General features: G+C 35.0%; 1 long non-coding RNA gene and 1 pseudogene across 1 annotated transcript, besides 1 other annotated feature; both read left to right on the forward strand.

Annotated features, from left to right (window-relative positions):
* The first annotated feature begins 6,497 nt into the window (after window positions 1–6,497).
* LOC107985978 (uncharacterized) lies at window positions 6,498–84,089 on the forward strand. Its single transcript, XR_001739867.1, has 4 exons — window positions 6,498–6,537; window positions 18,416–18,573; window positions 67,492–67,612; window positions 83,913–84,089. It is a non-coding gene; the product is annotated as an uncharacterized LOC107985978 (long non-coding RNA).
* LOC100420775 (5'-nucleotidase domain containing 2 pseudogene) lies at window positions 90,930–91,733 on the forward strand (annotated as a pseudogene).
* Window positions 116,237–116,738: an enhancer, noted in NCBI's record as "NANOG hESC enhancer chr2:211994958-211995459 (GRCh37/hg19 assembly coordinates)". NCBI's record gives its function as "activates a minimal SCP1, AML or CMV promoter by ChIP-STARR-seq in primed H9 embryonic stem cells {active_cell/tissue: H9 hESC(primed)}" and the evidence as "EXISTENCE:reporter gene assay evidence [ECO:0000049][PMID:30033119]".

Here is a 144,179-nt window from a genome sequence, read left to right on the forward strand (position 1 = left end):
AAACGTATAACGCTTTAATTTTTGCCAATCATCCCCTATAATCTGTAAATGCAAAAAAAAAAAAACACAAAAGTTAGTTTTAATGCGATTTTAGAGGACCTCACAGAGGAGATACCTGGATAGGAGACAGTTGAAACCAGTTGAGCCTTTTGAACCAAAGTAAAAGGTAAGAGCTTTTAAATGACCAAGTGGTGACACCAAAGGAGATTAAAACTGTAAATGGATGTGGACCCTTAGGGTCTAGAAGAAAAACTGAAAAGGTTTGTGATTTACTGCTTTGAGGACAGTGAGGCCAGGAGATGATTTATTCTCAATTTTTATTTGTATCTTGAAGAAAGGAGACTCATTAGGTAAATGTAAGTTTAAGTACAATTTGTATTAAAGAGGAATAAAATTTGAATGTACCTATTAAACATCAAACTGAAGGGAAATTCTGCAAGTCATACAGTGCTCAAAGTTTGCTGGCTGACGTTGTGTGGCTGATACTCTCCTGCAAGCTCACACAGTTTGAGTGTGTCTTCCTACATTCCACGTGGAAAGGAAAACAATAAACACTGAGTCCATTGTACTAAAAGTGTGCACTGGGAGCTGACCTATGCTCTTTTGTAAAATCAATTTGGCACTCACCCTGTGTTCTCCTCGAACTGGACTTGTCTTATTAAATTGCATTTTATTTCCTTCCACCTCCACCACTTCCCTATTGTTCTGTCTACTGTGTCTGCCAATTACATGTGACCTTGCTGTTTTCACGAAGAAATCTTGCAGCCCTTTAACCTTCCAAAACTCAGATATTCTCCCACACACACTAAGGCAATGGAAACATGTTTTGGAATAATATGCCAGATAGAGTGATAACTCTCAAGAGTGAGAAGTTATATTTGACCATGATAAGTATAACATTTTAACGTTAACTAGACCCATGCAATACCTGTGTATAAATATTGAAAGTGATGTTTATAAATGAGTTCCCATCATAGTATTGCCTAAAAATTAGATCCTTTAAAAAATTTTTTCTTCAGAACGTATTTATTTGCACCTCTGTCACAAAAATAAAATTGAATTCACTATCTCCTCCTTGTTACCAAGGGCTCTGGGTTAGTTATACAGCGTGATTAATATTGATCCTGGGGGAGTAAAACTGTGCTCTTGTTTATAGAGTGAAAGAGAAGTTTATTTTTTTATCTATAACTATCAGTTTTTAAAGGTGAACAAACCCAGGTATTCAGATTCACATTGTATTTTTTCTCTATTATGCCTTCTCAGTAGAAATATGTAGTGAAATCCTGGTCTAAGTAAGGTCCTGTTATGGCACCTGCCACTTCAGTGCACTCTGGTACTTCACCATTTACTCTTAAAAAATGAAGATGGGATTTTGCTTATATTACTACCACAATTATTAAAACAACAACAACAAAAAAAATGGTTTTGCTGAAGGCTTGGGCAGTTTGAAATGTGTTTAACCTTATTTAAAAGCTATACTGATGCTGTAAAAATCCTGGGTCATAGATAGGGTAAATCTATTAATGTTAGAGAAGAGACAAAGGAGAGTGTGCATTTAAAAATAGAATGTTGAGGCAAATTAATTTACTTATATACCATATGCAAATGTTTTGGATATTTTTCATAAGTGTCCATCTGGGAAATCCTTTGTGTTGCTGATAATTTAACATGTTACTGTCTCTGCTTTGACCTTTTTGAAAATACACTGGTTAAGAGGGACTAATGCTTTAATATTATTTTATTACTATATTTTAATGTTTCAAGTTCGCGTTATAGATTACTTTAAAATGGACCATTTTTGATCAGTTAATCTTAAGTTATGAGTATTGGGGAGTTCGAAGAAAAAATGAGAGTGTATGAATTTCTTATACGTGAAGGATATGGGAAATGACTAACAAGGTGAGATTTTACAGTGTCTTCTTTTTGGTTCTTGCTATAGACCAAATGTTTGCTTCCCCCGCCCCACCTCTTCAAATTTATGTGTTAAAACTGAATCCTCAATATAAGGGTATTTGCAGGTGGGACCTTTGAGAGGTTATCGGGTCATGAAGGCAGAGCCCTCATGAATGGCATTAGTGCCCTTTTTTAAAAAAAGCCCCAGAGAAAATATGCTTTGATTCGGTGCTTTGATCAAGAACTTTCCAGCCTTTCGAACTATGAAAAATAAATTTCTATTGTTTATAAGCTACTTAGTTTATGGTATTCAGTTCTAGCAGCCTGAGCTAAGACAGTTTTGTTCAGTCAAAAACAGAAGAAAATTAAGAGCAGACTATGGGAATGAGAATGGTAAAAATAAATCAGAAAGGCAACCCCTTTGGAGCAAAATGATTCTGAAAGCTTTTCTCTGAAGCCCCAGAGAATGAATCAGTATGAGCTTTCCAGTATTTCTATCAACAGCTCATATGCTGCTTAACTTCAAGTTCTCCTATACTGAGAATTCTCGAGACACAGCAGCGTTTTCTGAACCGTGCAACCTAGTATATTTCTGGTGAAAGTGATCACTAACTATGGTTGCCTTACATCTTAATAATGCATGCGATTCTATGAAGCCTTGGTTTCTTTCTCCACAAGCACACAGAAGTAACTCCATCAGCCAACTCAACCTCCTCTGCTTTGCCCAAAACCTTTTTTTTTTTTTTAGTTTTTTTCTACTCCTCTTGAAGATATATGATGTTGTTCCTTTCTGAAAATCTCACTGCCTGTGGAGACTGATTCTTCTGAATTACCTCCACGGGCTCCTCTTCATCTTGACATTTCCAAATTGTAGGTCCATGGGCCTACTCTTTTCTTTTTGTAGTCTTGTTCTTGAGATCTCTCTCTCTCTTTTCTCCTCTCTCCTACCTCTGCCTCTTTTCCTCTCTCTGCCTCTGGCTCTTTTCTCTCTCCCTGCTTGTTGATTTTAACCACCTCTCTGTATTTTTAATCCCCCCCTACAAGATCTAGGTCTTTTGTTTCTCAAGTATTTTTAAATGTCAAATGGGTACTTCCAAAGCAAAATATCCTCACTAAACTAATGTTTTTCCTTTTGAAACTAGCTTATCTTCCTTACAGTCCTATTAAAAACAGATACTATTTGAATGTCTCATGCCCAAGATATCAGCCCCTCAACCCCCAAACAACACATACCTGCTGTATTGGATTGGACTTCTGAGAAGCAAAGGCTGAGCCAGGAATTTGATATTGTGACTTACTGGAGGAGAGCTTGTCAGGAAATACCTGTAAAGATGTGAGAGAAGGGAAAGGAGTGTAGTAAGAATGTGATACTAGGTAAAGAGGAGGAAGGGATATGGTTTTGGAGCATAAACTAAACCATAGAATTGTTTTCCCTTTAACACAAGACTGGTCATTTGTGCCTTATTAACTATTAACTGACTATAGGCACCTTTAAAGATGGGGTGGGTAACTTCCCATGCTAGTTCACTCAATTCAGTGGAAGGCACATTTCCTGTGACATGAGGCAGCTTTGAGCCTTTAGGGGATAATGCTCATGGTAGCTGATGGATGTGTGTACTGGTCACATAAATGGAATATGGATGAGCACCATAATGTCTGCTGCAACCACATACACTCTTATCCTTTCTCAATTGTCTACTTCCATGATAGATATGAAATGTATCATTATCACTGCTACCACCATAGTAATGACTTTTATTATATGTCACGTGGGCTTGTATTTTACCACACTAATTGCTCTCTACACTGAATCTTCTAAATCCATTCCTATTTTTTAACTTTCAAGTTCATGGGTATATGTGCAAGTTTGTTATATAGGTAAACTTAGGACATGGGGGTTTGTTGTACAGCTTATTTCATCACTTGGGTATTAAGCCTAGTACCCACTAGTTATTTTTCCTCATCTTGTCCCTTGTCCTTTCCTCCACCCTACGATAGGCCCAGGTGTGTGTTGTTTCCATGTGTCCATGTGTTCTCATCATTTAGCTCCCATTTAAAAGAGAGAACATGTCATATTTGTTTTATTGTTCTAGCCTTACTTTGCTGAAGATAATGGTTTCCACCTTCATCCATGTTCCTGCAAAGGACATGATCTCATTTACTTTTATAGCTGCATGGTATTCCATAGTGTATATGTACCGCATTTTCTTTATGTAATCTATCACTGGTGGGCATTTAGGTTGATTCCATGTCTTTCCTATTGTGAACAGTGCTGCAATGAACATATACATTCATGCATCTCTATAATGCAACAATTTATATTCCTTTGAGTAATGGATTGCTGGGTGGAATGGTATTTCTGCTTTTAGATCTTTGAGGAATTGCCACCCTGTCTTCCATGGTGGTTGAGATAATTTACACTCCCACCAACATTGTGCAAGAGTTCCTTTGTCTCTCCAACCTCGCCAGCATGTTATTTTTTGACATTTTGATAATAGCCATTATGATTGGTGTGAGATGGTATCTCACTGTGATTTTGATTTGCATTTCTCTAACGACCAGTGATGTTGAGCTTGTTTTCATGTTTGCTGGCTGCATGTAGGTCTTTTGAGAAGTGTCTTTTCATATCCTTGGCCCACTTTTTAATGGGGTTGTTTGTTTTTATCTTGTAAATTTAAGTTATTTATAGATGCTAGATATTGAACCCCTACCAGATGCATAGTTTGCAAAAATTTTTCCCATTCTGTAGGTTCTGTTCACTCTGTTGATAGGCCTTTGCTTTGCAGAAACTCTTTAGTTCAATTAGATCCCATTTGTCTATTTTTGCTTTTGTTGCAACTGCTTTTGGTGTCTTCATCGTGAAATTTTTGCCCATTCTTATGTCCTGAATGCTACTGCCTAGAACATCTTCCAGGGTTTTTATAGTTTTGGGTTTTACATTAAATCCTTGATCCATCTTGAGTTGATTTTTATATGTGGTGCAATGAAGGGGTCCAGTTTCAATCTTCTGCATATGGGTAGCCAGTTATCCCAGCACCATTTATCAAATAGAGAATCCTTTCCCCATTGCTTGTTTTTTGTCAGGTATGTCCAAGATCAGATAGTTGTAGGTGTGTGGCCTTATTTCTGGGTTCTCTATTCTTTTCCGTTGGTCTATGTGTCTGTTTTTATACTAGTACAATGCTGTTTTGGTTACTGTGCCCTATAGTATAGTTTGAGTTGTTGTTGTTGTTTTGATTTTTCATTTTCATAGTTTGGGGGGAACAGGAGGTGTTTGGTTACATGAATAATTTCTTTAGTGGTGATTTCTGAGATTTTGGTGTACCCATCAACCAAGGAGTATACAGTATACCCAATTTGTAGTCTTTCATCCCAAGTCCCCAAAGTTCATTGTATCATTCTTATGCCTTTGTGTCCTCATAGCTTAGCTCCCACTTATGAGTGAGAATATACAATGTTTGGTTTTCCATTCTTGAGTTACTTCACTTAGAATAATGGTCTACCAATTCATACCAGGTCGCTGCAAATGCCATTATTTTGTTCCTTTTTATGGCTGAGTAGCATTCCATGGTGGGGGTGTGTGTGTGTGTGTGTGTGTGTGTGTGTGTGTGTGTGTGTGTGTATATCAATTTGTTTATCCACTCATTGATTTATGGGCATTTGGGCTAGTTCCATATTTTGCAATTGCAAATTGTGCCACCATAAACATGTGTGTGCAAGTATCTTTTTGTGTAATGGCTTCTTTTCCTTTGGGTAGAAACCCAGTAGTGGGATTGCTGATTCAAATGGTAGTTCTACATTTCGTTCTTTAAGGAATTTCCACACTGTTTCCCATAGTGGTTGTACTAGTTTACATTCCCACCAGCAGTGTAAAAGTGCTCCCTTTTCTCCACACCCCCATCGACTCTATTATTTTTTTATTTTTTTGATTATGGCCATTCTTGCAGGAATAAGGTAGTATCACATTATTGTTTTGATTTGCATTTCCTAGTGATATTGAGCATTTTTCATATGTTTGTTTGCCATTTGCATATCTTCTTTTGAGAACAGTCTATTTCGCCCACTTTTTGATGAGATTTTTTTTTCTTATTTATTTGAGTTCCTTGTAGACTCTGGATATTAGTCATTTGTCAGATGTATAGATTGTAAGGATTTTCTCCCACTCTGTAGATTGTTTGTTTACTCTGCTGATTGTTTCTTTTTCTATGTAGAAGCTTTTTAGCTTAAGTCCCATGTATTTATTTTTGTTTTTGTTACATTTGCTTTTGGGTTCTTGATCAAGAAGTCTTGGCCTAAGCCAATGACTAAAAGGATTTCTCTGATGTTATCTTCTAGAATGTCTATTGTTTCAGGTCTTAGATTTAAGTCCTTGATCAATCATGAGTTGATTTTTGTATGAGGTGAGAGGTGAGAATCTGGTTTCATTCTTCTACATGTGGCTTGCCAGTTATCTCAGCACTATTTGTTGAACAGGGTGTCCTTTCCTCATTTTGTTTTTGTTTGCTTTGTCAAAGATCAGTTGGCTGTAAGTATTTGGCTTTATTTCTGGGTTCTCTATTCTGTTCCATTGGTATATGTGCCTAGTTTTATACCAGTACCATGCCGTTTTGGTGACTATGGCCTTATAGTACGGTTTCAAGTCAGGTAATGTGGTGCCTCTAGATTTGTTCTTTTCGCTTTGTCTTACTTTGGCTATTCAGGCCCTTTTTTGGTTCCATATGACTTTTAGGATTGTTTTTTCTAGTTCTGTGAAGAATGATGGTGGTATTTTGATGGATATTGCATGGAATTTGTAGATTGCTTTTGGCAGTATCGTCATTGTCACAATACTGATTCTACCCCTCCATGAGCATGGAATGTATTTCCATTTGTTTGTGTCATCTATAGTTTATTTCAGCCATGTTTTGTAGTTTTCCTTGTAGCAGTCTTTCACCTCTTTTGTTAAGTATATTCCTAAGTATTTTACTTTTTTGCAGCTATTATAAGGGGTTGGGTTCTTGATTTGATTCTCATCTTTGTTGCTGTTTGGTGTATAACAGAGCTACTGATTTCTGTACATTAATTTTGTATCCTGAAATTTTGCTGAATTATCAGCTCTTGGAGCTTTTCGGATGAGTGTTTTCTAGGTTTTCTAGGTATATAATTGTATCAACAGCAAACAGTGACAGTTTGACGTTCTTGTTACTGAATTGGATGCCCTTTATTTCTTTCTCTTGTCTGATGGCTCTGCCTAGGACTTTTAGTACTATGTTGAATAGAAGTGGTGAGAATGGGCATCCTTGTCTTGTTCAAGTTCTCAGGGTGAATGCTTTCAACTTTTCCCCATTCAATATTATGTTGGCTGTGGTTTTGTCATAGATGGCTTTTATTAAATTAAGGTATGTCCCTTAATGCCAAGTTGACTAAGGGTTTTAATCATAAAGGGATGCTGGATTTTGTCAAATGCTTTTCCTGCATCTATTGAGATGATCACATGATTTTTGTTCTGTTTTGTTTTGTTTTGTTTGAGATGGAGTCTTGCTCTGTCACCAGGCTGGAGTGCAGTGGTGTCATCTCGGCTAACTGCAACCTCCACCTCCCGGGTTCAAGCGATTCTCCTGCCTCAGCCTCCCGAGTAACTGGGACTACAGGTGTGTGCCACCATGCCCAGTTAAATTTTGTATTTTTAGTTGAGATGAGGTTTCGCCATGTTGGCCAGGATGGTCTCATTCTCTTGACCTTGTGATCTGCCCACCTCAGCCTCCCAAAGTGTTGGGATTACAGGCATAAGCCACCACGCCTGGCCGTGATTTTTGTTTTTAATTCTGTTTGACTTGCAGATGTTAAACCATCCCTGAATCCCTGGTATGAAACTGACTTAATCATAATGGAATATCTTTTTGATATACTGTTGGATTTAGTTAGCTAGTATTTTGTTGAGAATTTTTGCATCTATATTTATCAGGGATATTGGTGTATGGTGGTTTTTTTGTTTGTTTTTTTTGTTGTTGTTGTTGTTGTTTTTTTGTTTGTTGTTGTTGTTGCTGTGTCCTTTCCTGGTTTGTGTATTAGGGTAATACTGGCTTCATAGACTAATTTAGAGGGGATTTCTTCTTTCTTTATCTTTTGGAATAGTGTCAATAGGATTGGTACCAATTCTTCTTTGAATGTCTGATAGAATTTAGCTGTGAATCCATTTGGTCCTGGACTTTTTTTTGTTGGCATTTTTTAAATTGCCATTTCAGTCTCACTGCTTGTTATTGGAAGATTGTATATTTTCAGGAATTTATCCATCTCCTCTAGGTTTTCTAGTTTATGTGTGTAAAGGTGTTCATAGTAGCATTGAATGATCTTTTGTATTTCTATGGTATCAGTTGTAATATCTCCCATTTTGTTTCTAATTGAGATTATTTGGACCTTCTCTCTTCTCTTGGTTAATCTTGCTAATGGTCTATCAATTTTATCTATCTTTTCAAAAAGTCACCTTTCTATTTTATTTATATTCTGTATTTTTTGTTTGTTTCAATTTCACTTAGTTCTATTCTGATCTTTGTTATTTCTTTTCTTCTGCTGGGTTTGGGTTTGATTTGTTTCTCTAGTTCCCTGAGGTGTGACCTTACATTGTCTATTTGTGCTCTTTCAAACTTTTTGATGTAGTCATTCAAGGCTGTGAACTTTCCTCTTAGCACTGCATTTGATGTATCCCAGAGGTTTTGATAGGTTGTGTCAGTATTATCATTCAGTTCAAAGTTTTTTTAAATTTCCGTCTTGATTTCATTGTTGACCCAGTGATAATTCAGGAGCAGGTTATTTAATTTTCATGGTTTTGAGGGTTTCTTTTGGAGTTTCTTTCCAATTTTATTCCACTGATAATACTTGATATAATTTCAGTTTTTAAAACTGTATTGAGACTTGTTGTGTGGCCTATCATATGGTCTACCTGGGAGAATGTTCCATGTGCTGATGAACAAAATGTATATTCTGCAGTTGTTGGGTAGAATGTTCTGTAAATATCTGTTAAGTCCATTTGTTCTAGGGTATAGTTTGTTTATTTGTTGACTTTCTGTCTTGATTAGCTATCTAGTGCTGTCAGTAGAGTATTGTAGTCCTTCACTATTATTGTGTTACTGTCCATCTCATTTCTTAGTTGTAGTAGTAATTGTTTATAAATTTGGGAGCTTCATTGTTAGGTGCATATATATTTAGGATTGTAATATTTTCCTGTTGGACAATTTTTATCACAATATAATGTTCATCCTTGTCTTTAAGTGCTGTTGCTTTAAGGTTTGTTTTGTCTGATATAAGAATAGCCAATGCTGCTCAGTTTTGGTGTCCATTTTCATGAAATGTATTTTTCCACCCCTTTACCTTAAGTTTTTGTGATTCCTTATATGTTAGGTGAGTCTCTTGAAGACAGCAGATACTTGGTTAATGAATTCTTATCCATTCTACTATTCTGTATCTTTTAAGTGGAGTACTTAGGCCATTTACATTCAATGTTATTATTGGGATATGATGTACTATTTTATTCTTCGTGCTATTTGTTGTCTGAATACCTTATTTTAAAGCATTATTTATTATGTTTTTGTTTTATAGGTCTTGTGAATTTATGCTCTAAGGAGGTTCTGTTTTGGTGTGTTTTGAGGATTTGTTTCAAGATTTAGAGCCTCTTTTAGCAGTTCTTGTAGTGCTAGCTTGTTAGTGGCAAATTATCTCACCATTTGTTTATCTGTAAAAGACTGTATCTTTCTTTTATTTATGAAGCTTAGTTTTGCTGGAAACAAAATTCTTGGCTGATAATTGTTTTCTTTAAAGAGGCTGAAGATAAGGCCCCAATCCCATCTAGCTTGCAGTGTTTCCGCTGAGAAATCTCCTGTTTAATTTGATGGGTTTTCCTTTATAGGTTACCTGGTGCTGTTGCCTCACAGTTCTTAAGATTATTTCCTTCATCTTGACTTTAGATAACCTGATGACTATGTACCTAGGCAACGATCTTTTTATAATGAACTTCCCCGGTGTTCTTTGAGCTTCTTATATTTGGATGTCTAGATCGCTAGCAAGGCCAGGGAAGTTTTCGTCAATTATTCCCTCAAGTATGTCTTCCAAACTTTAGATTTATTTTCTTCCTCAGGTACACCAATTATTCTTAGGTATGGTTGTTTAACATAATCCCAAACTTCTTGGAGCCTTTGTTAATTTTTTTTTAATTCTTTTTATTTTTCTTTTTGGATTGGGTTAATTTGAAAGCTTTGTCTTCAAACTCTGCAATTATTTCTTCTACTTATTTGATTCTATTGCTGAGACTTTCAAGTGCATTTTACATTTCTCTAAGTAAGTTCTTCCTTTCCAGAAGTTGTGGTTGTCTTTTATTTATGCTATTTCATTGAAGATTTTTCTTTCATATTTCGTATCATTTTTATTTTTTATTTCATTAAGTTGGACTTTACCTTTCTCTGGTGCCTCCTTGATTAACTTGATAATTAAACTTTTGAATTCTTTTTCCAGCAATTCAGGATTTCTTCTTTGTATCCATTGCTGGTGAGCTAGTGTGATCATTTGGTGGTGTTAAAGAATCTTGTTTTGTCATATTGCTAGAATTGTTTTTCTGGATCCTTCTCATTTGGGTAGTCTTTGTCAGAGGGAAGATCTGGGGCTCAAGAGCTGCTATTAGAAACTTCTGCCCCATGGGGTGTTCCTTTGATGTAGTGCTCTCTCCCTTTTCCTAGTTATATGACTTCTTGAGAGCTGAGCTGCAGTAATTGTTATTTCTCATATGGATCTAGCCACCCAGAGGAGCTACTGTGCTCCAGGCTGGTACTGGAAGGTATCTGCACAGAGTCCTGTGACATGAAAGGTCTTCAGGTCTCTCAGCTGTGGATACTAGCACCTCCTCTGGTGGAAGTGGCAGGGGAGTGAAATGGACTCTGTGAATATATCGGGGGAACCTGCCCCCAATAATTCAATGTTATTTCATGTAGGTTCTTTTCTATTTCCCTAAGTGTTGGCCAGTCTGAGAAATAAAGGGAAAGAGTACAAAAGAGAGAAATTTTAAAGCTGGGTATCCAGGGAAGGCATCACATGTCAGCAGGTTCTGTGATGCCCCCCAAGCCGCAAAACCAGCAAGTTTTTATTAGTGATTTTCAAAGTGGAGGGAGTGTACAAATAGGGTGTGGGTCACAGAGATCATATGCTTCACAAGGTAATGAAATATTACAAGGCAAATGGAGGTAGGGTGAGATCACGGGACTGGGGTGAAATTAAAATTGCTAATGAAGTTTCGGGCACACATTGTCATTGATAACATCTTATCAGGAGACAGGGTTTGAGAGCGGACAACCAGTCTGACTAAAATTTACTAGGAGGGAATTTCCTCGTCCTAATAGGCCTGGGAGCACTACGGGAGACCGGGGCTTATTTCATCCCTTATCTACAACTGTAAAAGACAGACATTCCTAGAGCAGCCATTTTAGAGACCTCTCCCTAGGAACGCATTGTCTTACTCAGGGCTGTTCCTTGCTGAGAAAAAGAATTCAGCGATATTTCTCCTATTTGCTTTTGAAAGAAGAGAAATATGGCTTTGTTCCGCTCGAATCTCAGGCACCCAGACCTAATGGTTATCTCCCTTGTTCCCTGAACATTGCTGTTATCCTGTTCTTTTTTCAAGCTGCCCAGATTTCATATTGTTTAAACACACATGCTTTACAAACAATTTGTGCAGTTAACGCAATCATCACAGGGTCCTGAGGCAACATACATCCTCAACTTACGAAGATGACGGGATTAAGAGATTAAAGACAGGCATAGGAAATCACAAGAGTATTGACTGGGGAAGTGATAAATGTCCATGAAATCTTCACAATTTATATTCAGAGATTGTAGTAAAGACAGGCATAACAAATTATAAAAGTATTTATTTGGGGAACTAATAAATGTCCATGAAATCTTCACAATTTTATGTTCTTCTGCCATGGCTTCAGCCAGTCCCTCTGTTCGGGTCCCTGACTTCCTGCAACATGAGTATCCTTAGTTGTAATTTTGTTTATTGGTTTAGTTTTGTGCTGGTTGGCCTCCTGCCAGGAGGTGGCACTTTCAAAAGAGCATCATCTGTGGCAGTATCAGTGGGCAGGGCCCTAGAGCTCCCAAGAGAATTTGTCCTTTGTCTTTAGCTACCAGGGTGGATAGAGAAAGACCATCAGGTGAGGGCAGGGTTGGGTGTGTGTTAGCTCAGACTCTCCTTGAGTGGGGCTTGCTGTGGCTGCTATGGGGGTTAGGGGTGTGGTTCTCAGGCCAATGAAGTTATATTCCTGGGGGATTATGGGCTACAGCATCCTATGCTATGTCATGCAGGTCACCAGCGAAGTGGGGGAAAGCTGGCAGGTACAGGCCTCACCAAGCTCCCATGCAGCCCAAAAGTCTGGTCTCACTCCCACTTGTGCCCACCCTCCCCAACAGCACTAAGTTTGTTTCCAGGCAGCAGATAAGCAGGGCTGTGAACTTGCCCCAGGCTACCAGCTTCCCAGCTGTGAAAGCAAGCAGGACTTTCAGGTTTTGTGCCTCCCTACCTGCTGTGGGGCTTCTGTGCTGTGTCTGCACTCTGGATTCACCTCCCTTCCCTGAGTTTTGTCCAGGAAACTTCGTGTTAGGTGGAAATTGTTACAAAGTTCAGCTGGAAGTTTCCTTCTCCCTGTGGTCTTTTCCAAGTTCCTCTGGCAGCTCTCCTCAAGGACCCCTGTGAGACAAAGTCAGAAATGCCTTCCCTGGGGACTGAGAGAGCCTACAGGACTCTTCCCACTGCTTCTTCTACCCCTGTATTTTTCTTGGCTATCTAAATTTGTCTCAGCTCCAGTTAAGGTCAAATCCTTCTCCTGTGATCTGGACCTTCAGGTCCCCCCAGTGAAGGTGTGTGTTTGGGGATGGAGAATCCCTGTTTCACACTTTCACACTTTTGGCACTCACAGTTTTGGGGCTGTCTCCTGGGGCCCGCAGGAGCAATCTGCTTCCTTCAAAGGGTCTGTGGATTCTCTTGACTTTCCTGGTGTGTTCCTGCAGTAGTTCTTGGAGCAAAGTCTCATAATGTGAGTCTCCACACACTGCTCTGTCCAACTGAGTGGGAGCTGTAATTTAGTCCTTCCTCCTATCTGCCATTTTTCTCTATCCACCTGCCCATTCCTATCTCTAATTACAACACTTATCATAGTTCTGGTCTGTCCAAATGTTTTCAATTACTTGATTTAAAAAAGTATAGATTTCTACTTGTAGTAGTCAAAGTTCTCTACCTATCTCTATCCAACTTATCTTTCCAGATTTATTATTAAACATATAACTTATGTGCTTCTGAAACAGGATTGCCTCTTTCCTAAATATTTTCAAGACTTTTAAAAAATCTATATTCTACATAATTACTCATTTATTTTTCCTGCTTTTGCATTTTATTATATTGAAAATAATTTCTGGTCGGGTATGGTGAGTGGCTCATGCCTGTAATCCCAACACTTAGGAAGGCTGACGGAGGATTGCTTGAGCCCAGGAGTTTGAGACCAGCCTCAGCAACAACCTTGTCTCTACAAATTTTTTTTTAAATTATCTAGGCATGATGCCATGCGCCTGGGTTCCCAGCTACTCAGGAAGCTGACGCAGGAGGATTTCTTGACCCCAGGAGGTCAAGGTTGCAGTGAACCATGTTGGTGCCACTGTACTCCAGCATGGGCAACAGAAAAGAAAAATAGAAAACACCTTCTTTCTATACTCCATATTTGAATGACTTAATTTGTTCTAACCTGATTACATATATGTTTTTTATTATCTATAATTATATATTATCTATATAATGTGTATATTATCTATAGTTAGTCTGGATACTTCCTGAGGTACTTGATGCTTATATGAGGCAGAATAGATGTCTATTAACCTGATTGGCTCCCTACTAAATTGTAACTTGTTCAAGGTGTCTTTTACTTGGTAATATTTCCCACAGATAAATATTTGTGTAATTGAATTGAGCTACATGAAATGGTCTAATTTTGACTACTTTGTCTCATTGTTAGAATGTGTCTTAAGGTCACAACAGTAGATTATTTAATGTAAAGAATATTTACTTTAAAGAGTATTTTTATAATAGTTTTAGGTTCAAAGCAAAATTGAGAGAAAGGTACAATGATTTCCCATATACCCACTACTCCAACACATGCATAACCTTCCCCATTAACAACATCCCCCACCAAAGGGGTACATTTGTTACAACTGATGAATCTGTGTTATCACATCCTAACTGCCCAAAGTCCATAGTTTATGTTAGAGTTCACTCTTGGTGTTGTACATTGTATGGGTTTAGGCAAATGTATAGTGGCATGTAAACACCTTTACAGCACCATAGGGAATATTTTCACTGCCCTAAAAATCCTTTGTGCTCTTCCTATTCCTCCATCTCCCAATCCCCTACTCCTGTCAATCACTTGTTCTTTTATTGTCTCCACAGTTTTGCCCTTTCCAGAATGTCATATAGTTAAACAATATGTAGCCTTTTCGGATTGACTTCTTTCACTTAGTAATATGTATTTAAGATTCCTCCTTGTCTTTTCATGGCTTGATAGTTCATTTCTTTTTTATCATTGAATAGTATTTTATTGTCTGGATATTTCACAGTTTACCCATTCGGCTACTGAAGAACATCTTGATTGCTTCCAAGTTTTGGTAATTATGAATAAAGCCACTGTAAACATACATGTGCAGATTTTTTGTGAAAATAAGTTTTTAAAAATGTCTGGAAATCAGAAACAATCTTCAACAACTCATCACTGGAAATCACCTTAATATATATTTGGTGACTCATGCCTGTAATCCCAGCACTTTGGGAGGCTGAGCCGGGTGCATCACAAGGTCAGGAGTTTGAGACCAGCCTGACCAACATGGCGAAACCCCATCTCGACTAAAAATACAGAAGTTAGCCAGGCGTGGTGGCACGTGCCTGTAATCCCAGCTACTCAGGAGGCTGAGACAGGAAAATGGCTTGAACCTGGGAGGCAGAGGTTGCAGTGAGCCAAGATAGCGCCACTGTACTACTCCAGCCTGGGCGACAGAGTGAGACTCCATTTCAAAAAAAGAAGAAGAATGTATAAAAATATATTGGGCAGAAATCTGGTAGAGGCCATTTTAACCAAGTGATGAGAGTTATTAATATTCAGACAAATTCATAGAATCTGCCTCCTGATACAATGAACCAAAAGGGACACAACATCACTTCTATGACATGCCTGCCAATCAGTGAGATAATTACACTGTACCCCTAAAAAATATCAAGGTCCAGAAAGACAAAGACTGGGGAAATGTTCCATATTAAAGAACTAATGAAACATGACAAATAAATGCAAAAAAATCTGAAGTGGATCCTTGACCAGCAAACAGAATAGTAGAGGACATTATTGGAATAATTTAAAAACAAATATGGAGTATGGATTAGATATTATATTGTAAATATTCTGATTTTGATCATTTTGCTATGGTTAACTAAGAAAATATCTAGTTTTGAAAAATATATATGGAAGTTCTTAGGAATTAAGAGCTACAGTATTTCCAACTTTTCTGAATGGATTTAAAAAAAGCTATGTCCATGTGTGTGTGTATACTTTCATCCATCTAGCTATCTAGAGAGGGAAGGTGTATATGTTTATGCATCTGTTGGAGAGAGAGAACACAAATAGGAGAACATCTAAACAATTAGTGAATGTGGGGGAAGTGTATATGGAAGTTCCTTATATTCTTGAAATTTTGCTATGAATTTGAAATTACATTAAAATAAAAATTTATGAAAAATGATTTGTGGTATACAGAGTGATGTGATTAAATTATATCCCATCTAACCAAAGCTCCCTTGATCCCTAAAGACTTTTGCATATTCCATATTAAGACTAGATGGAATTTATTGTTATTTTTCTCTTTTGGGAATTTACATTGACTTGACTTCCTGAGTAGAGAACTGGCAAAATTGTGCTTGTCATCTATTAAATGGGATTGTATAGAAAATTGCTAAGAGTGAAATAATAACCAGTTTTAGAGGCATGACTTATCTGATATTTTCTCAATTTTAATCTTAAAATTCAATTCAAAACATTCTCCTGTGCAAAGTTATTAAAAATTAAGCTTAATTGAAAAAGAAAAACTCAAGTTATACTCATTTTCATGTAAATAATTTGTTCAGATTTTACATTTATTTCCTAAAAGGCATTACCTTGGTTAGTTTCTCATTTCCTCTACCGTTCTTTTATTTCTTCCAACATCAAAAACCAATCTGAATGCATGGTGCTTATCAGTAAGCAGTTGAAGAAGTGATTTGCTCTTTTTGAGGAGTAACATAACAGAATTTATTATTTTTTCTCAAATTGTTGTTAGTTCACATTTTATCTCATATTACTGTTACTCAAATGTATGCTTTATCTTTACTTATTCATATTTTCATTTTCTAATGCCTTGCACATATACAGGTCTTAATGTTTCCCAAACTGAAGCATGCATGAATAAATAAATGAATAAAAAATTTGTATTTTTTTCTAGGTCAGCTTAAATCATCACAATTGAAAGTTAAATTCAAAACAAAGTGTAATTATATTTGAATTTGTTAAAATGATTATTTCTGAATATCCTACAGTGCCTTAAAATGGATTTAAAAGTGACTATGAGAATTAGCTATATGGACATGGCATATAGGAAGGAAATGTAAAATGCTATATAGTGACTCTCAGCACAGACAGAGTTAAATGCAGTTTCATAGTGTTGGGCCAAACAAGTAAAATAGAAAGGTGGAAATTGGTTATGAAATCTAGGACACCCATGTAGCTTGGGATTTATGATAACTTACGGAAATTAGTTAAGAGAAAAAATAAAATGTTTGAAACTAGAGGAGCCTGAAGGTACTCTTGGTGTATACTGTGGCAGTTGAACCATGGCTCTACCTTTAATGGTAGGTGCTTGGATGAAAAAAATATTTTTTTCCGTTTTTAAAAAATACGCTTTTTATCTATCAATTTTATATATCATTATTTGATAATTTTGTGATATTATACTATTTCCAACAGTTATTTATTTGAAAATACCCTGTTAAATATTACAATGTGTGTTAACTGTACACTCTTTTAAAACTGATTTAACTCAAATTAAATATGCAATGATGACCTCACTCCTAGGAATGATATGACCCTGGGTGGCATTCGGTTTGTCAGGTATTTCTAATCAAAAAATGGTTTTGCTTTTTGAAATATTGCTCTTCAGGACACAAAGATAGTGGAGAGAGCTCTGGGTGACTGAGGACTGAGCTCATTGCCACCTTCACCATTTCATGGAAACCTGCTTTCCCTTCCTCTGCCCCCTAATCACTGGCACCACCATCCACCAAAGGCAGGACTCCTAAGTCAGCTTGCATTTATTTCTCCTTTGTACTCACATCTATCACCCTATTGATCCCTACACACTGCTTTATTATATGTTCTCTACATATCTGGGAGTGCTGCTCTCCTTGTCTTAACCTCGACTGCTGATTTTTATTGTGGCTTCCTCATATTTCAACTAAATTATAGCAATAGCTCCCTAAGAGGTCCCTGCTTCAAGTTCTAATGAGTCCATCCTCTATGATACTGTGGGAGAAAGAGAGATTTTTCTAAACTGCAGTCTGCACCTGTCACTCAATTCTTAAATTCCTTTAGTTGGTTCTACATCATTTTGACAATTAAAGCCAGACAACTGATATGACATACAAAACCTTAGTCATTTTGGTATGACTTTACTTAAAACTATATTTTATTTTATTTTTTTCTGTTCCAGCATTACTTCTCATTCTTCATTCTATCTTTCTCAGATAGGCATCCTTCATAATTGCAATAATATTGATGTTGCTGTCAATCACAATGTTCTTTTTTTTCTTAGCCAAGCCATGAACACATGACGTAAGACAGATCAACCAGAGACTTCCCTAGAATCTGAATTTTAGGTGGCTATGTTAAACAATTAGCATGTCTGTGCATTAATCATGTCTCTTTGCATTGAGCATGCTTTTATTCTTAATGAAATCTCTCATCTCCACGCTTCAATGCAAATATTACCTTTTTGGAAGCTTTTTAAACTCCACCATTCTGAGATAGAGACGTTTCATTTTTACTTTTATGCACTTAAATCTCTGCAATTATATTTTTGCCTATATGCACATATTCTCCTGTAAAAATGTTAGCTGCTTGAAAGCAGGTGGTAATAGAAATACAAAGGAATTGAAGAAAGAACATGAACTCAGTGGCAAATTAGATAAATTAGAAGAAAACAAAGAAAAGGATGTAGAAAAATACAGTGTGCTAAAGGATTCTAGTAAATGCAGCAAACCATAGCCATTGTCTTCCACAATAGGGAGGTACTTTTGGAGAAAGCATGTCTGGTAGTCATTAATATTGTTTATCAACTATCTCTAGGTTGTTCCCCGCCAGGCATGTGAAAGGACTGTATTTCCTAGGCATCAAGTAATTTTGGCCAAACTGTTTTGAACAGAACTTTTTTATGATGCTTCTAGGCCGGAGCATGTAATTGCTGGAGTGGGATCCTTCATGGATTTCTCTTATCCTGGCATTGACAATGATAGAAGAGGAGGCCCCTCCTTCTACCTGGGTAACTGTGATTAACAGACACAGAATGGACGTGTGCTGAGAAAGAAATCGTTGCTATGTTAAGGTGAGATTTTGGAGTTCTTTGTTAGCACAGCATACTCTACCCTATCCTGGTTTTGCCTGACTAAAACCAAGTGAATAGAAACAGGATAGCCAATTTGAACATACCTTTACTCTTAGTGAAATAATCTCTCATCTCTGCACTTCAAAACAAATATTACCTTTTTGGAACCTTTCTAAACTCTTCCATTCTGAGATAGAGACATTCCATTTGTACTTTCATACACTTAAATCTCTGTATTACATCTTTGATTATATGCCTGTATTCTCCTGTTTGCAATTATATTATTCAAACCACTAGCACTAAAGCGCTTGATCAGAAATACAAAAGAACTAAGAAGAATAAATAAAATCACCAACTTTAAGCTAGAAATCTTTATTAGTAGTAAAAATCAATAAATCTGATATTAATTGTATCTGTGTTTGATATATTCCAAGCATCATTAGTTATTCTATGCCCCATTGAGATGCTGCTTCTTTAGCCTCTGGCTGCAGAAAACTCCACAGACATTCACAGCCCTTAGGCTGTCCTGTCTATTGTAAAGAGGAGTCATTTCATGCACAGATTGTGTGTACAAAGGGAATCATACGTTGTTTTGGGGGACAAGGCAAAAGGAGGATGACAGCAAAAGAACACGAGAAAAAGAAAATGTGTGATTTTGTTCACATTCTTCCCAACCATATGCATATATATATAGATAGATATATACCCACCAAAATGTTGGGGATAAATCAGGGAAATTAATCTACAATGTGGCATTTCGCTCATCAACAAAACAGTAAGAAAGGTGTTTTTTGACAGGAGTTTGTAAAATACAGTTCTGATCCATCCTCTAATGATATCACATGAGAAGCTTCACAAAGCTCTCATAAGAGGCCTTCCTTGTTAAAGGGGGTTGGCAAAGTGCTACTAATTATATGTGTGGTACACAAAGCAGTGTAGACATTGAATTAATGCTTGAACAAACGCAATGTCTGAAAAATTAATGTCTCAAAGCAGAATTGTCCAGCATTAAGTAGTTCAGAATACAACAGATAAATGTAGATAAATGCAGCAATTATGTAATGTACTGATTTTCTCAAATTCTTTGTATTTCTAGATAAGCACAACAAAGCCACCTGATTACAGTGAACAGATTACTAGGAAGTCGAAGACTGTTTCTGCATCTGGGGGCTGTAATTAGATCTCCTGGTTTATTTCCAACCAGGCAATTTTATGCTAGTGGTTTGAATAATGCAGTTGCAAAATTAAAGTATCACTAAAAGAAAATGAAATATTTTAATATTGATATACATTCATTTTAATAAACACTGTGACAGAAACATTATACATCATCAATATTGCTGATTGATTTAGAACCTTAATCCCATCCTAGTCAGCTGGTAATATCTACCACCAGAGGGCAGAGAGTGAATGCTAATGATGTAATGTGTGTTATCCCATCCAGGGTAATCCTATTCTAGTGGCATTCTCTAAGTAAATCTCAGAGTATTATCATTAAGAGGGTTCTCTTGTCACAGACACAACCACCACAATCTCATTTTCTCTCCTAAACTATTCGGCTCAGATCGCTTAATTTTTCCACCCATATCCTTTCAAGATAACAGAAATACTTCTGCATTAATCCTTGTCCTTAGTCTTTCAGTCAAGAACAGTGAAGATAAAAAATATGCACAAATAAAATACTATTTGTTGGTTCTGTATATAGGAAGAATGAAAGGGAATATTTTTGTAATTGCAGTATGCTCTATTGAATTTGGAGTATAGATTAATAGATTTTTCAGTAAATTTATTGTTATAACCAGTAAGCATTTTCATTCTATTTGGAGAAAAACTAATTTCACCCAAAATTTTTGAATCCAGGTTCCAATCAGTTCTAAACACGTTTGATGGCATGAAATTTCAATTTATTATATGACAAAACAAAAATATGTATATGCATCTTGTAAATGAGTTACATATATAAAAACTCCATCAATGACTCTTCCATTTTAAAATAGGAATTATGTGTCTTAGTGCTAAAAACTTAAATGAGTTTTCTCAAACTATTTTATTTATTATTGACTATGACCATCATATAGAATACCAGTGTAAATTGGATACTTCATAAATAGTGATTTACAGTTCATCGTATGCTGGAACTCAAGAACATTTTTCATAAGTTGGCTTTATTGTTTTCTGGACAAGGATTGTTCTTGCTTAGCATGACCTTGGTTCAGGTGATGAATTCTATTATAGAGCCAAAGAAGTTTATGTTTTTTTATCTCCTTTTCATCATTGTTTGGCTCTACGAAGATTAGATAATGCATGCTCTCTGGAAGATGTTGAATGCACATGAAATCATTATGTGAACACACTGCCAGTCTTAAAGCTGAAAATTATTTTGAATAGTGGATTTCAGAGCTGATCAACTTGGCTTGGTCTCCTTTTTCAACCTTAAAAGTTAGCATTTAGTGAATGAATATCACTAACTAATGTAAAGGTAAATGCCAACCAGATTGTGTTGTCTCTCAAGGATGGCCCATCTCATATATCCTCACATATAGAATACAAGTGCAGTGTTAGGGAAGAATTCAATTTTTCTGTGCTGCTATTTTACAGAATTTATTTTATTAGAGATCCAGTCCACTATTCTTCCTGCCAATTTTCCTATAAAGTCTGATGAGATCACCTAACTAAAAATTATTAGAAGCACTAAATTTGCTTTGAAAATAATAGTCACACAGAATTATTACTCTACTTAATCTTTGAATATAATGCTCTTATTCTTTTGTGTTCTAATAAACTTGGAAAATGATTATTCTTACAAGTTAACAAAATACTTAAAAGCTTACTAAGCATCTACAACATTCTAAGAACTATGTCAAGCCCTTCAGTTTTATTTTATTATTTGTCCTATGTTACTGATGGGGAAATTGAGAACTAGAAAAATACCTTTGCCTTCTGCCAGATCTTCTGATTGGAAGTGTTAAGTGCCCATGCCAGTTTCATTTTGTTAGATGAAGCAGATCTCATGGCCCAACCTGTCATCACTAGAATAGGAAGTCTTTCCAGAACCATCTCATCAGGGAGATGCAACAAATGTTTTGATATAAAAACATCTATGACCAATGCAATCATGTATCAGCAAATGCAATTAGAGATGATAGGAAAGGGCACACTATACTGCCTCCTGGTGGTTGTGAAACTTTCAGAGAGAAAGCTATGCATAAATTAAAAAGGACCTTTCAGGAAATGTAAACAGATAAAGACATGATACGAAAATGCCAGCTGTATTTGGGGAAGAATAAGCAGATCAGTTTGAGCGTAGACTTGTCTCTGAGGTAGTGATAGGAAATGTGGCGAAAAGTACATTTTGTGCCATGCTAAGAAGTTTTTACTCCATCCTTTAGGCAGTGTGTGTGTATGTGTGTGTGTCAGCAGGGGAGGTAAAAGAATCAGGAGTCTTAAAACTCCACAGCAATGAGAAGGTTTGAACTGGGTTCAAGATTGGCCAAGTGCAGTGGCAAATGCCTGTGATCCCAGCACTTTGGGAGGCTGAGGCAGTTGGATTATTTGAGATCAGGAGTTTGAGACCGGCCTGGTCAAAATGGTGAAACCCCATCCCCACTAAAAATACAAAATTAGCCAGGTAATTGGTAATTTTGGTAGCGGGCCTGTAATCCCAGCTATTCGGGAGGGTGAGGCAGGAGAATCGCTTGAACCTGGGAGACAAAGGTTGCAGTGAGCCGAGATGGTGCCACTGCACTTCATCCTGGGCAATGGCAAAACTCCATCTCAAAAAAAAAAAAAAAAAATCTGGCAGCAGTGGGTGGGGGTGAGGGAGGGCTTGGGGGTAAGGGTAGAAAGAGAAGGGAGTAGGCAACATCTACGGCAATCAATCCTCTTGGTGTCCATTGCACAGTCCAGGCAATGGCTTTACCAAGATGTGGAGGGTAGAGGGATAGACAATACTCAAGGGAGTTTTAGGCTCAAATAAGTACATGTTAATATGGTAATTCTTCCTTCAAATAGAAATACCTTAAATACAAACTGAAGTTTTGCAAAGCAAAATGAAGATGTTTTTTAAACAGTGTGCTTATTGAAAGTAACAACTTGGGCATAGTATTTTTCTTCTGACATGCATTACAAAAGGGACTCACACAGGTCGATTTTATAGGCAAAAGCTGGACAATGAAATACTGACTTGGCTTATATAAATAGTTTGAACTGAACTTAACCTTATGAGAAGAACAGGGGCAAAGATTATAGGTGATTGTAATTTTTGTAAGTAGTTAAAATGAAAAGATTTTTGAAGGCTTTTTCAAGTAAGGAAATTGTACAAGATAAAACAAGAAACAAAATCCCATTTCCTCAGAAATACGCTAACTATTATGCAATATCTAAAAGAAAAATATAAGCGTTGATGCTTTTCTCTCAAGTTGTCTTGTTTGTGGGTAATATTTTTCTTTTCCTGTGAAAATCTGGAAACCCAAGTTGTTTGTACTACTCACATACAAAAAACCTTCCACTTATATCTTTAAGGAGTAAATGTGTTTTATCCTTTCTTTTCTTGTCCCTGTGGTTTATTTCCAATATTCTTTATTTTTAAGAAATGCTTGAAGTGCTTCGTCTGGTACTTGATTTAGTTTCTGGTGAACTTGCATAGAGTATTATGATCTATTCAAGTGTATATTATCTATTCAATTCACACAATGGAATTGGAATAACTCAGTAGTCACTTGCATGCATATATTTAACTAGAAGTTCCAAATTTCCTATATTTAAATCTTAGGAGAATCATTTCGTATGATTAAAATACATTGTTTAAAAGCACCTTTTAAAATCTCAAAAATGACTCAGTTCCAAATTCTCTAACTTGTACCTTTCTATTTGAAGCTACATTTTTCTATTTAGGATCTCATGCTGTTTCCAAATCAATACAAGTTTCTGGCAAAAATACACTCTGCCATCAAAATAAGAAGTGTATGTTTTACTTTTTCTTTGTAAAATTTGGTATAATATCAGTAGCATGTTATAGAAGTGAGTAAGGTTTACTTGATGTGACTAGTTATTGAATTTGAAATGTTTACATTGGTATAAAATTTGAGTATTTGAAACCTTCGTTAAAAATTAAACAATTTTGACTCAAAGATACATTACTGAAAGCTCAAAATTTTGTTTATACCTTATTTATGTGTATTTTACTTATTGTAATAATAGAATGGTTTAGCTTATTTTTTCTGGAGACTAATACTGGGAGTCTATGGCCAAGTTTCTGATAAGAGAGATGATTTGGAAGATGTATAATCAACAGTGATATGAACGTGTGCTATCTGTTAGGGGTGTCATCTATGTCAGGCACTATAGGAGGCATGTGTGGTTTTCTTTTATTTAATACTCTCAACAGCCTGGCAAAGTAGACATTGTCATCCCCATTTTATTGATGTGTAAACTAAAATTGTAAAGGAGTCACAAATAATTTCAAGTTCACTCAGCTAGTAAATAACAGAACAAGGAATCAAACCCAGATATTACTCTTCAATATGAAAGGTAGTATGAAAAAACTACCTATTCTGTTCTACTATGGGTTGAAAGGAGGCATTAGAGGATCGGGCTAATACATACTGTGGAAATGGGGTGTCCATATAAAGCTGCAGTTTTCTTCAGAGAAGTTGCCCAGTACCCTTTTTCTGGGTGGATACTCTATATAAGGATAGTGAAGCTGGAAACTGAGGAAAGAGGCAACAGCAAAGGGGAATCTCTGATCAAATGCTTCCTTATTGAACATATAGTCCCACTTAGAAGAACTACCGTAGCCCAATCAAGACTTAAACTGCAAGGATTCCCTTACTAATATTTTGGCATATCTAGAAAATGTACCCACAAATGATGGGAACTAACAAGATTACAGTTTAAAACTGAGGAATAAGCCCTAGACTCTGGTAAAATGATGAATTAGATGATTTTTTTTAAAAGAGGCCCTTATAAGAGGCCCATGGTACTGGTACCAAAACAGATATATAGACCAATGGAACAGAACAGAGCCTCAGAAATAACACCACACATCTACAACCATCTGATCTTTGATAAACCTGACAAAAACAAGAAATGGGGAAAGAATTCCCTATTTAATAGGGAAAACCTAGGCAATACCATTCAGGACGTAGGCATGGGCAAAGACTTTATGACTAAAACACCAAAAGCAATGGCAACAAAATCCAATATAGACAAATGGGATCCAATTAAACTAAAGAGTTTCTGCATGGCAAAAGAAACTACCATCAGAATGAACAGGCACCTGCAGAATGGGAGAAAATTTTTGCAATCTACCCATCTGACAAAGGGCTAATATCCAGAATCTACAAAGAACTTAAACAAATTTACAAGAAAAAAAACAACCCCATCAAAAAGTGGGCAAAGGATATGAACAAACACTTCTCAAAAGAAGACATTTATGAAGCCAACAGACACATGAAAAAATGTTAATCATTACTTGTCATCAGAGAAATGCAAATCAAAACCACAATGAGATACCATCTCACACCAGTTAGAATGGCGATCATTAAAAAGTCAGGAAACAACAGATGCTGGAGAGGATGTGAAGAAATAGGTACGCTTTTACACTGTCAGTGGGAGTGTAAATTAGTTCAACCATTGTGGAAGACAGTGTGGCGAATCCTCAAGGATCTAGAACTAGAAATGCCATTTGACCCAGCCATCCCATTATTGGGTATATACCCAAAGGATTATAAATCATGCTACTATAAAGACACATGCACACGTATGTTTATTGTGGCACTATTTACAATAGCAAAGACTTGGAACCAACCCAAATGTCTATCAATGATAGACTAGATTAAGAAAATGTGGCATATGTACACCACGGAATACTATGCAGCCATAAAGAAGGATGAGTTCATGTCCTTTGCTGGGACATGGATGAAGCTGGAAATCATCATTCTTAGCTAAGTATCACAAGGACAGAAAATCAAACACCGCATGTTCTCACTCATAGGTGGGAACTGAATAATGAGAACACTTGGACACAGGCCGGGGAACATCACACACAGGGGCCTGTCGGGGTGGGAGGCGGGGGAAGGAATAGCATTAGGAGAAATACCTAATGTAAATGATGAGTTGATGGGTGCAGCAAACCAACATGGCACATGTATACCTATGTAACAAACCTGCATGTTGTGCACATGTACCGTAGAACTATATATATATATTAAAAAAGAGGCCCTTATGGTAGCTGTCTCAGGAATGCCTATTTTGTATAAAACAACTAACTGTAACTACTTATTACATAAGCATTTGCTTCATTTTTCAATGCCATTCTTGTAAAAGTCAATAGATTTTAATAAGGTATTTGTTAGTGTGAGTGTTTTAAATAAAAGGAAGACATTTAGATAATGTAAAATAATATATTCAAATTTTATTATTATTCAAGCATAGCCTAGAAAAAATTGAAACACAAATGCAGGTGGAACTTTTTCTACTAGATATTGAAATGTATTATAGGTAGGATTTTAAATCTGTAGGAAAAGGTGTAGTGGTCAGTAAATTTTGATGGAACAAATGTCTATGCATTCAAAAAAAATTAGAACACTGTCTTACTCCTTATGCCAAAAACAATTATATATTTATGTCTGTTTGCAAACAAAATTTAATTTACTCAGAAATAATATAGGAGAACATCATTTGTAATTCTCTTCTAAGCTTGACAAGAAGCTATAAAGAAAAAGATGTAAATACAAATTCAAGTAATTAACATTGTAAGAAATAAAGTTAAAAAACATAAACATTTCTCACATTAGTAAATATTAAATAGCTTTCTGTCAGTAAAAAAGCTCTTATCAACTTCATATAAAAGCCGCCAAAGAATTCAATAGGTAATTCACAGATTGAGAAGTAGAAATATCCAAACATAAGAAATGTGTTGCATTTTACAAGTGATTAGACAAATACATTTAAAACAACAAATGGAATGAATTTTTATCTGTCAGAGGCATATGAATGAAAGCAAATTAAAAAAGAGATGCATGCAGTATTAGAAAGCCTGTAGGAGGTAGCTTAATCTCACGTACTGTTGGAACTTGGTACCACCTTCTGAAGGGCAGAACTATTAAAATTTAAAAGTTGCCTGCTGTTTAACCTAGCAGTTCTGCTTCTGGGAATCTCTCTTAGGAATACTATTATAATAGCAGAATACTAGAATACTATGATATTAGTATAAAAATGAGAATAGTCACTGCAGCGTATTTTTTTTTTTTAGCAGAATAACAAAACCTGAAGATAAATTTACATATTCAGGATTAGGGGAATATTTGGGGAAGTTTCCTTCATCCATACTGTTTAATTAAAATTGAATTTAACTATAAGGAAGCACATACACACAAATTAAATAATACAAAAATAGAAGAATATTTCTCTGTCATGTGAATTTGAGTGTCAGTATGCCATCTCTATTTCACGAAGCCCTCAGGGACCCAGATTATCCGTTTCACTGCCTGCCATCTATATGATATGGCTCCTCATTTTCATGGTCCAGCTGGGAAGTAACCACATTCAAGATGTAGAATGGAACAATGTACGAGGCAGAAAAAGGGGCAAGGGGGTCTTAGTATTTTTTAAAAAAAGATCTAGAGCAAGCTTGTCCAGCCCATGGGGGTGGGCTGCATGTGGTCCAGGACAGCTTTGAATGTGGCCCAACACAATTTGTAAACTTTCTTAAAACATGAGATTTTTTTTTTTTTTTTGCTATTTTTTAGCTCATCAGTTATCATTAGTGTTAGATTATTTAATGTGTGGCCCGCCCAAGACAATTCTTCTTCTGATGTGTCCCACAGAAGCCAAAAGATTGTACAACCCTGATCTAAAGGGTTGCAGAAAAAATGTCTGTTTACATGGTATTGGTCAGAACGTAGTCACATGGCCAAGCTTAACAGCAAGGATGTAGTCTTTATTCTAAATGGTCATTTGACCAACTAAAAATTGTATTGCTTTAGACAAAGGGATAACAGATACTGGTAAGAAGCTGATGGTCTCTGCTGAACATACTGTAAATAAAGTAGCCATTAGTGTATTACTTGAAAGAATGATTTTAAAATACAGTTAAGTTAAAGAGCAATTTTTAGAAGCCTATTTATATATCATGACCTCTCTTTGACTCAGTTTGGCATCAATAAAGTAATAACAGTAAATATTTCACATAATTGTCATAAAGATTCAGTTATACATTTTATATTAAGTGCAAAGAATAGTGCTTGGCACATAGCAAATGATTGATATGTGTTCATTATCATGATTGTCTAAAAATACTATCATATAAGTGGATAAGTATATGTGTATGGAATTACATTTCACTCTTTGTTCATTTTTGTATTTAAAACATTTTTCAAGATGTACTACTTTTATTTATTTGTAACCTAGTAAAATATCCAGCTGAATGAGAGACAGAAGGAACATGCTTACATATTTTCTATAGATATATCTTTTTAAGATTTAAAATAACTTCCAAAAAAGAGTAATAATCAAGAGAAATTAGAATATGTTATATAGTGGTTGTAACTTTTGAATTATCACAGGATTAAAAGTTTTAGGCATTTTGGCATGGTGGTATAAGCAGTAGATTGAAGAATGGCAGACTTGACTTATAAATGTTACCTCTTGTTCTAACTAGTTGGAATATTTGAAGACAATTCATCTCTCTAAGTAAAAGGTATTTTTCTATAACAAAAGATGATGTCAAAAATAGTTTAATATTAGAACCTTGCTGAAGTTCTTTCGCTTAGCAGTTTGTCAAGTTTTATGACTTTAAAGAGGTTCCAGAAACACTATGAGCCTCAGCTTCCTCATCTGAAAAGTCATGATTTCTATAGGACAAATGTCTATTGTCTTGTACAAATTAGATATTTAATAAATCATACTTTATTTCTCACTTGTCTCTCTGATCTTCAATTTCTTCATAGTAAAATTAGAACTACAAAATGGGTATCTTATTCTAGATGATATTCTAGGTTCTAACCAGTCAGAATATCTTGTATTTTAAAATAAAGCACAGTTTAGTAAATACACATATTACTAATCAAGAAGCGGTAGAGTAAAATCAATAAGAAAGCTCAAATGAATGGAAATACAAACCTACTGCATTTTGAGGACTTATAGTAATAGCTTGCTTTAGAGGAAAAGATATCTCAATAGCAGGAAAATGTAGTGTTTTTTAAAATCCTCAAGTGGACATTCACAGCCTTCCCCTATGTTCCTTAGATATGACTTTGGATTCTGCTTTTGATGTAATGGCTCTGGGCAAGAAAAATCCATCTCTGATCGTTGGAGCACCTGGTACATCTATCTGCCCCAGAGGAGGGATCAGAGCTAAGCATAACTCACAAAGGGCAACAACTGAATGGTAGAGTTGAGACTGCTCTTGTAAAGCACTGGATCAAGAGAAGAGGACCTAGAATATATGAGAAATCAGTGAGGCTGCTTCTTACTCACTGACAGGCAAAACTGTAGGAGATAATTGGCAGTTCCTGGAAAGATCTATGAAAATACACTTGGAAGTAGTAGGAAGAAAGGCAGGGAAGAAAGCGGACAGGTAGAAGGACAATTTGACAGTCTTTAGCATACAGTGGTGATGGTTTATTAATCTTTGTAAAACTTAATAAATTCCTGGCTCATAGAAACCATTCTTTATCTGATGGTTGAATTTGGAAAATCTTAAAGGAGGGAAATCTGAGGAAGGTACGTAGAGTTAGAGGAAAGCCATGATAATTGCATGTATCGAGCAATAGTTAGAGACCAGGAACTAACTGTGCTGGGTGGTTTGGAATATCAGTTCATTTTTCACCACACACAAACACACATACACACACACACACACACACACACACACACATCCTCTGAGGAAGCAGTATTCTCTTTTTAAAGCTGAAGACATCGAGCCTTGTAGAAGTTATTTACCTATGATTATTCAGAACATCATTTGAAGTGAGCATTCATGTTCAAATTGTATGGCCTTGGGTTTTTTATTGTTGTTATTTTCTTTTGTTTTTACCAAACTATCCCTTTATACCTTGTCAATTCTTCCTCTTCCCCTAAGGTAGTCACTAACTAAATATTTAGGAAAAGTGCTATTTAAAATGCAAGGTGCTAGGGGTTTTCCTAAAAACTAGGAAGAAGCTTGTGATATAAAGCCCAATCTTGAATAATCTTGATAAAATATAATGAAACTTTAAAATATAAATTTATCTTATCCAAATTCTTCTATTATGATTTTATTGACTTGATATATCAACAATTTTAGAATTTATGAAATTCTTGCCCCAACTTTTTATGAAAGCTGCTAATGACAATTAAATTTCAAGCCCTCTTTTTATCACTAATTTATTTATGTTGGAGAGTTTCATCAAGTAATAGTTAAAGAAATCCCAAAATATATTGAAAAGTATGACAATAAATGTACATAAGACAGAAAACTGAAGAAGAGAAGAATATTGAATATTCCAAACAATGGTAAGGTTTGGGTTGTATTTTAATAATATTTCAATTCTTAAGTATAAACAAGTATAATTATGTCTTTCTGTGAAGGATTTTTAGAAAGTTTATTGCAAGAGTTTCTTGTAAACTTCATCCATTGGTCCAAAAATAACATGATATCATTTAATCATTCAATAATTGATGTTTTAATTTATTTACACAAATGGTATTTTACTTTTTTTCTGTTATCTCTTTTCTCTGGCATTTTTCATTATTGTTTTGATCGGATAATTAATGGCATAGGTGTTTATTTAGAAGTGTTTTCCGTTTCAGGGTACTCTGAAAAAAAGCCCACTTTTATTGCAGAAAAGTGCCCTTCAACAATTAACTGTTAAGTGCTAGTGCAAATTAAAGCTCCACACAGGTAGATAAATGAATCTGTCACACATATAATTGCCAGGCAAAGTGGTTACACTTTTAGCCATTTTCATTTGTTTGCTAATGCAGCTTTCCATTCTAAAATGATAAATCATTATTTGTGAAGCAGGCATTTCCTCTCTAGCTAAAGAATATGTTTCCCATTGTTAATATAGACTGTTTTAGGGTTTTAAGGAAAGAAAAGGAGTGAGGGGAGTCAATGGTGTAAAATGTCTTTTTTTCTCCCCTTTATGATGCAGGCTCCTGGTAGATGATTTATAGTTTTTCATGAACCAAAATAAATTTAAGGAAAAGAATGTATATGCTCCAGATGACACATAGACACAGCTGAATACTATAACCACAGAAAAAGTAACTCTTGAGGTCACAGAATTTGAAATCTGTATGAAATGTGCAAAAAATGTTTTAAGAACAGCTCACCTTTACATTGCAGCCCGCTGCTTTTTATACTGTGTCTACAGAGAGCTGCTGATTTTAATGTTTCAAAGATCTTTCTTCTTTTTTTCTTTTTCTTTTCCTTTTCCTTGTTTTTTTTTTTTTTTTTTTTTTGTTCTGGCAACATGATAGTGAGAAAATTGTTTTCATGGACAAACTAATATAGTTTCTGATAAACCCATGATACAACCTGAAAACAAATGATTTAGCAGTCTACATTTCAGTCTGCTGCAATAAATTGAAGAGCCTGAGGCTAGGTAAGCTTTGGTACTTAAATGTCAGCACTTGGTTCAGGAGTTCTATTTACATAATCTGTTTACTAATTGCTGACTCAGTGCATTTTTATAATGTGGAGCTTTGAACAGTCTGATTTTTAAGTCAGCTTTCATTCTAGCTTGTGAGCCTAAAAGAAGGAAAGTGGCAACCACTTAATGAGGAGACAAAATGGTGACGGTCATTGATTTGGTTATGAGTGAAAATAGCTGTATTGAAGGTATCACCACGTCCCCTCAAATCAGTCTCCATCATTTTCTGGACTCGCAACAGAGTTTGGATGTGTGAGACATTCACATAAATCACTCTAATCACACATTATCTGTGAACTTTGGAGTAGTAGTTTGCACCATTTGTAAATTTGCATTGTAGGCAGAAGTTTCGATTGGAGATTTCAGTTTACAGTTGTCCTTTTCAGAAAGGGCAATTCTCAGAAAGTCCATGAGTGACTATAACTGAAGAATAATTCAGGGAAATGAGGTAGAAAAATCCCCAAATTCATCATGGCTAACTGTATTTAAATTAAAAATGTTTTTGATGTTTACTTAAGGAAAAGCACTTGGTAGAGAGAAGTCCTTGACCACTTGGTAAGATAGTCAGGTATTACACAGGCAACATGACAACCATGATGAAAAATGTATAGAAATGCATTTCATGGAAACTAACTCAAGGAATTCTTGTATATGTAAGAGTTGTTCTTTCTCTCCTAAATATATACATATATATATTTATATATATATATATGTATATACACACACACACACATATATATATAAAGTCTTTCATTAAAGAGCTAATTATATCACAATACTTTGGCAAAATATCTGTTTTGCATCTTCAGTCATATTTTATCTCTTCCTGAAAATATCCTCTTAATTTTATCTATGCTCCTCTACTCTTTTAATGGAAAAAGAGAATGGATAAAATATATGTATAGGATTTTTATAAAAATGTGAGAAGTAGAAGAAATTTTTATGATAAAATTTCACATTATGACACTCGATTCTTATGGAATATTATTGAAGGCCATAATTAAGTGACCCAGAATTGATCTCAATTAGATATACATCCATCTGGATAATTTCAGAGGCTTACAGTGCTATAGGAAATGGTCCAATGGTAGACAAACATATAGGCAATAAGCAGAAGCAAGAAGGGGAGATATTTTCTAATGTGGTTGTTAAGCATTAAAGATGCAAGCCAATTCTGTGTGGGTTATTCTACTAACAAAAGGTTAGATCTAGAAGAGAAGAGAAAATATTTGAAAATAAAACCATAAAGTATTTTATAAATGAGCTAATTACATCATAACAAGTTTGGTAAAAAACTTGTGGTTTGCATCTTCACTCATATTTAATGTCCTTCCTGAAAATGTCCTCTTAATTTTTTATCAGTGTTCCTCATTCTTCAATTATCTAGCTCAAAAACTCATTCTTGCCAGAAAGATTTGCACATTTAAAATCATATTAAGAAAATGATTTCTAATGTTCTCAGTATTTAAACAGCCAGTTTGGCCTATATTGTATTAACTAATATAGCTAAGAAAATAGGGCTAGACAAAAATTGGAGAGCCCAAAGAATGAAGGAAGGAATTGATAAGCTTCTTCAACATCAACATTAAAATAAAAATGAATCATCAATTTACTTCTGCAACCATCATGATATGGAACTTGAATGACTCTAAAAAAATGGAATGAGTTGCCTGGTTAAATGATGATGGGAGCATGGGGACACTTTTCTGCTTCAGGGACTTTCTCTTGACAAGTGCCATTATACCACCATCACATTCTTTCTTTCAATATACCATGCTCCCAAAATCATATCACATAGTCTACTTACCCATTTTTTCCTTCCCATTTACACCTTTTCCACTTACGTTCAACACACACACACACACACACACACCCCAGGAGATTTGGACACATTTGAAGTTACATTCACTATAAATGCCAGTTTAAAGTGGAAAAATTCCTTGTTTTAATACCTCCTAAGTAGTCATCTTTATTATATTTTTATATATAACCTATTCAAAATTCTGGACTGCACAAATATTCGGTGTATGTGTAATCTCTGATTACTGCTGGCTCCAATAACTAATTGTTTCAAATAGGTTTCAGCAAAGTAATTTAATTAGAATTTGAATGAACGCTTATTTGAAGCCAACATTCAGGCTTTATTTCTGAAAATAGTGCCGTCCTTAATGATGAAGGGAAATACATAATAATTGAGTATTGTAATGACTCAAAATGAATTTGATATTTTAAGACATTCAAGAGGTAGAGAGTGTTTAGAGATGAAAAAAGAGAGAAGAGAAGGAAAGAACACTGACATTTATAGCAATGTGATGTTAGCCAACGTTTCAGGATGCATGTGGGGAGCTCAGTGTGTTACCCTATTTTATTGGAAAACACTTTTCTTCATAACCAAGGCTCACAGCAGAAGAATTTAATAATTCCTTAGTGACATTCTGCACTCTGACTCAAAAGAGCTTCTTTAAATGCTAATTCGCCTTCCTTACAAAGGTTTCCTAGAGCAAATTCCCTGAGTGGAATTCAGGTTGCTTCCTTAGAAGATGATTTCATGATCTTCATTCAGAGAAGTTTCATTTCTAACAGGAGTCTCAGGTGAGACTCTCATTTTACAATTTCCTTTTATTTCCTCACTTAGAAGTAGATCACATGATAGGACTTTTCCCAAGTCTTTTTATCAATGATGTGAGAAAGAACTCTAATGCTGCTTAGAATTTAATTACTCTCTAGAATAGATGTAAAGAAAATAATGGCTTTTGCAAAGCTAAATAGCCTTTTTTGTCGGTTTTAGTTCTAGTTTTGTTACTTAAAAATATGCTTCTTGTTGCTTGGCATTCTGTCTTTAGGTATGCAATGCAGTTTGTTTTTCCTACACATCCAAAACTGCTGATACCCACTGTAGTAATCTTAGTTTCTTCAGGCTCTTGAGTTGAAGATGATAAAGTCCTTAAAATATGGCTCTGCCAAAAATGGATATGGTTGGGATGCCAGTTATATACAAGAGAAACTTCTAATCACATTTTTCTTATTTTTTGATGGAGATGGTAACACAATTTTTAACAAAGAAAAGAAAATATTTTCACAGAAATAATTTCTCTTGGGACTTCTTGACATAGTTGTGACATGCAAAATGATGGATGCCTATTCTAAAATATTTCTACAACCAGACCTTTTATTTTCAATTAGATACTGTATTTTGTTTGTTTGTTTGTGGTAAATCCAAAGACTGGGCTGCAAATCAGGACCTCTGGGATTTGCTCTGGGCTTCACTGCAATTTTATGCATTTTGGCAATTTATTATGTTCAATTTAACACTTTGGGGTACACTTTGTATTTATCTCTAAATAGGCAGGAATTTTACTTCCCAACAATGTTGAGAGCTCAGTGGACGTAAATCAGGTCTTGTAACGCATTCATATTTCCGGAAGAATTTCCACAGATGTGGCAAACAGAAGATAGTTGGTAATGTTTATTGAAAGAATAAATCAATCAGAGGATGAATGAACAATTTTATTAAATTGATGTCTTTATATACAAATATCTACCATACATAATCTTGTATGTTATGGTAGCTGCGATTAATGTGATGTCAAATTCTTTGCTACCTCTCTCCTTTTGAAATTTTTTACCATGAGTGATTTATTGGACCAACTGGATACTGAAGTGATGTTCTTGGTTTTCTCAAGCTAGGTCATAAGAAGCTCTCTTAGAGCCCAGCCACCATGCCACGGAAAGCTCCAACCACATGGATACACCATGTACTGGCTCTCTTTTTGGCCCTAGCTTAGCCCCCAGCTGAAAGCCAGCATCAATTTCTGGACATGTGTATCAGGATGAGTTCAATCAGGAAAGAGAAACCCTACAATTATTTGAACCTGGAAAGTTTCACAGGATTGAAGTAGTACGGGATTGACTAGTATGAAACAAAATATAAAGATATAGGAATAGCAGATACAATATAAAATACAATAGCACATATTATACAGTATAATCTAGAACAATCATTACCACTGGTATTGAGATAGAATGTCAAAAACAGAGCTGGATCTCCGCTTCCACACCCCCAACAAGACCCCAAGACCTCCTGCCCCCTGAACCTGGGCTGGTCTGAGATCCAGTCCTTGTTGAATAAAGCATAGCTACTGAATGACAGAAAATGTCTGTAAATTGTCAGAAATCTGATACTAAGGAGTCAGGGAAAGCTGTTCACAGGGAGATGTCTCACCAGAGGTGCTCTACTACAAAGCTGCCCAAGAAGTGTGCTGGGCAGAGCTGCTGCTGCTGGGTGCTGCAGATCAGCATGCACCGCAGGATTCAGGTGCTGGAGAAGCTGCACTGATGTAGAAAACTACTGAGTAAGCAACACTGGAACTAGAAAGCAAAACCCTTTTCTCCTGTAATAGCTCTCCAATGACTTCTATTGACCAGACTCCAATGCCATCTGGCAAACAGAAAAAACACTTTAAAAACCTAAATGCATTTCACAAAGCAGGCAAAAAGGGAGAATTTGGAGCTTAGTCAATACATTGATAACTGGTACACTATGTGAATTAGCTATCCCGGACTGGCTGCTCAGTCAAGTTCTCAGTCAGCTCCAGAGCTGGCTGCTATCTGGTAGCTACTGCATCAGAAACCAAAAGTGAGAACCACTTGAGTCACCCCTCAAACAATGAGAGATAATAGTGTATTATCATTTTAATTCACTATGTTCTGTGGTGGTTTTATTACACAGCAATAGACAACTGGAACATATGTTATCCGCTGTCATAACTTGTTACATCTTCCTTTTCCTTTCTACCTTAAGGCAACGAGGAGACATTTGGCAATTTTGAAATTCTACTTTTCTAAGTCCCTAGTTACGTTTTAGAGATTTGCTTTTCACAAATGGAAGCAACAGCCTAAAAAAGACAATGCTGTTTATAACAAACAGTTGTACCCCATATTCAACATTGCAATTTGGAGATCTTTTGGATTATATGTTACGTGTTGAGAGAATGTTTTGTAGATAGCATTTCCTATGGAGTGGCCCAATAGTATATCTCAAAAATCACATTATTTGTAAGGAGCTGAAAAGGCTTTACTCAGTATACTGTGTCACTTCATATTACAAAAATTAAAGCAGCATCTATTGAGAAAATTATATTTCTATAACATATGTAAGGAATTCTTGCCAAGAGGGTAAAATAAATACAAGTACTTGCTATGCTGTCTATACCTCAATAGAGATATATTAAAAGAGCTCAACTGGGTTTAAATATATGCCCTAAAGGTAGATTCAAGGACATATAATGACTTAATAGTAAGAACCACTGTGATGAATTCATATGCTGGTAAAACTTATTCAAACTCCGGGGTAGAGATTTGATGAGCACTTTACTCCTGGGAGACTACAATACAACAGAATCCTTGGGGTACCTATTTTCCTAGAAGCATTTGGCTTTTCCTGCCACACTGTGCTAAAGCTTCATCACGGCTAGAGAATACAGACAATGATCATTTTCCTCTGGTCACCACAGCCACTGAATTTAGTAGACTATGTTTTCCATGCTTACACTGGTTTTCAAACCGAACCCATAGAGTCCGTGGGATTCCATAGGGTGGGATGATGTGAAGAGAAGATCTTAGTCATTGAATTTTAAATTCAGCTTTTGTTATAAGTCTTCTGATTGAGACATTCTCATCTTCCCACCATGAAAACGATGTTCTTACCTGCTTCTGCGCCTATTTTCTCCTTTTTCCCTCCTGTATACTAGAGAAACTGATCTCTCCAGGTGTATGTGAGAGTAGGGGAGAGGTTATTAATAACAATTCAGTATGTGGAAACTGAGACTATTAAAGGGAAACTAGAAAGTATGGGCATCCTATTTAATATAATTCCTTCTTACCTACTAAAAGACTTCACTTCCCCAGATACTTACTTCCTCCAACATCAATCCCTACCCCTCCTCCCTATATCATTCCTATCATCATAAACACATGCTACAATACATTTCCTGGTTTAAAAAAAATGCTCCTATGCCTTTTCCACCCTGTCAGGTACAATCTAATCCCACTTCTAGATTTTCTTTAAAATTATATATATATATAAAATTATATAATTATATATATAATTATATCTATAATTATATAATTATATTTATATCTATAATTATATAATTATATATATATATTTATATATATAATTATATTATATATACACATATACACACACACTATATATTATACAATATATATAATGGAGCATATGTTATGCAAGTGTACTAAATTGATATGCATATATATATTTTCCTTTTACTAATTCTAATAATTTATATATCTAATATAATTTATATAATATATACTATATAATATATAGATGTATAATATATAATATGTATAATTATATATTATATAAATCATTAGATAAATATATAAATTATATGTCTATATATTTTATACTATATATAATATATAGTATAAATATATAATATATAGTATATTGTATATATGTGTAATTTTAAAGAAAATCTAGAAATGGGATTAAATTATATACTATATATTATACATTACTTTATATGGTATATTACAACACTATATAACATATTCTATAGTGTATATTATCTATTATATAGTATATTTATATTTATATATTAATATAAATAAAATATATAAATATAAATATATATTTATAGTGTATAATATATAATGTATACATAATATATAATATATGCATATATAAGTAATGTATGTATAATATGTATAATATACTATATGTAGTATATATAACATACATAATATATAAAATATATTTATAACATTTTATATATTGTAGATATACTATATGTAATGAATAATATATTGTCCATATATAATTTTAAAGCAAATCTAGAAAAGGGATTACATAAATTTTGTACATACTATATATAATTATAAAGTATATATAATTTATATATAATTATATATCAGTATATATAATTATATATGTAATTATATATCAGTATATATAATTATATATAATTATCAATATATATAATTATATATAATTATCAATATATATAATTATCAATAGATATATATAATTATATATATAATTATATATAATTATATATCAGTATATATACTTATATAATTATATATATGTATATATAATTATATGTATAAATTATCTATAAGTATATATAACTATAATATATATCAATTATATATACTTATGTATAATTATATATACTGATATATAATTATACATAATTATATATATCAATTATATATAATTATGTATAATTATATATACATATATATAATTATATATATAAATTATATGTAATTATATAATTACACTATATATTTGTATATATAAATATATACACATATAATTTTAAACACACACATAAAGTATACATACTATACACACACACACAATTTCTACTCTGTTTCCCAGTTTATCTCAACCTACTTCAAAATTGGTTTCCAAACCATATCTCAACTAAAATCTTTGTTAATCAATTGCCTACTTGTGGACAAATATGATGGATGTTTTTCTGATATTCCCTTACTAGGTTTTCAACAATGACTCAAACAGATGACCATTTTCTCCTTGAAATACTTTCCTCTCTCTGCTTCAGGAACAGCATGCTCTTCTTTACTTACCACTTTATTCCTTTGTATTTTCCTTTGTTATATACTTATCTTCATAACTATTCATGTTAAAGTTCTTCTAAGCTCAGTCCTGGGCTGACTTTTCTTTACTTACTCTACCTCTGCTTAGTGATCTCATTCATTTCTATGACTTTCAAAGTCTCATTTATATTTTGGTGACTCACAGATTTATATTTCTCACTCAGACTTCTTTTTGGAGCTCTAAATTTATATGTCCAACTTTCCTATTTGAATGTTTCAGATGAATTTCCAAATTTGCATGTTGAAAACAAAACCCATCCATTCCATTCACACTCTACATAATCTATTCCCAGTGGTTCCATATTTCAAATAAATGGCACCATCACCACCCATTACAAAGGTTAGAAGTTTAAGATTAATTCTCGACCTTTCTCTTTCCCTAGCCCTTCATATTTCATGTATTTATGCCAGCTACACCTTCAAAAAATAAATGTGCAATCTGTTCATGTCTTTCTTGGCACCACCTGACCACGTGAGTCCAAGCCTTTATCTATTGCTTAGACAATAAGAAGAGCTTAATTATTTTTCCGTTTTTTACTTTTGCCGTCCCCAAGTCCACTCTCCATACTTGAACCATATCTATGCTTTAACAAAGTTGCAGGAGATTGTGTTCATGATGTGCTTAAGACTTGTTTATGGGCCCTCAGTGCCCTTAGAATAATACCTAAATGGGTTCCCACCATCTCCAAGGCCTTCCGTGTTCTGTCCTCGTCTCCTCTTACACCCCTCTGTCCATCACATTTTATTCTGCAGCCCCACTGGCCTTCTGTCAGTTCCTAGAGTGCTCTACACATTTCCCCAGTGCAAGATACTCAAATGTGTTGCATTTATGGTTCGTTCTACCTGGAATGCTGTTTCTCAGATCTTTCTTACGTGACAAATTGAAAACAATCTAAATGAGCGCCAAAAAGGAAAAGTTTGAATAAATTGTAGCCAAGTCATACTATGACTTCATTTTATGAATACTAACCAGTGTTGAGCTGTTACAAGGACATGATGGAATCTTACATATTTTTATGAAAAAATGTCCAATCATATTAAGTTTAAAAGCAAGTTGTTTGCAACTTCCTGGATCTACGATTACTTCAAAATAGGTTAAAATATGTTGCAGAAAATATGTAAAACATGTAGTTTATATAAAATGTATAAAAATATGTTTTAAACATGTATAAAAACAAAAAGCATATGTCTTTATATGTGTTTCTAGAGGCACAATAATAGTAGGAAAAGTTCCATACCAAACTGCTAACAGGAATTACTGCCTCAGTGGCTGTGGGACTGTGTAATTGAAGGAAAGCTTATGTTTCGTACACTATATACATTTGTTATTTTTTTAACCACAATATTCTTGTATTTATACATGCACACATAACATATGTAGTTTTACCAAATACATCGATTTTTTTTTACAAGACAAAGTAAATGTCCTTTATATCACTCATAGATTTTTTGACTAAAAATTCTGTCAAATTCTGGGAACTCCCTGAAGCCAGTGGTCTGATAGAAACAAGAGTTATTATTATAAGACTTACATTTCATTTAATTTTTGTCAGTTGAGAGAGCCATAGCCATGGGTCCTTAAATTCCTTTTCCTTTGTATATATTCTATATGCCTTTCTTACTCTAAAGAATCTGTTATTAACCCATATTAACCTGTGATTTTTATACTATGATATTTGAGACTGATGAAACAACATTTAAGTTTATGTGCTGTCTCATATCAGCTATAAACTGCATAATTTAAAGACACCTGAACAGGTTTATGTTTTTATAAAGCTCTTGAAAAGATATTCACTTTAAAAAAATGCATTATGCTTGTATAAATTTCTATGCCCCTATATCTGTTAAATGCAATCAGATCAATCTTATTTCTTTGTGTCTCCAGCACAGTGCACAAAACTGAATATTCTGACTTTTAGAAAATTTGCCAAGTCCAAATATTTTTATATATAATTAAAATTAGTTAACTGCTGAGGTTATATTTTTTAAAAGTCTAGTATTTTATCAAGATACTTCCAATTCAGTGCCTGTCATAATTTATTACCAAAGCAACCCAGGAAATAAATGTCCTCATAAAATTAATAATTATGATTTTACATTCATTATAGTGAATAATGATATCTCTTCACTTTTTCTTTTGATCATAGTTGTTAATTTCCCCACAAATTTCCACTTATTTTGTATTATTTCATATTTACCTATATGAAATGGAATGGTCAGAGCATGGGTAGTGAAATTGAAACCAAAATTACATTCTATAGTTCTATTTGGTGAGTGGTGGGTTGGTGAGAGGGAGGAGGAGGGGGAGGGGCAGTGATACTCTATCTGCTTCAGTTATTTATCTTAAAGCTATTTCTGTATATTTAACTTTATGGTCAAATGATCTATTACATTTTATCTGTACAGAATATTGGAACTTTTTAAATTTTAAAAGTACTAGAGAGATTTTTCACAATAGAATACCAAGTTTCTATGAAATAAAAGTTTAAAGTTTCATACATCAGGAAGCAGGAGACATAATTATATCTATCAGAAGATTATCTTTGCTAATCTTTTTTTTTTTTTTGTCATGGGCTGAGCATTTTTCCCTTAATCAGGACTGGAGTACAGTATTTGAACTAGGTATCTTCTCATATGCAGTAAACATCCAGGTAATAGCATCAGTCTAAATAAGATAGATTATGGGGCAGTAATAAAGTATCATGAAATCTCAGTAACATTACGTTTCACTTCTTACTCATACTTCATGTCCACTGCAGCCCAGCAGAGGGACCCCACGCATCATAGCGCCTCTGGGATCCAGAGAAATAGAGCATCCACCATCTTGAACATTGTCAGATGAATAGGAATCTCTGGAGCGTACCATCCTAAAAATTACATGCACTAACGTAGAAATAAAACATGCCATTATGTTCACAACTCATTGGCCAGAAGTAGTCACATGAGGGGTGCTTTGCTTACCCCTAATCACATGGGGACAGGTAAATACAATCCCGGCATGAAATGCTGTGGTGAAGAGCCAGAAATACGCAGTGGAGCACATAATGACTGTCTTGGTTTTCATGACCAAGAACTCTAAGGAGCAGAAAAATGTATTTCTTTTTCATATGTGTCTCTTTCCTTGTGTACCCTGAAACAGCAGACACTGATAGCTGGTGGGAGAAGAGGCCTGGGAGTAAAGGACTCTCTGCAGCTTGCCTTAGGGTTTATTTATTCATGCCAGCATTGAAGCATCCAGATAATACACCAGAATGAATATGATACATGAACAGTTTCCTTTAGTCTCTTACTATTGGTTACCAAGAGCTTCATGTCCCTTCATTGCCCTTTTCCCCATTTCTAGCTACAGCTCAGCCTTTCAATTGTGCAGTGGTATTAGATATTACAGAATGTTAAGGAAAATGACAGTATTACAATATTCAAGGGAATGGTTTTACATTTATCTACTAAATACGACTTTTCTCAGCCTAGTCCAAGTGAAAAGTGCCCATTGAACAGTGTTATAATAGTAAATGTTTAACAAATAGGTTTCCAAATAAACCCAGATTTGTAAGGGTTGGTGTAAGTACGCTCACCATGACCAATTTTATTCTACGGATGTGCTATCACTAAATACAGAATTGGGAAAAGATGTGCGCAATGGGCTTTTTGGCCAGCTAATAGGAGTCAGCTCCAGCATGACACTGAGAGAAATAACTTTCATCATCTTTCTTGGTACATAGCTCAGTTTCCGAAATTACTCTCCATTTTTCATCTCTATCTGCACACCCACAAACACATACATACACGTAAACACACACCTCACTAGGGCAAAATCTAATTCTTAAACACAGCATGGAAACTTTCAATAAGAAACAGAAACCTTATCTTAATTGTTTCATTATGTTTAAAGCTATCTCTTAAACAATTTACATTAGTATTTTACATCATTATAGCAAGAACAGTTACTTTCCCATGATCACTCTCAACTTACCTCCCCCGTTCAGATCTCTTCGGAAAAAGAAAAATATTTGACTCCAAACCATATGTGTCTTTATGGCTACTCTTTTTGCTACATACATATCCAGCTAAAGCTTTGATGGCAGTTTTTGTAAATATACGTGTAACGTAGGTGTTGAGATGGGGGATGGGCATGTTTAATATTTCCATTTGTGTCATGTTGCCCCCTGTGAAGCTCGTGGACCACAGCAATGATTCTCTACCTCGTATCCTGACCCTGTGGTCTGACCCACCTTGGTAAACCACTACTCCAGCAGCTAGTCCAGACTCCTTGCTCTTTCCCAGACAACCACAATCACTCAGATCCTTGTACTTTGCTCATGGAATTATCCTAGTTCTAACATACCCACTTTCATCTGCTTTTCCGACACTTAACAGAGCCTTATGTACAGCGTTGTCATTGTTACGACACCTCACTTCTGTGATTGTACCTAACTCCCTTTGCAACTGCTTTACATCACACATCTTAAATTTTGCCAAAACTTGCTTTATATCATATTTATCAATGTGTTCTATTTGTTTTCTATGCAATGACTTTATGAAAATCTTGCCTTTCCAAAAATTTATGCACTCTTGATATCAAGCACTGTAATTCTCTTCTATCCCAATAACATTTAGCAAGGAGTTAGGTTGATATCCAATCCTTAAAAAAAAAAAATAAAAAGTAAAGTCCATACCAAAAGTATTACTTACTGTATTTCTTATGTCTTAAAAAAATGATAAACTCGAATTCAGCGTTGCTAACCATTAGAGTGGCAAAATACACTTGAGTACAAGTTAGAATTTAATAACTTTTAAGTATTGAATAAATTATGGAAGTAAAATTAACTTAAAAATTGATAACTTTAGAAATTTAGTTTATGGATTATTCAATACACTTACTTCATAAGCTTTTTTTTTAACCTTCATGCCAAGGCAACTTGTTGCCTGACTGGATAGAGGACCACTCTGAAACTAATTTTGTCTTTGTGTCAGTAACCTTTTTTCTACTTACCTGCAATTATTTCTCTGCCTCTTTGAAAAGCAAAGTATTTAATTATATGGGGAAGCAAGTTTAGCATTCCTAATGGAGAATCTCATGAAGTAAAAATGTGAGTTCTACTATTCTAGTGCAAGTTAAAATTGCTTGATCTAAATTTTAATCAACAAACATTTATGGGAAGTCTTCAGGAAAGAGGGGGAATGGGAAATACGGTTCAAAAGAGATGTCATATGGGACTTTCATTTTTAGAAACTTACGTTTTATCAAACATGCAAAACCATTTATGATGAGAACAAGTACACAAGAGCTAAAAAGTTATAAAGGTAAATGATATGTGGCACATCAAGAAAGCTTACATGAAGGCAGTTTTGAACCTTGTTCTGAAGGAGGTAAAATAGATTTAAAAGAAGTATGTCAAAATTTGAAAATAAACATGGCAGAGGAAGAAAAAAACATAAAACTATTTTAGAGATAAACGAAAAAATAATTGACTATTAGCTATTTATAAGATATTTAATGGTGATATTAAATATTGAGTATTATTTATAATACAATTTTTAAAATTCAGACATATTCACTGAAGCACAGAGATCAGGTTGAAGAGTAAAAGAGATGTGTATGACTAGATTTGGGAATCCAGTACAGGTAAAATTTTCAAGTTCTTATCTGAGAAGATTAAATCAATAATAATCAATATGAAATTTTTAAGAGAAAGGTACGACATAAAAATAACATCTAAAAATTATACGATTTATCATCTAATGTAGGATAATTTTATTAAAGATTGAATTAGGAAGCTCCATATAAGACTTGTTCATATATTAAACTTCTATTTGATATACATATCAAATATATATAAAATATATATAATATATATTTATCATTTATCATATATATATATATATATATATCTCCCTCTCTTGTTGACACACTTACTCAACACTTACATAATGCCAAGGAAAAACAAAAAAATTTCTTTGTTGAACTGGCATCTATGTTTTCTTTGTCTTCCTACCTTCACTTTCAGAGAATGCAAAGCTAAATTTAGTGTTTAATCATAGTAATTATTTAAGTCAATTTCTGTTGTGACTATTTCTGCATTTTATATATATATATGTATATATATATGTATATATATGTATATATATATGTATATATATGTATATATATATGTATATATACGTATATATATATGTATATATATGTGTATATATATGTATATATATGTGTATATATATGTATATATATGTGTATATATATATGTATATATATATATAGTTTTTCTTACTGACATAGGAACTATCTCAAATACATAGTTATTTACATTTTTATATATAATCTTTAAGGAAGATAACATTATAAAGAGTGAATCTTCACTCACCTCCCCCACAAATACATACTTTTTGTAAGAAAATAGAAACATTTTGCAAGTCATTCACTCTTTCAATGCCCTCATCAGCTCCATCCCAGGCACCCAAATTAATTTTAAAAAGCTAATTGTCAGGTTCATTTTGAATAATTACAAGATTTAAAGGCAAAGAGAATATTCTTTTGTTTACCATATCTCCCTTTAAATTGTTCTACCTTAAACATAAAATTCATGTAATAGGAAGCAAAACATACTTAAAGTTATCTGTTAAAATGATAGTCCGTATATTCCAGGTAATCTGACACAATAGCATCATTTAAAAAAATCTAAATAAAATTTGGCTTAATTTGTATTCCTTCCCTTTAGGGGGTAGCCCAACATCATTTGGCAGGCCTCTCCTCAAATTTTTGGGGAAATAAACTGAAAGCATATGTAGTTGAAGAAAGTGAGCAGGTCTTCCAGTCTTCTGTTATTAGGCAACTTTGTATTCTCTCACTTGGTTCATACTTGCATGTTCCATTTGAAAACAGGTATCTCCCAGACAGTACTAGCTACCTCTTTGCTAAACTCAAGGGAGCCCTACAGCTCCAGATCCCCAGAAATTAGTTTAGAGTCTCCATACACTCATTTCTATGCATGCAGTTCTTTTCACTAATTCATAATTGGAGCATACCTCAATCTGTGTCATTCTAGAAAAGCTGCCCCTGACTTTCAGTGTCCTGGGATCCAGTCATACTCTCTCAAACCAAACAATCTGCACCATCTTCAACTCTTCTCTTCCGGGAAGCCAGATTAATATTTTGGTAGGTTTAACCTTTCAAAGCAAAGCTTTCAGCATTTGGTGGCATAGGAATGTGGGGAGAAGTACTACCTCACCAGCAACTAGAATGCATATTCCATTAGACAGCTTTTATTTTCTCCATTTTTTTTGTTCACTCTTGTGTGTGCAGTATCAAGGACAGTGACTTGACATATCAGCTACTCAGTAAATATGTGAAGAAAGGGAGGAATAGAAGGAAGGCCAAAACTCAGACACACAAAGTCATGGTAGTCTGAAGCGTTCATAGCAATGTACAAATTTAATATTTCAATAGATGATCTGATTACAATCAAATTTGAAATCGAAAAGATCTTTCAATGTTAGTAGTATAGCGGTTCTTAAGCATAAGAGAATTGCTCAATCGGGGCACACTTGGAAATGAGTATTGTCAGTTTTGCTCAAGCACAATGACTGGAGGATACTACTAGCATTTAATGCTTCAGGAGCTAAGCGTGCTAAATATGTTGCAATGTGTAACAAAGTCCTGTACAACGAAGACTTCTTGCACAAATCCAATAGCACTCCAGTTGAAAAATGCTTAGGTTTTCCTAACCCATCCTTGTACTTAAGTTCTCTATATTTAAGCACCATAGAGTGGCCTTCTAGGTTGTAGACCTAGGCCTAAGCACTCCTGATGGAGGGCATACTAATTCCAAGCTTGTTCCTTCCTTTGAGAGCTCTGATGATCAGAGTGAGGTACAACTGCAGAGTGGAAAGCACAGAGTCAGATGCACATGAGTTTAATAAACACTAGCATTTTTCTTTCCTACCTGTATTAACTACATATCTTTGTCTACATAGCTTCCTAATTCTGCATTAATTCTTCTACATTACATCTCATCATCATACAAAGATAGCTTGTATATTCCTATGTAAATCATCTTTATTCCCAACTAAGCAATCATTATTTTATTTTTCATAATTGTATTTGGCTCCTATCATTCTACTTTGCCTCTTCTTAAGACTTACCGATTTATGTAAATGCTACTTAAAGCGTAGTGCCCTGAATTAAACCAAATATTCCAGGTGAATCTGAAATTACGTAGAAAAGAGTAAAATTCTCACTTGGATCATTCTAGCTATCTGACTACCTTTAATGCTTCTTTTAATTATTTTATCCATTTTTATATTCCTCCCACCTTATTCTTTATTTATGATGTGCCTTATTTATGATGTGCTAGACAAAGATCCTTGAGTTGCTCTTTTTCCCACATGTCCTACTACTAAGCCACACTTCTACAGTCTTATGTTTGTAGAGTTCAATTTTTGGACTTAATTTTATTCTTTTTAATAGATTTTTATTTATTTGACAAAATGTGTATATTTGTTTTGAAATATGTTTACATTGTAGACTGGTCTCAATTTTATTCTTCTCATTTGATTGAAATCCTTTAATTAGTTCAGTCTGAAAAAAAATGTTTTCTTCAACTAATTTTCTAACCATCTCAGCATTATCTGTAAATGTTATGTATATACAAATCATAAGTTGCTTCAATGAAAACCCAGATAATTTTTATTACAGCAATGCCCAGTGAGAGTCATATGACTGACAAGCCATAGGAGACTATTTCAAATGACATACAGTTATTATCTCACCGAGGTACTTATCTAATGATTTTTTTTCCTCAAACAGCCTCTATCACTCCATCTTGGCTGAAAAGACGTTACCTATTTATCAAGTATCTAGCTGAGTTCCAAGTATACCTTCCCCCACCATATTGTTCTAGGCCTAACAATTTATGTGTTTTAAAACAAGAGAGGGAAGTTTGACGTGAATTTGACCCCTGCTATATCCTGGTAATTACTGATTCTTCTCTCTTTGCTGTTCACAAACCATGCTTTTATTGGTGTTTGAGAATCTTGCCTACGATCAAAGTCCAGTTCACTAGGCTATAGGTTGTAAAAAAACAAACAAACAAAAAAAAAACTTTCAGCACTTTTTAAAAATTAAAGGGTATTTGTCTATCTCCAATCTTTTTTAGGCTTCTCTCATTATCCTAGATTTTCCATTATTATAAAAAGCAGTTCAGTAATCTTGGCTGGAATTCAGTTGGTTTCCTAAAAATGTAAATAGTCTGGACCTAGGAGAACAAGCCCATTTCAAGAAATACTGCTCTCTGGGGATGTATTCTCTGGTTTTGGACTTTAGTTCCTTAGTACTAATATAGTTCTGACCTTTATACTCTGAAGAGATCTCTTTTTAACTGAAAATGCAGCAGCTAAACAGACAACAAGCAGTCTTGCTTTCTCTGGGTCATCTAGTGTAATGCACTGACTAAAAGGCTTTGAAATCACAACACTAGGTTTCCATCAAACTATACCATACCCCACCATTTGCTAGCAGTGTAATCTTGGGCAATTGAGTTACCTTCACTGAATTACATTTTTCTCATCTGCAAAGTACAGATAATCGTCCTATCACATATGGTTGCGGTTAAGTATTCACTATTATGAACATCAAGTTCATAACACAGTGGCTGTCACTTAGACATCATTGCGCTTTTCGTCAGTGTTAAATTTAAATGAAACATCGATTTATTCTAATTTATTCTTGATTATCTCCTTGCTTTGCTCACACAACTAAATATTAAAATTTTGAATACACTTGACTACATTTTAATCAAAAGAAGATGACATATTTTGTATACTTCTCCGTATTAATGGTAGAGAAAATGTTAGCTCACTAGGACATAATTAGGAATATTTGATGGGAATTCCAAAGAATAGAAAAAGACAGCTGAATTGACATCTTGTGGAAACAAAGATGAACTTTGCCTACTTCTCAATTTTGGCCACATGTTCTTGCTCCTTCATTTGTGCAAGAACAAGATGCTTTGTGCATTGATGATTTGAGTAATAAAAAAACTGTGAATGGTTATAAATTTTGTGGAGAAAAAAATGACTTCAGGAGCCAATATATTAATTTTTAAAACTTGGCACAGGGCTTTATTGTGAAGACTGAAATAAACTGAATATTTCCACCTGGAGAGTAATAAGTCAAAATATTTCTAATTCTGCCCTGACCAATATCTTTTCTCTCCTTATTTCAAAGAGAAAAGTAAAATTTTCTGAAAAAAAAATTTGAATAAAATATTGAGGGTCTCTAGAAGTAGAAGAGTGGGACAACAGGCCAAGATGCAGGAACAGAGGATTCCTTGAAATCTCTTTTGTGACGCAATCAAAGAACACTGTTGACTTTGAAAAAGCGATGAAGATTTCAGATCAAATAGGATGGACTGGTCGTACTACCTGTGTTGAAAAAGTTCTTTGTGAATGATCCAAAAGAAGTTTAAAGTCTTAATTTTTTTCATTTGAAAATTGAAACAACACCCCTGAGTTTCTCTATCATCTTTTCTCAGTGGCCATACTGTAAAGGACTGTATTAAAAATGAAGTCCTTGTTGTCCTGCTCTAAGCCTTATGGCATGGAGTTTCCTTAAAGTTGAATTCTAAAAGATCTGTTAATCATATCTACATCTATCTACCTACCTATTTCAATCTAATTTTTCTATTAGTAAAAATATAAACATATATACACTTAACTCCCCAGATAATTTTTATGAGTATCTCTTTTTTTTTCTTTTTTGGCCAGGATTCTTAGACTATGATAAAAATGATACAAAATCACTATTAGGATAAATGAGCTATAGATTCTGATTATTTTTATTTAAGAAACAGGCATAATTGTGGTTTTTCAGTCAGTATCTTTTGAACGATGAAGGTTTAATGGGAGAATAAATAATCTACTTGAACAAAGAAAATGGCCCCTGAATGTTAATATTGTGCTTTTTGTCTTGGCTTTTGTGTGATGAGCCATTTGTAATTTTTAGAAAGCTACTTGGGAGGACAAATGTAATAATGTCTTGAACCCCTAGGCAGAAAAGCACTATATAATTACATCTTTAAAATAGTATTACCATAGTTTTGTCCTAAAATTTTTGTTACTTACAGGGAAATCTTTTAGTAGGTGAATCCCCCTGGTTACACTGCTTCTTCCCTTTCTGTCCAGAAGTGTTTTAAATGAGCTGAAAATGGTCTCTCAGTAAAGCAGAGTGTCTCCCGTTAGGAAGCAGCTGGATTAGGAGCACTTGACCTTTCTGAGTTGGGTATGCAGAAATTGCCAATAAAGATTTTACAGGAAAAGAAAGTGAGCTGACTGAAAATGCTGTCTCTTAATGCTTTAGATACTTTTGTTTGCTTTATTTGCTCCAATTAACAAGGTTAAACTCTGGAATCTATAACAAAGACAATGCCCTTTTGAAATTGGTATATTTAGGAATAGGAGTTAGATGATAGTGGTTTGTAAGTGATAAGATTGCTTCTTTCTGAAATTATTCATTTCAATAAGTATTAACTGAATATACTTTGTGCTAATTACTGACAACATGATGGCAAACAATACCTGAAGGTTATGGTCTAGCAGCAAGACAGATTCTAATCAGAGGTAGTATTGTAATCATTTCAACTACCATGAAGGAGAAGTACAGCATTATGAGAACATACAGCAGGTGTCCTGATCTCATAGGAGAGGTGGCAGTGGTTAGGGAAGATTTTCCTAAAGAATATCCATCTGAGTATGTGAATATTATCTTATTGTCTCATCATTTTTAGCATAAGGCATTTTGCATCTAATCATGTTTTTCTTTGTTCCCCAAATACCTCCTGAGATAGGTTTAATAACAAATGCTTAATTATAAGACAAGAACAAGAGAAATTACGTTACATTGGAATTTTTCAACCCCCTCTCTAGATTGCTGAGGCATTAAATATGTCTTGGTTTGGCATTACAAAATATTAATATAATTGGCTCAACGGTGAGCAATTACATTTTACTTCTTAAGAATGCTATTGGAATTAGACTGAGTCCTGCCATATTCTTTTTGTTCTCATGTTGTGAATACTAGAAACACCAGCTTTGCTATTATTTTCATCTACTGGTTAAAGATAAGAAAGCCAGTAAGACAGTGTTTTATAAACAATTCTATGGAATTTTTCCCACATAAAAATAAAACCGAAGTGGTCTCAGTATTCTTATTAGCAGTTTCAGAATGTAGCCAAAAGCTCTTTTTATAGAGACACAGGTCCTTCAATGCCTGCAAATGCCTCTAGAGTAGACTGCGTTTCACTTGTTCTTGTGGGAAAAGTTTCCATTGCCATTGGACTGGATTATGTCTGTTCTGAAAATAGTGATGTTCATTTCCGTTTCTGTCATTCAGATATCTTTCATGAGTTTTCCATTTTTAAAACACAAGGCACATGAAAGATGCTATATAAAATCAAATTCATTTTTATAATCTCTGATGGCATCTTCATCCTGTAACTTCTATTCTGGGATTTTGTAGCCATAACACAAAGAACAGCAATCAACAACAGAGTGCAAGATGAGATTAGAATTGCTGTGCCTGATCACCCAATCAGACACTGCAGCTTCAGTTGAACACATGCTTTGCCTATAACTGTCCCTTTGCAGAAAGTACGAATAACCTTTTAATGCCCATCTATAATCAGTGTAACTTAATTTTGCTTTTTTCACTCCAGAGTTCAATCAGAATCCCAAAAAAGGTCAGTATTTTTGAGTTGAAATGAGACCACTCTGCACCAATTTAGGAATGTTAGAATCCTTAAAGTTTCTGTGGAGGAAAATTTCAAAAATGGTAAAACCAATTCTTTAGAGACTGTTTCACATTCCTATTAGCTTTATAAAGAAAGTCCATATTTACAACTAAAAATGATAATGAATAAATATAACTAGTCATGATTAATTTTTTTATCGAAGGTTCTTAAACTCTGACAACATTATTATTATTCTTATTATTGCAAAGACTTGTGGTATAAAGTTACCCAAATTTTTAACCTGCCTGTAAATTCTATGTACTTTTCCCAGTGCAGAAACCAGGATTAAGTGATTTGCACAAGGTCACAATGCAATGTAGCAGCATGTTGAAGACTGTAATTCAGCACTCCTCATTTGTACAGTTTGATCAGCATAATCAGCTCTACTACCTCCCTGAATTAGATAAGGTTATCTCTTGCTGTAAAAATGCTATAGTCAGAGATCACTTTGATTCCCTTTCCAAGGTCAAAAATAATCCCATTAGGATAGGTTAGGAATATTAAGATAATCCTTTTGATCTCAATTTGTAGTGTTATATAGTGTAATTCTTTCTCCAACTCATCCATTACTTTATTCAATGAATATTTAAATACTGCACTTGGCTCTAGTTAGGTTTGTAGAACTATAGTTTAAACATTATTAAAACGTTAAATCACTTATATATGAAGTTTTTAATTGAACGTATTACAAAAAGGAAAAATCACATTTTTGCCTTACAGTCTTCAAATCAGTTTTTGGGTTTTTTTGGTTTTGTTTTGTTTCGTTTTTGTTTTTGTTGGCTTAAGAATTGGGGGATTTTAGGATTCCCTCTCCTACTTTATTGTCTTTGTCTATGTAATGGCTCTTTCAGTTCCTAAAACTTCTTATCCTACAGCTGAGGGCTATCATCGGACACTACAAATTGACTATGACACTTTGTGCATTTGCTCTAGATAAAATGGTATTATGATTTGTGACACCAAAGCAGGTGGAAAAGGGAATAAGAAGGCAAGTCTGGAAATGCTGGTAAACCATTCTTCTGTTTTTTTTTTTTGTTTTTTGCTTTTTTTTTTTTTTTTTTTTGAGGTGGAGTTTCACTCTCGTTTCCCAGGCTGGAGTGCAATGACGTGATGTTGGCTCACTGCAACCTCTGCCTCCTGGGATCAAGAAATTCTCCTCCCTCAGCCTCCCGACTAGCTGCGATTATGGGCACCTGCCACCACCCCTGGCTAATTTTTGTATTTTAGTAGAGATAGAGTTTCACCCCATGTTGGCCAGGCTGGTCTCGAACTCCTGATCTCAGGGGATCTACCCACCTCGGCCTCCCAAAGTGCTGGCGTTACAGGCGTGAGCCACCACGCCCAGCCTGGTAAACAATTCTTAACTTTTAAAACTTGACAAAATAATTCAACCTATTCTTTCATAGACTCCTCCCCGCCGCATAAAAAACTGGTAATGACCCAATTATGACACAACCCAATTTTGTGTTTTGAAGAGATTAGACAAATTTTAATGTCAGTGGGGAGTTCATCGTTGACCTTTTCCAATAGCCCTCTAACAGCCCAGGAGGTGGAGGCTTCAGTGAGCTGTGATCACACCACCTGGGCGACAGAGCGAGACCTGTCTCAAAAAAGAAAAAAAAGGCCCTCAGAGTTAATCACTCACACTCTGTGCTTTTGTCTTTGTTAATGAGTTTGTTACAGTATGCATGGTCCTACTGCTGCATTTATAAAGGAGTCATAAAAATATACTGTGAGATGTATGTGATGTTTATGTGTATTTCTTTGCTAGACTACTTTGGGTTTTGAAAACAATAATTTTATTCATGTCTGTATTCTAAGCCCTAGTACAATGCCTGCCACATGATAATAACCAATAAATAATTGTGAATGGAATAAAATGAGTTAAATTGATTTGAACTCTAACATTTTCCTCTGAGGTAAATAAACTTACAAGATAAACAGTAACTTGCTAGGCAAGTTGTGGCAGTATGTCACTGGATGCCAGTACAGAAGACTTAGAAGCTAATACTACCTATACTGTACTTTCGATCCTCATACTACTAGTACTTCCTGTGACCAGCTTCTCTTCATCCAACAGATCCTTGGGAAGAATTGTATAATGCCTAGCTGACTTAGTTGTGAGATAACTTGAAAGCTGAAAGACTGCTGTTACTACAACTGAGGAAATGTACAGATCTTTGGGGATCCTGTCACAAAGATTAGAATCTTTCCCTGAGGTCGGGGGTTGAAGACCAGCCTGGCCAATGTGGCGAAACTCCATCTCCACTGAAACTATAAAAATTAGCTGGGCGTGGTGGTGGGCGCTTGTAGCCCCAGCTACTCTAGGGGCTGAAACGAGAATCACTTGAACCCAAGTAGTGGAGATGGCAGTGAGCAGAGATTGCACCACCGCACTCCAGCCTGGACGACAGAGTGAGATTCTGTCTCATAAAAAAAAGAAAAACGACAACAAAAAAGATTAGAATATTTAAGGACTGCCGAATTAAGTCTTATTTTCTGCTTCATTTTTGCCACAGATCTGGACTCTGTTCAGATTATAAGAAGGCTTTCAAGTAATAAAACTATGAATATCTTAAAAGCTTATGAATCAGCCTTGTCTTTTACTGTCATTGTGGCATTTGTTGTACTTTTAGTACTCTGAGTTTTGGAGTTTTCATTGTTCTCCTATGACTAAGCCCCTGTTCTCTTCCCTGTATCCCTGTCTATGGAGTTTCAGTGTATATTCATGTGCCCAATTCCCTGACTTGATTCCATATTAACTGCCTCAGCTCCTCTAGTTTCAGGGTCTTTCTTACACTCTGAAAAAATCGGGTGTCCTTATTGGAGTCTCATTTTTCACTGATGCCAGCTCTTCTACTTTGACCTAAAACTCACAATCCTGCGCTCTGCTCATTTAACACTGTTCTGCCATTATCTGCTGCTCATCACACACACCCACACACACACACGCCTTCCTTTCTTTATGACTTGCTGTCTTGATACCCTCCTAATACCTGATCCTTCAGACAAGTTCCTTCAGTTGTCTTCTTTCTGGATCCCAGCCATTCTCGGAAAGAGAGTTTAGTCCTGTTACTGACTATACTTAATTAGCATAGCATGGTCCGGAATAAGACAGCAGGGATGGGGGCTGCCCTGAGGAGTTTCTGGATACACAGTCTCACCAGAGTTGTCTTGCACACAACCTGTAGGTAAATATATGAACACTGAAGTGTAAAACTTTTGACAGGAACTACTCAAGTGTTCTGTCTTTTTCTTTGGAGTTATGTGAATAACGAGAAAGCATAGTGTTTTGGAATTTAAAAATGCTCGATTCAGAGTTGAACAGTCTACTTCTTCAATCTCTGAAAATTATTTATCTAAGATTTCTTTGAGAAAATCATTTGGTATTAGCTGTTTTTACTTATGTTTCCATGCAGTCTGCCAAATAATTTGTTTCTTTTGTATTTATGCCTGGTGAGTATTCATAGTTGCTTAATGTAAACTTTATTTGGTTGCTATTTAGCCAAGTGATTTATTTTTTTCTCACAAAAATCCTTAATTAGTTTTGTTCAGCTCTAAAATTCTTTCTTATTTATTCTTTATTTTCCTTGGAATGAATATAGTTTCCTGAAATGAGTTTATCAGAATCATAGGGATTAGGGAGAAATTCTCTCTTAACCAATTTATTTCAACTGTTATTTACCCACTTGCTTACTGGAGATCATATATGTTTTATTTGTCTTGAAATCCATAAACAGAGCTTATTAAAGTAGTGAATCATATCTCCCACTGACAGTAATGTCCTTCTCTGCAAGCTTGTGAAGCCATTTTGAACATATGCATAAATTCAGATGTTGTGATATAATAGCTTAGGGAATTAGGCTGCCTTTTTCATTCTGTTCTGTAAATAACAAGAAAAAGATAAAATGATTTTATCATTAAAGAAACACTCTCTGGTCCAAATCTCTTAGAAGAATAGTCAATTTTCCTAAGTTATAAAATGTTCGATTGATTTCTTTTATAGAACATTTGTTTCTTATTGAAATTTAGCATTTCAATATGAATCTACTTTTTGAAATATGCAATCAAGTAAACTGAGGCCTAGAATATATTCTGATTTAGTAAATTCTGTGAACACCAAGCAGAGTGAACTTTCTCAGGTATTTGACTTTTTCATTGAAATCAAATAAGGTTAAATAAGAAGTGAATTAGTTTATAAAAACACACCAGGGCCAGGGGCAGTGGCTCAGGCCGGTAATCCCAACACTTTGGGAGGCTGAGGCAGGCAGATCACGAGGTCAAGAGATCAAGACCATCTTGGCCAACATGGTGAAACCCCGTCTCTATTAAAAATACAAAAATTAGCTGGGCATGGTGGCATGCACCTGTAGTCCCAGCTACTTGGGAGGCTGAGACAGGGGAATCACTTGAATCTGGGAGGCAGAGGTTATAGTGAGCCGAGATCGTGCTCCTGCACTCCAGCCTGGCAAGAGAGGGAGACTCCATTTCAAAAACAAACAAACAAACAAACAAAAAAACACCACTTTGAATCCAAGGACTATCTGTGTATATTTTTTTCAATTGAGATGAAAATGAGAATTAGTTTTGTATGCCAAGCATAGATTTTGTGTGTTTGAATGCAAAGGAAGGAAGAGAAAAGAACTATTTGCATAGTATTTCATAAAACCAAATACGTTCAATTATAGGACTATCATTTATTTTGTAATTATTGGGTTAAAATTACTTTTATTAAATAATGGTTAACATTATATGGTAGTTTTAAAAGAAATATCCTTATTTACTGATGTGTGAAATTCCAAAGTTTAGGAACTACTGTTTTAGAGAACTATAGAAAAAGTGAGAAGACCATCACAGACTCATATAAAAATGTTAGAAGCTAAGCTTACAGTTATTTACAGTGTTCTTATTTCTCACAAGGAAAACTTCAGCAAAATAAAGGTATTCTCAGTAAAACATCATCCTTAGAGACTACATTTGCATTTGAATGGTGTTATTCCCTTTATACTCTCAAAAAGTATTACATTAAATATTAATGCAACATTTTGCTCCTGTTATTGTTCACTTTCACTTCTGCTAAACGTTAACTTCTCAGCCTGTACAAGAAGATGTAGATGAGAAACGGTATTTAGTGATACAATGTAGCCAATCTCAAGTTATTTTAGTTCCAGCATGGTTTATTGTGTAATGCTGGCAACTCAAAAGACTGTCACTATTCGCATGAAGTTATCACCACCAATATGCTTCTTTGCTTACCATAGCCTGCTTCTTTTGTAATATTTCTTTCAAAAATGCAATTGCTGGAATAGATAGTAATTATAATACAAAATAGAAAACATCCATATAGAAGCACTTTTTCTTTCTTTTTCTTGTGCTGACAGAAAGTATAATAGAAATAAGCTTTCTAACCAACATTAGCCTTCCCTGTGGAACAGGACATTAGTTATGTGAGCCTTTTTAATAACAATAAAAAAACCTGGAAGCACAAAAGCTTCACAAAATAACAACAATTATTATTATGACAACCAGGAGTTTTAGAAACTAAATTGTCACTTGCTAACCACTTTTCCATACAATATTTCATTTGACCCTATTGGCTAAAAAATTAATGCATTTCACCAACTTCACCAACTTTGGGCAGCTGAATTCTCTGGAGGTCTATGTTAAAAAAAAAAGAAAAACTATCAGATCACTTGGTTCTCATGTCTATCCTTCACTAACAGTGTTACCCATAACATGTTTATTTTTTTGTTAACTTCTTTATGCCTCAGTTTCTATATCTGTTGTATAGCTCTATAAAGGAATCAACATGTAGATGCAAAGTGGTAACGTTAACACTGCCCATCTCCCAGCCCAGCATACAGTGGGCTTTCAACTAATGGAAACTAGACACTAATCAATTCATTTTCCGCCCAAATCCTCTATTTGGGAGCACACTTTTTATCCAGGAATGAGGTTGTGCAGAATCTGCCATCTTCCTATTCAATAGCAAATGTCTTCTATGTGATAGCTAGTGGTTTCATTACTGCTAAGACAAAAATACATTTTAAGAAACAGCCCTGAAGTCTAAGGAATTTTCATTCCAGTGGATAAGAGTTCTATAAGTAAAGGTAATTTTAGTATGATAAGATACATAATTGGAATGATTCACTGAATACTATATGAACACAAAAGAGAGTGTTTCAATTCATATTGAGAATTAGGAAAAGCTCACTGGAGAACATAGCACCTATGCTTAATCCTGAAAAAAGAATATAATTTCTCCAGGCAAATAAAGGTAAGAAGACAATTTCCTCTGCCTCAGGTCTAAGATACAGTCTGAAAGAAGAAGATTAAATAAAATGGACCAATCCTGATCAGTTCAGTACTATAAATCTGTATTATTTTTGGCCAGAAATCTATGTAGCTAATATTGCAATTAGGAAAAATATTTTCCTTCCTCAGTATGGATTTAGACTTTACTGTTTCTATGAATATGTGACTATATCATGGATCCACTAATTATAACTCAGAAGTCCACGAAAAATGAACAGAAACTTTTTCACCTCAAACTTGGCAAGGAAACTTTAGACAAGATGGGACCTTGGAGTGCTCGAGCCTGATCAGGAGTGCATGTCTAAAGATCCCTGTCTCTTACTTTTCACACTTTCTTCTATGCACGTAAACACACAACTGTATCATTTTAAACAACTTGATCCTTAGAAAATATACTGTTTATAGGTTATTGGAGCTGAAGGATTGGATTGGTGCAAAAGGTTCATTGTGAATTTTGTGATGTTCCCTTCAGATCCCTAATTGATGAAAGTCTTCTTTCTCCAGCTGCTGGGAATATTGTCAGCAGACAGCCCCTTCAAGGATTGCCTCAGGTTCAGAAAGCCTGCTTGCTCATGGTTATGTCCCTTCCCTGGGAGGTACATCTCCAATGACTGATTGGTGTGGGAGTATAAATATGGTGTCATGTTATAAAGGAGTTTATCTTGGTCAAACTTGGCTCTACACTGTAGAATTGGGCAAGACTACATACATGACCCCTAAAGTTTACAAGCATTTTGGTATTCTTTTTTTTTTTTTTTTTTTTTTCTGAGACGGAGTCTCGCTCTGTCGCCCAGGCTGGAGTGCAGTGGCACGATCTCGGCTCACTGCAAGCTCCGCCTCCTGGGTTCACGCCATTCTCCTGCCTCAGCCTCCCGAATAGCTGAGACTACAGGCGCCCGCTACCACGCCTGTCTAATTTTTGTATTTTTAGTAGAGACGGGGTTTCACCTTGTTAGCCAGGATGGTCTTGATCTCCTGACCTCGTGATCCGTCCGCCTCGGTCTCCCAAAGTGCCGGGATTACAGGCGTGAGCCGCCTCGCCCGGCCCATTTTGGTATTATTTCTACACAAAGTGATAATCGGTATTTAGTATGACATAATACGAGAGTATGTTTCCTTATTCCCCTTGCCACACCACATTCACAAAGATATCCATGCACACTCACGTATACTATATAATATTAGCCTAAAAAATTATTGTTAATGTAGTGTATTAAAATATGTATTATTTATTTTTATTTTTTATTTTTTGAAACAGAGTCTCGCTGTCACCCAGGCTGAAGTGCAGTGGTGCAATCTCAGCTCACTGCAACCTCTGCCTCCTGGGTTCAAGCAATTCTTGTACCTCAGCCTCCCAAGTAGCTAGGATTACAGGTGTGCACTACCACGCCCAGCAATTTTTTGTATTTTTTGTGGGGACAGGGTTTTGTCCTGTTGGCCAGGCTGGTCTTGAACTCCTGGGCTCAGGTGATCTACCCACCTCAGCCTCCTAAAGTGCTGGGATTACAGGCATGAGCCACTGTGCCAAGCCTTATGATATTATTTATATATATATATTTAAGCTGAGTTTATAAAAATATATTTTATTTTTAAATGCTTTTTTATTAAAAAGCAATATGTGCTATGGTTGAAAAACCCAAAAGTAAAATATAAAAAGGAAGCAGAGATAATTGCTATTATCATTTTTATATTGCCAAACATCTATAGTAGAAAATTAACATAATTAATAAATACTATGCATTGTATATAATGTGTTTTGAATCAGCCTATGGACCATGTGACCAACGTTTAATCATTAGTGCTGTCTTTGTGATATATATGTGATATATGATGTCAATAATATATATATAATTTCGTTTATATCCTAAAATAAAACAGGACTTAGATATAGAATTATGCAAATATATGTAGGTAAATATAGGCATATGTATAAACAAATATATACATACATATATAAATAGATGTATATATATGCCAGTCTTAATTTGTGACTATAAAATTGTAAAAGAAAATGTCACTGTAGCAGAGATTTTGAGACTCATGATAATAGTATTGGATTACAATGTTTTCAAGTATTCAAAATTTGAGAATGATAATCCATGTGCATTTAGTCATCTACAAGCTTCCAGCTAGTCATTCTTTTTTCTAGAAATTTTGAAGTATTTCATAGGACTTAACTGTCCCATTTTTAGTCACCGCTGTCCTTAACTTTGTTATTATTAGTAGTATGGCTTGGATTATATTATCTGGACTCTCTTAAATACAATAGTTTTTAAAGTTTGTGTCTTCCATATATAACAGAATAGAAAATGGTCTTATGGAAAAAGAAGGGAACCCAATTCTTATGCATATATTTGGCCCAAACAGGAGCAAATGTCATTAGAACTCTAGTTTTTATTTCTGCAAATGAGAATTTTGCCTCTGTTGTCAAAAGTAGACGAGTCTAGCAATGTTTTTTACTTGCTGCTTTTCTTCACCCATTGCTGTTATTTATGACAGAAGATTAACATTTTTAGGGAGAAAGCGAAATGTTGTATATCTCGGTTAAGTTACAGGAAATATGGTGTACTTTCAGAGAAGGAGAATTTATGATTGTTCATTTGATCATTCAACAAATGATTGTTGAAAATCTGCTAAGTGCCGCCAGTCTCTGCTCTCATGTTAGGAATATAGCAATGGAGTTATTAGAAACAAAACTACACAAAAAGAAAAAATAATTCTGAACTTTATTATTGATTTTCATTTTATTTCAAGTCTAAACCCAGTGGTAAAATTCAGTTCACATATACACTTAAATGGTTTTATTGCATCTTTTTCGTATCCAGAAAGAAAATCTGCTGATCTCTACATTTATTGATATGTTTATTTCACTCTGACAGTAAAACCATTGGAGACATTGTTTGTTATTGTTGTTATTTTTCTTTTTCAACTTTTTAGAATCAGGCAGTACATGGGCAGGTTTATTACAAAGGTATATTGAATGATGATGAGGTTTGGGGTATGACTGAACCCATCACCCTTTTAGGGAGCATAGTAGCCAGTAGGTGATTTTTCAGCCCTTTGCCCTTCCATTTCTTTCACCTCTAGTAGTCCTCAGTGTCTACTGTTCCCATCTTTATGTCCATGTGTACTTAATGTTGAGCTCCTACTTATAAGTGATGACATTCGATATATGGTTTTCTGTTTCTGCATTCTTTCATTTAAGATAATGGCCTCCAGGACATGATTTCATTCTTTTTTGTAGCTGTGTAGTATTCCATGGTGTATATATACCATATTTTCTTTATCTAGTCCACTGTTGTATTAGTTTGTTTTCATGTTGCTACAAGAACTGCTCAAGACTGGGTAATTTATAAAGAGGTATAATTGACTCACAGTTCCACATGGCTGGGGAGGCCTTACGAAACTTATAATTGTAGCAGAAGGGGAAGGAAACATGTCTTTCTTCACATGGTGGGAGGAGAAGTGCCAAGCAAAAGGGGAAAAAGCCCCTTATAAAACCATCAGATCTCATAAGAACTCACTCACTATCCTGAGAACAGCATGAGGGTAACCGCCCCCATGATTAAATTACCTCCCACTGGGTCCCTCCCATGACATATGGGGATCATAGGATCTACAATTCAAGATGAGATTTGGGCAGGAACACAGCCAAACCATATCAACTGTTGATGGGCACCTGGTTTTATTCCATGTTTCTGTTATTGTGGATAGTGCTAGAAGAAAACCCAGGACATATCCTTCTCAATATTGGACTTGAAAAAGAATTTATGGCCAAGTCCTCAAAAGCAATTGTAACAGAAACAAAAATTGAAAGTGAGGTCTAATTAAAGAGCTTCTGCACAGCAAGAGAAACTATCAAGGAAATAGACAACCTATTGAATGGGAGAAAATATTTGCATACTATGCATCCAACAAAGGCCTAATATCCAGAATCTATAAGAGACTTAAATCAACAAGCAAAAAACAACCCCATTAAAAAGTAGGCAAGGACATGGAATGACACTTCCAAAATAGGATAATACACACAGTCAGTGAATATATGAAAAATACTCATCATTACTAATCATTAGAGAAATGCAAATCAAAACCACAATGAGATACCATCTCACACCAGTCAGAATGGCTTTTGTTAAAAAGTCAGAAAATAGCAGATGTTGGTGAGGCTGCAGAGGAAAAGGAATACATATACATTATTGGTGGGACTGTATATTAGTCTATCCACTATGGAGAACAGTTTGGAGATTTCCCAAAGAACTAAGAGTTGAACTACAATTAGACCCAAGAATCCCATTACTGGGTATATGCGCAAAGGAAAATCAGTCATTCTACCAAAAGGATACATGCACGTGTATGTTCAAGACATTATTTTTTTAAAGTGATACAGAATTGTCACAACATTTTAATTTTTTAAACCCCAACAATATATATTTATTGGTTTTTAGGCAATGTTTTGGAAAGGCACCTCTTTTTCATATTGTTACCATTACTGGAATTCCCCTAAACTTTATGCTTCTAGATCATAAACATTTTCTACAAAAGCTATCTAATTAATTTCCTATTAACTCTCTTTTTCTGCCTATTCTATTCCAGTTGAACAAAAAAAAATCCTGTAAAGGTGTGATATGAAACATGATCATTTTTCACATGAAATAATTTGACAACTACTGGAATAAGAGAAGTTAATAGTATAAGAGAAGTTAATATTTAATAGGCAAGCCTATTAAATAAAGCCAATAAAGTATAGAAAGAAAAGATGATATTTAATACTTTAAAAACTCTCTGTTCTAGTTGGATTTAGGTTTGGTGACACATGCCAGTCTACAGGATTGAATAAATATAGGAATCAAAAGGAAAAATATTACTCTTAAACTACTATTTCATATTTTAATAAACAAGTAAAGTCAATAAGTGAATATCAAATAGTATGTTTCTGGATATCAGGTTGTTGAACAATCCTTTGAAAAGGATGTTATGAAGTAAGCTAAGCTTGGTCCAATTAATTTTTTTAGATTATTACATAATTCACCATTCATGCATTTACCAAGTCATTTATTTAAAAACACTAATATGATCAAATAGGAGAATAATATTCTAGAAGGTGGTCATGGATACTTTTTAAATGATACAGTGTATGTTTAAAGAGTTTTCCTTTGGCAGCAACTTGTCAACAGTCTCTTCTTTACAAAAAATTATCTCGAAAATGACTTGTTGAATTTGAAGCCGTTAATTAAAGATTTAGATGGCAAGCCTATTAAATTATACTTTATAAAAGTGCATGATGTTCAAATGGATCTAACTTACAGTACTTTTGGACAATGCCACATTTATCTACCAAACACTGTTCTCTAGATAATCGACCTTGCTCTCCACTTGACTGTAAATGAAAAAGGGAAGCTGCACCAGACAAGTCCATAACCTCTGAAGAACTAAGTATGCTGACATAGGCAATCCACATATTTGCATTACACATACTAAACTAACAGACAATAGTATTTACAAGGCTTCACTAAATGCTTAAATCTATTTTGTGGACAAAAGGATTTTTAAGTTAATTCATTTTGTGGAGAGAATAATTTAACCAAGTTAGCATTTTGTTGACAGAATTATGATGAAATTCATTTTGTCTGCATAATTGATTGGACAGCCAGCAGAATGCATTTCTCCCTAGAATGAAGAATGTGCAGAGGTTGTCAAATGGCATTTCCTCCTTGGTCTCAAATCATTCTGCCAACAAAATGAATGCAAAATCCTTTCGTTTACAACATCAGTATGGGTGTTAATTATTGGTGAATAGAATTCAAAGTCAGAATCTTTTCTGTTAAATATTGATAGATATTCATACCACTCACTAATGAGATATTAATCTCGCAAAAGGATTGTTCTGGAAGAAGCTTATATTTAATCTGTGTAACAAGGTAGGTGTGTCATTTGTTTTATTCACTTTCAATACTACAAACATGAAACAAACACTTTGGCTAAAATTTTAAATTGAATGGCTGGGGTAAGAAACACCAGGAAACTGTTTAGAGAGAGAGACTGCAAAGATGGTTATGAATAGTACATAAGAGGAAATATTAAAAGCTACAAAACATGTTATCAACACTAAGTATAAATTTACATGGTTCTCTAGATGCACTTTTAATTGAATTAGATTATTATTCACTTAAGCCTAGAGGCCTGCACAGTGAAGATGAGTGGTGCAGCAGAGCACTAATAATAGATGTTTGCCATGATTTCGTGCTTCTCATTTGCATATCACCTATTGCCAAAAAGCCTGGGAATACTGAAAATGGATTCCTACAATACGGGTAGATAAGGCCATTCATAGGACGCATAGTTGCTGGAGATATTCTTCCAGACAGGCTTTCCATTGAGGAAAGTTTGAATCTTTCCATTCTGGATGTTGGAACAGAAAAAATACATTTTGTGAGAGGAAAACAGTTTTAGGGCTACCCAACAGAAGGCGAACTAATGTGCCCGTCATGTGTTAAGAATCTGTGATGATTTAGATTGTAGAGGTTTATTTTCTCTACAAATAAAGATTATATAAGCATTTCATGTCAACTGTGTGAATTGGCTCCATGGAAAATGTGCAGTAAAATATAATTTCAATAGATGCATTATTCACCATAGTCTACTTTAAGCTATCTAGATAATTTGTATCATTAAGTTAATAAGGCCAGGTGTTAACTCTTCTGAGACATAGGATCACTCTTTCTCTAGTACTTTGTGGTTTATTTGCAAACTTCTACCAGCTACAATTTTGTTTTAAAATTACAGACCAATACCAATGTTCAAGGATTAATGAAACAAATACGGACAAAATCAGGTAGTTGTGTTGAATGTTGTTTTGGAATAAACAAGGAAATGTTTCAGACAACTTAAAACCAGTTGAAAGTGAGTCATTAGGGGTAAGAATAAATATTTGAGTACAAAACCAGAATATATTTAGGAAAAAATATATTTTAGTAGGAAGGTTGGAAAAATTGCATAAATGCAAATGAGGAAGCCATTGGTTGGTATAAAATTATGTCATAAATCCTAGATCTGTAAGATAAACTACTTTTTTTGTTTGTTTGTTTGTTTGCTTTTTCCTCCAAATCCCTGCCTGGCATTGTACTGGAAACTGTTTTGCCAAATATATTCTGTGTGCATTTAGAAATCACTTATTGCCCATCTGAAACCAGTTGGATTTGGAAGAAAGACACAAAAAAATACATGATACAAGTTACCTATCTTTCAGTTGATCATAATTAATTTGGCAATATAATACTCATATGATGTATGACCTAACATGATATGGTCTAGAAACATAAATATTAATAAATAGAATTCAAAGCATAATATGTAGGCTAAACATCTTTCATTAATTTATTTTAAATTTATATTTGTATTTAATCAAAACTCTTCCAGAAACACATAAAGCATGTTCATGTAAATTCATTGAGGAAGAAAGTAAAACAAGGGTGAAAACATAAAATTGAGCCAGATACGCATTAGATATGTGAAGTACAAGACTCTAGGCAATTGCTGTTGGTAATTGTCCCTGTGGTTTATTGCTTTCATTAGCTCATTACAATTGTGTACAAATATTTTAACATCGTTACCTTTTCTAACAGTCCCAGGAAAACATTGAGAAAGTATTATTATTTTCATTTATAGAGGAGAGATGAGGAACACTGTATTTAGAGATTATAACAAATTACCGCAAACTTCTGAGGAAACGAACCAAGACTTTAGAGAAGGAGCTGGTATATGAATGTAGCTCTTCTGAGATGAGTACAGCTCTCTTTTCATTCCACTGTATAAGGTTTCTTTGAAGAAATAAAACTTGAGCTGGATTCAAAAGATGATCAAAAGACTGTCTTACACGAGGCACTGTTGAAAAGACACCACTGGACCAGTAGGAAGTAAATACAATTTCAGGTCAAATCTGATGAGTGGGCTTAGCTATTAGGCTGAAGTGTTAAGACTTACCCAAGAAAACAAGGTCTCATGGAAGTTCTAAACAATGGTGAGGTGGCATCTCCACACTGCTTTCAAGTTTTCGCTTTACACGACTGCTAAAATGAAATCAATATGTACACCACTTGAGGTGTTTTAACTTCTTATAGAAAAAGAGTTGCTGCAGAGGCACATACTTCAATGACATTGTTATTGGTTACATTTTTCAGTGGGTTATTTAGAAATTAAAATAGTTCTGTGAGGCAAAAAAAAAAAATCTCTAAATATCAGACAGAGTTCAAATGAAGAAATCCTGGGCTATTCACAGCAGTAAACAAAGGAATATCAGGATCACCAGCAGCAATACCCACCAGGAATGTGGAAAGTTTCTTTAGCCCGGATGTGTTCAACACCACTAACAAAACATAATAAACCTCACCTCATGATAATCATTCTATATGGAGTTCAATGGAGGATATATGAACAAGATTAGGTGTTTACAAATAACAATAGGCTTTCAGGTAAAGGTGGCTAGAATGTATGTACCTACTATGCATTCCTTGAATGTGAAATGAAAGGGATTTATTTGTCTAAGGCCTACATGTAGAAAAACTGGGAATGCAGGAAAAGAGATTATAGAAACCATAGTTTTACTAGTAACGAAGGACCTAACAGATTGGAATAAACAATCTTAAGCCTGTGGAGAAGAAATCCCAGAACTAACCTGACTTGAATCAGAATCCTAAATGGCTCATGAATCAGCATTATCAGGTGTACAGGTTATCTATTGCTGCATAGCAAACTATCCCAAAACTTAGTAGTGTTAAAAAAAAATAACCATTTTATTACGTTCACAAATTCTGTAGATTGGTAATTCAAAAAGTGCACAATGAGGGTTGCTGTTCTCTATGTTATGATGTCTAGGAGCAAAATGGGGTTGAAATGAATGGCAGGGGGCTAGAACAGCAAGGGCTGGTGCAATAGGCTGAATGTTAGCATCCCTCCAGAAATTCATATTCTAAAACCTATTCCCCAGTGTGATAGTATTTGGAGGTATGACTTTGGGGAAGTTATTAGATCATGAGGGTGGAGCCCTAATAAAAGGGATTAGTGTCTGATAAAAGATGGCCCCAAAAGCTCCGTTTGCCTCCTTCTGATAGGTAAAAACACAAGATGGCCATCTGTGATCTAGAAAGTGGGGCCTCATCAGACACTATACCTGCCATCACCTCGATGTTGGACTTCCTAGTCTCCAGAAGTGTGAGAAATAAATTTCTGTTGTTTATAATGCACCCAGTCTATATTTTTCTTAAAATAGCCCAAACAGATTAAGACAGCTGGTGAAACTACTTTAAGGATTACTTCTCCACTTACAGTCTAATGACTGGGCTAGATTAGAAAAAAAACAGGTTCATCATGGATTGTTGACTAGAGTAACTAGGGTGTTCAAGGCAGTTGAGCTTTTTCTATGATGATTCAGGACACCAAGAGTGAGTATTCCCAGCCAGAAAAATGGAAGTTGCCTGGCCCTTTATGACCTAGTTTTTGATATCACTTAACATGAGATCTGCTGTATTCTACAGGTAAAAATCGGTAGCAAATTCACTCAGATTCAGAAGGAAGAACAGAAGCTTCATCTCTCAATGAGAGGATTGCCCTATCAGTACTTCCAAAAGTGAAAATGGGAACTGCATTAAAAGACAAGTAAGATACCCTTCCATTTTTTCTTACAGTAGGATATTTTCCTCCTTTATTGCAATAAAAGACTGGTTTATTCTCTGGAAAGAGTAAAATGTCTGTTCCTGTGTCTGCAAAACACCTGATGGAGTTGAGATCAAAGGTATGAAAGGGAAACTAGGCATTAGGAAGTGTATGTATACTGGGTGCTAATAGTCCCCAGTCCTCCTTTCCCCTTAACCCACAGAACACAGGTACCAGTCTACCCTCTGGGCAAAAGAACTGGAGATACCTTTTTGGGAAATCAACCAGGTTTTGACCTCAAATTTCCTCAGCTAAAAGGCTCACCCAAGGCATCCTACAGCAAAGTATACATTTGAAAGATCCAGTTATGAGCTTCGAATCAATTGTTGGTGTCCAGGTGTTAAATATAAGCAGAAAACCCATGACTACTGGGTACTTGAGGAAATCCTCTAACATTAAAAATAGAGGAAAAGGAAAAGAAAAGAAAATGGGAAGTATGCAGGGAAAGACAACATTTTTCAAAAGCTTGTCTCGAATGTACTCGGGAGAGGAAACATAAATTAACCTATCAATCCAGGAAGTCTAATATCAAGGCATAAGAATTTTAGAGAAAATGGGAGCCAGGCACGTGGCTCGCGCCTGTAACCCTAGCATTTTGGGAGGCCGAGGCGGGTGGATCACTTGAGGTCAGGAGTTTGAAACCAGCCTGGCCAACATGGTGAAACCTTGTCTCTACTAAAAATACAAAAATTAGCCGGGTGTGGTGGCATGCACCTGTAATCCCAGCTACTCAGGAGACTGAGGCATGAGAATCGCCTGAACCCGGGAGTCGGAGGTTGCAGTGAGCCAAGATTGTGCCACTGTACTCTAGCCTGGGTGACAGAGTGAGACTCCGTCTCAAACAAACAAAAGAGAAAAGGGAGATGAGGAGGGAAATCAATGAACTCATTCCAGAAAAGTTTTTCAGAAGAGAAGGAAGTTTTCAGATTGAAAGAGCTCAGTGAATATCCACCAAATAGATTAAAATAGACATGCAACAAACCTATTGTCATATAAATCCAGAGAATTCAAGACAAGCTCCCTAGAAGTTTATAGAAAGAAAAAAATAATAGTTACTTACAAAAGAGTAAGAATCATAATATCTTTGAACCCCTCAACAAGAACAGTGGAAACTAGAAAGTGGTGGAGGAAGGCTCTCAATATTCTGAGGGGAAGTAATTTCCTAACTTGAATTATCTATGTAACCAAACTATTAAGAATGAAAGGACAACAAAGATATTTCATCAGGCAAGGTCTCAAAATTTTACCTCCTTATACCCTTTCTCAGAACATGTTCCACCATATAAAAGAGTGATCCAGAAGAGAAGTGAGCACGAATTAGGGAAAGTACAAGATCCAAACCCACAAAGATGATATAACCAACAAAGATCATAAAGATGCCAGCTCTATACCAAGCACAGAGGCAACAAGTTCAGACTGAAGCAGATCAGAAGCTTCCAGGAGAGAATTCTTCAGGAAGATTCACTGGTAGAATACCTGCAGTCTTTGGATGTTTTGAGAGAATATATAGGCAATGAGGTAAAAGCATTGAGGTTGAATATGTTTTTAAAAAGAATGGAAAACTAAGCTAATAAAAAAATAAGGCAATCAGTAATCTCTCTCTGAAGAGATATAGAAAGGAAGTTCAGGCTGTAGATAAAGTGAGGAAAGGAAAGAAAACAGATTTCTCACTTCCATAGTGGGATATGCACTCCACCTTATTTAAAGGCATTAATGTAACAAGTAAAATAATCATCGGCAAAAGATCAAAGTAGTTGTTTCTGAGGGCTGGGAAATAGGGGAAAGAAAGTTTGGACTGTTATTTTTTGTTTAAAAGAAAACCTTTTTGAAATTTTTGACCTTCTAAATTATACAGATCTATAATTTCTTGTAACATGTAGGGTAAAATTAAAGGAAAGGATCAAAGATGCAAAGGGACAACAATATCACCAGAGTGCAACTAACAGGGTGCCAAATATAGTATTGGATACTGAGCTAAAATACTAGTAATATCTATAACTATGTAAGCATTGAATAATATATATAAAGAGACACACACACATATATATTCCAAAGCCAACTGAAAAGACCAGAAAGATTAATGAATTTTTATGTACATAAAGCTTCTTTTAAATGCCCCAAATCCTACATAACAGATATGTGTGTGTGTGTTTGTGTGTATGCGTATGTGTGTGTGCACGCACATGTGTGTGTCTTCTTTTAAAAGTTCCAAAGTACTGCTTTTACTCTGAATAATAAGGGTTGGATTACCCAATGTATGTCTTTATGGATGAGACCAAAATTTGTAATATATCTTATTTGGTGTGTATCAATGCATTCATTGTCAGATCCCTAGAGTTTTAAAGTGTCATTCACCTATCCAGTAGTTGCAAATACAAATAGAGACTTTTTGTATTTGTTTTATGCTAAGACAATGAAGAAAATATACTGGGTCTGAAATGTTTGCCTAGGGTCGAAACTAATTTTAGATATTTAATATTTTATATAATTTGTAATCACTGGGTACTTCTTGACTTCTTAATTTGCTTAACCAATTAATTAATAATAATTAGAAAATGAGTAAAAAAAGTAAGAAAAGATTTATGTAAAATACCAGTTTAATGAGTAAAATATCTTATGAATATTAATTCATTTTTAAGATAAAATGGTTTACTAACCAGAATATTCCAACAATTGTAAGTGTTGAGGATTTGGTTTCTTATTAGTTTTCATAAATGCTAGAAAAAAGTTTGAATGATATAAAGGATGTCTTCAGTTATTCTTTCTGCTAGTCACTCTTATCACAAACCTAAAGGAGTCGTATAGAAGTAAAGAGGCTGATTCAACATAAATAAGCTTATTCCTTTGAAAAGAAGCTTTGTCAGTTGCAAGGACACCATTGTCTCCAAAGACAAAGGCATGAACTCTTAGTACCCTGGACATACAAGGAATATTACATTTCAAAAAAATCCTGCAGAAATGACCCTGGAAAATTGTCTTAATGTGGAAACAGACCAACACAATTAACTTGTTTAAGTAACGGCAGCTGTGTCCTAAAGTGGTTATAGATGAGAATAAACACACAGAAACAGAGTCCCAATTAATCTCTAAGGGCATAGCAGATATATCTCATAAGAGAACTGTCTAATTTTCTACAAAATTTATTATTTCTAGAAAAAGATAAATTTTACACTAAATTTATCCATTACTTTTAATTTTAAAAATACAGCCATCCCTATCTTCCCTGTCATAATTATTCTCCTTTTTAACACCACATAATGAGGAAAAAGCAAATCAGTTGTGTCATTATACCTTACTGCTAAACAGAAGCAACACAGCCATTAATGACTTTAACATATATTCATGTTTTCCTGGCCACTGGGAACTTCATTGATCTGTTTCTCCTTGAGGAGGCAAAACATGTCTGTTAATAACATGATTCTGAATTTCCTTCTCTGGCTGTTTATATTCAGAACAAAATTTTCAAGTACAGCGTTAGAGGTGAGGCACCTGAGAGAAAAGGTGTCTTTAAAAGGGTGAATGGCTCCAGGATGATTTGTTCTCACCTTTTCCACCCCAAGCCATATGCCTGCCTTCATTACAAATCAATCCACCAGGTGGCGATATAAATATGTAACACTTCAAAAACAGTGACAGAATTTTTAAATATGAAACAAAGGGTTCATAATTTCTATAAAAAACACAGCACTAAGAAATTCACTAAGTATTGTGATGCTGAATTTGGACGATGATTTTAATCTGAGATCTGAGAGTTTAGGTAATTATCAGATACTTAGTTTAGTAATTTAAACTCCTAGCACCCCCTAAAAAAAGATGGATTGTTAATCTTGCTTGAACCACTTAGCTAATTGTTTCAGCTCTCGATTTTTTCTTGTCAGTTCAGGATAGTCTTGGTCAAGTTACTTAACCTCTTCATATCTCGTATAGTCTTGTAATGTGAAGAAGCACTAATAAGTTTGATTATAAAACACTGCAAATTTTAGTGCTGAAGACTACATTGCTTTGAAGTCACCAGAAGTGTGACAAGTGTTCAGACAAGTACATAATTAAACTGTCCAAACTGCGTTAGCTATTGATGGCATTTAACTAGGGCTGACTTTTCCTATCAAACTATGAGTCTGAATTATAGTGGCTTCTGTAACTCCCAAAGAATTTACCAGAGTAGAACTGGGAGAGGGCGTTTAAGTCTGAAAGCTCATGTGTGTCTTTAATGACAGTAATTAAAACCATCAGATTGAAATCTCATCAATTTCTTCTTTTGTTAGAAGAAATTATAACTCTGTCAATTAGTGTTTAAGGAAAATGTTGAATGGCATTACACACAATGACAAATCAATAGCACTATAGTTAAAAATGGAATCCTTTTTGGAACTTGAATGTCCTATTCCTTACCACTCCTCAATGATAACTGAAGTCACATTAACATCTGTGCCTGAATTTCACCGATGCCAAGCTCTCACCTGCTCCTGTAAGAATTTTATTACTACATAAGTGCTTCAGAGAATCCTCAAGATGTGATTTAACTGCATTCCAAACTAAGCCTGGTTATTGTTCACAATCCCTGGTAGCGGAGCCTGATCCTTGAAGCTGCTAGTAGCCCCTAGAGCACAAAGGGGCCACTTAAGCAGAACTGCTTTGCTTCCTCTCATCTGAGATACCAGTGACCCTTTCGTACTAGAAAAGTAGAAATCACCTCAATTATTTACCACAAAGGGAATTTAATGTAGGGAGGTAGTAACTTAAGTGATGTAAGTACTGAGAATTCCAACAGGGGATCCTGAAAAACCCTTAAGATTAGCAATAGCAGCAAGTCATTGTGCCCCTAAACTGGAAGGACAAGGAGGAAATGATATAATCAGAATTTGGAATCATGGTTATAAGGTGGAGGTTGAAATCGCAGAAGGTGAATCTATCAGGGAATGGATTCATGGAAGAGGTACAATCTCTGCACAAGAAGCTGCCAAAAGCAGAGAAAAGGTCAAGAAATACTTAGATTTCTTTCTCTTCTTCCATTTTTTCCCCACATACTTTTTATTGTCTTTATTCAACTGGAAGCCAGCTGACATAGGAACTGACAAGGGGGAACGCATGATGCTGCAATACAGGGTATAGCTGATGGAGAGTGACAGATGATCGGAGGGCAAATAGATGCTGTATCTGGATAAGATTGGCTGCTGTTGTTGGGACTGATGCTCGCCAAGCCTAGACTCTTAAGCTGCAGACTCAGACAGCCCTGCTGGCTGGCAGCTGCTTCTGTGTCACCCACTCTGCTTCCAGGGGTTTGAGTTGTGTGCCCTACTTTTAGAACAGAAGTTGGTAAAATTTTCTGGAAAGAGCTTCAGAGTAAATATTTTAGATTATGGGCCATACCATCTCTATCACTACTCAGCTCTGCTGTTGTAGCACCAGAGCATCCATAGGCAGTCAGTAAACAAATGAGCGAGGCTGTGTTCCAATAAAACTTGGGGATTTTTGTTTTTTGTTTTATTTGTTTGTTACAAAAACAGGTGGAAGGCTGGGTATGGCCTAAGGGCCATAGTCTGCTAACTTCTCTAAAACAACTATTACTATTTTTTCAGGACTCAGGACATTTCAATGCAAATTCAAGGGAGTAATATTCCTTTCCTTTATGATGCATGGTTAAGAGAGTTTCATAGGAGAATTCCTTGACCTCAGAGTATTAGAACCATAACAAGAGTCTTATTTCTCAACCTTACAACATAACCAATGCTACATTTATTTATCTTTTAAGTCACATTATAGTAGACTTGGGGTCAACATGTCAACAGCTGGTCAGGGATGGCAGCACTAGTCATTTTGGAGGCTAGCATTTACTCCTAGAGTCACAGAAAAATGTGGAAGTATAGAGCGTTGAGAAAAATGCTTTCAGTCTTTATGCTGTCACTGTCACCAATGATATTCTCATTATTCAAGCAACACACTACCTTGAAGTCTGGCAACTCCACACAAGCGGAAGGATAACAGGGTGGGGAGAGTTTTATATTCAACTCCCACACTCCACAATTCACACTGGTCTCCAGTCAGTAGACCATGTTGCTGAGTGGGATTCCTGTGCTGTGATCCTTTGTCCCTGAAGCAAGCTCTTTCTTGAAGATCTCCCTGAATAGTCCAGGAGGGTTGTATGTACAGGAGATGTATGTACAGGGTTGTATGTACAGCTGTACTTAAACAGCTTTATTTGCCATAGCTCAATCCTAGTGGAAACCCAGGTTCCTCTTCGTTAGGGACAGTCATTACTTTGTTTTTGTTTGGTTTCAGTCCTTAATTCAATCAGAGACAATAAAAAGACTTTGGAAGACAGAACACCTTCCAATTCCTTAGCTTGGGCCTATCAGAGTCATGATTTTAGCTGAATTAGGACATCTGTTATGCTTTATTTGGCTTTATAGTCATCTGATAACTTCCTAAAGGTACTCAGAAGCAAGTGGGTATCCTATGTTTGATTTTCAAGACAGGTTTGTAAACCCTCCTGTACATACTTGTGGTTCAAGGCTGATGAAAAATCATTCTGATTCTAAAGAACTTGTTTTAAAGGTAGAGAAGTTAGTTTTAGGATGAACTAATTGGTGGTTGGTGTAGGATTTGGGGAGTGGAATTTAGTTGAATTCGGCTGTTTGCATCTGCTTGTTAATGCACTTCACTGCTTTTTTCTGCAATTAGAGAAATTTAAGCTTAGATGGCCTAGAAAGAACTCTGTAATTAATCAGATTCAATGTGGATGTTGGAAAAGCAGTAAAAAGTCTGGGAAAAAAGGAGGCAAGTAAAGTGGACCTAGAGATTCATGAAATAAGCTGATTACATTTGTTACAGATTTGTTATACCTATATTATAGGTTTGTTGATTTATTACAGATTTGTTATATATTCTGTCAAAAACAAATAAGCCAAAACATGCCAAATAGATATTTTGTCCTTTTGGTCATTCTCTAGGGAACAGTATGTCCTAGCCTGTTTTGCAGGGATTTAGGTTACAGCTATGTATGGCAACATACATACAGTCACATTAGAGCACATACACTAGTCTTGCCCAAGCTTGGCCAGTGTGATTCAGTTCTCCTATTCAGATTTGCATATCCCCTTAATTTCTGGGGAAGACACTTTAAGGCGTGGACATGATCAGTAGTTCTTTGTCCAGTGACTTTCTCCCATACTGCACAGGATTGGGTTTCTATTTAAATATGTCAGGTCAAAAACTGAATGTGTAGCAATCAGTGTGTTCGATATGACAGAATTCTTGAGAGCAAATCTGGTTTCAGAGGTTTGTATTTCTGTACAATTGATAAATACAGTAAACAAGGAACTAAAGGCATGGAGTCAGGGGAAGGAGTCTATGAGATTACAAAACAGGATAGAAGCCAGAAAAGAAGGATTTGTAAGAGCTCCATTCATGTGTTATATTGTATAAAATGAAATAGGAAAACTGTGAATAAGGCAGTAAATGCATGTCAGGATTTGGAATAATTTTATTACCCACTAGAGTTACACTCTTGTGTATCTCGATATTACCAGTTCTTTTCAGAGTAATATGCACTTTAAATTTTTCTCCAATGATACGAAGGCAATATTCTGAACAATAGTTGCTACTATTTCAGGACTTATAGTTTTTACTTTTATTTTTGTTTTAGTGAAGTCAGCAGTTTCCAAAGAGTAACCTAAAGCTATGTTTAGATTCATCTTCGGTAGTCAACTTTTTAAAACAGAGCACAAAGCATGGGTTGAAAGAGGGAAAAATAAGGCCACTTTTGAATAGAAAGTAGAATAATATCATAGATATTAAAAAGGAATGTTCATTGTGTTTTCTTAGTTTTCATGAAATTACAAATACATACTTTTTGTAGCTAGGACTGGCTTTCAAAATATAGAGTGTATGAGCCTTATGTACAGTCATACCATAAGATCTTTGACTCCAAGTTTGGAAGGGACAGTTTTTTCAGAGTCCTTCCTTTATCACCCAATTAAGAATCAGCTTATTATAATCCTGACAGAAGTACAGACAGCTTCTGCTTCAAATGCCTGCGGGGATAAGGACCACACAGAGTTTCACAAGATTACTCTATACTGAGGTGGAATGTTTTATATGGATATGGAGCCAAAATCTGTTTACTTGTAGTTGATACTACAATAATATTTACGGGACATTATTACCCAGAATAATTCATCTTTTACCCTGAAGTTTTCCAAATATTAGGGAAGTAACACTGTATTGGAGGTACAGGCTGAATTGCTGTTCCAGTGCCTCTTATAAACATATAACTCAGAGAAACATTCCAAGACTATGTCTTAACCGAGCTCGGTCTTATTAAAGAATCACATGTTAGATTCCAAGCAAATTTATTATTTAAATAAAAGCTAACTTGTTTATTTATACATAACTTAAATGGTCCTGTATCTTTTTTTAACCATACGTTCTTTTTAAGTCAGTGCACACAATCTGTTTACATAGCCCCTTGGTCTGATACGAGAAATCTTGCTTCACAGTTCACATCACTGGGGGAATACTGGTGGAGACAAAAGAGAATGGGAAATGATATGCTTAGTACTATATATTTTATTGAATCTAACATGTCATTGATTATGAGATACACCTTTATTTTATGAACTGCTTTGGATCCATGAAGTAGGATATTTATTAATTTGAAATATTACATAGCTAAATGAAAACTGAGACCAATTCCTCTTATTCTATTCTTCTCTACAGGTAGGGATAGGGGAGGACAAGAGAGGAACCATATAAAGTGACTATTAATCTCTCTATGTATTTTATGCCAAATAATCAAATATTGAGAGTGGCTAGCAATGTGGAAGAGGGGGCAACATAAGCATTTTTCATATTTTTAAAACATGGCACCGTATGAAAGTGGCTAAAAACCTGGCAAGGCTTTTCTGAATAATAGCAATTTTACTATTTTTTTTCTACAAAGATTTTTTTGTACTCTTAGCATATAAACAGTCAGTATAGATGGCATTTATTAAGCTTTATCAATTACATGTCACATTGTGTGATGCTTTTTTCTTCTTAATATTATTTTTAAATCTTATGAGAAACAAAAATATCAGGATGAAGAATAGACCGAGAACTTGGGATGAGTGTGAGGGAATCCAGAGACAGGGAGAAATAGTGTAAAAAGAAGAATCAAAGATATAATTTCTGTTACCGTGGCTCATTACATGCTAGTCAATATCTTTCTTTGTTTAATTTACCAAGTTAAAAGAACAAGTCAATAATACCATACATAGGAGGATATAATAAAAGTCAGAATAAAAGAGGAAGACTGAGTAAGTGGAAGGATTTACCATTGATAGTAGCAGAGACATATTTTTAAATGTTTTGCTGCTATGGACATTGGGTATACACAACCTAGTTATGGATATTGTCATGATTTTAAAAATAAATCCTGAGTTAGTTTAGCATGCATTATATTTCCAGATCAATGCTAAAGTTTAGGAGAGGAAAGTTCATTACAAAAATTTTTTTAAAGAAAATACAAACTGAATTTGTATTATGTAGAAAAAGACTAAAGCTGAAAGAGAAACATGTGAGCCTTGTTAGTAACCCTTTGCTGTATAAGCCAAGACCTCTGAAGACTTTCTTGATGCTTTAGAAGGCAAGAACGTTTCACTAAACTTGTTTATAAAATTTACCGTAGATCACCTACATTCTTTTCATTTCCTTGAAATTAAAAAAAAATTAACTTGGCTCATAGGGGCCTGCAAATGATTTTAAAGGCCAACCTGCCATATGAACAGGAACCCACTAACTTGGGCATAATCATAAGTTTCCTTTTTATCAATCTGGGGAGGCGTTCGCTCCTACTCTTCTTTCCTTTTTCTTTCCTATTTTTTTTTTTTTTACCCTTGTATTTTATGTGAGACAATAAGGTTTGCCTTTTAAGTTGAAACTTAGGGAAAAACAAAACAAAGCTTGTTCTCTTTCCTGTTAGGTGTTGATAAGGAACACTACAGATACCAGGAAACTGACTTGAATTTTTGGCAGAGGATAGTATTTGTAGCTATTGCCAACTTGACGCTTATACCTATGTGGGAAGTGTGATGATGCTTTTTCTTTCCCTAGATATTGCAGAGGACTTGGAGTGCCATTATACAGCTCTCTCTCATCTCTTTATTATCTGAACAGGAAAATCATTTCATTGAATTGTGGTCACACACCTGGCAAAATTTATTTTTTCTAGATTACTGGCAGTGAAATGTAACATGAAAAGCAGAGAAGGACAATAGTATAGACAAGACATTCTTTCGCCTGTCAGGATGTGATCCCATCTGGACTACGGTATATTGATTGCAAAAATAACCCAAATTCTTCCCTGTATCCATGCCTTTTGTAAGGTATTTGCAACATCTCCCAACAAGGAGGGTATTTCCTCATCCTATAATCTGAGCTGGTTTAGTGACTTGATTTGGTTTAAAGAATGTGACGGAAATGCTGGTGTGCCAGTTCTGATCAGAGCCCTCTGAAGTTTCTATGTACTACCACTCTCCCTCAGATCCCCACCTCAACAAAGAAAATAAGCCCTGCTGGAGTACTAGAGGATGAGAAGCCGTGAGGAGCAGAGCCCAGAGAGCTGAGATCCTCCTTGACCAGCCAACCCTGAGCCAATCCACCAGCTGACCCAGATGTCTAAGCCTGGCCAGCCAAGATCAGTTGAGTTTTGCTTAAATCAGCAGAACCTCCTAGCCCATGTGTGGACCCATAAGCCAAAATTAACATTTATTGTTGTATGCCATCAAGGTTTTGTGATTGTCACGCCAGAGTATTTTTTGTAATTGGAAGTATCTCTTTCCAATGAACCAATGGGCACTGATATATGGCAGTAGGTTGAGGCATCTACTTTCCCTGAGTTTAATTCAAAGACTTCTAGAAGTTCCCAAGCTGTTATTTATATTCGTTTCATGTTTCTTGCAACTAGTTTTCCAACTTCTTTTCCTCCCAGTTTGCCACAGAAAAAGAATGATTAAAGAGTCAAGTCTGTATTTGGAATTCTCAGCTTCTTTTAAAATGTATCTTCCCATGAAGGTTCCCCAGCACACGTGCCTCCTCCTTGCAGTCTCTTGTTAACCTGTTCAAAGGACCCACTTCAGTCACTTGTAGGAATAAATGAATGAAAATGCATACAATATTATGGAAATAGTTGAATTTTAATAGAGCCCAAAGTCTTACATTGTTTTTGCTTCAGTTGTAATCTTAGGCCACTTACAGCAGAATCATCTGGGGGAGATGAGTAAAATGCATATTCTTAGGTCCCACCCTGACTTACTACATCAGAAACAGAATTGGAGCAGAGGTTGATATAGTTAGGTTTGGCAGCAATTTTTGTTTGCTTGTTTCTTTTTTGTTTAGTATGGTTTTCCACTTGTGAAATTATACAACAGACTCAGATCAACAGTCAGCTCCTCCATTTAATTGAATGGGAAACTTTCTTTGCAGTCAGGCATCAAGAAAAACCTCCATGTATTTCAAATATACAGGTTTATATTTGAATGTAAAATTAGAAGAAATAAAGAATTATGCCATGACTGGAAGCACCCAGGGAACAAAAATTAGGAAGGCTATTACCAGCAACCCTATCCTGCAGCACCTAAGCAGCTAGTTCTTAAGAAATTAACCTGAAATTTGCTTCAAACGTTACCTCTGACACCAGCACACATATCTGTCCAAATCTGTTTCTGTGAATTAATGGTCTATCCTTGTCTTTCACTTTCTAGATTTCATGCAAGTGTCTCTCATTAGCTGACTCTAACTTGAAACCAGGTGGAGAAGGGGAATCTGGAAAATGTAGTTCCCAGCTTCTTCCTTGATATGCAGAAATATCTAAGAAGAAGCTGGCAATCAGGACAAATTGACAACAGAGAATCCAGCATATATCGAATCCCTGAAGTGGTGACACTGAAACTGGGATCCAACAGTTTTAAAGAATAAAATCTCCACTTTTAGGTAGGAAGCTAGAAGAAGTATAAGTGTTATCTAAATATTGTTATATTTACAGATAATTTTGGAGAATTTAAACTAAGAAAAGATGGAGATAGGATTTCCTGTCATACTCTATAGGTATCAACAATTCGGTCTTCACAGTTTTATACTCATTGTACATAATGAAATTAATACTTTTTGTAAAATATCAAAAATAAGAATAAAACTATACACTAGAAATAGCAAATATCAAAAGTGACCAGGTGTGACTGCTAATGCCCTCTATTGGTGATAGGCAGGTTGCACAGGTTTTAATTCTGCCACTTATTTGTGAACATTGGTAAGTTCAAAGTTCATGAGCAAAGGACAATCTGTATGTGTGTGTGTGTGTGTGTGTGTGTGTGTGTGTATATATATATGAATTTCCATCTTGAGCAAAAATAAATGTCAAATGTGTGGCAGGGAATGAAAGCAGCTTATGTTTATTTTGTTTACATAATTTTATTGAATGCTTACAACAAGCCTGTAAAGTGAATATTGTTTCCATTCTGTACATTTTGGAGCTAAGGGTCAGAGAGAATAGTTACCTCCAAGTCACATATTTTATAAAAGGCAGAGCCAGAATTTAAACCTATAGCTTCTGACTCCAAGCTGCGTGCTCTTCCCACGTCATCTCTCTGCTTCCATAAATACAATTTTTCAGTATACAAAGTCCCTGTTTTGCAGAGAGGAGAACATAGCATTCTTTTCTCTTTTGCTCTTGTCCTTTCAACCTCCGCTGCTGACTCTCATGATGGAAGGGAGGAAGAACATTTGTCTTCTTTTTTTCAGTCCTCCTAGCATCTATTCCTCCTTCTTATGAGCATATCCATTTCTTTCCAGAAGATTTCCACTCTCTTTCTGTGTGCGGTCTTAGTGAAATGTTGAAACCAGGGTTTGCCTCCTACTACTGAAGCTGAAGTGGCAGAATACTTCAGTCCACCACCCTAGTACAGCTAAGGAGTGAACAGGTGACTCAAGATTGGCCAGTCAAATGCGTTCCTCTAGAGCTTTGAAATTTGAGCAAAGGATGGAAATCAAATTTGAAGACCATGTGATTCAATGGCAGACTGTTTGGTATAAAAATCACTATTGTAGATCCTGTTTCGTTGCTGGTTTAGTTTGTCAATTTTCAAATAACAACAACCTTCCTTTAGATTACGTGATTGTCAACTGCTACTACTCTTACCTTTCTTTTCAAAGTTGGCTAGATTAAGTTTCTATCACAATTAAGAATCCAAATTAATATAATTATCTCTAATCATTAATACATTCACCTGCTTTAATCCATTTAAAATATGTAAATGTGGGTATTAAAAATAAATCCAAGATCTGGAAAAAATAACTTTGTATTAGATAATTTTATTGAATTTAATGTACAGTATGTACATAAAGCAGAAATGCTTTTAGTTTCTTGCGGCAGAGAAAATTCCGTTGCTTTTTAAAATCTTGGAATAAAATAGAAAAAATGGGAACAAAAAAGATAGCATAGAGGTGGGAATTGTTACTATACAAAATTGATGCTGTAAATATGTAAATAATGTACCTCAACTAAGAACTTTCTGGAAGTCTGTGCAATAAGAAAACATGGTCAGTTGCATACATATGAGGATTCTCAAGATAAAAATGACTTACAATTACTCCTGTACTGAGTCTACAGAAAAAAAATATAGTTCTTGTGCTCTCATGTTGTAACTGTACAAAATGCAGCAAATAGTATCTGGAAAGGCACCGCTAGAGGAAATACTACAGCTTGGTTCACTGGCTGTTTTTAATAATATTCCTCAATGTAAGTTAATAGCATTATGCCAAAGTAACATTCACTGAAAGCAATTCTGATGGGGACAAAAATGATATGACCTCAGTATGTAATCCTCTGGGTCTTGTGTTTTATTCATGGAGAGATTTTAAATACGGCACATCTCGGGGTTTTTACACTGTATTGTGCTTTGCAGAAATTGTAGTTTTTTTCACAGATCAAAGTTTTGTGGCAACCCTTTGTTAATCAAGTCTATCAGCACCATTTTTCCAATAATATGCCCAATTTGTATATCTGTGTCATATTTTAGTAATCTTTGCAATATTTCAAGCTCTTTTGTGATCATTATACCTGTTATGGTTATCTGTGACCAGTGATCTTTGAAATTACTATTGTAATTGTTTTGGGATGCCATGAACCATGCCCACACAGCTAACTTAATAAATGGTGTAGGTGTTGTGATTGCTCCGTCAACCAGCCATTTCTTCATGTCTCTTCCTCTTCTTGGGCCTCCCTAATCCCTGAGACACAACAATATTGAAATTAGGCCAATTAATGAGCCTACTGACCTCTAAGTGTTCAAGGAAAAAAAAAAAGTAACTTGTATCTCATTTTAAATCAAAAGCTAGAAATAATTAGTCTTGTGAGGAAGACATGTTGAAAGCCAAGATAGGCTGAAAGCTAGCCTGCTTGTGCCAAATAGCCAAATTGTGAATCCAAAGGAAAAGCTCTTGAAGAAAATTAAAAGTATTACTCCAGTGAACACATGAATGATAAGAAAACAAAACAGCCTTTTTGCTGATGTGGAGATAGTTTTAGTGGTCTGGATAAAAGATCAAACCAGCCACAACATTTACGTAAGCCAAAACCTAATCCACAGCAAGACTCTTCAATTCTATGAAAGATGAGATAAGTGAAGAAGCTACAGAAGAAAAGTTTGCAGCTGGCAGAGCTTGGTTCAGGGTTTAAGGAAAGATGTCTCCATAACATAAAAGGGCAAGGAGAAGCTACAAGAGCTGGTATAGAAGCTGAAGCAAGTTTTACAGAAGATCTAGCTAAGATAACTGATGAACGTGGCACACTAAACAGATTTTCAATTTAGATAAAACAGCCTTTTATCAGAAGGAGATGCCATCTGGAACTTTGATAGCTAGAAGGGAGAAATCAATGCCTGGCTTCAAAGCTTCAAAAGACAGGCTGACTTTGTTCTTAGGGGCTGATGCAGCTGGTGCCTTTAAGTTGAAGACAATGCTCATTTACAGTTTGAAAATCCTAGAGTCCTTCAGAATTATACTAAATCTACACTCCCTGTGCTCTACAAGTAGAACAACAAAACCTGGTTGACATCACATACATTTATTCTATGGTTTACTGAATATTTTAAGCCTACTGTTGAGACCTACATCTCAGAAAAAATATTACTTCTCATTGACAATGCACCTAGTCACTCAAGATTTCTGATGGAGATGTACAAGAAGATTAATGCTGTTTTCCTGCCTGTTAACACAATATCCGTTCTGCAGCCCATGGATCAAGGAGAATTTTTAACTTTAAGTCTTACTATTTAAGAAATGCATTTCATAAGGCTATAGCTGCCATAGGTAATTCCTCTAATGGATTGGGGCAAAGTAAATTAAAAACCTTGCACGAAAGATTCACCAGTCTAGGTGCCACTAACAACATTCATGATTCATGAAAGAATCATGAAGTCAAAATATCAACATTAACAGGAGTTTGAAAGAAGTTGATTTCAACCCTCATGAGTAACTTTTTGATGGGGTCAAGACTTCAGACTGCAGAAGTGGTAGAAACAGTAAGAGAACTAGAGTTAGAGATGGAGCCTGATGATGTGACTAACTTGCTGCAATCTCGTGATAAAACTTGAATAAATGAGTTGCTTCTTATTGATGAGCAAAAAATAAATGGTTTATTTGTTGAGATAGAAACTTTTGTAGGGAAGATGCTGTGAACATCACATTGTTGAAATAACAACAAAAGATTTTAATTTTTTTTTTTTTTTGAGATGGAGCCTCACCCTGTTGCCCAGACTGGAGTGTGGTGGTGTGATCTTGGCTCACTGCAACCTCCGCCTCCCAGGTTCAAGCAATTCTCCTGCCTCGGCCTCCCTAGTATCTGGGATTACAGGTGTCTGCCACTATGCATGGCTAATTTTTGTATTTTTACTAGAGACGGGGTTTCACCATATTGGCCAGGCTGGTTTCGAACTCCTGACCTCAAGTGATCCACCCACCTTGGCTTTTCAAAGTGCTGGGATTACAGGCATGAGCCACCACTCCCAACCAACAACAAAAGATTTTAAAGTGTTGCATAAACTTAGTTGACACAGAAGCACAAGGGTTTGAGAGGAGTGACTTCAGTTTGGAAAGAAATTCTACTGTCAGTAAAATGCTATCAAACAACATTGCATGCTATAGAGAAATCTTTTGTGAAAAGAGGAGTCAATTGATTCACTAAACTTCATTGTTTTCTTATTTTCAGAAATTGCCACAGCCACTCCAACCTTTAGCAACCACCACCCTGGTCAGTGAGCAGCCAACCATTGAAGGTAGGACCCTTAAGCAAAACCGTTATGAATAACTGAAGGCTCGGATGACTGTTACCATATTTAAATTAATGTATGTACTGGTTTTTACAGATTTAATGCTATTGCACACTTCATATACTACAGTATAATGTAAACATAACTTTTTACTTTATTTGAACTTTTAGGTTCAGGGGTATATTTGCAGGTTTATTATATAGGTAAATTTCATGTCATGGAAATTTGGTGTACATATTATTTCGTCACCTGGGTGATAAGTATACTACCTGATGGGTAGTTTTTCAATCCTCATCCTCCTCCCTCCCTCCCTCCACCCACAAGTAAGCCCCAGTGTCTGTTGTTCCCTTCTTTGTGTCCATATGTATTCAATGTTTAACTCCCATTTATAAGTGAGAAAATGCAGTACGTGGTTTCCTTTTCTTGTGTTAGTTCGCTTAGGTTAACGGCCTCCAGCTCCATCCATGTTGCTGCAAAGGATATGATCTCGTTTTTTATTATAGCTGTGTAGTATTCCATGGTGTGTATGTACCACATTTTTTGATCCAGTCTACCATTGATGGCATTCAGGTTGAATCCATGTTTTTGCTATTTTGAGTAGTCCTGCAATGAACATATGCATGCATGTGTCTTTATGGTAGAATGATTTATATTCCTTTGAATATATGTCCAATAATGGGATTGCTGGGTTGAATTGTATTTCTGATTTGAGTTATTTGAGAAATCACCATACTGCTTTCCACAATGACTGAACAAAATTCCCACTAGCAGTGTATAAACGTTCCCTTTTCTCTGAAACCTCACTAGCATCTGTTATTTTTTTATTTTTTAATAATATCCATTCTGACTAGTGTGAGATGGTATCTCATTGTGGTTTTGATTTATATTTCTCTAATGATTAGTGACCTTGAGCATTTTTTCATATGATTATTGGCCACATGCATGTCTTCTTTGGAAAAGTGTCTTTTCGAGCCCTTTGCCCACTTTTTGATGGGGTTGTTTGTTTCATGTTTGTTGATTTGTTTGTTTCTTATAGAGTCTTGATATTAGACCTTTGTCAGATCCATACTTTGCAAATATTTTCTCCCATTCTCTAGGTTGTCTATTTACTCTGTTGATAGTTTCTTTTGCTGTGCAGAAACTCTTTAGTGTAATTAGGTCCCATTTGTCCATTTATGTTTTTGTTGTAATTGCTTTTGGCATCTTTGTCATGAAATCTTTGCCAGGGCCTACGTCCGGAATGGTATTTCCTGGGTTTTCTTCCAGGGTTTTTGTAGTTTCAGGTTTTACATGTAACTCTTTAATCCATCTTGAGTTAATTTCTGTATATGATGTAAGGTAGGAGTCCAGTTTCAGTCTTCTGCATATTGCTAGCCAGTTATCCCAGGACAATTTATTAAATTGTTCCTCTCCCATTTGCTTATTTTTATCAGGTTTGTTGAAGATCAGATTGTTGTAGATGTACAGCACTATTTCTGGTCTCTCTATTCTGTGTCATTGGTGTATGAGGCTGTTTTTGTACCAGTACCATGCTTTTTTGGTTACTGCAGCCTTAGAGTGTAATTTGAATTTGGGTAATGTGATGCATCTAGCTTTGTTCTTTTTGCTTAGGATTGCCTTGACTGTTAGAGAACACAGGTCCTCTATCATAAACAACCCAAAAAATTTGTGTGACTCACTCTATTGAGATATTTGCTTTATTGCAGTGGCCTGGAACTGAACTTCCAATATCTCTGAGGTATGCCTGTATTTAGAGGAATGGGCAGGCTACTAACATTCAAGTACCCTTCCAAAACCATCATTTTTGTAGAGTATTGCTGAGAAATGAGTTCAGGGTTATACTCCATAACAATTACCTTCTGGAGAATTAGTCTATGTTGGCTGTGGAGCAGATAGATGGTTACTCTGGCCATTGTTAAAGTGGAGGGAGTAAAAAGATGAAGTATAACTGCCATTATACACTGACAACATGATTGTGAATTTAAAAAATACAAAGAAATTTACAAACTACAAGAACTAATAAGTGAATTCAGCCAGGTCACAGGATACGAGATGAGCTGTATTTTTATAAACTAGCAACAAACAAGTATACAATACAAGATTTTTAAATACTATTTATAATTTCACTGAAACCATAAAATATCTAAGAATAAAATTAATAAACTATATGAAAGAATTTTCCACAAACTATAGACAAAATGAACATTGCTGAAATAAATCAAAGATCTAAATAAATAGGAAAATATGCCATGTTCATAGAATAAAAGACTCTAAACTGCTAGATTGTATTAGTCTGTTCTCATACTGCCATTAAGAAATACCCGAGACTGGGTAATTTATAAAGAAAAGAGGTTTAAATAACTCACAGTGTTATATGGCTGGGGAGGCCTAAGGAAACTTAAAATCATGGAATAAGGGGAAGCAGGCATGTCTTACATGGCGGTAGGTGAGAGAAGAGAAAACTAAGGGGGAAGAGCACCTTATAAAACCATCAGATCTCGTGAGAACTCACTCCCTATCATGAGAACAGCATGAGGGAAACTGCCCCTATTCCAGTCACCTTTCTCCCTTGACACATGAGGATCACAATTTGAGATGAGATTTGGGTGGAGTCACAAAGCCCAGCCATATCATAGATGTAAATTTTCCTCAAATAAAGTCCATGTAATCCCAGCAGATTTTTTGTTAAAGTATTTAAGACAATTCCAAAAGTTATATGAGAAGATAAAAGACACAGAGAGGCTACAACCTAACCTCTTATAACAAATGTCTTATATTTTTGTAAGGGGAAAAGATATATGAAAGGAACAGAAGAGAGTGCAGAAATGGACCTCACATACACAACCTCTTGATTTACACCAGAAGCACCAATGCACTTCAAAGGGAAAATAAATATCTTCAAAATAAATGGTATTGGAGCCATGGGATATTCATAAAAAATTATAAATAAATAAATAAACCCTATATGCTCCTTTACATTACACAGGGAAATTAAGTTGACTTAACTGTAGTAGTTAAAAGTATAATTTTCCCATAAAACATAAAAGAATATCTTCATGGAATTAGATTGACAAAGATTTCTTATACAAAGCAACAAAATCCCTAGCTACGAAAAGAAAAAATAACCTGGTAAATTGTAATTTACCCAACTTGTACATTTTATCATCAAAAGATACCATTAAGAAAGTAAAAATGTAAGCATCAGACTGGGGAAAATACATAATAGACAAAGAACTGCACATGTAATATATATTAAACTTACAATACGAAAAAGGACCAAAAATGGCCAAAAGAGAATATCCCAATGGACAATAAACATATGAAAATGCGCTTAATATAATTAATCAGGAATATATTAATTAAAAGCATAATATACTACTAAACACCCATCAAAATGGCTCAAAGATGTTTGGATAGCAAATGAGCATATTAATAGATGTGCAGTGCTATTAGGAAAATGCAAAACTAAAATTACAATGAGGTACCACTATACACCTGTGAAAATGGGTAAAATTAAAAAGATTGACCATACCAAGTGTTGATGAAGATGTGGAAGAATTGAAACTCTTATACCACAAATGGTGGAAAAATAAAATGTTACAACTACTTTAGAATATCATTGGGCAGTTGCTAAAAACATTAAACATATATCTACATTATGACCCAGCTACTCTAATTCTAGGTATATAATGAAGAAAAATAAGTAAAATTGTTTGCATAGTCAGTGGCAACATATATTCTGGATTACATGATTATACACACACTTATATACATTTGCTTGTACATAGAATATCTCTGTATTTACATAAGGAACTGTTTTACTTCCCTGCATAGGTAAGGGACTGACTGGGAGACTGGATGGGAGAGGAAATGTTTTTACACTGAATATCACTTACCATATTTGAATTGTGTACTGTGTGCATGTATTACCCATTTCAAAAATGAACCAACTTTTTATTTATTAAAAGTCAATCAGGTCTACTCCAGCACACATATTGAGTCCTATTTGATTATGGTATATTGTTCTACTATTTTATTATTATTGCCATTTATCTGTTGCTGTTCATAATTTATAAATTAAAGTTTATTATATGTATGTATAGGAAAAAAGTATATACAGGGCTTAGGACTATCTGTGGTTTCAAGTACCCACTGGAGGTCTTAGAATGTATTTCCTGAAAATATGGGAGGATTACTGTAATTCGTAACAAAAAAAGCCAGTTAGCGCTAAAATACAACAATAGCATTCTATCATTAACTTGCTGAGAAGCAAGGTCGAGTAAACCTGGAATGAAGATACTAGATTCTATGATGTGACTGCCATAAATTTAGTTGCTGCACATCTTCAACTATGCTTCTTCCCACAAGTATTTTTTGCAAGGTTCTCTTCCACCTGTTTCTTCATCAAAGTTTAATTTCTTTTTGTTTAAGAGCCCAAGGTATCATGTTTTGCTTTCTTTCTTTCTTTTTTTTTTTAATTTTTGTTTGTAATGTCTATCTCTTCAATACAAACAACTAGAAGTGTCATGATACAATGAATATTTTTTAGACTAGACAATCTCAGGCATACAGCAGCATACAGTTTATAACCATGACTAAAATTATCCTCAAAAAAGAAAACAAAAGATATTAACATTGCCTTAAGCCACAGCTATTTTTGTTAATTTATCACAAATTACCCTTGCACATTGCACTTGCAAGAAATAAATTATTTTCCTTTGTTCAATATATTTATGACTGTGCTGAATACTGTGGGCAATTTCAACACAACACTAAGTATTTGTGTATCTAAACATAGAAAAGGTATGGTAAAAATATGGTATTATAATCTTACAGGACCACTTCCATATATGTGGTCTGTCATTCACCAAAATGTCATTTGACATATGACTGGACTTATATTGAGACTACAGATAGCAGCTAAAAAAGTCAGAAGTTTGATTCTGGAATATTGAATTCCCTATTAGAAATGCAAATGGATTGAGTGGAAGTTGAATGGAGATGAAATATATGTTTGGATTCAAAGGAAAATATCTCTGCTGGTGCTACAAATTTGGGAATCATCAATATATAGAAAGTAGGTTATGTTAAAGCTATGATACAGGATGAAGTCACTAAGAGAATAAGAGTAGGTAGAAAAAGAGTAGGTCCAAGTATTGCATCTCGAAACACTAAAACACTGAGAGGCAGTAGACATAAAGAGGAGATTGATAAGAAAAGGCAAGAAGGATGTGAATAAAGCCCAGGGAGTTTAGTGTCCCAGAAGCCAAATGAAGAAAATATTTCAAGGAAGAGAGAAGAGTCAACTGTGTCAAATGCTTCTGATAAGCAAGAAAAATGAGGAACTGGCTATTAGATTTTGCAATGTGGAAGATATTCATGATAACACTTTAGGTGGAATAGTTTGATTGAAAATCTGATTGGAGTGGTTTTAAGAGAGAATGAGAAAGAAAAATTGGAGACATTAAGTTTATATAAACTATTCCAGGATAATGACATGAGTATATAATGATGATTTCAATATCAGATAACAAACTCTTGTTCACAAGAAATAGACCTTTACTAATATTCCCTATAGTTGAACATAATATTATGTTGAATTAATACACAAAGTTTATTGAAGCATTGTGTGCAATAGTAAAACATTGAATAAACTTGGCTAATGAGTAATTATTGGTCAAATAAAATATGGTTTGCTGAGTATGGTGTGTGTAGTATGGAGTACTACAAAGCTGTTGGAGAGAAAATGGTAAATCCTACAATGTTTGACATTGAAATATCTCCAAGATATTTTTGGTGAACAAAGCTCATGATGATATAGCATTTATAATAAATTCTTTTAGTGTGTATCTACGTGTAGTTTAATGACTTAGTTGAACTTGACAGAGCTCAATCATGAAAAAATTATTTTGGTCAATGCTACTATACTACTGAAGTATCAGAATAGTCTGATTTGGGGGTGTTAAAATATTCAGTGTGATCCAAGTCAGAACTTTCATCTCACACCAAATTAAAAGTTGCTGCTGTTCCTCAGTACTCAGCTGCTCAGGGAGGCATGTTCTGCCTTTTCTATTGTTTTCTCTCTCTCTGCTCCACAGCTAGCTGCTGCTTTGGCTCCTCCAGCATGGGCAAGGAATAGAAAGAAATTAACAAAATCACCATGGCTGATTCTGTTGTACTTTGGTATCAGTGTTCCAAATGCTGGCGTACGTCCAAATGCTGGCTCTTTTCCTCATAAAATGATCATGTGGCTTCTTCAAAGACTTACCCGTTGTGAATCATATAACACTGTTCTTTGACATAAGCACTCACTAGTTGGCCTGTGTAACCCCCGACTTTAGCCTCTGCTCTGACACCCCTGCAGCCTCTCTCTTCTGGTTGACTTCTTCCTGGCAGGACATCATATTAGGGAGTGTTAAACAAGCCAGTGTGGTCATACACAATATTTAAGTTATTTTTGGTAAACAATGGGTGCATCCCCCAAAGAAATGTGAGAACTATCTCTGCTCTATCCTGCTCTGCTAAACCTACCTCTATTTTACTGTACCCTTGCTGTCAGATGTTATTGAAAATAAATCACAGAAAAATTCTACTGCACACAGATATTTATTAAGCAAATATTCAGAAGCAAGCAACACAAAATAGTTCTTACAAGGTTCTCTGAAAGTTCAATGATGGTCCAGCTCTCTGAACTTTTAAGTATTCCTAAAAGCACCTTCCTAAAAAGGTGTATTCATGGCAGACAAAATAACATTCAAGAAGTAGGTGTCTGTCAATCATATAGTAGGCATAAGACAACTAGAAGCCTTCCTAAACTAATGGTTGGACACAGAACTATTTAGGAATAAAGCCTTGAGAATGATCCCTAGAATAAATGAAGAGAATTCATTGACTATTTTATCTGAATTATTAAGGATGTTTCTAAAATAATTTAGCCAATAAATACACCTTGGTTATCTCTCAAAAGCCTCCTGTACTGGTGGATCTCACAGAACCTGAAGAAATATATCCTAAGAGAGAAAAAGACATTAATTGTCAGAGCCGCCTGGTGGCCCCCATGAAACAGCTGTTCCTCATCATGGCAGTGCTCTCAGCTTCAGGGACAAAAGGGTGTGGCATGTGGTGGGCTCTCATTGGCACCAGCTCTGCAAATTTGGTTATCATCAAGGAGGACAAGCCCAACTTTTTCACTGACCACCCCAAGTCTTTCAGGAAATTCAATAAGGGACCGCATCACCTGCCTGGAAAAGGGCACCACCTGTAGACAGACAGGAGATCATGCTAGACTTCCTGCACCAGAGGAAATGGCACCCTTCTCTCCATTCTCTACTCTCTTTGGAGACCATCACTACTGTGACCCAGCAGATGTTGGGCTGTGTGAGATCTGCATCATCAACACCCTGTGGTCCCTGCACTTGCTGACCAGGCTGCAGATATTCACCCACCCACCTGCCGGGCTCATGCAGACCCACCCAGGTGCAGAGTCCCAGCAGGTGGTGGCTGCATAGAGGAAGGAGAGGCAGGAGCTGAGAAGCATTAGCAAGGCTCTGTTAGATGCTCAGTTTGAGAGCATCTGCCTCACCTTCCACAAACTGCTTACTTCCTACCACACCCCATGTGCTTCTCTGGCCTGTACGTGGCCTTGCTCAGTGGCCTGCTCTATGCATGTAGACTTGACCCTCTATCTTCACTACCTGTCCTTGCAGTACCAGGGGCCTCAAATGCACAAAGTCTACACCAGCTTAATGAAGATGCCCTTCCCTGATGGCAATGGGGGAGCGGGAAGAATAACTACCCTAGGTTTACAAAGTGTAAACTAAAAAATGGAAACAAAATGTCACTCAGTCATTCTAACAGGCTAGTGCTTTAAGATGACTCCAACCCAGCTCTCTTCCATAATGTTGTGAGAAAAGTGTCTCTACCATGTTCTGAAAGCCCAGCCTTCCCCACAACAACTTTCTTTCCCTCTTCTTGCTATCAAAGCAACTCCATTTAGTCTCTTTCCATCAGACTTTTCCGAAGTGAGCCATGTGAGTCCACCCACTGGGATCCCTAAGTTCCAGGGTACATTGTTCAAATTCCGCTAAGAAGTCTGAAAACTTCTGCTCTGATTCAATGGCCTGCAGCTTAGCAACTATCCAGCCAGGAGGCTCACCAAGGACTAAGTTCTCCTCTGGCAAAAAAAAAAACCTCTTGTTTCACTTAAGATTTTCTTGGAGCTCTCTGGGCTTGAGATGAGGTTGGAGGCTGGGAGCTATAGAAGGTGAGGTGGTGGGTGTTGGAAAGCAGGTCCCTCCTCTGTCCAAGGAATGAAAGGGGCAATGGCACAGCCCTTCCTAATAAAAAGTAGGCGATTCTCTTGCTCCTCTGCAATGAATTGGGGAACATTTATTGCATGTCCTGAAGATTTTCCAGAAATTTTCCTAGGCATGTGAAATTACTGCTCCTATAGGTGTTAGAATTCAGATAATATTCACATATAAACTAAAACTCTCAATTAAAATCCAGCAAATATATTTTGTGCTAGTTTAACAAATACTTATTGAGTGCCTTCCTTATGGCAGTCACTGTCTTTGGCGTAGAATGTGTTTAGGATACAGTCTTTAGTGTCCACTAGTTACCCCTAGGGAATGGGTGGTGGTTTCCTTTTTTTACCTTTTTCTCTCATACAGTTCTATATTGTGAGAATTTTTTAAACAAAATTCAAAGTTTATAAATTATTTTCAAAATGATAGCAAAACTTTCTGTATTCTTCTCTAAATACATGCTTATAATTTATTTACCCAATATAAAATTCAGTTACTGTATTCTGAAAATTCAGGATGCCAGTCATCTTTCCCTTTAGGTTTATGACATTCTATGAGCATTACTTACAAGCTTGAGAGATAAGTTTAAAAAAAACAATCACCGATGTCCTAGTGATTTGCTCTATTTAGTAAGAGTAAATGCCCCTCTGTAAAGCGTGATTAAACTTTAGAACTTAAAAGGTCAGGTGTAGATTTATGCAAGATAAGACCACGTCTTACTTGCCAGCTCCTTTAAAAACGACGTTGCTACCTACCTACTTTGTCCTTCTTTGTGTCCCTAAAAAGATCTCTTTGGGATTTATAACAACCAATTAGAAACATGTATCCCAGATCTCCTGAGACTCTCACTCTTGCAGAGCAATTAAGTGTTCACTACATTCCCTGAAATAATGAGAGATGGATATTTTACTTAAATTTTGATAGTTGCAGGAAGTAGAAAAGAAAGTTCACATCAAATACTACATTGATATGCTCAACCAAATACTTATGCATTAATTATTTATTGCTGTGTAACAAATTACTCCAAAACCCTATTAAATAACTAACTTCTATTTTCTTGTAGTTTTTATGAGTCAGGAATCTGGATACGGCTTAGTGTGATGCCTTTGTTTTATGGTCTCTCATAAGGCTAGAATAAAGATGTTGACTGAGATAGAGTAATCTCAGTGCTCAACTAGGGAAGTGTGTTAGGCTGTTCTTGCATTGCTATAAAGAAATACCTGAGACTGGGTAATTTATTAAAAAAAAAAGGTTTAATTAGCTTATGGTTCTGCAGGCTGTACAGGAAGTATGGCGCTGGCATCTGCTCGACTTCTAGTGAAGCCTCAGGGAGCTTTCAGTCATGACAGAAGGTGAAGTGGGAACAGGCAGGTCACATGGCAAAATCAGGAGCAAGAAAGTAGCGGGCAGGTGCCACAAACTTTTAAATAACCAGATCTTGAGAGAATTTACTATTGCAAAGACAGTCCCAAGCCATGGAGGGTTCTACCCCCATAACTCAAACACCTTACACTAGACCCCACCTCCAGCACTGGGGATTACAATTCTACGTAAGATATGGGCAGGGACAAATATTCAAACTATATCAAGAAGGATCTGCTTCCAAGCTCAGTCATGTGGTTGTTGGCAAGTTCTCCCTAACCACTGTCCAGATACATCATTACTGTGCCACGTAAGTCTCTTCATAGGCCTATTTACAGCATACAACTGGATCCCCTAAGTCCAAGAGGAGACAGAGAGAGGCCCTCAAAATGAAAGCCACAGTCTTTCCATAACTTAATCTTGGAAGTGATGTCCCATCACTTATTGTAGTCTGTTAGAAGTGAGTCACTAAATGAACCCACTTTCAAGGGAGGGAGATTACACAAGTGTGTCAATACCAGGAGTTGGAGATCATTTGAGAACATTCTGTAGGCTGCCTACAACCTCTTTAACCTTTCTATTCTCTTCTCCTACCATCCCCACTCTCTCAAGATTCCTACTGTCAGCCAATAGTAGTATACCTCTCATTATTTTCTTCTTCCACCAGACTATAATTCCTTCTCTTTCTCGTTGTAGCATTTCTTCTCAGTTTGAACACCCCCATTTAAAAAAAGAAAAAAAAAATTAAGCAGAATGTAGACACTCCATTGTTTCTTTCAATATGTATCTTGAAGGATCTCAGTAGTAACAATAGAACTATGTAAACTTACTATAATATTATACTTAGAATTATTTTATATAATGATATTGCAATTAGACTTTATTACCATAACATACTTTTAATAGTTTCAATAATTAAATATATTAGGAAAGAAGCCGTGTTCAATGAAGTCTATATTATCATTGATTATATTTATAATGAGGCTTCTCTTAATGAATTGGGATTCTCAAAATAGTTTTTTTAAGATAAATTTTATTTAAAATGTGTGTTTGTTTCCAAAGTCTTTTCTTAATCTTTGTGTGCTCAGTACAAGTTCAATTACAGAGAAGAGGAACACAAACCTTTTGGCGTTTTGGCCAAGAACAATGTTGGTTATTTAACTCAATCTTACCTTGGAACAAACTGCCTTCTCAGAAAACATTTTGTTATCTTTTCCTTGTCTGCAGAATCAGTGACAAATAATGCTACATAGCCTTGAGTGCTCAGTGAACAAATGATGCCTTTGAAGAGGTTTCATGGCTTAATGGCTTTTTCTTTTCACTCTTGATATTGTGATATTTGCTGCTGTTGTTTTTGGTACTAAGTTAAATTTAAACCCTTTCTGGGCTCATCCAAAAATTCCAAAGGGAATAAACTTTATGTAATATCTCTGACCCAAGCTTTTAACTATTTTCAACTTTTGTCTCTGAAGTTTGGAGATAGATTCTTCCTGACCTCTGTAAGTAAGAAGAGAAATAATCTAATCAGTCATCTAACCATCTACAACTTGACTTGATCATTCTAAGATTGTCTTGTCCAGGAAGATGAAATTTCAAATAACTTACATTAGTTGTTTAAGACCTTTATGAAAGTCCGTTTTTCTGAGCATTAGACTACTCAGCCAGCTTTCATGAAAGGACTCAGGACCTTAGCTAGCTCAACCAGGCTCATCAAATGGCTATTTACTTTTCAAGACAGGGAACCCTGGCATCACTCTGTCCACAATCCTATATTATTATGTCATTTTTTTTCTTCAGTACAAACAGGCTTTCACAATGAATGAACTACATTAAGCCAGACATCCAAAATCCCATATTTTGTCTTTGTTCCCTCCCTACCTCCAGACACTATTAAGACTCTATCAATGAAATAATATTCTTTAATTTGGTAAGCAATAATCTTATCTACCCGTTACTTTTTCTTCCTTTATCAAAAATACAAGAATATACTCAATTTGCATTACTTACAAGTGGTGAGAGAACCATGTCAAGGAAAAGTAAGACAAATGCCTCAAATAAAAGCACATAAAGTTCAGCAGTAATATTTAATATTACCTGAGATAAAATATGAGACAATTTGGAAGTCAGGCAAGCAGAGAGTGGAGGACTAAGAGCCAAAGCTATGTTATGTGTGTGGTCTCCTTTCATCAGTTATGTAGGAAAAAAGTAATATAGACTTGTAGAGTTGATTTAAAGAGAGTGGTCGGGCATGGTGGCTCACGCCTGTAATCCTAGCACTTTGGGAGGCCGAGGCGGGTGGATCACAAGGTCAGGAGTTCGAGACCATCCTGGTCAACATGGTGAAACCCTTTCTCTATGAAAAATACAAAAATTAGCCGGGTGGGGTGGCGGGCACCTGTAATCCCACCTACTCGGGAGGCTGAGGCACGAGAATTGCTTGAACCCAGGAGGCAGAGGTTGCAGTGAGCAGAGATCATGCCACTGCAGTCTAGCCTGGGTGACAGAGCAAGACTCCATCTCAAAAAAAAAAAAAAAAAATAGCTTCTGCACACATGCAATTTCCATGGTCTACAACTAGGATGGTTGCTTTGCATGGAATGTGAACCTGAACGATAATAACTTCAGGAAATCTCACCAAAATATTTGCTATCAGGAGGTTAAAAGCATGAAACATACCACATTGGCTATATTTATGTTTATAAAAATCAGTGTGGATATAATATACTGTCCCTTTAATGTCCCTTTAAGCACTGCTGTTGTGTATAAAATCCCCTTCCAGATATAGATATGCATTTTCATTGTTGCAGCATCTCTAACAACTCTGATGATCAATTATCTGTCTTCTTCAATTAGAAAAGAAAGCTATCACCCTTGTTCCGTTTGCTAAAATTGTCCTTGAACACCAAGCTACTGCTCTTCAGATGTGGTCTTTCCATCATTGGACACTTGCCACCTTGGTAACCAACACTCTGTCTATTCAGCATTGTAGCTTTTGTTTAAACCCAGTGAACTTCACTTATGTTGAAAATAGAAGAGCATTTGAAGTTCTTTTTATAAAATTCTTGGCCTTCCTTGACAAGAGAACAAAGCAATGATAGACTGAATCTCAGGTAACATGAAGTGAGGCTTCAGGAAGCAAGATAAGGAGCAATTGAGTGGTCTCCTCTTAACATTATAGTAAGAAGTAAAAAGAAGTAATTTTAATATTCTTCCCTTTCTTTTTGTATTATTTTAATAGAAGACATATAAATAAGGTTATCCACTATTATTTGGTACTATAATATTTAAAGTCTGACTGTGCCATCAATTTGCCATTTTGTGGAGTTAAGGAAGTTAAAACATATAACTTGGCAAGTGGGTTACCATCAGTCCAGCAACTATCTTACATCAATAGTATGAATGTATATGAATCTTTGTTATAGAATTATGGTAACCTTATCTTTCCTGTTTACCATTTTCATTTGGAATAACATAGATTTTTACTTTTTGATGCCAATTCAGTTTCTAGAGTTGTTTGTGAAACCTATTTCCAATTCACGCAACTATACCAAATGCAATTTCCTCATTAAAATACCCGTACCTTCATCTATTATAAGATTTAGAGAGACTAAATAAGTCGAAAGAATGGATGTGCATTTATAAAAGTTTATTTTTAATCTGAAAAAGACTTACCTATTCTGATTTTAAACTAATTGGTTTTTATTTAATTTGTGCATAGTATACATAGACATTTTTAAAATGTCATAATAATGCAAAAACTATCCTTAATCCCAACATTCCTTTTCTGGTACACATAGATAGTTCCTATTAGTCTTTTTTGGATATATTTTAGATAATTACTAAAATATCCGCTTTTAAATGAAAATCATAATAATGTTATTTTCTTGTCGAAGTCATATCAATGATCAATTTTCTATTGCTGCATAACAGATCACCCCAAAAATTAGTAGTTAAAAACAATTTATTTGCACATAGCCTCTTCATTTCAGTCTGGGCTCAAGTGTGTGATTCTTTGGCAGAATTCTCTTGGGTTACCTATATAGCTTCAGTGAGGAGACAGAAAAGCTGATAGCTGGTAGTCCTGAATGACCTCATTCATATGTTGAGAGAATCAGTAGGAATAAGTGAGAATAGCTGGAATGACTCTTCAGGTGAAGAAGGCAGCATCCTAGAAGGAAAAAGTAAAAACTGAAAGGTTTTGGGTTTTTGCTCAGAAGTCTTGTGACCTCTTTCTAGGTAACCTGGGCCCAGATAGCTGGATTCCTCATTAGACATGGGAGGTATCAGTCAGCTCTATTTGGCAAATAGCTGAGAACTGTGGGTGTTCCTAAATTGTATTTATTTAATTTATTTTTTTATTTTGGGGAGAGTACAACATTTATTTGAAGGATGGTACAAATCAAAGAACTTAAGTGGATGTTTTGATACAACATAACTTCACTTTTGTTTAATTGTATTGATCATTTAAAATAAGCTCAGATTCAAGGGGTAGGAAAATATATTCTGTATCTTGATAGAGGAGATTTTCATAATTTGTGGCAGTTTTGAAATCCATTACAGTTACTGTCAACAATATTATATGTAAAATAAGATTAGAACTTCAGTTGAATATTAATAAAAGTATGTTTTTAAAACTCTCCTCTAAAAGGAAGAAGCTAAGTTAAATATTATAATTTTACTGCTGGTAAAATATTCAACCCAAATGAGAATTTATTCGTATTTTAATTTGTTTGCAGAATGTCTGATCGGGTGTTAGATACATAGATGTCAGCATAAATATTCAGGATTGCTATTAAACATTTAAGTAGAACACAACAGGTTTTTATTTTTAACTTTTACAGGGGTACACATATGGGTTTGTTACATAGGCACGCCCATGTCATGGGGTTTGTTGTACAGATTATTTTATTACCCAGGTATTAAGCCTAGTACCCATTAGTTATTTTTCCTGATCCTCTTTTCTACGAAGTGTTTAAATAGAGTAAAAAATGGCTATTGGCATAGATAACTTATTTCAGAATTTATGATAGTGACAGTGAAGCTGAAATCTGAAAAAGTGACACGAGTATCTCCTTGATTAAAAAACATAATGCAAGAAATTCAGGTAGCCCAAAGTTCTAAGGTTAAATGCTTGGACTAAAGGAAGTGGATGGAAGTGGAACAGAAAAAAGCAGTGCCTAACATATGCCTAGTCTTCGAAGAAACATGGTTACACTTCTGTGTCAGCAAGTACCTAGGTGCCCTCGGATGAAGTCAACCCTTTCAGTGTGTTACCTCTAGAAGCTATATCAAGTGATCCCAAGTTTTAAATTTCCTCTGACTCACCTTCCCTCAAAATAGTTCGATCTTAAGGCTAAATTCACTTTATTCTCTAGTATAAACCAACCTTTCTTTTTTCCTCTTATCTTATTTACTTATTGATTAATTACTTAATTTTATTTGCTTGTCTGCAATTCATTTTAGAAAGGAAATCCTAAAACTTCAGTGGTTCAAATAAAGTTAATAAACCCTCTGTTTGCCTGGACATCTTCAGAACATTTCAAACGTCTTTTTGTTACTACTAAGAAAACACAAATGGTTATATAATCTGAGCCAAAGTAAAAGTGAGAAAATTGTTAGTAATCTTCTGTAATTCCTCCAGTAGTCCATGCCTAAGCATTATACTGAGGACTATTCATTATGAAGAAAATCAAATTCTGTATTTCCCCCCCCCGCTTGGGTTTCAAAGTTGCTGGATTTATTCTCAGATTTTCAGTGGAAGCACTTTAGTGATTTCTGCTTTCTTTGCTGCTGTGACCAGATGGAAGCATTACTTTCTTTTCCAGAAAGTCTATGAACAGGCAGAGTAAAGGTGACAGCTCACATGGAGTAGTGCCAGATTCTCTTGTTTATTCCAGAGGGTTAGGGGATATTTGCTGGTGTAAGTTCAATGGCTTTTTGGAGGATTTTCAAAAGCATCTCATTTTTGGGGTTGAAAAATCTGCTTCTGTGTGCAGCCCAATAAGAGAAACAGAGTTTGCCCACTAGACTTGGCTTTGTTTTCTTGGCTTACATTCCTCCCCCAAAAGACAAGAAGGTCTTTTTTTAACCAGAGTATTCATTTCATGGGGATTCAACATTACTGTCTACATGCTCTCCTTAAGAAAATAAGAAATTGGTACCCAAAGCTGTAAATTTGCCATATTTTAATTTTCCTCCTTAGTTTCTAAAACTAAGTCATAATTATGTTGAGTGGAAGTAAATGTTACCAAAAATACTGAATGCATGATCATAAATGCCAAGCCTGTTTATTTTACCATAAACTCAAGCTGTGCTAAGACCGGGAAGCATATCTATTCCAGCTTGTTAAATCAGCAAGTGTATTATACTACCATGGAAAAGGCAGTATTGTTAGTTCTCAAGAGCACGGGCTTTGGGTTCCAGGTTCTCAAGCTTATAAGTAATATCACCCTGGCAAAGTTATTTAACTTCCCTATGCCTCAATTTTCTCCTATGTCAGATCATCATTGTAATGGTGCCCATCTTATAGGACCTTTGGGAAGGCTAAGTGAAGTTTTTCATCAAACGTATTTAGAAAAGTGCATGACACATAAGTACTCAATAAATGCTAGTTACTATTATGCCCACTATCATTATTACTTTCCAATCATTTTATTTTCATCCATTACATTATAAAATGTATATTCTTCTTTCCTGGGCAAGGCTGGTGTTAGGGAAAAATGTGTCAGAATATTCTATTAGAGATGACAAGAAACTGGAAAGATTATCTATCCAAACTCAGCTTTCACAAATAAGCCGCAGACAAAATAAATAGAGTTTATTTGTTTGGGAGCTTTCCCAGGAAACTGAAACTAATGTTTCCTTTATGTCATTTTTTTAATTGTTAATTTTTAATCACCTTTATAAGCAATAAAATTCACATCTAATTTTATGATTTTATACATATATATTTTTTCTCATGGCACTATTCACTAACAAGTATCTTTCTAAGAAGTTAAAAATTATTTTTAAAAAATGAGAAGGCTTTTTGTCCATATTTATGTATTGCATTAAATTATAAACTTATTTTCTCATGCAAGTATCCTTTCACTTTGGGGTAAAACAGCTTGAGACATACACACATAGCTATATATAAAATAAGACACTTCATCAGATAAACTATTTTTAAAATATCTCTATCTCTTAATTCCCAAAGTGTGGGTTTGAAATCCCAGATGACAGTCATACAAGATCAATGTAATTTATTTTAAAAGTGAAAATTTAGTTAACTGTAGAGCTATTGGTGATGTTTGAATTTGCTTAAGTTGTGGTACTTTGTCAAAATGAATCAGATTGGGAATTCTTAGAATACTTGTATTACATTAAGAGACCAAATTGATTCATAAATGGTAAAATGCAGTTGTTAAAAATGTCATACACTTGGCTGAAAATTACAATCTGAAAGTATGTGATGAGATCAATTGTTTATACATAAATCACATTTTTTACTCTCATAATAAGTACTTCTTGAAAGAATAAACTCAAGAGCATTTGGAGAGAATCTACAGATCTCAGATGTAGTGACTGCAATTATTGATGGTTCCCCTTCTGCATAACTGAATGCGTAAGTCACACCCACATTTGTTCCCAGCTCTGGCCATATGGCAATTCTTCCTGAATGATTTGGCTTCTCCCTTGTCTTTCTCTATCATTAGATTATTATGGCTTGATTCCCTTCAACTCTTGCCAGCTGGGAAACAAAAAGTATTATTTTTGCTTCACTTATTCTTGATGCCTTTTTGAATATCCACAGTCACCTTAAATATGAACTTCATACTGTTTATATTTACAATTTAAATAACTCAGTTTGCAAAATCTGTCCTATTACATGAATTTAAGAATCCGTATTTCTCTAATACATTCTATTTATCAAATATTTTTAAGGTGGAGGCTGGGGAGTAGAGATTTAAATTCCTTGGGGTACAAATAATGTATACACACACACACACACACACACACACACACACACACACACACATATATAGGAAAAAACCCTAGAAAACTGTCAGTGTCTACTTTAAAGGGCAGTCTTCTGATTATAAATCACATTTGGGTTGGCTCTTCATTGCCAAAATAATATTTCTATTATGGATGTTTGTGACTCAGTTTCTTTTTACAGCCACATGTAGAAATATATGCCAATAGATTAGGCAAATTGAATATTACAACCCACTTTAGGAAAGGTAATACATAACTTTGCATTTTGTAAACATGAAATTTTTTTTCTGAAAATTTTAACGTGAATCCAGAAGCAGGAGACTGATAGCTCTCATTGTGAGAGTAAAAAGCCTCTGCTTGTTCATCGCAACCAAACCAGCCTCATACAAACACATGCACATCGGAGAGAATCTTGTGAATACTTTGGGGGAAGGACTTGGAGTGATTCACATTTTACTGCACTTGGGTCACCTGGATATTAATGATATTTTATCGCACAATGCTGCAGTTGTTCTAGAGTCTCATCCTCCCATAATTACGTATGATTTCATTTTAAGTTTCCAAATGTGTTCTTTGAAAATAACACCTATTTAAAATAATGACAGGCTCAGGATTTTAAATTTTATTTGGGGAATAAGGAAGAGAATGATATTGATTTAGGAAAAAGGAATGCATAAGAAATTATCTTGATTGACATAAAATATAAATCATGTCATTATTTATCCAAGGGTTCAAAAAAGTAATATTTTTCTTGGTAATTGAGTCTATAGTCATAGAGGTATTTCTTTAATAGCTGATTAGTGTAATATTTGTAACATTCTGCCAAAGCCACAGGAAGTCTTTGAATATTCTAATGTATTTCTAAATAGTCTGCAATCAAGAAATGCTTATGGGATAAAACATTGTACTCTTGAAGGATATGTTTAATAAATGTTCTGTGGTAAACCATGGCTTGTCAATAAAGATGTACGCAAAAATAGGCAATCTGTAGCCTAGATTTTTCAATTATCAAAGCATCTTAACCACTTGAAATAGAAATAAAATGAGAGGACCTATATTTCTATGGTTATCTCATCTAGTAAATGCATGTTTTGTTGTCTGGACTGTAACTTCATGCAAATTGTCATTCTCATCTATATTTTCACGTAATCTGACAGATTGGTAACAATGACAAAGCTCATTATGTGAGCACGTATAGCCTTAGCTAGTTGAGCTGATTTTGAGCACATAGTATTTTTATTTTTTCATTCTGAGAATTCAAAACCCCTTCTTATATATGAAATGTAATTATAATACTTTAATTTTATAATGTTTTTATAATTGAAGGCTAAGTGTGGCTTCTATTTAAAATATGACTTCCTAAATTCTGACATTTTGTTTCTCTTAATTAGATTACATATAAAACTAGTTATTAGATTTAATCTATAAATAGAATACTGAGCCATAACTGTCTATATCTCTTTTTCTTCATCTTTAAAATTAAATTAATAATAGCTAACTTGCAAGTCTGTTTTAAAGCTTAAATGCAATGTGTTATATCTGTTTATATAAAGTACATACCAGAATGCCTAGTGCGTGAAGGTGGTTGTTATAGTTGTCACCACTGATAAAGATCACAGAAAATATTTTTTAAAGCCTGATTAATGTTTATTTTGTATTAATCAGAGATACAGGAAGCAAATGGTCCAAATGGTCTTTAAGTATGTTTCTTTTTTCTTGTTAGGATCCTTTTGTTTGAAAAAAGACAGAAAAATTCCACTCAAATGGCTTAAGAAAAAGAGCCTTCATTATTTCATCAAGCTGATTTGTTCAAGGGAAGTACTGGCCTTAGGCGTGACTTATTGCAGGAGCTTCAGCATTTTCCCTCAACCCTATTATCTCTTATTTCTCTTGACTCTGCTCTCTTCCATGTTGTCGTCATTCTCATTTTCCATATACTAATAAGGCAGCTGCCAACAACACTAGATCGATCTCTCTGTCAGGTTCAAATGCAAAGAAAAAGGGAAACCTCTCTATGTATGTCTCGTTGACCATGATTGGACCATGTGTTCAACCTTTAATCATTCATAATGTCCAGAGGAATGTGATACTCAACTGGCCAGGTATGTTTGCAACCCTATGGACCCAAGGTAAATGGAATGATAGTAAAGCAAGAATGGGGCTTTAGATAAATGTTGTGGTAAGCTTACTCAAAGGAAAAATACATATATTCAGACCATGTATACAACATGCTGAAAAAATTATAATGTATTCAAAGAATGCTGCTCACTTTTTTTTTTCTATTTTGCCGGGTGTCTTTTCTTTTTACCCTTTTAGATATGGCTATATCCCATATCTAGATTTGCTCTCATGTATGCACACTTCTCTCTCTCTCTGATATTTCAGTGGCACTTTTCAGTCTGTCATCTAAATAGACTCATAAATGTATTTTGAGTTCCATTTTCTGTATCAGTTAGCTTTTATTGCACAACATACCTCTCTTAATGATTCTGAAGGTTGGCAACTTTGGCTGGACTCAGCTAATAAGATCCTCTGGTCTTGGCTAAGGTCAATCATACATCTCAGTCAACTTCCACTCTGGTTAAGTTGAAGTACTTTACAGCACGTAACACATAAAAGGAGTCACAAATTATTATGATTGCCACTGATAATGTTTTTTTCCAAATGAGAAAAGGAGTTTCTCTTTCTTTGTCTAAGTACAACTCTCTTTATAAAAGCAAAAGCTTTATATATTTTTTTCTGTAGCATCACTATCTATAAATATGTAAGATAACACCATAAATGATGAACTCCCATTAATATAAATATCCTAATAAACTGTGTAATCTATGGCTACATTGGAATATCATTAACAATATCTTATATTCACTTGCTATGACTGTTGCTGCTGCCTATGCTACTGCTACTGACCTTAAAAACCACATGTTAATCATATCAATATTTTTCAACTATGTTTTGTATCCTCTGGAAAACACTAGGAACATCTAACACTGCCCAGATGACTGATGTTTTAGATGTTTAAATGTCTGCTTGTAAAAAGACTTCTTTCAGAATATATTTGATTTGATTTCGTTCCCCATTCCCAACCATTCTTGGCTATATTGATCTCAATTTTAACAGTAAATATTATATTTGTGCTATGATTTGAGTGTCTTTTTTCAAAACTCATGATGAAACTTAATCCTCTATGTGACAGTGTTGAGAGGTAGAACCCTTAAGAGGTGATTAAGCCATGAGGGTTCTTCCCTCATGAGTGAGTTAATACTTTCATGGATTAATGAATTAATAGATTAATAGATTAGTGAGTTAGCATGGAGTGGGACTGATGGCTTCATAAGAAGAGGAACAGAGACCTGAGTTAGTACACTCAGCCCCCTCTCCGTAAGATAACTTGAGCTCTTTTGGGACTCTAGAGAGTCCATGCCATCAGATGACGCTCCTCAATCTTAGACTTTCTATCCTCCAGAATGTAAGAAATAATATTTTTTTCCTTGTATGTTACCCAGTTTCAAGTATTCTGTTATAAGCAACAGAAAATGAACGAACACACACACACACACGGAAAGAGAGAGGGAAAAAGAGAGAGAGATAGAAGTATGATGAGACAGTATTGCTGATACAAAGACTGAAATAATCGGGGGGGAGTTCCAATTTTAGGTTTATTTTTTGCTCTTACAAGAAAGATTCTAGTTAGTAAATGTATAGGATAAATGCGAAAGACTAAGTTATGTGAATTAAAATAATTCATTATAATCAAATATTTTACTAAGAAGTTATTCCTTAATACCATCTTCTCCTTCTTTGAAAAAAAGCAAAAATAAAAATGTTTCTAAAACATGAAAATTATAGCCACAAACTATATGCGTATTAGGGAATGTAGCAAAGTCATTGAGTAAAAAAAAAATACTGCTATATGGACAGTGTCATACTCTTCTTTCTGGTATCTATGTAAAGACTTCTATCATATTCTTTGGTAAATTTTCTACATGTAGTCTTGGTTATTAGCTGTAAATGGAGCCATGTCCACCAGTCTACAGGCATGCATTTATGTTCTTTACGCTTGCATGGGTGTCACTTGGATCTCTAAAATTTGAGGTTGTTCTCTGGTATTATCTTGAATCCTTTTCTAATATGTGACCAAAATAATTGTCTCAAAATTATTATTCAGGAAAAAATTCATCAATTATGATTGGGAAACTGTTAGAAATCTAGAGGGGAGTTGTAAATGAATGTTAATTATAGAAAGTATAGTTGGAATATGTCTACTTTATCTTTGTAGCCCTTCGTAACTTTATAGTTACTAGCATAAGTAAGTAATACTCTTTGTTGAATGAATGAATGAATGAGTCAATGGATGAACTGATTAACATTGACCAACTATATTACTTTTTCTAGAAAATTTAAGTTTGTGACAAACTGCCTCCCTGCCGTATACTAATCATGTAATATCAGAGGAAGCATCTTTCCATTTTAAGGAATCAGCAAATAAAAAGACAGTTAATTTTAACCATGCAAAGGATATTTGAAGAACATCAAGAAGGCCAGTATAGTTGGAATAAAAGGGAGTTAGAGAGGTAAGGAGTATCTAGATTAATTACTGCCTTTCAGGGTATGAAAATGTCTAATGAGTTATTGGATGTATTGAGAAAAGGAGTGACATAATCTGATCCATGTCATTTTATGACTTTTTAAAGAATATTCTGGCTGTGAGGAGAAAATGAAAGGGGAGGGGAGCAACACTTGAATAGAGGGATAAGTTAGGAGTGGGGGCCAATTATTGTCCAGGAAAGAGATGCTAATGGCTTAAAATAGGGCAGAAGAAGTGGAGGTGGTTTAAAGGAGTCAAGTTGTTAATTTTTTCAAAAAAGAGAATGAACTAGTCTTGACCAACAGATTCAATGTTGATTGTGGAAGAAAGAGATGAGTCAAGGATGATCAACTAGGATCTTTTTAAAGAAATGGAGAAGACAGGAGGGGATCAAGTTTAAAGAATAAAGTTCAACAGTTATATTTTGAACCCACTAAACTTCAGAGCCCTATGATAAGTAAGATTGGGGCTCTAAGTTTGGGCTATTTCTTCCTGGCCGAGTAAGCAACGTGACATTTTTGTATCTCATTCACATCCTCTACTAAATAGAATTATAATAATAAGATCTACCTCCTAAGGTTGTTGTGAGGATCAAATTAGTTAATCCATATAAAAATCTTAGAATAGTTTCCAGCACATTGTAAGCATTTATTGTTATCATTGTAGTAGAAATGTAGTTTGTTATGTGAGTGTGAAACTCATTGATAAGCCAGAATTAAAGCTATAGATAGGATGTAAAGCCATGAGGCCAAATAAGCCCATATGTGAGCACATATAGGACAAAGAAAAACACCAGAAACAGAGCCCTGGGATATTCTTCCAGGTCGGGAAGAGGAGAAAAAGTTAGCAAAGGAGACTCAGAAAGATTGTCCAGTGCAGTTAGAGGAGAACCAGGAGTGTGTGATGTTCTACAAGCCAAGGAAAAGTGTTGTTAAAATGAAGGAATAATCATGTTTGTTGGATGGAAATTAATAAATGAACATTGGATTGACTAAGAAGGAAGTTGTTGGCAACCTTGTCCCCAGCCTTTAGTACAGTTGTTAAAATAGAAACATGAATATACTGACTTAATGTGAAAATGACTGAAAATATAAGTTACTTAGAATAAATTCTTTTTTAGAAGTTTTGCTTTTTGTGGAGCAGATAAGTGTGGTAGGATGTTGGAGGTGAATGGAGATTGAGGGGTGAATAATTATGGTTCAGATGGGAGACATTTCAGCATGTTTACAGGTTGATGGGAATAATCTTACCATAGACATTCAGGGAATTCTCCTAGTCTCATTTGTACTGCAACAAATCTGAAATGGAATGAAGGTGCATTCGGATAAGGGGAACATTATCTACCTGCCTCCAAGTAGAGAAGCAGCAATTGCCCCTATAGAGAGTAAAAATAAGATTTTGATTATACTACTTTCCATAGTCTATTTGTGTAAACAAAAAAGACTCGTTTTATTTTAACATAGAGAATATGGGACGGATACTGTAAGGAGAAGTTTTATGGTATTACTAAATTGTTTTTGTCTTTTACAAAAGAGATATATTGATATTTTATTACTAAATTACAAATAATTTTATTCTCAATTGGGATAAAATAATGTCATGAAGCATATGGGATATGTACATATCATATTACTAATATTGTTCCTAAGCTCCAAACAGTTAAATTTTTAATATACAATGATAAGCAAGAAGTTGGTCTATTTATTTCAGGTTCCCCATTCAGTTCTTTCAGTCTAGCTAGATCCAATCTTTCACTGAATATTTATGCATCTTGCTTCCTCTAGACCGACTTCTCTTTATAGAAGTGACTATTAACTTTCCAGGATCCTCGCAACTTAAGAATCTATGATTATACCATCTCTCCAATATCCTTTCTATTTTACATAAAATTAGGTCAAATAAAATTTTTAATGCTTTCCTGACAACTAACTTCTTTACAAAGTGTTTCCTAAGTTAGTATTAGTCTGTTCTGAGCATTTGTCTTTGCTCCATACTTTCTAATCATTTGCATTTGCAGTAATAAATTTGAGCATTAATATATGTTAATGGGCTCTTTCTAAGAGCTATATGTTGCTTTCTTATAAATAAATAAATAAATGATTGACTCAAATATTGCCAGAGTGGAGAATCCTCATGTTAAGTTGGTGTTGGTGTTGCTGGTTTATAGGCACAAAATATCTAGAGGGTCCCCATGGTCTAAATTTTTGGACAGAATGCTGTCTTGGGAAGTAGCTTTTTATTACAAGGAGAATTAAGAAAAGATTAAGGATGGCTGTGACCATTATTACCACTGGTAAAAAAAAAAATCCTCAAGAATAATTACTACTCTCAAAGAGCAGCACCCTTCCCATCATCGTGACCACATTCACTCATGTTTTCAGCATTTATTGACCACCTAGTGTATTAACACCATGTGGGATGCTCAAGAAAAAAATTGAAAATTGGAAAACACTCAGTCATGGCTACCAGATAATTAATTGTCTAATGACAAATAAACACAAGGTGCATCTTCGCAGCACTGGTGGATAAGTCCTATAATAATGATGTAAAGTGTTCAATGGGAACAAAAAAATGGAGCTTTACATTATAATAGTTATAATGAGGAATCGGGGAAGCAAGCCTTCTTGAGAAAGTGACTATTTTCTCAATTTTGAGGAATTAGATGTTAGTTAGATAAAATAAATCTGAGAAAGTGAAATCCTTCTACGAGTACTTTTATGTTAGATTTAATATACACATATACGTGTGTATGTGCACGTGTGCCTGTGGGAGTGTGTGGTGTTTGTGTGTGTGTATGTATGTGTGCCTGGGTGTGTGTTTATTGTGAGGAGAGGCAAACATGCTGGAGAGGAGGGGAGTGGAAGAAGTAGGAGAGGATTTTTAGAAGGGGACTTAGGTATTGAGCTAAACTATGTGCATTCCATCATGAATATTATGGGGAAGATACCTAAGAATTTTAAAGAGGGTCTGTAGAATCATATTTGCATCACTGAATGTAGCAGTGGAGGCTACTTTGGAGAAGGTTAGGCATGCATCAGGCACACTCTGGGCCTACGTTATTGTCAGACATGCAAGGGTAAGGGCCTACATTAAGGCAGTTAAAGGGAACCCGGCATTGTCTATAACACATGCAAGTTTTAAATGAATCTTTGCCCTTAGGAGTATAAAAACAAATGGCCTCCTTAATAAAAAAAAAATGAGGTCTTCCCTCTCTTCTTTTATAAGCTTTATAGTTTTTTAATGTTGTTGTAACTAGTAGGAAAAACACCATAAAATTATTATTTTACAGTTCTGGATGTCAGAAGTCTGAAATGGATATTCTGGGGTAAATCCAAGGTAACTACAGAGCTGTGTCCCTTCTGGAACCGCTAAGGGACACTCTGGTTCCTTGCCTTTTCCAATTTCTAGAGGCTGCCTGTATTCCTTGGCATACAGCTCCTCCTTTTATCGTCTAAATGCTGCTTCTGGCATCGTATCTTCTGTCTCTGACTTTGCCCTCTTGTCTCCCTCTTATAAGAATCCTTGTGATTACAATGGTCCATTTGTTTTTTGTTGTTGCTGTCACCAAAAAAAAAAAAAAACAACAACAAAAAAAAAAAACACCTTAGACTGGGTAATTTATAAATAATAGAAATTTATTTCTCACAATTCTGGAGGCTGGGAAGTCCAATATCAAGATGCCAGCAGACTCAGGGTCTGGTGAAGGCTGCTGTCTGCTTCCAAGATGGTGCTTTCTTGCTGTGTCCTCACATGATGGAAGAGGCAGAAAGGCAAAAAAGAGACAAAATCTATCTCTCAAGACCCTTTAGAACACCACTAATCCATCCATGAGGGTGAAGCTCTCATGAACTAATCACCTCCTCAGGGCCCCACCTCTTAATACCACCATGTTGGAGATTAAAGTGACAACATGTGAATTATGGAGGAACCCACACATTCAAACCATAGCAGTCCCACCTGGATAATTAAGCATAATCTCCCCATTTCATAATTTTTGATCATATCCACAAAATCCTTTTTTCCATGTAAAGTAATACATTTATAGGTTCCCAAAATTAAGATATGTCAATCTTTGAAGGGCTTTTATTCTGACTGCCAAATAAAATATCTGTTAATCATTGTGACTTCTACCTAGCTGTGAAAGAGTTCAGTGTCTTTGTGTACATAGGACTGAGAAATCACTAGAGTCTTACTTCTGCCCCTCTTTAGCCCTATGATATGCTCGTTCATTGGTTTAGCATAAATGAAGAAGAGGCAAAAGCTATTTTTGCTACTATAAATACTCTTAACCGCCTTTTTCCACTCCATGGTAAATATGAGTTGCTGGGTCAGAATATGTTTTATATGAGCAGCTCTCACTCGCATATATTAGGCAAGTGAAAGATTGGGGTCAAAAGGGGTTTGTTTAAAATATCCTCTTATTGAAATTTGCTGTGCAGATTGCTTCAAATTTAAATTCATGCCAATAAGTGACAATAGATACCAGAAAATGATTCAATTTTGTTCTCATTTTTAAAATAAATTCATATTTAAAGAAAACTTTAAAATTATTATTATTGCACAATTCTCAAGAATGCAGTGAGAATATTCATGTTCTTTATATTATCTTCACCTTCTAGGTAATATAATAGAGGAATTGAAAAATTGAGATTTTGCCAGTTTCAAAGTATACACAGAATCCGTGCTAACAGCATGCTGTTCCGTCTGCTAGTGTTCTGCTTTAATGTGTGTGAATCTTCTTTATTCCTTTTTTATTTAACCCCCTCAAAAAAATGTTTTGCACAATCTGATTATGCTACATTTACTCCTGACAAATAATCAGAAAGGATTACTTGGACTTTCTTAACCATGAAAGGAAACAAACATTAGCAGTACCCAAAGACATTCAGAATCCCACTGAAGAAAAATTACAGATTTGGGCCGTAGCCATTCAAAGTCATTTCTCTCCCTGAGCTCATGTTTATCTGAAAATGAATACAGTTTGGGCATGTTGTCTATGATAAATATGCAACATGTTGTAAGTGATGTTTCAAGGCAGCCACTCTTTATGTTTTGGCTTCTCTCTGGGTCTTCCTATTTATTGAAAAAGAAACTCAAACATTTAGGAGCATTGCATGCTTTTGGTTGTTTTTGGTTTTTATGGGGTTTTCTTGCGGGGGGTGGGTGGGGTCGTCTTTCAGCCTTAGAGAGAAATTGAAGTTTATCATTTTCACACTTGTTGAATAAGAACATTGGATTTATTTTTTGAATTTATCCTTTCGGTAAGCCCTCCTTTTAGTACACCTAGGTGAACTGATTTTTAAGATATACAATAAATTTTTTGAACGCTGCTGCCCAGTGTTGAAGTCCATTAGATCCTAAAATCAGGAAACATACATCTGTCATTGGCTTTGAAGAGAGTTTAAAGAATGTTTCTTGGCAAAATCGTAATTGCTCATAACTGCTTATTTCATGCAAATTCTGACACATGTGGGACTATTAATGTGGTAATGCCCTCAATGAAATTGTACAGCTGCTACTAAAGGGCAAAACTGGGAAAGATACAATGTATTTTAATAATCTATGTGGACAAGTCAGTGAAGGGAATGATCCTATAGCACTGATTCAGTTTCACATAAAAACAGAAGTTCATATAATCAAAACCCTGACATTCTATTACTTTTTATTTGGAATGAATTATGAATACCTTTAAGCAAAAAATTCCAATTTTAAATGTGTTTCACAAAGGTTTTAGAATGCTTATCTCTGGGGCTCTGATTTAATTAACAAACCTTTCTACATTTCTATAGTTGTTGTGGCATTATGGTGAAATTAACACTGGTTTCTGCGTTATATTGTGCTTTCTGAAACATTTATCTACAGAGTAGTTGCATCTAAACTTGCCTATCACTGTATTTTTATTTTATGGTTGCTGCCTTAGCATTAGAACAAAAAAGATCACGTGTGTGTGTGTGTGTGTGTGTGTGTGTAAACATGTTAAATACTGTAGTGTTAAGTTTGCCGAGTTAGTCCACTGCTAAGATGATAAGGAGAATAACTGCTATAGGTAAGATAGAAATACATTTCTCTTTCAGTAACTGTCCAAATTGAAGCAGTCCATAGCTGGTTTGGTAGCTGCAATGCTGGTGACCTAGGTTCTTTTTTTCTTGTTCTGCCATCCTCAACATGCAACTTGCATTTTGTGGTTAAAATGCTTCTCTAAGCAGTAACAGCAAGAAGAAAAAAGGGTCAGTGGAGGGCACAAAATTTCCCTTTAAAAGTATGGCCAAGAAGTTGTTCTTATCATTTACTCTTCTCTCCCATTAACAAGAAGTTAATCATTTGACCACATCTATCTACAAGAAAGACTGGGAAAGACTGGGAAATTCTAAAATTAGAATTTCTAATACTAAAGAAGGGAAGAATGGGTATTGGTATTCAATCAGCAGCCTCTGCCATACACTCTAGCATTGCTTTGGAGTGCTTTCAAAATTGCTATATATAGGGTATTCAAAGACATAGGAGCACACTAGTGAACATTTTTTTTTCATTGCTGAATGGGACTGCTTTTCTTCCTTGTTGCCTTCCTTCCTTCCTCCTTTCTCCTCTCTCTTCCTCCAACTCATTTCCAGTATTTCATTCTTTTAGCAGCTTCTATGTGTCAGAGATTGTCCTATGCACTAAAGTTCAGAATTGAGAAAGGCATTTTCTCTCTCTCTCATAGTCATATAGGGGAAAGCAAGATATCAGCAAGATGGTGAGTGCTATTTTAACAATGTGCTATAGGGACAGAAAACAAAATCATCCCAGGTAGGTCAGGAAATCACCAATAGGTGACATTTGAATTTGATCTTCAGAATGCTGCCTGATGCTTTGACCTGTTCCTTCTCTCTGTTTTGTTCAGCTCCAATCCTATCTAAAGACTTTATTGAAAGCTGGGCGCAGTGCCTCAAGCCTGTAATCCCAGCACTCTGGGAGGCTGAGGAGGGCAGATCACAAGGTCAGGAGTTCAAGACCAGCCTGGCCAACATGGTGAAACCCCGTCTCTACTAAAAATACAAAAATTAGCTGGGTGTGGTGGCAGGTGCCTGTGTGTGATCCCAGCTACTCAGGAGGCTGAGGCAGGAGAATTGCTTGAACCCAGGAGGCAGAGGTTGCAGTGAGCCAAGTTTGCACCACTGCACTCCAGCTTGGGTGACAGAGTAAGACTCTGTCTTGGAAAAAAAAAAAAAAAAGGACTTTGTTGATAGCTAGGGTGCCGAAGTCTGGTATTGTAGACACTAAGACTGCTCACCATTATTTCCAATTCATCTCCTCCCATGCATAAACTAAGAGTGTACTTATTCACTAAAAGTTAGAAGTAGCCATGTGACTTGCTTTGGCTAAAGATATGTGAGCACAAGTGAGAAATATTACCTATGAGTGAATGCATTTAAAAGTTATTGTGCTGGCCTTCATTGTATCTCTCTTGCCAGCTGCAATGATAGTGGAAGCATAGTTTGATATGGAGATACAGAGCTGAGCTATCGCATTGCAGATCAGCTATACTGGAGAACTGCCCGGACCTGAAATACACTCCCAGAAAGATAAATTTTTGCTGCTTTAAGACATAGAGATTTGTGAGCTATTTGTTAAGCAACAAAATCTAGCTTCCTGTTAACTAATAACCAATTCTTCCTTCAGTCCACTCCTCTTACATACTGTTTCTTTCATATTCACACTCTTATCCAAGAACAAAATGATAGCGATGATGTATGATTAAGGGTAGAACATTAGAAAGTTCTGAATTTTTCTCAATGAAATTAATTCCTAATTATTTTTCGATAGTATTATTATTAGATAAACATTTTTCTTTGTACAATTCATTGGGGTTCATTTTAGATTGATAGAGTTTGATTTATTCCTTTAAAAAGACCCCCAAAATTATCAGTTCAATAAGAAAGCAAAATACTTGGAATTCACTCAAAACACAAGCTTTTAATAGTGAAATAACAAAATAGATTCTTTTTTTTTTTTTTGCTAAAATAAGCATCTGTATATTTATACAATTTAATATAATCAATTCATAATAAAATCTATTGAGATTTAATATCTTTTGCAATGTTCACCCTGTATGATATAGTTTTCTCTTTTACCTGCATAGAGCCTAAGATATTAGAATATATAATTATCAAAACATGTATATGATTATAATTTTTGGCCTAGCAGACCTATATATATCAGGCAGGGAACAGTAGGGAAACGTGTCCTTGGTAATTGACCCTGAGAAACTGATCCAACTTCACCTGATCTATTAGTAAGCCTTGAGGAATGTGCTAGAGCTATTACCAATGTGAGCATTCAGAGACCAAAGGACTCTCAAAATCCGAGAAGTCAGGACGGTATTAATGACAAAAAAGCAGAGAGAATGGTAATGAGGACTTGAAGGGGTCTTCACCAAGTCCATATGCATCATGGGATGCTCTGTAGGGACTTAGCTAATGATGCTTGTCCCACTCAAAGAATACAGCTCTATCTCTTGTTTTCTACAGTCGTGTTCAGAGTTAAATGCTTATCTGTTTTTCTTACATTAAAAGTACTGTGTGACTTTCTTGTATTTGTTGGTATGTTTTAATCGATCACCATTCACCCTACTTAACACTACCTTCACAAAGTCTCATATTACAAAAGTCAGCAAACTTATATAAAATTGAATGTATGGAAACTTATCCTTTTTAAATATGAGGTGTGTTCATATAATACTATGAATTTAAACACATAATTATCTACCCAATTTACTGAAAATATTTAACTTATAAAAACTAAAATATGTGTGTCTCATTGTGGTTATTGGTTTAAAATGTTCACAGTAAATCAATGCAATAGGATAAAGTATGAAAATCCACCAGTGAAATAAAATATGCAAAATTCAGGATAGTGTTTGACTTAGGATGGGATATGGTAGAAAAGGAGATGTGATTAGGGAGAAGGATTTTCAACTTTCATAAAGTTTTATTTCTCAAGCTGGACTGAGGATTGGTACATGGATTTTGTCATAACATTTATCCAATTTTGAGTGTCTGAAATATTTTATAATTTTAAAAATCTCATACTCTCTCAAACCCCCTTTCCCTATTTCATTTTTCCAAAAGTTTCAGGAGTTTTAAAAAATGAAGATAGTAAATCTCTTTTTAAAAATATTTGTTCCAATCATTCATTTTTTTGCTCTGATTGAATCCATTTGTTTACTCATGGTTTCAGCTACTTCTGAACCCATTTGATGACTTTTGACATAAATGTATTAGTACACAAGTATAAGTACATTTCTTGTTGACTATCAAGAACATTTCTTTATTTTGATACAGTGAAATTAAGAGACAAGTTACAGAATTATACGGGATATAATTATAATATCTATATGTTATATAATATATATTTATAATTATAATTAATAAAATATAAATGGCTTACACTTCGGACTTTAGATTTTAGACTTTAAGGTTTATATAATATAGATTTATATTAAAATTATAATTATAATTCTATATAATATAGATCATAATATATTATAATCTATATTATATAATATCTGTATTATATACAATTACAGTATAGGAGTGTGCATTTTTCCTTTTTACAGATAATTTTGAAGGAAAGTAGTGATTTGAGGTTTGGGGGCCTGAATTTTCAAAATAAATGCAATAACTGCATTTTACTTTGAAATTATAGATCAAAACAATGATATCACTAGTTTAGGAGGATGTAGTTTTGATTTTCATTTTACTGTTTTTTATCTGTTCATCTGCTCTCGTCAACTGAGAAGCCATATAATAGGTTATGTTTTCTGATGACAGAGATTACTTCAGTTAAATTTTTCCTGCGGGCTAAGATAAATGGGTCATGTTTTGAATATTTATGAAAAATCTGTGCAGACAGTGGATATTTTAAGTGTATTTTCTTGTATTAAATTGTGATTTATAATGTCTCATTAATATGGAAAAGTGATCTGTTATTTCCATCTAACGTGTTTGTTTCTCTGGTGCTGCCCTGACTTGCTCTGTTTACAGTTTTTAGTACCCTCAGTGTGTGTACCTCTCTAACTTCAGGGCTTTCTTTGTAAAAGAAGGGTCAGAACTTGTCACAGAGTCACAAAACATGTCAGATTTCAGGCCATTTCTCTGAGCTTGTCTGGGTGCAAAGCGTGCACATTTGCATGGTGACCTTTGCAAACCCAAACAGAGAAGGTGATGTGAGGGTCATTTCCTAAGCCCAGCTAATGAACTGATTATCCCCAAATGCCTGGTAGTCTGCATAACAATGAAGAGTGGAAAGTTCACTTCAAATCCAGAGAGGCACAATAAATCTCTGAAGTAGAATTTTTAATAAACCGATTGTATATTAGCATCAGTATTTTAATTATTTGCTACTGAACCACCCAAAGCCAAGAGATCAAATTGTTTACTAGAAAGAGGTATTGTCTTGCTTTCCAATACACTTTAATTTTTAATTATTTTCCTGTCCCCGAAGTATTGTTCTTTAAAGAGTCCCTTTTTTTTTTTTTTTTTGGATGAAGGTGGGGTATGATTAACAAACATTTTCCAAAACATTTCTAGAAAGAAAATTTGCAGGCATTTTCAGTTAAGCTTTATTTTTTCTCTAGGGCTGATTGGTATATAAACAAATTAAGGATATTTTTATTATTATTCTCTCCCCATATGTATAATTTCAACTCAAGCATGTGGTATAATATTTCCAAATAGGTATCATTGTTATAATTAGTTACAATGGAAATGATGTTAACAATATTTCAATAGGTAAATCTTCCCTGTCAGAGCAATTTTTAAAAGAGGAGAAATGGCTTACACTTGGGATTTTAGATTTTAGACTTCAAGTTTTAAACTTGTGTATGCCTCTATGTTTGTTAAAGGTAATGTCTGAACCAGAGATACTAAATGTAATAGAGAGGACACCATTTTACATCCATGGCTACTTGATGTTGACGTTCACTGACTGATTAATGTTGAATAATGTTAACATTAACTGATTTTCAATTTGCTTTCCAGGCAAATTTTTTCCATCAGTTTCTCTATTAGCTACCTGTTTCATTCAACTACCAGTCAATCTGGCCTAGTTGTAGCATCATTGATAAAGATTTCATGTATTTGCTATCTGTGTTCCAAATCTTATTCTTTGAAAAATAAATAAATAAAAGGGTATAGCACTCATGGCTCCCTAGTATTACATTCATTTAGTATTTAAGCATATGGAGGAGATGACAATAGTCTTACAACATTGAGAAAATGGATTTATTCTCCTTTTAAAAACTTTGCTGATACCTAATGTGTATTTCCCTGAATCTCTTCTCTGTAGCATCTGGTCTATGTCCTCTTTCTCTGCCTGCATCTTGAATTTCAATGTTCAATGAAATTGTCTCCATGATACCTCTCTTTTTTTCCTGATTTGCATTGTCTTTGGGCATTCTCATCTACTCCTCTTTCTTCAACTGATATCACCCATATACATATCACAACCCTGTCTTTCAAGTGTTGACCAATGTTTTAAATTCTATTAGCTACTTCCAACTATCACAGGTATCCTAAATTCATGTGTCTAAAATTGGGTCCATTATGTTCTTTCTCAGAGCCTCTTCTCCTTTCATTCTCTTTTATTCTAAAGGAATAGTCAATACTTACCTAGTAAATTAAGTAGAAAATTGTCTCTACCTTTCTTCACCACTTCCCCAGGATCCTATAAATCATCAAGTATTGTTTATTCAACCCAAGAAATAGCACCTGAATTTGTATTCTGTTCTGCATTTAATAACCACTAAATTAATTTTCTCCCTCATTATTTCTAAGTATGTTATCTTAAGGACATCCTCTATAGTCTATCCTTTAAATCCATCCTTAATTGCTGTGAAACAGAAATAGATTTCTGTTTATTTCAGATTGCTTATATCACTTCTTTTTCCAAATTAAATACCATTGATAATTCACATTAAATCCTTGGCCAATGAGAAAAATTCCAAACTCCTTAGCTTGCTCAAACTATCTCACCATGCATTTCCAGACTCATTCCCTGTGACTTTCCCCACTCATCTATGCTGGTCGCCAAGACAATACAACTTTGACAAAGTACAGTTTCTGCATAAAATACTTCCCAAGCTGTGTTTCATGAGCAGAATGATCTTTTTCTCAGTGCTCCCATTGTCTTTTGGACAATATATAGTTCGGTACACTTGCCTAAATTAAAGATTTGGAACTCTAAATTTCCCATTAAACATAGCTCTAACAGCACACCACAAGTTATGATGTTACATTTTTATTATCTTTTAATAAAAATATTTTTAATCTTCCATTGTGATTACTTTTGACACAAGAATTATGTAGAAGTGTGGAAATATACTACATACCTGGTAAATACTTAATAATTTTCAGTTATATATTTTAGAATTAATTTCTAGCTTAGCTCTCCTGGGGTCAGGGAAAGTACTTTGAATAACTTAAGTTTTTGTGGTCAAATATTTTAATAGACGATTCTGGTGAATGTTTTATGTGATCTTGGAAAGAGTGCATATTCCTATGATGTTAGTCATAGCATTTTAGATATTTCATACAGGTCAAGTTAATTGTGCTATTCATGTCTTCATATCCTTACTGATTGTGTTATCTGTTTATCTCATCAGTCACAGGAAGAGGTGTATTGAAATGACATTCTATGTTTGTGTATATCAATTTGTCATTTTAGATCTATCAGTTTTTCCTTTATACATTTTGAGGCTAGATTAAATAGAACGTACAAATATATTTCTTAGAAGTGTTTCTTGCCTTAAAATTGATGTGTTTTTATATTAGTACAGCACCTCCAGATTGCTTTTAGTCTGTGTTTACAAGGTATATCTTTTTCTAGTGTTTTACATTCAAGATTTCTATGTCCTTACATTAAGGGATGTCTATTTGGAAGTAGCGTATAGCTGAATACAGCCTGAAAACCTTTGTATCTTAATTGAAATGTTCATACAGTGTACATTTATTATAACCATGGATGTATCTGTTTATATCTACCATCTCACTATTTACTGTCCATTGTTTCTGCTTGTTCTAGTCTTCTTTTTCTTTACTTTTGAGCCTTCTTTTGGATTAATCAATTATTTTCAGTTATCACAAATGTTTCCTCTATTAGCTTGTATTTACATTTTTTACTCTTCCTTTAACTATTAACCTAGAAATCACAGCATATTTTTTCCTTATAGTAGAGCATGTTTACAATTTTCCAGATAATGTTAGACTCTTAGTAGAGTTCCATCTTTTTAAATTCTTCTTCCTTTGATATCATTTTTGTCATACATTTAATTCTACCTATAATTTAATCCCATAAGATACTATTTTGTTTTTATGGTCAAGATTTATTTAAATGTATCTACATATTAGTACTTTCTATGGCTTTTTATTCTTTCTCCATTTCTTACTTTTTCTATATATTCTATTTTCCTTTTAAAGGACTACATTCCCCTTGGTATTGTTTATATTGGAAATCTCCTACTTCAAATTATCTCATTTTTCTGAAAATGTCTGTATTTTGCTTTTTGGCTACTGTGATGGTTAATACTGAGTGTCAACTTGATTGGATTGAAATATGCAAAGTATGAATCCTGGGTGTGTCTGTGAGAGTATTGCCAAAGGAGATTAACATTTGAGTCAGTGGGTTGGGGAAGGCAGACTCACCCTTAATCTGGATGGGCACCATCTAATCAACTGCCAGCAAATATGAAGCAGGCAGAAAAAAATGTGAAGAGGCTAGGCTGGCTTAGCCTCCCAGTCTGCATTTCTTTTTTCCCCCATGCTGGATGCTTCCTGCCCTCAAACATGGGACTCCAAATTCTTCAGCTTTGGTACTTTGAATGGCTTCCTTGTTCCTCAGCTTGCAGCTGGCCGACTGTGTGATGTTGTGATGTTGTGAGTTAATGCTACTTAATAAACTCCCCTTTATATTTATGTTTATATCCCCTTTATACATTATATTTATATAAAGGGGAGTTTACATATAAAGGGTTCCCTAGAGGGACAGAACTAATAAGATATATATAATATATATTAATATATATAATATGTCATATATAACATACATATTATATATTATGTTATATATAAAATAAGATATGTATATCTTTTTTTATATATAAAATAAGACATATATAACTTATATATTATAAAATAAGATATATCTTATATATTATATATAAAACAAGATATATATAAGATAAGATATAAAGATAAAAATAAGATATAAATAAAATATATAAAAAAGATAAATAAAAAAGATATAAGATATAAGATATATATCATATATCTTATATATAATTATATATAATATAAAAATTATACATATTATTTTATTATATATTATATACATAATATATATATTTCATATATAATATATATTATATATAATATAAAATATATATTATGTATAATTATATATAAAATATATTATATAATTATATATAACATAAAATATATATAATATATAATTATATATAATATAAAATATATATATAATATAAAATATATATTATATGTAATTATATATAATATAAAATATATATATAATATAAAATATATATTATATATAATTATAATATAAAATATATATTATATAGTATATATTATATAAAATATATATTATATATAATTATATATTATATAAAATATATATTATATATAATTATATAATATAAAATATATATTGTATATAATTATATATAATATAAAATATATATAATATATGAAATAAGATATATACTATATATAATATATATAATTTACATATAAGATATATATCATATATCTTATATATAAAATAGGATATATATCTTATATGTTATATATAAAATAAGATATGTATATCTTTTGTTACATATACAATAAGACATATATATAACGTATATAAAATAAGATATATATTATATAAATATATATATCATATATCTTACATATTACATGTAAGATATATATCATATATCTTACATATTATATGTAAGATATATGTCATATATCTTACATATTATATGTAAGATATATGTCATATATCTTACATATTATAAGATATATATCATATATCTTATATATTATATATAAAATAAGATATATATCATACATGATATATATATCTTATATATATGATATATCATGTATGATATATATCTTATATATATAATATAATATCATATATATTATATATAATATAATATCATATATATTATATATAATATAATATCATATATATTATATATAATATAATATCATATATATTATATATAATATATTATTATATATAAGAAATATGATATATAATATATATATTTATTATATATAAATATATATTTAATATATATTTATATATAATAAGATATATATTATATATATAATATATATATGACCCACAACCCACACTGCCATCAGCCTTTCCACCTTTGTCTGAGGAGATAAACCCTCGCTGCCTGAGGCAACAGTTATGACCTCCCTGAGGCAGTTGCCAGGCAAGGTAATGTTGATTCTCCTCAGGAGCCACCCACAACACCCCTATTTGCTTCTAGACCTGTAACTATACTAAAGTCCCAGCGGGCCCCTAGAGGCAAGTTTCAGAGTGTGACCCATGAGAAGGTGAGCTACATTCAAAAAGAACTACTTGAATGTTCTAATTTATAGAAACAGAAATCTGGAGAACAGGCATGGGAATTGATATTAAGGATGTGAGATAATGGTGGAAGAAACATAAAGTTGGGTCAGGCTGAATTTATTGATTTAGACCCACTAAGTAGGGACTCTGCATTTAATGTTGCAGCTGGGGAAATTTAAAAAGTTTCTAATAATGTATTTGTTTGGTTAGCTGAAATATAGATTAAAAGATGGCCCACTGTGACCAACCTGGAAATGTCTGATCTCCCTTGGGTTAATGTAGAAAAAAGGATCCAAAACCTTAAAGAGATAGGGATACTGAAGTAGATTAGTCACTTTGGACCGACTCATCCCAGCTGCGCAGGTCTAGAGGCTATACCCTTGACCAATGCTTTGTAAAATAGATTTGTGAGGGTAGCACCTGTATTTTTTTAGAACTCTATAATTGCTCTTTTCTGTATGTCAGCTCTAACAGTGGAAACCACAGTCACTCAACTACAACATTTAAATACAGTGGGAATAATTGGATTCCGAGGTGGCAGGGGCCAAGTGGCAGCAGTCAACTGTCAAAAGCGAGGTAGACGTAGCTACCATAATGGACAGCAGAGGCAAAGCGGCAATCAGAATAGTCTGACTCATGTAGAACTCTGGCATTGGTTAAATAATCACAGTGTTCCTAGAAGTCATACTGATAGGAAGCCTACTGCATTCCTACTTTATTTTATAAAGCAGAAAACTTCTGGGTCTAATGGACAAAAGACAAATTTGAATTGTAAGAACAAAGAATCATGGCCCCTTAATCAATTTCCAGAATTGAGCCAGTTTACAGACCCAGAACCCCTTGAATGAAGGGGAGGCTGGGTCCCCTAGAGGAAGGACCCCAGTACACTACTAACAATTTATGCTGTTAATCTTTCTCCCATCCTTCCCCAATGAGATATCCAGCCTTTTACCAGGGTAACTGTGCATTGGGGAAAGAGAAATGATCAGACATTTCAAGCACTAGTGGACACTGGCCTTGAGCTGACATTGATTCCCGGGGACCCAAAACATCATTGTGATCCTCCAGTTAAAGTAGGGGCTTATGGACATCAGGTAATTAATGGAGTTTTAGCTCAGATTCAAATTACAGTAGGTCCAGTGGGTCCCTGGACTCACCCTGTGGTCATTTTCACAGTGCCTAAATGCATAATTGACATAGACATACTTAGGTGGCAGAACTCCCACACTGGCTCCCTGACTGGTAGGATGAAGGCTATTATGGTGGGAAGGGCCAAATGGAAGCCGTTAGAGCTGCCTCTGCCTAGAAAAACAGTAAACCAGAAACCATATCACACCCCTGTAGGGACTGCAGAAATTAGTGCCACCATGAAGGACTTGAAAGATGCAGGGGTGGTGATTCCAACCACAACCCTGTTCAACTCTCCTATTTGGTCTGTGCAGAAGACAGGTGGATCTTGGAGAATGACAGTGGATTATTGTATGCTTAACCAAGTTGTGTCTGCAGTTGAAGCTATTGTACTAGATGTGGTTTCATTGCTTGAGCAAATTAACACATCTCCTGGTACCTGGTAATGCAGCCATTGACTTGGCAAATGCCTTTTTCTCCATTCCTGTCCATAAGGCCCACAGAAGCAGCAATATATTTTTACTGTCCTACCTTAGGGGTATATCAGCTTTCTGGCTTTGTGTCATATTCTTATTTGGAGAGTCTTTGATTGCTTTTCACTTCCATAAGGTATCACACTGGTCCATTACATTAATGACATTATGCTGATTGGATCCAGTGAGCAAGAAGTAGCAAACACATTGGACTTATTGGTGAGACATTAGCATGCCAGAGGATGGGAAATAAATTTGACTAAAATTCAGGGATCTTCTATCTCAGTAAAATTTCTAGGGGTTTAGTGATGTGGGGCCTGTCAAGATATTCCTTCCAAGGTGAAGGATAAGTTGTTGCATTTGGCCCATCCTACAACCAAGAAAGAGGCACAACATCTAGTAGGCCTATTTGGATTTTGGAGGCAACATATTCCTTATTTGGGTGTGTTACTCTGGCCCATTTATCGAGTGACCTGAAAGGCTCCCAGTTTTGAATCAGGTCAAGAACAAGATAAGTCTCTGAAAGGCCCAGGCTGCTGTGCAAGCTGCTCTGACACTTGGGCCATATGACCCAGCAGATCCAATGGTCCTTCAGGTGTCAGTGGCAGACAGGGATGCTGTTGGGAGCCTTTGGTGGGCCTGCATACGTGAATCACAGCAGAGGCATCTAGGATTTTGGAGCAAGGCCCTGCCATCTTCTGCAGATAACTACTTTCCTTTTGAGAGACAGCTCTTGGCCTGTTACTGAGCTTTGGTGAAAACTGAATGTTTGACTATAGATCATCAAGTCACCATGCAACCTGAACTGGGTGCTTTCTGACCCATCTAGCCATAGAGTGGGTCATGCACAGCAGCATTCCATCATCAAATGGAAGTGGTACATACATGATCGGGCTCAAGCAGGTCCTAAAGGCACAAGTAAGTTACATGAGGAAGTGAGGCAAATGCCCATGGTCTCCACTCCTGCTACCCTGCTTTCTCTCCTGCAGCCTGCACCAATGGCCTCATGGGGAGTTTCCTATGATCAGTGGACAGAGGAAGAGAAGACTACGGCCTGGTTCACAGACGGTTCTTCACGATATGCTAGCACCACCCGAAACTGGACAGCTGCAGCACTACAGTCCCTTTCTAGGATATCCCTGAAGGACAGCTGTGAAGGGAAATCTTCCCAGTGGGCAGAGCTTCCAGCAGTGCACCTGGTTGTGCACTTTGCACGGAAGGAGAAATGGCCAGATGTGTGACTATATACTGATTCATGAACTGTAGCCAATGGTTTGGCTGGATTGTCAGGAACTTGGAAGAGGCATGATCGGAAAATTGGTGACAAAGAAATTTGGGAAAGAGGTATGTGGATGGACCTGTTTGGTCAAAAACTGTGAAGATATTTGTATCCCCATGAGTGCTCACCAATGAGTGACCTCAGCAGACGAGGATATTAATAATCGAGTGGATAGGATGATCTGTTCTGTGGACACCACTCAGCCTCATTCCCCAGCCACCCGTGTCATGGAGGCAAGGATGGAGGTTATGCATGGGCTCAGCAACATGGACTTTCACTCACCAAGGTTGACCTGGCTATGGCCACTGCTGAGTGCCCAATTTGCCAGCAGCAGAGACCAACACTGAGCCCTCGATATGGCACCATTCCTCAGGGTGATCAGCCAGCTACCTGGTGGCAGGTTGATTATATGGGACCTCTTCCATCATGGAAAGGGCAGAGGTTTGTCCTCACTGGAATAGACACTTATTCTGAATATGGGTTGTTTGCCTGTCTTGTACTCTATGCTTCTGCTAAGACTACCATCCATGGACTCTCGAAATGCCTTATCCACCATCACCGTATTCTACAAAGCTTTGCTGCTGTCCAAGGCACTTACTTTATGGCTAAAGAAGTGCAGCAGTAGGCTCATGCTCATGGAATTCACTGGTCTTACCATGTTCCCCATTGTCCTGAAGCAGCTGGATTGACAGAATGGCGAAATGGCCTTTTGAAGTCACAATTGCAATGCCAACTAGGTAATAATACTTTTCAGGGCTGGGTCAAAGTTCTTCAAAAGGCTGTGTATTCTCAGAATCAGTGTCCAATATATGGTACTGTTTCTCCCATAGCCAGGATTCATGGGTCCAGTAATCAAGGGGTGAAAGTGGAAGTGGCAGCAATCATCATCACCCCTAGTGATTCACTAGCAAAATTTTTGCTTCCTGTTTCTGCGACATTACATTCTGCTGGCCTAGAAGTCTTAGTTCCAGAGGGAGGAACACTGCCACTAGGAGACACAACAATGTTTACATTAAACTGAAAGTTAAGATTGCCACCTGGACACTTTGGATTCTTCCCACCTTTAAGACAACAGACTAAGAAGGGAGTTACAGTGTTGGCTGGGATGATTGACCCAGACTGTCAAGACGAAATTAGTCTACTACTCCACAACAGAGGTAAGAAAGAGTAGGCATGGAATACAGGAGATCTATTAGGGTGTCGCTTAGTATTACCATGCCATGTGATTAAGGTCAGTGGAAAACTATAACAGCTCAATCCAGGCAGGACTACAAACGACCCAGACCCTTCAGGAATGAAGGTTTGGGTCACTCCACCAGGAAAAAAACCACGATCTGCTGAGGTACTTGCTGAAGGCAAAGGGAATACAGAATGGGTAGCAGAAGAAGGTAGTCATCAATACAAGCTATGAGAACATGACCAGCTGCAGAAACAAGGACTATAATTGTCATGAGTATTTCCTCCTCCTTTTGTTAAAAACATGATTGTGCATGTATACTCTTATACTAAGAAAATATCTTCATTTTATTTCCTTTAACTGTTGTTAGCTTTATGTAGTAGCATTTGGGTTGGGGACTCGTGCATTTCTAGTTGTACGAAGGATAGTTGTATTATGTTATTTGTAATTATGACCTTATTACTGTCTTTATTTGAAGATTATATGTGATCTCAGGAGATGTGTATGGGTTCAAGTTGACAAGGGATGGACTTATGATGGTTAATACGGAGTGTCAACTTGATTGGATTGAAGGATGCAAAGTATTGATCCTAGGTATGTCTGTGAGGGTGTTCCCAAAGGAGACTAACATTTGAGTCAGTGGGCTGGGGAAGGTAGACTCACCCTCAATCTGAGTGGGTACCATCTAATCAGCTGCCAGCAAGTATAATGTAGGGAAAAAAACATGAAAAGGTCAGACTGGCCCAGCCTCCTAGCCTACCTCTTTCTCCCATGCTGGATGCTTCCTGCCCTCAAACATCAGACTGCAAGTTCTTCAGCTTTGGGACTTGGACTGGCTTCCTTGCTCCTCAGCTTGCAGAAGGCCTATTATGGGACCTTGCGATTATGTGAATTAATACTACGTAAGAAACTCATATATACGTATGAGTATTAAGTGTGTGTATATATAAATTATAAATTTATATATACAAATTATAAAAACTCATACATATATGAGTTTCTTATGTACATATATACACACACTTACTAAACTCATATATATAGATAGATAGATAGATAGATAGATAGATAGATAGATAGATATCTCCTATTAGCTCTGTCTCTCTAGAGAACCCTGAGTAATAAAGCTACCTTCAATAAGCTTCTTTGCTCTATGGGGATATTTGTCTATCAAGTCCTGGATGCCTGATAAGCCCTCTAGCTTTTCTAGTTATTCTAGGTAGAAGCATTAATTTAATATGTTACAGTGTCATAATCAGAAGCTAAAGCCTACACATTGGATTTTAGTTGGTGCTTTCCCTGTACTTACTGAAATAACCATATAGTTTTATATGTTTATTTTTTAAATCTGGTAAATTATGTTATGAAATTATAATTTCAACACATGCTTGTATTCCTAAATAACACCAAATTTAAATTATATATGAATAGATAAATATACATTGTAATATATTTTTATCAGTATATATAATAATATTTTTGCTGCATTGGGCTTACAATATTGCATATAATTTTGTCTTCTGAAAGAGTTTAGATAAAGACTGAAATTATCTTTTCTCATCATTTGTTAAAGCTATATAACCTGGTATGAATTTTGGGGGATAGATTTTAAATGATGGATGTAATTTCTTTTGATGGTTATAGATTTATATAGGTTTTTAAATTCTTTTTGAGCAATAAGTGATATTTTTCTAAGAAATTACCCATTTTGTCTATGTTTCAAATTTATTCTCATAAATTTATTCTTTGATATTATTTTGCTTTTATCTTTTATTTAATAGACTTACTATTAGAGTTCACTCTTTTTTATTGTTACTATTATTATACGGTTAATTTTTCTTGCTGATTTGTTTGGGTTCCTTGAAGATTCTGGATATTAGTCATTTAGTTCGAATGCGTAGTTTGCAAAAAATTTCTCCCACTCTGAGGGTTATTTACTTTGCTGATTTTTTTTCTGTGCAGAAGTATTTTAGTTTAATTAGATCGCATTTATTTGTTTTTATTTTTGTTACATTTGCTTTTGGGTTCTTAGTCATGGATTCTTTGTCTGGAAGCCAAATGTCTAGAAGTTTTTCCCATAGTATCTTCTAGAATTTTTATGGTTTCAGGTCTTAGATTTACATCTTTGATCCATCTTGAGTTGATTTTTGTATAAGGTGAGAGAAGAGGATCCAGTTTCATTCTTCTACATGTGGCTTGCCAGTTTTCCCAGCACTATTTATTGAATTGGGTGTCCTTTCCCCACTTTGTGTTTTTGTTTGCTTTGTTGAAGATCAGTTGGCTGTAAGTATTTGGCTTTATTTCTGGGTTCTCAATTCTGTTCCATTTGTCTATGTGCCTATTTTTATATTATACCAGTACTATGCTGTTTTGGTGACTATAGCCTTGTAGTATAGTTCGAAGTAGGATAATGGGATGCCTCCAGATTTGTTCTTTTTGCTTAGTCTTGCTTTGGCTATGAAGGCTCTTTTCTCATTCCATAAGAATTTTAGGATTTTTTTTTCTAGTTCTGTGAAGAATGATGATGGTATTTTGATGGGAACTGCATTGACTCTGTAGATTGCTTTTGGCAGTATGGTCATTTTCACAATATCGATTCTACCCATTCATGAGCATGAGATGTTTCCATTTCTGTCATCTATGATTTCTTTCAGCAGTGTTTTGTAGTTTTCCTTGTAAAGATATTTCACTTTCTCCATTAACTATATTCCTAAGTGTTTTATTTTTGTTGCAGCTGTTGTAAAAGGGATTGAGTTCTTGATTTGATTCTCAGCTTGGTTGTTGTTGTCGTGTAACAGTGCAACTGATTTGCGTAGATTGATTTTGATTCCTGAGACTTTACTGAATTTGTTTATCAGGTCTAGGAGCTTTTTGGATGAGTCTTTAGGGTTTTCTAGGTATACAATCATATAATTGGCAAATGGTGACAGTTTAACTTTCTTTTTTGGATGCCCTTTATTTCTTTATCTTGTCTGATTGTTCTGGTTAGTACTTCCAGTAATATATTGAATAGATGTGGTGGAAGTGGGCATGCTTGTCTGGTTCCAGTTCTCAGAGGGAATGCTTTCAACCTTTCCCCATTCAGTATGATGTTGGCTGTGGGTTTGTCATAGATGGCTTTTATTACTTTGAGGTGTTTCCTTTCTGTGCCAATTTTTGGAGGGTTTTTATCATAAAGGGATGCTGGATTTTGTCAAATGCTTTTTGTTGTCTTTTGAGATGATCATATAATTTTTGTTTTTAATTCTGTTTATGTGATGCATGACATTTATTGACTTGCGTATGTTAAAAGATCCCTGCTATGAAGCCCACTTGATCATGATGTATTATCTTTTTTGATATGCTGTTAGATTCAGTTAGCTAGTATTTTGTTGAGGATTTTTGCATCTATGTTCATCAGGGATTTTGGTCTCTAGTTTTCTTTTGTAGTTATGTCCTTTCCGAATTTTGGTATTAGGTTATACTGGTTTCATAGAAAGAGGAAGGATTCCCTCTTTCTCTGTCTTTTGGAATAGTTTCAGTAGGATTGGTAACCGTTCTCCTTTGACTGTCTGATAGAATTCAGCTGTAAATACTCCTGGTCCTGGACTTTCTTTTGTTGGCATTTTTTTTTATTACTGATTCAATCTTGCTGCTTGTTATTGACCAATAACAAGAGTTTCTTTTTCTTCCTCATTTAATCTAGTAAGGTTGTATATTTCCAGTAATTTTCCATCTCTTCTAGATGTTCTAATTTGTGTGCATAAAGGTGTTCATAGTAGCCTTGAATGATCTTTTGTATTTTTGTGGTATTGGTTGTAATATCCCCCATTTTATTTCTAATTCAGCTTATTTGGATCTTCTCTCTTCTTTTCTTGGTTAAGCTTGCTAATGGTCTATCAAGTTTGTTTATCTTTTCAAATAACTAGTTTTGTGTTTCATTTATCTTTTGTATTTTTTGTTTCAATTTTATTTAGTTCTGCTCTCATCTCTGTTATTTCTTTTCGTCTGCTGGGCTTGGGTTTAGTTTTTTCTTGTTTCTCTGGTTCCTTCAGGTCTTATACTTCTTTTCTATCTCTTTGTCCCTCTATGGTAAATTCTGGGTAATTTCTTCAGATATCTTCCAGCTCACTAATTATGTATAATTTCTTGAGTAATCTATCCAGTAATTTAAAAATTTTGTGTATTTATTTACTTCTATAAAGTTATCTGCCTTTTTCCACATATGCCTTGTCTTTTTTAATTGTATCCTAATTTTTGCTTATATTCCCCATTCTGTATTATATTTAAAAATATATTTTATACATACTCATTTTTAAATCTGTATTTAAAAGTTCTTATGAGAATAATCCTCCTGTTGTTTTTGCTGACTCATATTTTGGCCAGATAAGTATGCTGACTCATATTTATTTCAACATAGGAAAACATGGTGTGTGATTTGTTAACTCTTGGTTGGCTTTATTTGTGAGAATGCTACAAATTTTAATTTGTGGATACTTTCATTTAGAAACAATTTGGGATATTTATTAACCAGAGATAACTTTACTTCTAAATTGAGGTTTTCATAGATTAATCAGCTGTAAATCTGAATTCCACTATTACATGGAGAAAGTGCTATGGCTTAAAAATTCTGATAGAATACTTTCCTTATCTAGAGCCAAGGCTTTTGATAGTGACAGGAGGCAGACACATCCTAGGCAGACAGGGACAGGTCCCTGGTAAAACCCCACCATCAAGCTGAAGACAGTTGAAAGCCTAGCTTCAAGTCCTGGGGTAAATCCATGGACTGGATTGAGAAACTCTCTTCCTGTTTGGCACACTTTCCTCTGATTGATACCCACCCTTCACCTATTTTACATATGCCTACTCTTCCCTAATTGTTTTGTTACACTGTCATGCCAACCTTTGAGTGGAGCCTTTGTTTTAGCCTTTTTTTTTTTTTTTGCATACTGACAAACCAAGCAGCACACACCCCCTATTCTGAGCACATAAAAGCCCCAGACCCAGCCACACTGGGGGGAGAAACCAATTGACTTCAGGTGTTAGACAACCCTCATGTCTCCTCTCCACTGAGAGTTCAATAAAATTCTTCTCTGCTCTCCTCATCCTTCAATTGTCAGTCTATCCTCATTCTTCTTGGATGTGGAACTAGAACTCAAAAGGCCCACCGAACATGAGTACAAAGTAAGTAGTAACACTGTGGCCCCCTGATCTCTCCTAGTGGAGGGCTGCTGCCCTATGTGATGGGAAGCAGTGGCAGAACTGAGCCAGCCCCAGAGCTGTGGCCCAGAGTAGGGTAACGGGGCTGACAGAGCTGTTAACACACTGTCATCTGTCTGGGCAGAGGCATTGCCAGACAGAGGTCTCTGGCTGGCAAAGTGACTGAGAAAAATCCTTCGTCATTTTGATAGTAAGTTTTCTGGTCACCTCTTGGAAAACAAGTAATTTTAATTTTTTTTAACTTTTTACTAAAAGGAGCTCTTTAACAGATTCAGATATATTCAATGGTCTAGGTTTCTACTTTGCAACGAATACAGATAGTTCTCATACCCCTGGCCTACACCCACATGTTACTCACATCTGCAAATGTCCTCAAGGCAGATGCCTGGAAAACTAATCCTAATCACTGTTGTTTCCAGTTACCTTTTCATGTATTTGTTTCTATATTATTAAAATATCAGATATAGATTTCAAAAAATATTTGGAAGGCCTGATGTAGTATTTCTAGGTTCTTATTATAAGATAATTTTCCAGGATATCTAACCTACCACATTATAAAAATAAATTGATTTCTAACATTCCACATTGATATTTTTATCTGTTTACAGATCTGTCTTTTCTAGAGAGATAATAAATTTCCTGAAGGCAGAAAGGGTATGGTATTCATTGTTATAAATCCTGAACCTAGCATGTGTCTGATTAATATATAGTAAATGCTATATGATTGTTGAATTAATGTCTCCTTTCTTAAGATAGATATCTTTTTAGTCTTATGTTATAAATTAAGTCATAATATATTAAGAATGAAAGTTTATATAGTTATGTTCTAATGATTGATGTCACTATTTTTATCTTTCTAACAGCTGTTAATCAACATAGATTTATTCTTCTATCATTTCATGTTAAAATCATACTTTTTAAATATCAGTGATTATATCTTACATATCGTAAATATTTTTATCAATCTCAATAAAACACATGAGTAATTCTATGTGTCAAGACTAAAAGCAAATCAATAGTACAAATTTAATCATTAATTTATTCTCAGTTATTTCAATATTCCAGTTTCTTTGAAAGAAAAAATTATCTATGGAGCATTTATCTCAGTACCTTGCCACTGTAATTAAACATACATTTAAAAAATATTTCTTAATAATAGAAAAAAATGGGCTAATCTTCCACATATAAAAGGAAGAATTATAATGGAAATATAAAGAACATTTAATAAATAGGATAATTTTTATAGTCATAATGGAACATTTACAAAGGAAAGAAAGCTAAGTGTAGGGAATGGACTACATGTCATTATTAGTGAGGTTCTTTTTTTAAAGTCTATTCCTTTGCATGGTTTTGGACATTTTTCTAATTTTTTTATTTATCTTATTTATGAAATTGGGAAGATCTTTCTTGATGGAGAAAGATGCAAAAGACAATAAATAGAATTATTATTAAACAAAATACTGAGGTTATACCAATGCCTACTGGAATACAGTATAACTAATTTTAGATTTAACTCCCCTCTAAATTCCACAAATTTGGGCAGATTTTTACTATATCTCAAAGTTCTCTTTTTGTTGTGTAATTTCAAGTTATGCTACATCTATTGTCATGATAGACTCACTGAGATTATTGGTTCTCTCTAATTATAAAGTCCCCTTAGAGGGGAAAACAGAAATTTAGGTGAATTATCAGTGTCTGAAGTGGTGGGTACAACAATAATACAAAATGACATGCTCAGGACTGTTGATTCATTTCAAAGAATGTTTGGCATTTTTTCTCTGCAATTGAAATTTGAAAGTAATTAATCACTTAGGCTAGAAATAGAGATTCCAATTATTCAAAAATCCTTATTGAGCACATGCTATGTTCTTGGTCCATGCCATAAGAAACAGACCATAACAAACAGCTTCCACTCAAATGTACAAATAAACAAACAATTCTATTTTGTCATTGGAACCCTGGCATATATAAATAGGCATATTTGGTAGGCCCAAAGAAAGTGAATTATGAATGGAAATAGTCCTATGAGAAGAAATTGACCATATATCAAAAGTGGAACACAAGGTCTGTTATAATGAGTTAAATTGATGCAGAGAATAAAATATTTCAGTGAAAGTACTGGATCTGGGTAAGGACTGACTTTTATCAGGCAAAATCCTTTGTGATTTGGAAAATAAAATAGCATGTGGCACCTGAAAGAAAAGGAGCTGTCTTACTAAAGTTCAAAATGTTTTAGGAGTCTGAATCCCTCCTCACATCAGTAGCCGTGAATAACAAATATACGGGAGGAAGTCATTCATTTTCTTCCCAAGATACTGCCAAACTTATGTATCACTTTAAGAATTGAAAACATCGGTACCTGTAGTAATAGTTCCTTAAATAAAACTAAAGCTAGTGGAAGTAATGATGGTGGTTCTGAGTCAGGTCATCAGCAAATGGCAGCAAGTGTTGATTTGTATATGCAAATAAGATATCTTTTCCAGGAACATTGAAAAACCTAGAGCAGACAATGAAGTTGATAATAAACAATTTGTTGCTATGCATTTAAAGCCTAGGAACAATGATAATGTGGACATTGAGTTATAAGAGTCTTCATATTTACCCAAATTCTGTTAAGGCTGGATACATTTGAATTGCATATATGACCTGCCTGATTTTCATCTCACTCCTGATAACAAACATCTATTGCACACAATAGTTGGTTATAAAATAATACTTTGCATACAGCACCAAAGTGTTCCTATAACTATATTAAAAGAGCTGAATCAAAATACTCTCTATGTAAGGATCTTGTAGTGATATACTCAGCCTTGGCATCCATAAGAAGATACTTCATAGGAAACATGATATTGAGCAATCTTTTGAAAAATATGAGCATTCTTACTACTTCCTTTTATCCAGGAAGAGGTCAGGTGTTATTAAAGAGACAGTATACTGTGCAAGATATATATATATATGTGTGTGTGTGTGTGTGTGTGTGTGTGTGTGTGTGTGACAGTATGCTATGCAAGATATATATAAATATATAAAATGGGTTAAGACTATGTTGGCATATTACTTTAGAATAAAAGCTGAAGAGGAAACAATTTATGGTAAACCCAATCACATATACAAATTAATGAACATATTAAACACCAATTTTGATAAACATGGTTTTCTCATAATTGTTTGACATATAATTCAGTGATACTGGTGTTTGTTTGTTTTTTGATGGTTTCCTAAATAAATTAAAAAATGAGACTCCTACACTCCCCCATTTGCCACATAGAGTAGGATACTATCTTACAAATAAAGGTCTGCAAAAATTGACAATGGTGTGCAAATCCTCATTTAGCTATTGTATCCATGAATGTTAATTAAAGATTCTCTTAGAAAGAAGTTCAAGATTAGAATAGTATCATCTTTTCAAATTAAATTTTTCAAATATAAAAAGACAAAATCATATAAATAGCCATAAAGGAAAAATATTTACTCTTGGTCTAGTCTAGCATTCCATACCCTGGCACTATTGACATTTATGTCTAGATGCCATTTTCTTGTTGAAGGGCTAGCTACCCTTTGCATTCTAATATGTTTTGCAGCATCAATGGCCTCAACCAACTAAATGCCAGTAGCATTCTTTCCCGATTTGTGATCAACAAAACTGTCTCTAGACATTGTGAAATGTCCCAAGGGCAATATTGCTTCTAATTAAGAGCCCTTATTTAGTTTTACCTTTCCCACCCACCAATTTACAGTCCCCTCAAAAAATTACCTTTATTAATTCTGAGTATGCTTCTAGAGTTTCTTCATGTAAAAATCTTTTTTTTTTAACATGTTCTCATCCTTGTTTTGTCATTTAAAGACTTCTGGCACATTTTACAAATTTAGGGGATTATCATAATTTTTAATCTTTTAATGAACACTTGGATTGCTTCAAATTCTTTTGTTATAAATGTCTTCAAATGGACAAATTTATACATCCATCATTTATATGTATACAAGTAATAGTAAAATAAATTCACGGAAGTAGTATATATATATATTTTTTTTACACTGTCATCAACATTATAATTTCACTAAAAATAGTATTTGTATGTTAGTTGTAATTCTTGTTTTCCATTTTGCTTTGCTTGATTGGCAGGATAAAAAGGCATAAGACATTGAACTACGCTACTGTCATATTCAATACTATAGTTTCTTTTACAAAATTTAAACTTGGTGGGCCAGGCGTGGTGGCTCATGCCTGTAATCCCAGGAGTTTGGGAGGCTGAGGCGGGCAGACCAGGAGATCAGGAGTTCAAGACCAGCGTGGCCAACATGGTGAAACCTCATCTCTACTAAAAGATACAAAAAGTTAGCCAGGCATGACGGTGCCCACCTGTAATCCCAGCTACTCAGGAGGCTGAGGCAGGAGAATTGCTTGAACCCGGGAGGCAGAGGTTGCAGTGAGCCGAGATTGTGCCACTGCACTCCAGCCTGGGCGACAGGGCAAGACTCCATCTCAAAAAAAAAAAAAAAAAAAAATTGGAAACCAATTAAAGCAATAGTAGGTGAGGTGATATAGAAATAGTTAGTGAGGTGATATAGAAAAACAATTATTTTTTAGAGAGGCAGAGGAAAGTGACAAAGTCTAATGTGCTAAGGTCATTGGCCTCTAGAGATGTAGATAAAATACTCTTATATTCTATTTATCCAGCAAGAAAGGGTGATAATCCAACTGATCCTAAGGATTATTAACTACAAGAACAATTGAAGCATGGAATTTCAGAGTCATAAAGCTATTAAGAATTTTGCTGGCTTTCTTAAGCAAGATTAGGATAACAGAAACTTCTGTGGAGAAGGAAAAAAAACCCTGCATCATCATTTTCAATATAAATATGGAACTCGATAGGTGAAATTTGTGATACTTTTGACTTTCGGAAAAAGCCTAATGAGTCAACAGTATTCATCTTCTTAGAGAGGTGATACGTATTGTCTTTCATTACCCCTATTGTTTTTAAGTATGATTTTTAAAATGAGCCCAACTGGTCAGCATCTGCCTTCATTCAATGAAAATCTACTCATTATAGAAATTGCATATAGAGAGCTTTCCCTTTATTCATTTGATGCAGAAAGAAGACCATCATGTAGGAGCATCATTTTGAATCTTAATTAACCAAAGATTTAATTTTGTTCAGAAAATGTGAGCTCATCAGGACTACTTACATGATGCTTGTTAACATCTAGCGCTTTGCCTATTTGAATAAATGCCATTCTCCTTGTATTTGAATTAAATTATTTACTATGGATGATTTGAAAGGTTTATAATATTGTACTTACTGGAACTCACAGCACCAAAGTATTCATTTGCATGCCTGTAAAATGGAATGCAATTATTTATATATGATTATGCTCTTTCAAATATCTTCTCCCAGCCAAGACAATATTAAAGTCATCAGGTAGTCAACACTGATAGCATATGAGGAGCTCTAAAACTATGAACATGACTGAGTACCTTTTATGTCTATAAATCTGAAACTGCTTAGAAGACTCTAAAATTTATGACTACTTTAGGTATTATAAATTTTTATCAAGTGTGGCCTTTAAAAGTAAAGTTTTTATTCATGTTATGTGGGATTTTTACACAGCTCATCTTGCTTAAAACCAACTTTCCCTATGAACATTGATTGTCAGATACCAGCTTATTTGATAATCATATGTCCTAAAAAGCCATCACTTTGAGCTTAGTTCAAGAATAAGTTGAATTGATCAGTAGTCATTTACTAAATGACTCCCATGGGAGAGGAAAAAGAAAAGATGCAGCAACTTAAGATCTTTTCCTCTCTGAGCCTCGGTGGCTTTAACTTTTAGTATGTCTCTCCAAATCAATTCCCTCTGAGAAAACATTGTTGGAACACCTTCCTCTTCCAGGAAAGTAGAAACAAAGTAGAGTAGACCTGATGGATATAAAATTGACCTTTATTAAACAAAAAAAGTATGAATTTTGCTTTATGCATCCTGCTGTATTTTGGCTAGGTCCTAGAGAGTCTTCTTGGAATAGTTTACTTCCTCTCTTAGAAGACACAGCACTTCCTAAATTATGTTTGAACTTAATACCATTTGTTTATCTATTGTTCAGGAATGGAGAAAGATCCTGAGGGGGCTTGTTTTTTTCTAGCAAAGCAGAGTCCTCTACATTCTCTCCAAACAAAAAGAAATAAGCACACACCTTGTACCAAGAGAAAAAACACCACCACATGTTCAAGGGTTCAAGGAGACCTGGAAACCCAAAAATGTTGAGTGCCTGCCCCCATCTCATGTCTGTAAGTCCCACTCTCTAACAATGAGAGATCTCCTTTAATACATAGTCCTGATACAGCCAATCTTCTAGTGTTGATAATTTTATCTTCTCTGAAGCTCTGCTGTTATTTACATCAGTTCTAGTTCTGATCCTTAGCTTTTCTAGCCTTCTGGATGCCAGACATGATAGTCTATTTATATGCTCCCACATTTATCCTTTCTTAGTTTTTATAATATATTCATCCTTAAAATGATGATTAACAGGCCGGGCGCGGTGGCTCACGCCTGTAATCCCAGCACTTTGGGAGGACGAGATGGGTGGATCAGTAGCTCAAGAGATCGAGATCATTGTGGCCAGCATGGTTAAACCCTGTCTCTACTAAAAATACAAAAATTAGCCGGGCGTGCTGGTGGGTGCCTGAAATCCCAGCTACTCGGGCGGCTGAGGCAGGAGAATCGCTTGAACCCGGGAGCTGGAGGTTGCAGTGAGCCGCGATCGTGCCACTGCACTCCAGCCTGGCCACAGAGTGAGACTGCATCTCAAAAAAAAAAAAAAAAAAATTGACAATTAACCTACCTAACTCTTTCATTACCCTTAAACAATACATCCATTTTTCATAGTAGGGGCCATCCAATTTCATAGTATTTTTATAATTATAACTTCATTCTGATCTCTCAAAAAGCAGAGATAGTGCACCTTCCAGTGCATTTCCGTTAACTACTATACCAGTTAACCACAAATAAAAGATTGAACAGTTGCACTGTGACCTTGTGCAAACAGCTGGTGCTCCATCTACCACTGGTAATAGTTCCTCCCCTGTCAGCCAGGCAGAAGGTGATCTAACTTCAGAATCCTTCTTAGATTCTACATCCTAGGATACTCCTGGTATCAAATATCATAAGTTGGGTTTCCTGGCAAACAAGATCCGTGATAGAGATTTGCACACAAGTGTTATATTGAATGGTGTTCTTTGGAATAACACTTGTGAGGAAGTGAGGGAAGCAGGATTAGAAAGAGGAACAAATGAAACTGTTAAATAGTGTCAACCGAGAACTCAGCTGATCACACTGGGACTTTGGAGCTTGTATTTCTCTCTCTCTCTCTCTCCCTCTCTCTCACTCTCTCTCTCTCTCTCTCTCTCACACACACACACACACACACAAATGCAAACATATTTATTTTCTTAAACTTACTTTCTTGTATTTAAAAAAACCATAAGATTCAGAGTCATATTGACTTGCTATTACATGTCTGTCTTTGTCCAAGTTATTCAAAGGAGACTCTCTCTGAGTCTATATTTTGTATTTGAAAATTGAAGAGATAGTATATCTCTCATGGAGTAGTTGTCAGAAATTGGTGAGATAATGTAAAACATTTGCCTAGAGTGGGACCTCGTATATAATAATTACTCCTAAAAATATTATGATTTTTCCCACTCTTTCCTCATTTTGCTCTTCTCATGCCTAGAGGTTATTTCCTGTCTACAGTTATTTCTATGCTAGTTTTGATAAAGAATATATATTTGATTTGACAGCTATCAAGTTATGTAGCTTTTATTAGTAATATCAGCGGCAATTTGAATTAGGTTTTTTGAAAAACCCTAGTCAATAGCTAATCTTGGAAGGTGCATAATTATAACACTTATATATCATTTGATGAAAAGACAGGTATGCACCTTAATTCTTAAATGAGTAACTGGGAAGTAAACAACCATATCTCAAATGTACTAAAAATTACAATATAGAATGACTATTGCTTTTATGCCCAGCAAACAGTCCTCAATTCTTATTATTTCTGAAGCATTTTTCCTATGACAAATCTATTTTGTGCAATTTGAGAGGGCTGCCTCACAGCCTTCTCTCCCCCTCTAATCCCTCCACAACCGTAGATGTGTAACCCAGGGACAGCCAGTCGGAAACTTCTTTCCCAAGTGATTGGTTGAGGGACGGTCCATAGCAGGACAAATTAGAGCTTCCTCTAAGATTTATGGTGCTGAAAGAGAAAATGTATCTTATTCTTGGCTCACAAAGCAATAGAAATATAGACTTGAGGCTATCAGAGACCTTCTTTTCTGCCATGCAGAATAAGCCTATGCAAAGAGGAAATCTATTCAAAGAGAAAAGCATCCATTCCGGAGATGGAAAAAGGCTCTGAAAACAATATTCAACATTAAGTTATGACCTACCAGATCCATCTTTGGACTTTTCAGTCATACAAGCTAAATTCTTCTCCCTTTTAAAAATTATTATTTTTTTAATTGACAAATAATAATTGTATATGTTTATGGGGTACGTAGTGATGTTTTGATACATATAATGTATAATGATTAGGTCAGGGTAATTAGTATGTCTATCTCAAACATTTATTATTCCTTGGTGTTAGAAATGTTCAGTAGCCTCCTTTTAGTAATTTTAAACTAATACATTAGTGTTCTGTAGGCATCTTACAGTGGTACAGGACACTATAACTTATTCCTCCTGTCTGGATGTAAGAACCATTTTAAGTTAGACTTCTGTTACTTTCAACCAACCAAGTCATAATAAAAAACATACAAACTATTATTTAAATGTTTTCGAAGCATTGACTATATTGGAGAACTTAATTTCTGATTATAAATCATCTGTGTTGTATCTTCATTGCCTAGAATTACTCCTAGCATAACATAGGCATTCAGTAAGCATTAGCGGAATTACATAATTCACAAACCAAAAATTGACTTTGAAATGTGTCGCATAATAGTGCTAATGGAAGAGAAAGTTGAGTGTGTGTGTGTGTGTGTATATGTGTATTCATTGGGAGCAAAAGTACAGTAAGGTATAACCATTGTTCCTCTTTTTTAAAGTCCATAACTACTTTCTATTTCCTGAAGCAATTTAAATTTTTAAATTTTAAAGAAATGAAAATGTTTAGGATATGATTACTTAGTTTCATTTCTGGCTCTGCCAATGTTTTTGATAAATAATAATATCTCAAATCTCAGTTTCCATACTTTACCAAGAATAGTTATTTCTGATACTCTTGCCTGAACTATGCATTTCAGGTTAAATTTAAATAATTTCTGTGCTTTTATAACATAATTTTCAATTCTAAATTTTTAATTCAAAAATAATTTTTGGAAATTAAAAGTTACATAATACTTGGGGGAATAGTGTGGATGACCAGGAGGAATAAGTGAGAAGCATACTAGCTAGCATCTCTAGAGGCATTAGCAAGGCACTTGAATGAAAGTAGCAGTTACTCTGTAGAATATCTTCATACAAACAACAATTTCTTTTATTTATTCTATCTTTTTTTTTTTTTTTTTTTTTGAGACGGAGTCTTGCTCTGTCGCCCAAACTGGAGTGCAGTGGCGCGGTCTCGACTCACTGCAACCTCCGCCTCCAGGGCTCAAGCAATTCTCCTGCCTCAGCCTCCCAAGTAGCTGGGACTACAGGCACAGATCGCCACGCCCGGCTAATTTTTTGTATTTTAGTAGAGATGGGGTTTCTGTGTTGCCCAGGCTGGTCGCCAACTCCTGAGCTCAGACAATCCGCCCACCTCGGCCTCCTGTGTTGCATATCTGTAAAGTGAAGATTTAGTCACTCAAAGATATGTTGTTAGTCATTTAATATAATTACACATTGAAAATATAAATTATTTCAAAAGCAGCCTAATGCTTTTAAAGGCTAAGTAAATGTTTTGAGAAATATTCAGATGAGTCCCACTTGAAAAACTGTATTTATTATACTCACTCCAAAACAACATATGCTTTTAAATAACTTGTTTATTAGGAAAAACAAATGATGACTCTCCAGCTCATTCAGAACACTTTTAGGAAAACTGACAGTAATTTGATAAAGAGAGCCCTTGCCACACACTGACCTGGGAATGGAATTGAAAATTGGAATGGGATTTGCAGACTTGGCAATTGTGATTCCATGCACCACCGATAGGTTTTGCATCCATCCCATTTTTCCTTGGTCTTTTCTTTTTCTTTCATAATTTTTGGTCCCTGAAAAGATCTTTTATTTTCAAATAATAAAGAATGGTGGCTATAATAGCACCTACAATTTTCAGATTCATCTTAGATCCTCTCATTAATTTTTTTTATTTATTTGACCTTAAGCACAAATAAATATTTTCCGAGAAGATTTTCTTCTCTTAAGCAGAAATCATGAGAGCTGCTTGAATGTATTGAGGCGACCTACACTGAGGTGATTCTATCCAAATGCAATTGTTGTTTAGTAATCATTTAAAATTTAGTTTTGAATTACTATAAGAATTTGGGCTTATGTTATTAAAAGCTAAGTGATGGTATGATAATTTGATAATATCTGAATTAAAACTTAATTCTTATGCATATATCAAACGTGCTAACATAATTTATTTATAGTTCATAGTTCATTGATCGTTCATAGGTGAGAACAGGAAGAGTTTCCATCAAATACATAAAGAATTAACATGATTATTTAGGTAATTTAAGAAATGGGGCCGGGTGCCGTGGCTCACGCCTGTAATCCCAGCACTTTGGGAGGCAGAGGCCGGCAGATCACGAGGTCAGGAGATCGAGAGCATCCTGGCTATGGCTGACATGGTGAAACCCTGTCTCTACTAAAAATACAAAAAAAAAAAAAAAAAAAAAAAAAAAAAAAAAAAACCAGGCATGGTGGCAGGCGCCTGTAGTCCCAGCTACTCAAGAGGCTGAGGCAGGAGAATGGCGTGAACCCAGAAGGCGGAGCTTGCAGTGAGCCGAGATCGCGCCACTGCACTCCAGTCTGGTCAACAGAGCGAGACTCCGTCTCAAAAAACAAACAAAAAAAAGGAAACGAATCCTGATTATTTTTAACATCTCTGCCAGAAGACGGCCAGAAATTAAGAATTTGTTTGTTTCTTTCTGGCTTACTTCTACTAATTAATTCATCCTACAAACCCAATTTAGTAGTCAGAAAAGCAGGGCCTGCCCCCAAAGTGGAATATGTATTCTATTTTCACCTAGGATAATGTCCAATGTGTGATATTTGTATTCTTTAGAAATCCAGCAAAATAATATAGGCTAATGATATTTTACCCAAGAACTTTGTCTTCCTTTATCAAAATAAAGCACTTGAATCAATATTTATCTCAATATGTGATTCCATATCTCACTCAGTAATTTTGTATTGCTTTTTAAGTTTTCAGTTGAAATCATCACTAAAATGTAGCAATGATATAGTAATGATATCATGGGTTTCTTTTTCCATAGAAGCAATTGTTTTTAGTTGCTGATTATATCAAAATCTCATTTTTGAATGCCAGTAGCACTAATTAATAACATGGTAAACTTAATAAAAATTTAACTGCATTACTCAGTAGGAATAACTGAATCCATTATGCCTTTAGAAATAATATATTTAGGTAAGCAAGCATGCATTCGATTCCAGAGTTGGGTGAATTAGTTTTAATATGGATTGCTGCAATGTAACTCCTTTAGGAAGTTTCTGATCATTGTCTTACATATGATTACTAAGAAACATATAATAATTTCTTAACCTGAATAATGTAGTGTTTCTGTTTCTTCATAAATTTTGGGTTTGAAAGATATTAGTTATGAAACATTACAATAGATAGTGTGTAGCAGTTTAAAAATTATACCTTGATTACATGTGTGGGACACTATTTTGTTTGTTATATTTGCAATAAACATATGTCTGGAAGCACGCAAGGATGACTTCAAATAATCTCACCGCTCTCATGAACAACTGATTATTGTGGAAATACTTGTCCTTCTGAGTTTAGGCCACTGAGTATCTTTCTCTACATCCATGAGAAGTGTGTCCAGCACCACCTTTCATGCCCAACTAAAAGTCACAATGGATGATTTCAATATTTGTTCTAGACAAATTGCATTTAATCAATGTGTACTTCACTCTTTTCCTTCATTTCCTTTTTTGTGGAATCTGATGCCCAATATTATTAACCTAATTTATCAACTGGCTACTTTCTAGGCTTTGGGATCTGGCTCTGTTTCTTAACTTCTGTACTTATCTAAGCCCTGTATCATTGAGTCTTTGGAAATGATGCCCTTGTTTGGAATAACTTTAGGACCCAGAGATGACTCATCTGAACTGAGGTTTAAGAAAAACTGAAAATATAAAAGGACAATAATCTTGACCAGGACTACTAAAACAGAAATATTAACCTAGATACACATTGCTTAAGTTGTATCAAAATATTAAGAACAAATTGGTAGTTACTTCTAGAACTACACTCTAGTTATATGTATATATTTTAAAAACAGAGTACTATGTTTATATTTTATCATAGTTAATAAATTATATATAGTAACCATAGAGTATAAGCTTAATATTTTCACCTAAATTTTAGTTTTGCTTAAAGAGTCACTGGTTATAAAGGTCACATTTTGTTATTTCAAAGGAGAGTTACTAGAACAGGAAGTTACAACAAACATTTGCCTTGGTGATTCCATTTTCTTCATCAGAAAATACAAATTAAGTATATTTCTTAACTATCTTAAAAATAAAGATCCTGAATAAAAATTATATTGTGTATTGGGATGAGCAAAATGCAAAGGAGATTTAAACCCCTAAAGTTCCAACATGTGGAAAAGAGTACATTGTTACAGCTTCCTTTCAAAGACTTGGTAATTTCTAGTGAAGGTACCACACACTTCTAAGGCTAATACTGAAGCAGTACATTCTCTATCGCCCCCTGGCGGCAACTACTTTGATTGACAGTACCTCTGTCATGGAGGCTATTAAACCTTTCGGATGTCACTCCTATCATCCAAAAAGTCCACTTCTTGGTCCGTGTTCTCTTACATGTATATTTAGGAACATATAT

This window comes from Homo sapiens, chromosome 2 (assembly GCF_000001405.40).
Source record: "Homo sapiens chromosome 2, GRCh38.p14 Primary Assembly".
NCBI classification, from domain to species: Eukaryota; Metazoa; Chordata; class Mammalia; order Primates; family Hominidae; genus Homo; species Homo sapiens.